Genomic DNA, 144,179 nt, shown 5'->3' with positions numbered 1-144,179 from the left:
TCATGCCATTTCCCTACTTGAAATTCCTTAATACCACTCATCTGCCTAAGGAAAACACACACACACACACACACACACAAAACCAGACTCTTCAGCTGTCTGCCTGACTTTCAAGTTTCTGTCACAGTTTAGCATCAGTTTAACTTTTCCAGGTCTATTTCCTTCTTTTCCTATAAAATCTGTCTCAGTATCCCCTAAAAAAAGATTTTCTTTCCTCTTTCTCTTCTCACTCTCCTTATTTATACCATTCACTCTGTAGAATAAAGCCTCCTGTTTCTTTTGCCTTGTCTCATCCCCTCTGTGACCCTGACCCCACTATCAAAATATTTCTTAACTATCAAGGCCCAGATCAAACCCTACTTCTTTTATGAGGCTTTCCCTGATCATCATGTTATATTATATCATATTGTACTGTATCATATCGCATCATATAATATCATGTTATATCATGCTATATGATGTTATTTGGAGGGAACTAGAAATGGCTAATCTGGAGAAAAGAAGACCCAGGGAAACAATGATAGATGTATTTTAAGTATTTGAAGGGCTATGATGTGAAAATGGGTAGATTTCATTATCTTGGCCCCAGACAGCTGAACTATCAGCAATGCATGAGAATTTCAGAGGCAGATTTATGCTTAACATAAAGGAAAATTTCCTAACAATTAGTGCAATCCAAAAGTGAAATGGACTTTCCTGGGATCTAGAAGTCAGAGGCATGATGAAGGCAGGCCAGAGGTGTGACAGATATGGGATGACGTAGCATCACACAATGGTAGCTGACAGTTGTGACAAAGACCATAGGCATGACATGTTTTGACATGGGGTGATATGTGCATGGCATGGCATACATGTATAACAATGTACCATATCACAACATATCATATCACATTTCCTATGTATACACAGTATAGCATAGGCTGTCCTGTGTCCTGCTCTGGCTCTACACCAAAGATTATAATGCTTTTTTAATAACATGGAACTCATTACCATTCTTGTCATGCCTATGGACCCCTTCTCTATTTTTAAATTCATAAAATAAAACACATAGGATTACCAGGCAGACCAATATAGTTATCAAAACATTTTTTTTAAAGTTCATAGACCCCAGGTTTTGAACTCCATCACTACATGTTCTCCCTTAGCAATTTTATTCCATCCTTTTCTTTGAATGAAGACCTCCTTCTGAATGCTACAGATGAGAAATGGCTTTGGAAGACATTGAGGACTCAATACAGTGACAGCAGTAGCATCAGTAGAAATAGGAGTGAACCAACCTCCTCCAAGGAGAAGTAAGCAAGTGACCAAATGCTAGGTCTTAACAAAATTCTCAAGACCATTGAGACTCAGTGGAGCTGCTATTTGGATTATGTTTTACAGGAATGCTGTAAATGCTGTAGAAGAATTAGACTGGAGGAGAGGGGCTAGATTATTTCTTTGGTCCTTATAGAGAAACATTAGCCACCAATCGAATGTTTCCAGTTAGAAGACCTGGGTGAGAACATTATAAGAGACAAAGACCCCCAAAGATTAAACTTGTGTTCTATATGTGTGCACAACCTAAACCATAGGTAGCAGTGAGGGAATTTTTTTTTTAAAGTTCATTTCTTTCATCCCACTATCACCAACACCCTTCCCCCACAGTCAAGTCATTTGATGTAATGATTCATAGAATATTAGAGTCTGATGTCATGTACCACCCACTACATAAATACCACCCATTACATAAATCTCCTGTATCTCTCTCTTGTTGGACACTGCGGAGAAGTAATTTCTCAAGCTCTGCTTGAAAATCTTCAGTGACTGGGAACTCAGCATATCCCACTCTGCTTGTTAGGAAGCCTTTCCTAATGTTGCCCTGAAATCTGCCTTTGACCCCTTGTTCTTCATTTTCCCTTCTGGAGTCCTGCAGAATAAATGTACCCCCTTTTCCACACTCCCCATCTAATCCTCAACTCCTCAGAACAGAATTGACTGGGCCACTGGTATCCTTGGTGATGTTTACCCAGGAAGGAAATCACCCAACAAGGAAGGATTTAAATATGATGGAGTTTCTTAAGCTCTTCATTCTCTCTGCTACTTACCCTGGACCAATGAGAAAATATGGATTTCAGCGACTAGGATTAAGGGATTGTCTTTAAACAAAAAGAGGTAAAATAGATAGTGTTAATTAATTTCCATTTGAGGCCTCCACCCTCTTCCTTCTCTCTATCCCTCTTTTGTCTAGACCCAGAGAAAACAGGTGGGAGAGGCTGGGCCTGTCAGCAGGTTTGGCTCGGCCACAGCCAGCGATTGACTGTGACTGCTGTGAACCACCCTGACCCAGCCACTCCTTTTTTCCCCTCCAGCATTTATGCAACATCCAGGCAGACAGCTGAAGAGTCCAGTTTTTTTGTGCTTTCCCCTCCAGGCTCCCAGGGCCCTTCAATGGATCTCATTGTTTGTTAATACCAACTTCGCCTTGCAGAGGTCCCCAGACTGGCTGTGTCAGTGAAGAAAGCTGGGAGGAGATGAGAGATGGATGGGGGAATCACTGGTAGCCTCAAGGATAACCTCAGATTTTTGGCACCCTTCCAGAACATGGAAACGAACAGCTGTGACCTTTTGCCATTAAAAATTCATTTTAAGACTCACCTCCTCCAAGAAGCCTTCTCAGACTAATTTTGCCCTGGTCAGCTTACTTTTCTGGCTCGGCATTTCTCAAAAATTTAATATTATTTGGTACTTGTGAATATGTAATATTTTCTTCTTTGGAATCTTCAGGGACTAAAAAGTCTGCATATGGAAAAGGTAAGAAAACATTTCCTGCACATTTATATCAATTAGCAATGTCAAATTAAAGTTTTTGAGCTGGATGGGCCCTTAGAATTCATATAGTCCCAATAATTTATAGAATATTTGTATAAATCAATGAACAAAAACTAATACTGCAAAAATTTCCAAGTATTTCCCTGTATTTTGATAAGTTGCTTAATGATAAAATCCTTTAATTGCTCTTAGGATTTATGAATCAATGTAATCATTCCAGAGCCTCAGACCTCACTAGCTTGATTGAAGCTCAAGAACATAAAGTTATAAAGTAATAGAACTACAGAGCTGGAAGACACCTTTGGGGAAAGCTAATGTAATCCTCATTTTACAGAGTATAAAACAGTTTTATTATCTGGGCCCAGAGAGGTGAGGGATCTCACTTAAGGTAAGATATGGAGTTGTGAAGGATCTAGGATGAAAATCTAGAACAATGACTAATGCCCTTTCTACAGTACCACAAATAAACAACAGTATTTCTTTTTTTAAACATTATTTGACAAGTATTTATCTTTTGCTCCTACTCCTCTACTCCATTGAATAATTAAAAATAAAACAAGAACTCTCATGACAAATAAATCTAGTCCCTCAAAATCAATTCCCACATTGGCCAAATGCAAAAATATATGTCTCATGCTACAGTTAAATCCATGACATCCCTGTCAAGAGGTGGTTCAGTCACCAATAGTATTTCTGAAACTGCTTTGAAAGGAAAACTTGGAGAAAGATTGTGGCACAGAAAGAGGGGGAGGGAGGATCTTTTTCTTTCAAAGTTGTGCTTATTTATTTAGGATTTTATTTTTCCCCAGTTACATGTAAAAACACTTTTAAACCTTCATTTAAAAAAATTTTAGTTCCAAATTCTCTCCCTTCCTCCCTCTTCATCCCCCTCATTGAGAAGGCAAACAATTTGGTATAGATTATACATGTGTAGTCATGCAAAACATTCCATATTACTCATGTTGTGAAAGAAAACATAGATAAAAAAGAAACTCAAGAAAAATAAAGTTAAAAAAATATTTTTCAATCTGTATTCAGATACCATCAGTTTGTCTGGGAATGGGTAGCATTTTTCATCATAAGTCCTTCAGAGCTGTCTTGGATCTTTGTATTGCAGAAAATAGTGAAGTCATTCACAGCTGATCATCTCACAATATTGTTGTAACTTTGTACACAGTACATTTCTTCTTGCATCAGCCCATGAAAGTCTTTCCAGGTTTTTCTAAGAGCAGTTTGCTCATTATTTCATATAGCACAATCGTATTCTGTCATAATCACATGCCACAATTTGTTCAGCCATGCTCCTATGGACGGATATCCCCTAAATTTCCAATTCTTTGCCACCAGAAAAGAGCACTATAAATATTTTTGTAATATAAGCCCTTTTCCTTTTTTTAAAATCTCTTTTGGAATATAGACCCAGTAGTGGTATTGCTAGGTCAAAAGGTTTTATAGCACATTGGGCATAGTTCTAAATTGCTCTACTGAATAGTTGAATCAGTTCACAACACCACCAACAGTGCACAAGTGTCTCATTTTTCTCATATCCCCTCCAACAATGGTCATTTTTCTTTTCTGTCCTATTAGCCAGACTAATAGGTATGAGGTAGTACCTCAGAATTGTTTTAATTTGCATTTCTCCAGTCAATAATGAATTAGAGATTTCTTTCGTATGGCTATAGATAGTTCATATCTTTTAATCATTTATTAATTGGGAAATGGTTACTTTTATAAATGTTTGAGAACTGAGGCTTTATCAGAGAAACTTGCTTCAAATTTTTTTTCACAATTATTATTGCTAACTATATTTTCCTCCATCCTATTCCCCCTTTTTATTCTATTGTCTCTATCCTTTCACCCTGTCTCTCTTCAAAAGTGTTTTGCTTCTGACTACCATCTCCCCCAATTTGCTCTCTCTTCTATCTGCTCCCATATCTTTTCTTATTCCCTTCCCCTCCTATTTCTCCTCTAGGGTAAGATCAATTTCTATTCCCAATTGAGTGTGTATGTTATTCCCTCTGAGTCAATTCTGATGAAAATAAGGTTCACTCACTTCCCCTCACTTCCCCCATAATCCCCTCCACTGTAAAAACTTTTTCTTGCTTATAGGTGAGATAATTCACCCCATTCTACCTCTCTCTTTCCCTTTCTCCCAATACATTCCTCTCTCAATCCTTAATTTTGTTTTTCAGATATCCCTTCATATTCAACTCATGTCTGTATCCTGTCTGTATGTACCCCTTCTAACTGCCCTAATAATGAGAAAGTTCTTATGAGTTACAACTATCATCTTCCCATGTAAGAATGTAAACAGTTGAGCATTGTTAAGTCCCTTATGATTTATTTCCCTTTCCTGTTTACCTTTTTATGCTTCTCTTGAGTGTTGTATTTGAAAGTGAAATTTCCTGTTCAGCTCTGGTCTTTTCATCAAGAATGCTTGGAACTCCTCTATTTCACTGACTATCCATTTTTTCCCTTCAAGGATTATTCTCAGTTTTGCTGAGTAGATGATTCTTGGTTGTAATCCTAGCTCAGGGATGGAGAATTTGTGGCCTCAAGGTCATAGGTTCCCCACCCTTGACCTACCTCTTTTGCCCTCCAGAATATCATATTCCTAATTCTCTGATCCTTTAATGTAGAAGCTGCTAAATCTTGTATTATACTGACTATGGCTCTATAATACTTGAATTGTTTCTTTCTTGTCACTTGCAGTGTCTTCTCCTCGACCTTGGAGTTCTGGAATTTGACAATAATATCCTGGCAGTTTTCATTTTGGGTTCTCTTTCAGGAGGCGATCAGTGGATTCTTTCAATTTCTGTTTTGCCCTCTCATTCTAGAATATCAGGTCAGTTTTCTTTGATAATTTCTTGAAAGATGATCTCTAAGCTTTTTTTTTGGATCATGGTTTTCAGATAGTTCAAAGATTTTAAAATTATTTCACCTATATCTTTTTTTTCCAAGTCAGTTGTTTTTTCAATAAGGTATTTCACATTGTCTTCTTTTTTTTCATCCTTTTGGTTTTGTTTTATTGTTTCTTGATTTCTCATAAAGTCATTAGCTTCTATTTACTCAATTCTAATTTTTAAAAACTATTTTCTCCAGTGAGCTTTCATACCTCCTTTTCCATTTAGCCAATTCTACTTTTTAAGGAATTGTTTCCTTCAGAGAATTTTTGTGCCTCTTTTTCCATTTGGTCAATTCTGCTTTTTAAGGCATTCTTCTCCTCATTGTTTTTGTTTTTGTTTTTTGGTACTTCTTTTGCTATTTGGCTTAGTCTGTTTAAAGGTTCTTGTATGTATCCTTTACCAAGCAGTTGACTCATTTTTCATGATTTTTTTCCATCCCTCTCATTTCTCTTCCTAAATTTTCCTCTAACTTTCTTACTTGATTCTTAAAATTTTTGAGCTCTTCCATGGCCTGAGACCAATTCATACTTTTCTTTGGAGAATTTGGATGTAAGAGCTTTGACTTTGTTTTATTCTTCTGAGTGTGTGTTTTGATCTTCCTTGTCACCATAGTAACTTTCTATGGTCAGAATTTTTTCTATTGTTTGCTTATGCTTCCCACCTAATTTTTTTTTTTTTACCTTTAACTCTTTGTTAAAACAGGGCTCTGCTTCCAGAGTGGAGTGTATGATTCCCTCTGCCCTCTTTTCAGCTTCCTTTCGCATTTTATCTTCCCTCAATAGAATGGAAGCTCCTTGAGGGTGACGGTCTGTCTGTTTGTTTGTATTTGTACTCCCATCACTTAGCATGGTGCCCAGCACAAAGTCAGCACAATAAATAATAAAAACAAGGCTTGTTTCATCTGGATTTAACTTGTATAGAGCTCCGGACTTTGAAGACCTGAGTTAAAACCCTGCCTCAGACACTTATTAGTTGTGTGGTTCTGGGCAAGTCACAAATTCTCTCACTCTCAGTTCCTCATCTGTAAAATGGTATAATGATAGCACCTACCTGTGAGGATAAAATGAAAAAAAGCATGTAAAGTGCTTTGCAAACCTTGAAGTAATATCTAAATGTTAGCTACTTTTGTAACTCAGTTTGGACCCATATATACTTAACTGCTTAATTGGAAATGTTCCAGTGGTAGGAAAGAGAAGCAAAATAAGCCCACAATTCACTCTTGGCTGGAGGAAGGAGGAGAATGGGGTCAGGATAAATACTGAGAAATTGCAACCAGAAAGAACTCCATCACTCAATATCACTCTGTACCTCCTGGAAATTCCCTCCCTCTGTCACCATGCAATATGCCTCAGTGCCCCTCACAGTAAACTTTGCATTCCACCCTTTCTATTTATAAAGAAGAATGTCTGGGCTAAAGAGACCTGGCTAACATCGGAGGACCTTTGTGCCAAGGTAGGATTAAGCTTCCCTGCATCTCCTCATCTCAAACACTCTGAGTTCAGCCAGCAGAGAGACCTTCTCTAAGTAGCAGGCTGTGGCTGAAATTACAGATTGACCTGACCCCCCATGGCAGATCCATCCTGGCTGCTTTTGGAACTGCCAACATCCTCTGCCACTGCCGGACCAGGTGCGTGGGAACTGTAGCCAAGTTTCAGCTGAGTGGGTATGTGGACTCCAGGGTTCATAGCGGAAGCAATAGCATCTAGGATTAAAGGATTGCCGCCTCTTTAAATCTGATCTTGTTCAGAGTCATTAGCAGACTGTTTCTTGGCCTATCTCTCCATTACTGTTCTGGAATATAATTTGATCCAGAGAAACCAGTCCCTGCATTTGGCAAATCTTCTCAAACCAATATAGATATGTGGAAAGGTTATCAATGTCAAGCAGAATGTGCTAGTACCTGCCTATACACTTGGCCCAATACTAGGCTCTACACAAAGAGAAACATCTAAACACAGTCCTTGACTTCTATGGGTTAATAATCTAAAACAGAGACATGAAATTAGTGACCAAATTTGGCCCCAGTGAAGAGCTGAAAAAATGTGCCTCCCTTCTTTGCAAAGATGGGGAGCTCTGGGTATAGAATATTGTACACACTGTGAGAGTCAGTTGATGTCTTGATTTTATTAAACTTCTATTTCCTCATCTTTAAAAAAATTTTTTTTTATAACTAAAAATCATTTGTTGGTTAGCAGGGAATGGGGACAAGGGGGAGGCGCGTGTACACACACACACACGTGTGTGTGTGTGCATATATATATGTAATAAATATATAGAGTGCATATAGATATAGTATAAATATGCACATATATATGCATGCAGTATATATATATACTTATATATATTATATTAACAGTGTATATATAAAGAATTCTATATAGCATATAGTATATGTATTCATACACACATACACAAACACATTGATAGTACACATACATACATGTGTGTATGTATGTATCAGCAAAAGTGATATGTATATACATACATGTGTGTACATATTCACATATACATACTGTAATATATTATGGGTGAATATACAACATATACACACACGTATGTATGTAGTATATGTATATGTACTGTGCATATTATATGTTGGTAGTATATATATATTGTACATATATTATATAGCATATATTCACACACACACCCATTTGCAGAATACATACTAGTAAGAAAAATGTTTTGCATGTTACCAATTTTATTTGTGTATTGCATTTTATAGATTATTTTATGGTTACTATGTTAGGGAAAGTGCATATTATCAGAATTAATATTTTGTTATAAAAATTGTATGTAGAAAAGTGTATTTTCAGCAATCTCTAGTGACAGATTACAGTTTTTAATGGTTATGAAAACCTAACCCCTATTTCCCATAGATTCAAAGTATCAACATTCATGTTTTTTTGCTGTCACTTCATTTTCTAGAAATGCTACCTCCAATAAAATGAAGATTTACTATACATACATACATATGCCAAAAATTATGTTTATGTACACACATGTATAAATGCACAACATATACATGTGTATATGTACATGTGCATATACAAGCATGCTATGGAATGCATTATGCCAGATATATCTGAAGATTCGAAGTAATGCATATAAACAAGATATAATCTTAATCTTCTAAGAGTTTACTCTTCAGTAGGAGTGAGAAACACACATATATTAAAAATACACTTAAAATGTACATTGTTGAATCATACAACAAGTGTACTTAAGGATGTGATTCAACCTAGATAATACATGCTTAATGAAGGTGGAAAATCTTACAGAATAAAACACGGGAGTCTGAAGTCTACACAAGATGGAGCTTTGGAAAGTCCCTTACTTCTCTTCTGATCAATCTGTAGGATTTCCAGTAGGAGATAGGATTTCAAGAACAATTAAAAAATATATCCATGGCCAACCACAGCCAGGTGGCTGCCAAAATAGATACCTAGGCATGTATGCAAACCATCTCATTATAAGGAGTGCCTTATAAACACCAACCATTTTTTCTTGGGCCTAAACAATGACCCCTGTTCCTCCTCCTGGCTCTGTGACCAGGACTAATAACTAGATATAGATACTCTGGAGCTCATGATGAGATCTTGTAAGTGAAAATGCCTCACAAATGGAAACAGGTTCTTGCTTTCATCTCAGGAATACTTACAGGAGGAAGGACGTTGCTGCTGGTTCAATGGACATGATCCAAGAAGAGCTTCCATGGGGTCAGTTTCAACCACAGACATGCACCTGCTCCTGAAGCCCCTTCTTTCTTGCAGTTAGAATTCAAGGAGGCAGGAGGTCATTAATAAATGGGAATTTGTTCAGAGTATCTACCCTTCTCCTTGCCAAAAAATGTATGGAAGAGTTAAGACCACTGGATATCTCTGTTTTAAAACCATGTTAAAATTCTGTTTGAGTAGATCATATCTACCTTTCCAAAAGAGGATGATGCCAACACCTACAAAGCAGAACTATACATCCTGACCCAAGAAGAAATTTGTTCTGCTACCTGAGAGAATGAATAAAGAAGTGCAACTTAGTGAGAGAAGTAGTTCTTTCACTTCATTTGGTGGGAGTGAGGAAGGGGGAATCAACAAATAGGTAGAATCAGTTAAAGGAAATGTGGAATTTGAACAATATCCAAGTAAAGCTAGGTATCCTCATGAGGATATATGTGGCGTCATTTGGAGAAGTGGAGCTTTCTTTAGTTGTAGAAATATATCGTGTTTTGACAATTCAGGCAGCAGCAGCTGACTTCTTCTTAGAAGATCTTTCAAATAATCAGAGATTTTGTGCTGGAAAGGTCCTTAGTTCAACCTCCTCATTTTATATAGGAAAAGATTGAGTCTGAAAGAATTGAAACAATTTGGTTAATATTATAAAGAGAGTAAATATCAGGAATAGGATTTAAATCAAGGCACTCTGGCTTCAAATGGTACATCTCCACTGTTTCTTTCATTTTTTCCTTTCTTCTCCTCTCTCCTGACGTCTTCTGTCTTTTGTTCAGTGGTGAGATTGCAAGTAGCAGGAACAAAACAGAGGAAGGAAGATTTGCACTGGATATAATGATTTAGATCAATGGTTTCCAATATTTTTGTTTCCAAATCCCTTTTAACAGAAGAAGAAGAAGAAGAAGAAGAAGAAGAAGAAGAAGAAGAAGAAGAAGAAGAAGAAGAAGAAGAAAAAGAAAAAGAAGAAGAAGAAGAGGAAGAAGAAGAAAATATGTTGTGAACTCTCAGGGTAATTCAATATACTACTCATATTATTTGAGATTTATTAATAAAGCATACGATAGCTACAATGACAACTTTTGCCACAAAAGCTCCAAATTAACATTTACATCTTGTAAATTTAAAATTTACATCTTGTAGCCATAACATGTAAAATTATTCTCCTTGTAATATATAAAACTATATGGACTTTAAAAATATAAACTCTATAAAATGATCATAAGTATTATATGTGGGATATTCTGTAAGAATTAAAAGAAATAATCTAGTAAGATCTCATATGCTTGCTATTATATACCTGACTTCATATTAAATTTATTCTATAAATTTTGTTTTAAAAGAATAACATTTTAAATGAAATAAGATATGATTTGGAAAATATTTGACGTAATATAATGATCACATATAAACTGAATTTCAATAATGAAATTTTTAACTGTAACAAAGATATGCAATATTTGGATAAGTACCAGAAAAACATAATCTGAAATCTGGTTGTGCCTTGAGCTAAGCATTAGCAGAAAATGCTAAGAGAATTTTACAAGCTCTTTGTTGAGAGATGGAAATTCACTTTTTATTTTTAGTCAAAAATTCATAAGGCTGTCATATTTGAAGGATGTTTGTAGTTCAAATTCCATTGATTCTCAATTAAATTTTCTTTTTTGACTCCTGCCAATCCACCAGTCACAGTCTAATGGATTTTGAATACAGTTTATTGAAGTTTTCCCCAAAATATTCACTGAAAGTCACTTCTAAAATTCCAGATGATCTCTGATATCTTTCTTAATAGCACAACCACAAAACAATTCATTTTCTAATAAGAAATTATATAATGTCATAAAATACTCAATGCTGTTTCCTATTGTGTGGTTCCAAAATTATAGTTTCTTAATCATAATTTTTACTTTGCCTTGAAAACTGAATATATTTTTATTTGTACCTTATCATGACATGTTGTGTTTGCTTGTTTCTGAAAAGATGCCTATTGTACTTGATAATCCTTTTATCCATGTCATATCACTTGTACATCCACTCAGAGGAACGGGAGAATCAGTGAAGAAGGCAAATAATTACTATTCTCAATTCAAATAAGTTGTTTGTCCTTCATTCTCAGAGAGGACTGTGACATCAGGAAGGTGGGTTTAAGTGAGGGAGGGCTGCGCAGAGTCAACAGTCTCTCTCTCTCCTCCAGAGCCATCTGGGTCCAGTGTTGAGATATAGATCAGGATGACTGGAGATGGCCCTGGATGTGTAGTGGGAGACCTTGGCCTTTGAATGTCTTTAACGTGTCTCAGTCTGACTGAGGTGCCCATTCGGTGATTAAGAGTAGGTAAGAAATGAGGTTGAAAATGGCCTCTTTACCCAGACATCAACAATAATAACAACAAAAACAAAACTCAAAAAAGCCCCTCAGGGTTTCTGACCAAAACAGAAACAATTGCTATTTACATCCACTCTGAGCCAATTAGGGCCCCAAAATGACCAAGTAGAACTGGGCCTGGGACCTATCGTTGGCTAATCAATGAAAGCCAGAGTGGTTTGGGTTTAAGGCATGGTTCTTAAGGAAAAACAAGGTTTTAGCAATCAAAGTTTCCATTCCTTAAGGAATGGAATGGAAGGGGAGGGGAGGAGAGTAGAGGGGGAGGAGGGAGGGAAGGGAGGCAACTCTCTAGTTCCAGTTGGGTGTCCAGTGGGGCAGCTCCTATTTTCTACTCACAGAGGTTGTTGTTTGGACAAGTAGGGCAGATTGAAGAGAGCTGAATATCAGGAAGAAGTATAGTCCAGTTTCCTCCATCAAATTTCTGTCACAAAGATCTAGAAAACACACCCAACTAAATTCTGATTGGGAAGTCCAAGAAAAAAAATTCCAGGTCACCTTAGGGTGACACAGACAGAGAGGAGGCCTTCACTGTGTACTGAGCAAAGAGCAAGTTCAAAACCAAACCCTAGCAGTGCCTCTGGTTTTAGGAACAGAGCAGTACCTGAGTTCTAGGCTCCAGCCCAGGATGAAGCCTATGGTAGAATAACCAGGATAGGAATACCAGACCAAAGAGCAGCCTGAAATTTAACTCTTCTGAACCTACAGCCCTTCCCAGTGCACTAATGATGGCTGAGACTAGCAGTAATCTACAGAAATTTATAGCCAGGAGAAAACCAATTGATGTCTTGTTTAGACCTAAACTTGGGTCAGAAACTTGAAGAGCTCAGACCAAGAGGGCGGTAAGCAGACTTCACCTGAATCAAATCACTTTGGGAACACTGAAAGAATGTGGACTCCATCCTGAGCTGTCTCTCCAATTCCTGGAATAATACAATACTCCAAGAAAGCAAGAGAAGGGACAAAAGGACGGAAATTCATTCCAGACATCCCCCCTGACACAGGGCCTAGAACTAACGTAAAGTCCAATATCAAAAAGTAGGCTGGAATAATGAGAGAGCAAAAAACGATCCCACCCAAAAGAAATGTTGGTGAAAGGGACACTCATGCCACAAACCCAGAAGAAGAAAATGGTTTTTAAAACATTCAAAATAATGTTTTCTAAGAAAAAATACAGATTGGATACAAATGCAACCAGAATTCCTAGAAGAAATAAAGGAAGAGTTTTTCAAAAAGAGCTAAAAAATTGTTTTGTTTTTTAAATGAGAATGGTAATGTAGAAAATGAAAAAAGAAATAAGAATTATGGACAAAAGACATGGAAAGAAAATTAACAGCTTGAAACAAGAAATATCAGACCATGAAAATAACTCCATGAAAATTAGATTTGACTAAATAGAAGCTAATGACTCCACAAGACATCAAGAAATGTTAAAATAAAGTCAAAAGATTAAAAAAAAAAATAGAAGAAAATATGATGTATCTCATAGGCAAAACAACTCACCTAGAAAGCAGATGGAGAGATAATTTAAGAATCATTGAACTATCTGAAAAGCATGATTAGAAACAAAAGAAGCTAGACATCATATTTAAAGAAATCATGAAAGAAAGCTATCTAGATTTATTAGAACCAGATGGCAAAGTAGAAATAGAAATAATCAACCAGTCACCTCCTGAAAGAAACTCCAAAATTTAAACTACTAGGTATATTCTAGCCAAAATCCAGAGTTCTCAGGTACAAAGAAAAAAATATACTAACAGCTAATATTTATATAGTAAATTCTATGTGGCAGGAGCTATGCTAAGCATGATACAATTATTATTTCATTTAATCTTCACAACATTTCTGGTAGGTATATATCATATTGTCTCCATTTTACAGATGATTAAATTGAAGGGAAAAAAAGGATTAAGTGATTTATCCATACTCACAGAATTATAAGTATGAGGCTGGATTTAAATTCAAGTTTTGCAGATTCTAGGATTGAGTCTCTATCTACTACACCAACATAGGGGTCAAGAGAAACCCTGCAAACTAAACATGAGCAAATGGTTATAAAGGACTAAAAAATATTTAAATGTTCATATTTTCAAATGAAGAGATGAGACATGTATCCCTTCAGAACTCTATCATTAGCAGGAGTTATAAAGGAAATCTAGTTAGGCAGAGAACCTAGGAGTAATTCTGCTATATTTTGATGATCTTAAAAATAGATAAAGAGGGTAAAAGGAATATACTGGCAGGGGTGGAGGGAGAGGGAGACATCCATATAACACAATATTTAACACAATATAAACATATAATAAGTCTATACAACAAAGCCAAGGAAGTGGGGCATGGATAGGGGGAACAGCAACATCTAAACCTGACTTTCATCTAAACTGAAACTAACTTAATCCTAGCAAATGGGTGGATAAGGGAATAGTTATAGAAACCATAAATAATTTCATTAAAGGTAATGATAGCAGGGAGACAATAGGCCACCATTTGAGGGAGGCAGCCAAAGCAGTACTTAATACATATCTATAAACGCTTTCATCAATAAGAAAGAGACCAGCCACAGATTAACAAACTAAGCCTGCAATTTAAAATGCTAGAAATGAAAAACTTTAAAAATTTTTTAAAAGGAATTAAACATTACAATAACAATCATAAAAACCAAAGACTAAATTAAAAAAATTAGAAGCAAAAAAAGAAAATGAATTAATAAATAAAACTAGGAAATGGCTTAAGAAAAAAACACAATAAACTTGATGTCATTAGCCAATGGAAAGAAAAAAGAAAAAGATGAAAGCCAAATTACCAGCATCAAAAGTGAAAAAGGCAAATTCATAATCAATGAAGAGAAAATAAAAGAAATTATCAGGAGCTACTTTGTCCAGCTCTATTCCAATAAACACACACTTACAAGCTATGTCACCTTGGGCAAATCACTTAACCTTGTTTGCCTTGTTTCCTCACCTGTAAAACAGGTTGGGGAAGGACCCACTTTAGTATCTTTGCCAGGAAAAGCCCAGATGGGGTCATGAAGAGTCACACCCAACAGAAAACAACTGAACAACAACAATGCCAATAAACTTGATAACCTTAGTGAAATAAATGAATATGTACAAAAATGTGAGTTACTCAGATTAAGCAGAACAGTAGAGAACTTAAATAACCTTATGTTAAAAAAATAAATTAAACAAGCCATAAATATAATCCCGAAGGAAAGACTTCAGTATCAGATGAATTTACACTTGAATTTGATGGAATATTTAAAAAGCAATAAATTTCAACAGTATATATACTGTTTGATAAATTAGAAAGAGAAAGAACACTGTGAAATTCCTTCTATGACAAACTTATTTATGGCCTTTGTGCCTAAACCAGGGAGAATCAAAACAAGGAAACTAGACAAACATCCTTAAAGCATGTTGATCCAAAATTTGTAAATAAATATTAGCAAGGAGACAATAGCAACATATCACAAAAATTATACACTGTGACTTGATTTGATCTATACCAAGAATGCAGAGCTGGTTCAATGTTAAAAAAAACTACATGACACCATTTAATAACCCTCTAAAACCCCAAAATCATATGATTATGCCAACAGATACAGAAAAGGCTTTTGACTAGATATAAGCCATTCCTGTTAAAAAAAACAAAACACTAGAAAACATAAGAATGAATAAAACTTTCCTTAATAAGATAAACAGCATCTGTCTAGAACATTATCTGTACTGGGAAGAAACTAGAGAGAGGTCTTTCCTCTAAAATCAGAAGTAAAGAGGATGTCTATGGTCATCATTACTACTCAGTATAAGGCTAGAAATGCTAGCTATAATAATGACAAGAAAAATAAATTGAGGGGGTAAGCATAGGCAAAAGGGAAACAAATCAATCACTTTCTGCGGATGATATAATGGTTTACTTAGAGAACTCTAGAGAAACAACTAAAAAGCTAATTCAAAGAAACAAACAAGAACTCTGCTACAGGAAAAATATCTACATCTGTATTTATTAAAAATGTAATATGTTGCCTATTCCTTTAGGATGTGAGCTCCTCAAAGGGTAAGGAAATGTTTTTGCCCTTTTTTTGTATCCCTGCGTACATTACAAAGCCTAACACATAGTAAATGCCATTTGACTGTCTGAATATATATCTCTATATATATGTATATGTATATATATTGTTCACTGCCCATCTCTCTGCATAAAATGACAAACAATCAAGAGTTAGTAGGTCTTGATTTTATAAAATTAATTCCTTTAGCAGAATTTCCTGGCACATTTTTGAATTGTGCCATTCTCAATGCCAAAACTTGTATATGTATGCTGCAGTGTGTCCATATCATATTCGAGCTAATTCTTTAATATGCAAAGTACTCCCAAAATTCTATAATTAATTTTTCTCCATCTGAATAATTTCCACAAGTGGACTAATTGATTTGTTTTCCTTCAAAGTATGAATTAATTAGATTAAAAGTGTCTCCCCAAGTTGCACATCCTGTTACTTGACAAAAAAATCATATTCACTTTCACTTCATGCAGATATCTTCCAAATACAATTATAATTGCTAGGTTACAAACATAAGTTGTGTCATTTAATTGAAAAAGATAAATTTCATTAAAAAAACTTTTTCTATAGTAACGAATTCAGCATTGTTGAAAATATATATGCAATAAGACTCTATATTGTTATAAATAGGGATTGGATCTAACTTTTTAATTTTATTTTTGTATTTAACATTCATTTCTTAATTTTGAGTTCCAAGTTTTCAATCTCCTTTCTGCCTCTTCCCAACCCATTGAGAAGGCAAGCAACATAATGCCCTTTGTACATGTAAAGGCATGCAAAACATATTTCTATATTAACCATGTTGCAAAAAAAGCAAGAAAAATAAAGATGCTTCAATATACACTCAGAGTTCATCAGTTCTCTCTCTGGAGTATATGGATAAATGGAGTAAATGGATAGCATTTTTCATCATGAGTCCTTTGGAACTGTCACAGGTCATTGTGTTGATCAGAAAAGCTAAGTCTTTCACAATTGATCATTGTTACATTGTTTTCCTGATTCTGCTTCATTTTCCTTTGCATTTATTCATATACATCTTTCTAGGTTTTTCTGAACCCTTCCCTTTTCATTGTTTCTTACAGCAGAGTAGTATCCCATCACAATTATATAACACTAATTGTTCAGCCACTCCCTGTTGATAGGCATCTCTCAATTTCCAATTCTATGCTACCACAAAAAGAGCTGATATAAATATTTTTGTACATATAGATTATTTTTCTTTTTATAAAAAAAATCTCATTGGGGTATAGACATGGTAATGGTATTGCTGGATTAAAGAGCAGGCACAGCTTTAAAACCCTTTGATTATAGTTCCAAATTTTTCACCGGAATGGTTGGACCAATTCACAACTCCACTAACATTGCATTACTATATCTAGTTTTCTATGACCCCCACCAGCATTTATTCTTCATTTCTGTCATGTTAGTCAATTTGATATGTTGAAGTACTCGCTCAGAGTTCTTTTAATTGGCATTTCTCTAATCAATAGTGTTTTAAATATTTTTTTAAATGACTTAGTTTTTTTTATGTTTGAGAAATAAGACCTTTATCAGACAAACCTGCTATGAGAAAATTTTCCCCACTTTTCTACTTTCCTTCTAATTTTGGCTGCATTGGTTTTTTTGTGAAAAAATCTTAACTTCATGTGATCAAAATTACCCATTTTACCTCCTATGACCCTTTCTATCTCTTTTTTAATCATAAAATCTTCCCTTGTCCATGATTTGACAAGTAATTCTTTTACATGCTTCCATAATTTGCTTATAATAATCTATCCTCATGTCTGTTATGTGCCCATTTGACCTTATTTTAGTATGTCATGAAATCATTTTTAACTTCATAACAGAATTCAAACATACATTTGACAATGTGCAATTTGAGAACTTACTAAACATGAAATTTTGGTTGCTTTTCTACTTTCTTGTTTATTCACAGAAATAAATGAATCAAAATTGTGTTTTCAAATTTTGTTCTTTCCACTTAAAAAACCAAAAGGTTTATAACATAACTTTTTTGTTTTGACAAAGAAAAAAGAAAAAAATTTTAAACTCTACAAATTACACAATCATCATGAATGTTTATTATCTCTAAGAAATGAAAAATCAAATTTAATGTATTTTTCATCATATTTCCCTTCTTCACATCTGTCATAATGTAAGTATCTTGAATATCCTTGTGCATTATTTCAGAATTGAGACCTATTGAGTGATATTAATTGAGTAATCAATTTGTTCATCACGGTGAGTCTGAATGAATACTTTGAGATTCTTGACGTTCTTTCTCATACATTTCCAATCTTTTCCAATAATCCATGTTGGAAAAATCCATTAATTTTTTTTTAATAAAATTTTAATAAAATTAAATTTTAAAAAAATTGAAAAATACATTTTTACAAATATACAGTCACATTCATATTGGCTCAATAATTCATTAAATGTAAAATACTACCAGTACAATTGTTCCAAATGGATATTCCTTCAAATGATTTTGTTTTATAAAAATAGGTAGGCATTAAGACACCCTCCTACAGCTAAAGGCTATCATTAAGTGTGTACGTAGACTCTGAAAAATATGGCTATCTGACCAGGCAAAAAAAATGAATAGTTATTTATCATATAAAACATGTACTTTCATACTAGCTAATGGCAAGTGCTGGGTTAAATGATAAATGAATTTTAAGTTTAATTGCATGTATTAATTTTCTTTAACAATGTTTATAACTAAACTAATCTTTGAATGGAAAGAAACTCTTTGGACATGACTTTCTTCTCTTCTACCACTGGCACACTGGCTACGATCTCACAGAAACTCTACCGAATGACTGGCAAGTGTTGCCAACCTACTCATTTGAAAATCACCAGAGGGAAAAATGGTGACATGGAGTGGTGGATAATTATAAATTAGAAAAGTGTCTTAATACTGCAATGAGACACAATGTAAGACTTGTTTCTGTTGAATGTTTGTGATAGTCCATGATGGTTTCAAGAAGGCTTATAATGTGTATGCCCGGCAGTCATGGGTTTCAAACACCTAATGTTCAGGTTATGAGAATACAAATGTTTATAACACCTTAATCACATGATTGCCCAGCTGATAAGGTATTACAAGGTAAGAGAAGAGAATAAATGACCTATTCTAGTGCAGTTTGCAGAAAGCAAATGAGGGTATGTGCATATGACTAACCATCTGTTGGGAAGCAGTTTGCCCTTGAATGTTGAACCTTGTGGTGGCTTGGAAACAATTTGATGACAAGTTAATAAACTGCAAGAACATGCTATGTTTAGTCAAAAGTGGTCAGAATTTGATATAACTATTGCATGAACACCAAAATCACTGTGTACATGATGATGATAGCTTTGAATTGCTGCAGAAATAAATCTATAATGCTTCAAACATGCATGTGCTTATTTTCACAGAGGAAAAATATATTTGTAACACAACTGAACAGTTACTTATTGCTGAAGGCACCATTAGAGAATGTTTAGACCCAAACCAGATCATTATTGCAAACTCCCACAGGGTCCAAAAACTACTGAATTCCATGAACTCCAAAGTACCTTTCAACTCAAAGTTCCTATGATTCTCTCTTAGCTAAACAAATCTTCTTCCCTCTTGCTGCCATTCTTAATTATTTTAGCAATTCCTCATAAATTTTAAGTGTTATTTTTTTACATTTTCTATAAAAAATTTTTTTCTGTAATCTCTTCTTTTTTTACTTTTATTATACTGTTATTTGTATGCAGAATCTGTAAAAACAAATTAGGTAGTAAAATTCAACTACCTTGCCTTGCACTGGCATAGATGATTAAGGCTCAAAAGATGACTAGCTGTTAAGTAAACTTTAAGTAATGTAATGATAAGTAATAGAAGTCACCACCTTTATTTTAAAAACCCTCCAGAATTCAGGTAAACACTTGCAAGTATAAACACTCTACTCTGTCTTACAACTTAAAAAAAAACTTTTCTGTATCTGATTCAATTATAAAAAGAAGCACACTTTGGGAGATTCCCCTCCTCCTTTAGTAAAATAAATATGTGTATATTATTAGGTAAAAACATATTCATAAAGCTTTCACACACTTGGCAAAATTCCTGACATATTCTTGAAAAAGTCATGTATTATACAGTTAAGAAATTTTGCCAAAGCCATGGCAGGTCTAGGCTATCTACCATGGGACCATCCAAAGATCCAGAAATAGAAAGTGAAATATATCTCCCAACCCTAACCCTAAAAGCTAAAACTTCAAGAAGCCTGAGGTAGAAGTTGAAAAGCAGGAAGTACTTCAAAATTCTTAGGTACTGATAAAAAAAATAGAAAAGTAGATCAATCAAACAGCCTAGACAAGGAAGAATCAGCAATAATTAAATTCAATAACCTAGTGTAACATCTATACAAAAACATAAATTACCTAGAAAAGAATTCTTTATAAGAATTTCTGAGAATACTATAAATCAATCTGATAGAAATTAAGTCTAGATATTCTTATACAATACGCCACAGTAAACTCAAAAAATGCATATGTGACCTGAATATCAAAGATCATATCATAAAAAAATTAAGGAACTTGAGGGGCGGAGCCAAGATGGTGGAGTGGAAAAACGCATATACACATAGCTCCGAACCCACAATCCATAGAACATTGGTAAAAAGGAACTCACGATGAATTCTGGAGTAGTAAAGGCCACAGCACAGTGGAGCAAAGGAGATTTCTGTTCCAGAGGGACCTGCAAATCTCTCGCAAGAGGTCCGTCGTGCTGTGGACGCAGAGCCCAGCCCAGCCCTGCCGCGGCCGCGGCACAGAGAGGAGCAGATCTGAGCAGGCTTCAGGAACGGGATCTCCAGCGGCCGTGCGGGTCCCTCCACCCACAGGTGACGGGGGTCAGTGAGAGGGTCTTCTTGGCAGGTTGAGAGGGGAGTGGGGTGCCCCCATACCTCAGGCCCCCTTGGGAGGCAGTAGCTGACACAGCGGCAGACCAGGGCTCCCCAAGCAGGCAGGAGCCTGGATCCATTGTTGAAGGTCTGTGCATAAACCCCCTGAGGGAACTGAGCCTGAGAGGCAGCCCTGCCCCAACCTGACCACCTGAACTTAATTTCACACTGAATAGCAGCCCTGCCCCTACCGAAGCCCTGAGGCCGGGGAGCAGCATTTGAATCTCAGACCCCAAATGCTGGCTGGGAGGACCAGGAGGCGAGGTGGGTGTGAGGAGAATATTCAGAGGTCAAGTCACTGGCTGGGAAAATGCCCAGAAAAGGGAAAAGAAATAAGACTATAGAAGGTTACTTTCTTGGTGAACAGGCATCTCTTCCCTTCCCTTCTGATGAGGAAGAACAATGCTTACCATCAGGCAAAGACATAGAAGTCAAGGCCTCTGTATCCCAAACATCCAGACTAAATATTCTGTGGGCTCAGGCCATGGAAGAGCTCAAAAAGGATTTTGAAAATCAACTTAGAGAGGTGGAGGAAAAGCTGGGAAGAGAAATGAGAGATATGCAGTCAAAGCATGAACAGCAGGTCAGCACCCTGCTAAAGGAGACCCAAAAAAATGCTGAAGAAAATAACACCTTGACAAACAGGCTAACTCAATTGGCAAAAGAGGTTCAAAAAGCCAATGAGGAGAAGAATGCTTTCAAAAGCAGAATTAGCCAAATGGAAAAGGAGATTCAAAAGCTCGCTGAAGAAAATAGTTCTTTCAAAATTAGAATGGAACAGATGGAGGCTAATGACTTTATGAAAAACCAAGAAATCACAAAACAAAACCAAAAGAATGAAAAAATGGAAGATAATGTGAAATATCTCATTGGAAAAACAACTGACCTGGAGAATAGATCCAGGAGAGACAATTTAAAAATTATGGGCCTACCTGAAAGCCATGATCAAAAAAAGAGCCTAGACATCATCTTTCATGAAATTATCAAGGTAAACTGCCCTGAGATTCTAGAACCAGAGGGCAAAATAAACATTCAAGGAATCCACAGAACACCGCATGAAAGAGATCCAAAAAGAGAAACTCCTAGGAACATTGTGGCCAAATTCCAGAGTTCCTAGGTCAAGGAGAAAATATTGCAAGCAGCTAGAAAGAAACAATTCAAGTATTATGGAAATACAATCAGGATAACACAAGATCTAGCAGCCTCTACATTAAGGGATCGAAGGGAATGGAATAGGATATTCCAGATGTCAAAGGAACTAGGACTAAAATCAAGAATCACCTATCCAGCAAAACCGAGTATAGTACTTCAGGGGAAAAAATGGTCTTTCAATGAAATTGAGGACTTTCAAGCATTCTTGATGAAAAGACCAGAGCTGAAAAGAAAATTTGACTTTCAAACACAAGAATGAAGAGAAGCATGAAAATGTGAACAGCAAAGAGAAGTCATAAAGGACTTACTAAAGTTGAACTGTTTACATTCCTACATGGAAAGACAATATTTGTAACTCTTGAAACTTTTCAGTATCTGGGTACTGGGTGGGATTACACACGCACACATGCACACACACACACACACACACACACACACATAGAGACAGAGTGCACAGAGTGAATTGAAGAGGATGGGATCATATCTTAAAAAAATGAAATCAAGCAGTGAGAGAGAAATATATTGGGAGGAGAAAGGGAGAAATGGGATGGGGCAAATTATCTCTCATAAAAGAGGCAAGCAAAAGACTTATTAGTAGAGGGATAAAGAGGGGAGGTGAGAGAAAAACATGAAGTCTACTCTCATCACATCCCACTAAAGGAAGGAATAAAATGCACACTCATTTTGGTATGAAAACCTATCTTACAATACAGGAAAGTGGGGGATAAGGGAATAAGCAGGGTGGGGGGGATGATGGAAGGGAGGGCATGGGGAGGAGGGAGCAATTTGAGGTCGACACTCATGGGGAGGGATAGGATCAAAAGAGAATAGAAGTAATGGGGGACAGGATAGGATGGAGGGAAATATAGTCAGTCTTATACAACACAACTATTATGGAAGTCATTTGCAAAACTACACAGATTTGGCCTATATTGAATTGCTTGCCTTCCAAAGGGAAGGGGTGGGGAGGGAGGGAGGTAAAGAAGTTGGAACTCAAAGTATTAGGAACAACTGTCGAGTAATGTTCTTGCCACTAGGAAATAAGAAATACAGGTAAAGGGGTATAGAAAGTTATCTGGCCCTACAGGACAAAAGAGAAGATGGAGTCAAGGGCAGAGAGGGATGATAGAAGAGAGAGCAGATTGGTGATAGGGGCAATTAGAATGCTCGGTGTTTGGGGGGAGGGGACAAAAGGGGAGAAAATTTGTAACCCAAAATTTTGTTAAAATGAATGTCAAATAAACAAATTTAAAAAAAAAAATTAAGGAACTTGATGAGGTCCACTTAACAATTTATGGCTAAGGGGTAAACAATCCAATTATCTTTGTATAATTACGGAAGATAAAATAGATAATTTCAATTATATGAAATTTAAAAGCTTTTGCATGAACAAAATTAATGCATCTAAGATTTTTAAAAAACAAAGCAATTGACAGGATAAAAAAACTTTTTATAAAATATCATTGAAAAGGGTCCAATATCCCAGATACATAGACAACTAAAGGAAGTGTATAAGAGCAAAAGTCATTCTTCAGTAGACAAGTGGTCAAAGAACTCGAGCAAATAGTTGTCAAAAGAATAATGCTCTAGAGTTATATGTGACACTAGGCTCAGTTCAAGAGATGTGCTCCCTGGGGAACCTGAACAAGGATATATCAGGAGACCAAAGACAACCTTACTAGGATCAACTGGCTATAGAAGATCTTACTGGATATTGATGGAAAAAGTAGTATTAAGATCATATTTGGTTAATCTTTTCCCCCAGTGGCAGTGTGGTGAGCAGTGTCTCACTGCTGAGCAGACCTTGAAGGTGGAAAGGATCTGTCATTTCATTCACCTTCTCTCAGTTTCATCTGGTGATTTCTCATTGCCCACATGCTAGATTTTTGCCATCCCAGCACACGCTAAGTGCTAAGGATACATATATAAACAAAAGGATAATCCTTGCCCTCAAGGAGCTTATATCCTAATGGGGGGAAAGAAAGGGGTACTAGAAAGAGGGGGTGTGGTGCTTAGTGCAAGTTGAAGTCCAGTTGAGGTTCAGAATATTAGAGATGTCCAAAAAAAGTCAAGACTTGGTAAATGATTAAGTACTGCAGGGGGCAGAGGTGGGATAGAGGGAAACAGTGAGAGGGAAAAAAGTCAAAGACAACACCAATGTTTCAAGCCTGGGAGATTGGGAGAATGGCAATGTCCATGACAGTAATAAGAAAGTTAAGTGAGGGGAGGTTTGGGGAAGGGAGAGATAATGAGATCAATTTTACAAATGTTGAATTGAAGATACTCATGAGACATCTAGTTCAAGATGTCCAATAGATGTGGGGCTGCAGGTCAGTAAGAAAGTTAGGGCTGGCATCTGCATAGTGATGATCACTGAAACCATGAGAGCTGATGAGATCACCAGCTGAATAGTATAGAAGGAAAAAGGACCCAGGACAGAGTTGTGGGGGATGCCCATGGTCAGCATTTGATGGATGAAGATCAAATTAAGAAAAAGAAGACATCTGAGCGATGAGGTGAAAGAAGCTCTCGGTTAATTGCTACCATTTTTTCAGTGATATATGAGGCAAGATTCTCAGTTGAGAGGATCACGATGCTGGTGACAAAAAAGGTGAGACAGAGAACATGGAGGATAAAGGACTTGCTAGTGTCTGATGACCAAAGACTCTAGCAATAATAATAATAATTGTGAGCATTTATAATTGAGTTTGGTTCAGTGCTCTATCCATTGTGACACTACTGGGCTGAGAACTCATTTTTCAACAAAAACCACTGGGAAAGATGGAAATCAGTCTAGCAATATATGGAAAGGAGTAGGGAAAAGTATGGAAAGTATGCAAAAGATATCTCTGAGGTAGTTAAATTGACAAGACATACTGACTAATAAAATATGAAGAAACATGGAAGAGGAGTGATCAAAGTTGATAATCTATCAGTCAACAAACATTTATTAACCTACAATGTGCCAGGTACTGTGCTAAGCACTAGGGATATAAAGAAAGACAAAAACAAAACATTTCCTCAGTGAACATGGCAATAGGCACATATAAGAAACATACACAGTAGAAGAAAATTGCATCTTTAACAAGTATTTACTAAATGTTTACTACATGCCGCCCATTGTGTTAAATGCAAAGAAAGGTCAAAAATAAATACCTGCCCTTGAGGAACTGACAGTCTAATGGGGGAGACAACTTGTCAACAACTTTGTAGATATACAATATATACAGAGTAAACCGGAGGTAAGATTAGAGGAAAGGCGCTAGCATTGAGGGGATTAGGAAAAGCTTTTTTAGACAAGGTGGGATTTTAGCTGAGATGTGAAGGAAGCCAGGGAAGCCAGGGAAGCCAGGGAAAGGGACCTAGTTGGGAGATGGGATGTCTTGTAGTAGGAAGGTAGCTTCAAAGGATGCTCTGTCCTCAAACAATAAAAGGCATACTGAACAGAAAGTATATTTCCTTAATTCTAAACCTCACTTTTAGAAAACAAATAGCAGTTATTAGATTTTTGCCCCACAATGAATACCCACATCTCATGCTACCCTATTGACCAACCAAGGATAGTATATGTACTTAAATCTATTACTACCATGTCTTCTCCTTTATTTTTAATACAATCAGTCTTATAACTTATGTTTATATTTCAGGGAAATGTACAGTGGAAAGAGCAGTAGTTTTAGAGTTAGAGAACCTGAATCTGAAGCCTGGTTCTCCTAAGTGGTACCAGGAAACTGAAACTCCATGTATTAGACTTCTCAAATGGCACAAAACTAATCAATGGCAGTGAGTGCCAAAATTAGAACCTATATATTCTGATTCCCAGACCCCCTATGTTTGTTGCTCTCTTAGGCAAAAGTTTCTAAGATGCACTGTATTATTTACAGAAATAAAACAGTTACTTTGTTGTTTTTATTTTTTTTAGAGAGAAGAAGAGATGTTTTTGTTTGGTTTTCTTAAGATCTTGAGTTTGAAATTTGGTGAGACATCTAGGCAGTGTGGCATGGTGGCTAGAGTTCTGGTCTTAAAATTAAGGAGGATCTGGGTTCCATTACCAGCTCCAATATATATATAGAGAGAGAGAGAGAGAGAGTATATGTAGTAGTATGACCATGGCTAGCTCATTTAATCTCTCAGTCTTCTTTTCTTCCTCTGTACAATGAAAATAATAAAATTTGTAATATATATACCTCACAAGGTTGTTGTGAAATTCAAATGGAATAACAAATTTTGCAAACTTTAAAACACTGTCCAAATGTCAGTCATGGAGACACCAAACAGTACTCAGGTGAGAAGTTAGTACTAGAAATACATATTATGGAGTAATTAGCACAAAAGAGATAGCTGTAGCTCTGGGAGATGAAAAGACTGCCATGGGAGAAAATGTAGAGAAAGTTGGGTGGATGATATGTGGAGCTCACCCATCAGTACTTGTACTTTGGAAGGATGCTGCACATGGACAATAGAGCTGAACCCAGAATTAATCAGGAAGAGCCAGCAGGTTGGAATGCCTTGAGGAAATACAAAGTTGTTTCAATGACTCTGTTTCTCTGCGTAAACAAAGAGCCTTGATATGGTGATGGATGGATGTAGTGTTGATAATGATGACAATATTGACAAACACCAAATAAAATGAATATTATATATCCAAGGTAAAATTAAAAAAGGAAGTTTGTTCATGAAACCACAGTTCTTAAATAAAATTTACTTTTCCTTTTAAATATGCAATAAATTAACAAGTAACTTTCTTTTGGAGGATCTGAGAGTAGATCATTCCCAAACTCACATTTCCAACTTTTATTCACTATTTTTAGTGCATTTTCTACACAGAAGGGGAAGGGGTAGGGGCTGTACAGTCAATAATAATATCCTAAGGAATTATTAAACTTCAGCATAGTTTGAATCTGATAAAAGGAGTCTTAAACTGTTAGGGGGCATAAAAGAGTCAAGAGGGGCTTTAATTCAAGAAATGGGTTTGGAAGGGAAGAAGGGTATGAGAAGGTTGATCATTGAAAACTTGGCAAGAAAACCTGATCTTAACTCTGGTCCAAGTAGCATAATCCTTGATTTGTGCCACAGTTTCTTCCAAATATCTTCTGGGAATAGGTTCCCTACTACACACATTTTGCTCATTTATGTGCCCTTCCAAAGTATTGAAAAATTGCAGTTCCCCACATCTAATGCCCACAGAGTCATTCAAAGGGCTATCAAGAGTTAGTTTCCCTAGAAATTAAAATTACCTATAGTCACATGAAAAAATGCTCTAAATCACTATTGATTAGAGAGATGCAAATCAAAACAACTCTGAGGTACCACATCACCCTTATCAGATTGGCTAACATGACAAAACAGGAAGATGATAAATGTTGGAGAAGTTGTGGGAGAGATGGAATTCGTTGTTGGTGGAGATGTGAGCTGATCCAACTATTCTGGAGAGCAATTTGAAATTATGCCCAAAGGGCTACAAAAATGTACATACCCTTTGACCCAGTAATATTGCTTCTAGAACTGTATGCCAAAGAGATCATAAAAATGGGAAAGGGTCCCACATGTACAAAAATATTTATAGCAGCTCTCTTTGTGATGTTCAAAAACTGGAAATCAAGGGGATGCCCATCAATTGGGGAATGGCTAAACAAGTTGTGGTACATGAATGTAATGGAATACTATTGTGCTATAAAAAATTATGCAGAGGAAGACTTCAGAGAGGCCTGGAAGGACTTATATGAACTGATGCTGAGTGAAAGGAGCAGAACCAGGAGAACTTTGTACACAACAACAACCACAGTGCTCGAGGAATTTTTCTGGTAGACTTAGTCCCTCACAGCAAGGCAAGGATCTAAAAAATTCCCAATGGACTTCTGAGGCAAAACACCTGCCATACGCAGAGAAAGAACTATGAAACTGGATCACAGAATGAAGCAGACCACTTTCTTTTATGTTATGTTTTGTTTTGTTTTGTTTTATGGTTTCTCCCATTCATTTGAATTCTTCTATTCAACATGACTAAGGTGAAACTGTATTTAATAGGAATGTATGTGTAGAACCTATATAAGATTGCACGCCATCTCAGAGAAGGAGTGGAGAGGGAGGGAGGGGACAAATCTAAGATATATGGAAATGATTGTAGAACACTGAAAACAAATAAAATAATTATAAAAAAATAATAAAATACAAAAAAAAGTTATTTTAAATAGAAAAAAAAGTTAGTTTCCCCATCCAATTCCCTTGCTTGGCCTGGGCCTTTGAACCTAAGAGGCCAGATTGTTCTTAATAAGTTGTCTCATGGTAGTGGTGACAGAGATGATCAGGCCATCTATGATCTGGAAGGGGATCTTATAGAATTAGGGTTACACATACCAAGGCCTGTGTCAAACATACTATCTGTTTCTGACTATATGAACATCTTGGGCTGGTACTCCTTCACTGTGATGATGGCTTTCTCATGCAGCTTTTCTCCCACCTTCTCTGACTGATTTGCCTTTCCTACTCTGTGGTTAAGGCCACCTAATGGACACAAGCAGATGTCCTTGGAGTTCTACCAAAAGAAACCATGATGCCCATCTAGACCAACCATGGGATTCACTTGCTGAAAAAATGGTCATCATGGCTTCTTCTTTTGGTAGAACTCCAAGAACTTCTGCCATAGCCCATCACACTCAAGCTGTAAAAGATATCCTTAAACTCAATCAGTTTTTGTAAGACTCGGTCCAGTTCCACTGAGGAGAGACATATTTCATTGAAGTCATTGAATTCATAGTTGATGTCTTGAATGTCAATAGTTCCAGTGGAGTAGGTGCTCTTCTTGTAATAGAACTTGCTAGTCTTGCAATATAGGATCAATGTGTGCAGCACAGCAAACAAGACCACCTATACCTTCTACCTCTCCAGCTCTTGCTAGCTATGTGATCCTGAACAAGTCACTTAATCCTGTTTGCCTTAGTTTTCTCATATATAAAATGAGCTGGAGAAGTAAATGGTAAACCACTCTAGTATCTTTGCCAAGAAAATCTCAAATGAGGTCACAAGGAGTCAGACACAACTGAAGTGACTGAACCACAACAACAAAAACAGAGAAGAAGATAGACTCAGGGTGCAGAATAAGGCACATATTTTTGGAAAGGGCAAAGGTGGAAATCTGTTTTATTTGATTATGCGTATTTTTATACCTAGTTTGTTTTTCTTTTTATGATGGGGGAAAATACAAAGGAGAGAATTTTTTTTATTAAAAAACCAAAATTGTTTTTAAAAAAGAATTCCCCTCTCACCTAAAAAATAATATAAAATAGAGTAAAGGATTCATGGGGAATGGAGACGGCATTCAAGGCAAGTCGAGAAAGTGCACAGCCTATATAAGGGAAGATAAGTAATAGTTCAGTTTGGCTGCTCAGAAAGGGAACGTAATAAAAAATTGGACTAGAAAGGTAGAGTAGCTCCAGATTGAGAGCAACAGTTTATCCAAATTATAATAATAGTATCTAGGAGGAATTAAAATAACCCTGATATGTGCTAGCTTTGCAAATCTACAAGGAAAAGTAGAGTTAATGGGAGAATTCATTTATAAGGGCTGAGAATTCATTGAGCTAATTGTAAAAGCATTATAGTAGTCAAGTCAACTGGTATTTATTAAATGTCAACTAGAATTTATTAAGTGCCTACTATGTGCTTGGCTCTGTAGATACAAACAAAAGCAAATATAGAGAAGACTGTTTTAATCCTGGGAAGGTGGCAGGTTTAAAAGCCCTTTCTAAAAGGCTATGGGGCTGGGGGTGAGGGGCTCACCCCAATCAGATTGAATTTCCAAGATTTGTAGAATCGCTCCAGGACAAAAGGAATTGTATGGGTCTGGTTGAGTCTCCCATTAGTTTACACATGGAGATGGCCATCATACAAACACATTAGCTGGTCTGGGAAGATTAGTTCAAGAGAGATGGACTTTGAATAGTTATCTGGAATCATTTAAAAATAAAGGCCTGGATTCTCATTTTTTATCAGCTCTGCTCTGCACCATTTTATTTTCATTTATATTGTGTTTTCAAACTAGATCTATGCCTATATAAGTTAAAGAGAAAGCTTTTTCACTGAAGAAGATGATAAAACCTCCCTTGGTAAGCTTGCAAAATCACTTGTAATGGGTTCCCTCTGCTATTCTTGGCTAATTGTACCCAGAGATTCATTTCTATTTAATTTATTGTCCTTACACCCCAATCTCCACTACAAACTCTGCCTCTCCACCCCCACATCAGGGCTGCTAGGGGGCACAGTGGATAGAGTTCCAGGCCAGGAGTCAAAAAAACACATCTCCCTGAGTTCAAATCTGACTTCAGACACTTCAGAGCTAGGTGACCTTGGGCAAGTCACTTATTTGCCTCAGTTTCCTCATACGTAAAATGATCTGGAAAAGGAAATAGCAAACTGCTCCAGTATCTTGGCCAAGAAAACTCCAAGTGGAGTCATGAAGTCTGATATGACTGAAACAACTGAACATCTAATCCGTTTGGTTTAGATGAAAACCCAAAGAGATCACATAAATTGCCTCAGGTTACCTTTCTAGTTAGTGGTGATTTCGGGACTAAAACTCAAATATCTTGATTTGTATCCAATGCCCCCTCCCTCAACCACACCACACTGCCTCTCCTTGCTTCTTTTGAACACCTTCTCTCTCTCATTTTGTCTACCTCCATTCCTTAACCAGGTCCTTTGTTCCCTTCTTAACTTTAATCCTCTTTCAATTTCACTTGCCTGTAATATCCTCCATTTTCTCCTCTTACATGCCCTTATTTTTCTGTCTTTTGAAGAATCTCTAATAACCCTGATTCCAGTCAGCCAAATACTAAGGATTTACCAAATCTGTGATGTGTGTCTGGCCCTAGAACCATTGCCCTATCCAAACCAAATCCATCAAATAACCACAGACACTGTAGTAGGAACAATGTCTTTAAACCCTATACCATGAAGGCTGGGCTAATTTTTCTTTAAAAGTCACTGAAATGATCTTTAAGACTTAATTGGTCCAGTAGATTAAGGCTTGCACAACTAATCTAACTTCTAAGTAGTTTCTAAAAAGTAAATATCCGCCCTCCCCCAAAGAGGTATATATTGGGCTGTGAACTAGGTCATCTGATACTTTCCTGGAGAGTCAGTCTGTATGGGGAAAAAGTGGGGAAGAAAGGGAAGAACTCCTAAGAGTCTGAGTGGCCTTCATAGGACAAGGGGAAAGAGGTGCAAGTACTGGGGGATGCTATGAGATGCCAGAGAAGTTTCTTTTCTATTGATTGGTCTACCATCAGTCCTTAAAGCCACTCCAAGACGATTCAGTGTTCAAAAAAGCAAATTCAACCTTGGTTTAGAAACATTGCCAAGATCACTGCTTTGTAGATAGTTATTTGCATGATGTCTCTTCCATTAGACTACAAGTTCCTTGAGGGCAGGGACTGTCTTTTGCCTCTTTTTGTATCCCCAGTGCTTAGCACAGTATCCGACACATAGTAGGTGCTTTAATAAGTATTGATTTCTTTATTATCTGGATAGATTGTTCAGTAGACTGAAACCTTAAATAATTTCAGTACATCAGAAGCAGCCAGGTGCTTGGGAACAAAGGAACCTGAAGGAGGAGAGAAATGGGGGGAAAGGAGGGGAAGGGGGGAGTCAGAGCAAGGAAGTTGATCCAGGAAGCCAAAGCGCTGAGAAAGTGCTCAGGTTGACTTGCCCAAAGGTTCTTGGCAGCCTTTAGCAGCAGGTGGCTAGCCGCCTAACTTAGGCTGTCCCTGAATGCTGTGCTCTCAGGCAGCTAAGACAAAGGAATGAACTCTAGACCCCAGAATCCTGTAGAAGAAATGACAAGCAGTTTGATGAACAGGAGCAAATTAAAGGGAACTCCAAGGGCCCTCGTTGCATTCCTCCACCACAGGAGAGGCCATGGCTTGGGTTTTGGTTGTTTTTGGCCTCGGTGCTGACCTGGGGCCCTATTTCCTCCTCCTCTCCCCCCCCCCCCCACTACTCCGCCTCTTTCCCCTGCTTTTAAAAAGCATTTAAAGGGTTTTGTCAGTGAATGATCCTATTCATAAAGCAGCTAGTGATGACAGTTCAACTTTCTAAATGGGTTCTTAACTGTGTTCCTAATAAATCCGAAACATAAATAAACAGTGGAGAAAGAGCAAATGAGGGAGAAGAAAGTTCAGAGGGCAAGGCCAGGGAGATGGCTCTGGTTCACAGGTATGAAATTTCCCTTTATAACCACTCTTCCTCTCCAATTGCCTTCCACCCCTGAAGCTCATTCCCCCTTTGGCCATCTGAACTGCTGCTGGTGTGATATGCTTAGAGAGAAGGGCAAAGAGGAGAATGGGAACATAGGGTCATGCATTTTAGTTTTCGAACTAAAAAAAGATGCTGCTGTTCATCATGCCTGACTCTTCATGACCCCATTTGCAGTTTTCTTGACAAAGATACTGGGAAAGTTTATCATTTCCTTCTTCAACTCACTTTACAGATGAGGAAACTGAGACAAACAAGGTTAAGTGACTTGCCAAGGGTCACACAACTAAGAAGTGTCTGAGACCAGATTTGAACTTAGAAAGATGAGACTTCCTGACTCCAGGTCCAGCACTCTCTCCACTATGTTGTGCCACCCAACTTCTCCCCACCCCCAGCCCCCAAAAGAAAGCTCTCAGACAGTAGTTAGTCCAGTTCCCTTGTTTTACAGATAAAGAAACTGAGGGCCAAAAGAGGGAAGTCATTTTCTTGAGGTCACTCAAGTATTTGGGATCCAAGCTTGAAGTAAAGCCTTCTTTCCCCTGAATGATTATGTCTAAGAGGAAATGGTCATTTTAGCTGATCACCAACAACAGCATTTAGTAAAACATGAGTGTGAAGTAGGGCCCCAGAAGTAATAAGTGACCAAAAAAGAGAAAGAAAGAAAACAAACAGCAGACAAGGGAATGAGGACTGTCATTCCATCTAATGACAAATTGAGATGAATAGGGTCTGTCTCTGGAAGTCAATGAGGCAGAAATGGACTAATTGCAGATTCACCTTTCCTTCCAGATCCGCACCCAGATTACAAACTGTATTACAAGCATATTAGTACCTGTCCCACACCACCCTCCACCCAGGATTTGGGTGACAATCTGGGATTAGCTGGTATATCCAGGTGAATGTAGCAAACACCTTTTGTTCCAGTGTTAATCACTATTCCAGGTGCACTAGGGTCTGAGATCGGACTTTAACCCTTTCCTTGGGGTCTAGACACGATAGTGTTCAGGTGAGCTCAGTTTCCTGACCAGTAAAAATTAAATGCCTTGAGGGTAGGGACTGTCCAGTGTCTAGAACAGTGCCTGACATATAGTGAGCATTTGATAAATACTTATTGAATGAATAAATGAATCTGACCCCATCTCATTGGAGATTGAGCGTAAGTAATAATCATCCTCCCTCCTTTCTATCCCAACTCCAACTAGATTTTCAACTATGACTACCACTACTTGAGGACAGGCATTATTCTACTTCTTCTGCCTCTCCCTTTCCCCCACCAAAAAAAAATACACACTCAGAACAGCTGGTACAGTTTTGGGCACTTGTTAGAAGCTCAATACAACTTGTTTATTTGAGTTCTGCCCAGTTCTGCAGACGATTGGGAAAATCCAGTGTAGCAGAGAGGCTAGAAGGCAGTCCCTGGTAGGATTCACAAGGGTTAGGTACTGAGCTCTGCATTCAGCATGCCAGATTGTATGTCAAGTTCATTGTTGATGTACCAAGTGTGGTTGTTCTGAGCTTGCTCAAGTTCTCATTGAGATAATTAGGTTCCCTGGTATTTCTAACATTACCTAGGATTCTCAAAGATTATTGAAAGAGTTGATAATTAAAGCAAAGGCCCATTTAGCTCTTATAATGAATCCCACAAATGACTGCACACAGAATATTTCCACTGGGCTGAAACCAATGACCATATTTTGTCATTGCTACTGTTCAGTCATGTCCAACTGTGAATGACCCCATTTGGGGTTTTCTTGGCAAAGACACTGAAAATGGTTTGTCATTTCCTTCTCCAGTTTATTTTACAGACAAGGAAACTGAGGCGAACAAGGTTAAGTGACTTGTCCTGGGTCATACAGCTGGTAAATAAGATTTGAACTCAGGAAGATGAATCTCCAGGTGGAGCACTCTATTCATTGGGCCACCTAGCTGCCCCAGTCATATTACATATCCATCATAATCTTGAAATTCAAATAATTTGCTGCTTTATGGGATTCATTATTCACACTACTTATCGAAATAATTATAACCTAGAAATCTAGTGTTTTGTTCAGTAAAAGGGGAAAGAAAAAATTCTCAATATACAAATAAGAATCAGGTATGGAACAGCTAGTTTATCCCTACGAAGAAAAGAATATCCCAAGCAATAAAGAATCATAGAATGGTTAGTATATCATCTAGTAAGATATCACTACTAGTAAAGTCAGTTGAAGGCCAATACTTAAGCCTCATTGGAACACAGTGCCAGGCTGCTAAGGAACCATTTTGCCTGTCACCTCTACAATGTCATTGCCTAGTTAAACATGAAACAGGACTGTCATTCCCCTACCTTCCCTATCTAACATCAACAGTTTCCTTGTTGAGAGTCTGATTCTGCTGTTGCTACTACAAACACAGGAGAGGTAAGGCAGCTGAGGCATCTAGTACTGCTAGTGATTCCCTACTCAACATGAATGGCTAGGCCCAGAGTACTCCAACCCAGTCTTTATATTTGGGCAGGAAAGGACCTTTTTTCTACCTTTGACTGATTTCACATCTTTTCATCTAGAAATTGTCTTCAAGAGACCTGTCAGCTAGAAATTATCTTTTTTTTTTTTTTGCAGGTGTGGCTCAGGATTTTGGGAGAAGACAGAGAATATCTGAACATGATCCAAAGATATGGGGAACTTACTTTTTTATATAATCATATATTATATGTAATACTATAATCAGAAAACTTTAAAATATATATTAATTTTTCTACATATGGGAATTATTCTCCCTCCCTTATCCCCCCATTCTAGTAGTAGGTGTCTATGTCATCAAGATCTTCTGGCTCCTGGTTTCCCTATTTTCAAACTGGAACAATTGTCCCTAGTCTTTGACTACCGTTTCCCCCCTTCCTCATCATGAGAGTTCTTGAGCCCTTAATACAATAACCAAGCTTCGATTATCATCTTCCTCCTTCCCCTTTCTCCCACAACCCCTCTGCTACTTCAGATTACTCAGTGTTTCAGGCTGTGTCAATTGACCAACCTTTGACCTAAGGCAACGTGGTACAGTAAAAACTTGGATTTGGAATCTAGAAAATATGGGTTGGATTCTTAGCCCTGCTATTTATTGCCCATGTGACCTTAGGTAAATCACATTATTTCGCTGAGCCTCAGTTTCCTAACCTGTAAAATGAGGGGGTTGGGCTGGATGACTTCTAGACTTCTTTTGGTCCTAATTAAATGGTCCCAATAACATTGATCCTAAGAAGGGCAAAATCAATCTGCTCCAGAAAGCCATTTTCTTTGGTATTATGGCAAGTATTTGGACAGAGAGAATTTTTTTTCTCTTTCCATCAGATGCTTAAGCAGCTCCCCACAAATCCAATGCCCTCTCACTGCTCCTCCTTAATACCCCTCTGCTACTCTCTCTGAAAGTCCATGCAATGCATTTGGCCAAGTAATCTACCAGGAGGACCCACTGGTGTGCCGGACCCACGGTCCTTTCTCCCTGTGTGCTCTAGGGAAAACAGGAGCTCATTGTTTCTAATGGATAATGGGCATGTTGTGACATTGAGAATTCAGATTGTTTTGATTTCCCTTGCTGGTCCAGAGAATGTGGCCAGCTCTGAGGCCTGCTGACAGGGAGGATGTCTTTAATTGTCATGGACTAAAAAGGCTACTTACAGTGGTTTTTAAACTGGGAGATCTTAAGGTTCTTTGCTAATGAGCTGTCATTATACTCATTCTATAGGTAAGACAACTGAGGCATAAACAAGTCAAAAGTTTTTCCTTGATTTCTCTTAAGAAAGTTACTTAGCAAAATAAGAGTAACTGCCAAAACTCACATTTCTAAAGGGTTTCAAGGTTTATGAAACTTTGCAAGCACTTCATTCGCCTCTTTTTTACTCATTTATTGGACTTCAGAAATGGGTACAGACTAGCAAGTAGCTAGATTCTCAGGCAAGAAAATAAATTAGATAAAGAACCTTTGTACCTACAGGGAATATATGGTTTAAAGGAGGAGACAAGGTAGCACATGTCATCACTGGAAGCATGTAAGGACCATTACGAGAATGTCCAAGGTCAGGGTGAGTCAGTGATTTTGTTACCAGCTTAGAGAGTAAACAGGATTGATTAGGTAAGTCTTCCTGGAGGAGGTGACTTTAATAGAGGGAAGGTGTATAAGGGCTGTTCCAGAGCACTCTAGATTTAGTTCTAGAAGAGCCTCAGAAGTGATGTGTTTCAACGCTCCCATTTTACAGAAGAGGGAGGAAACCAAAACACAGTGAAGTTAAGCAATTTACCCAGGGTAATACAAGCATTAATTAGCATAGCTGAAATTTGGATCTAGGACCTTGGACTCTAATTCCAGAAGTCTTTCTACTGTATTTCAATTTGGGATGTCACAAAACCACTGAGACTAGATCTTCTATAAACTGGGGCCTTCAGGATTGCTCAGAAATCCTTTTTTTCTTTGATGAATGATTATCCACAGCAGCTATTGAAAACTCTCCTTTCTCCTTAAGTCCCCTAATCTACTCCCAACTCCCTTTTCAATGTAGGTGGGCAGTATGAGTGGTCTTAGAGAATGGAGTAGAGGCAGGTGGGGATCTGGAAGAAAGGGCAGAAAGGCTAGCAGGACTGGAATAAATGATGGTGGTCTAGGATTCAGAAGACAATGAGAACAGAAAAGACAGGTTGACTCAACTGGCGTAGAGTTTGGATTTTGGAAATTAAATATTTGGTTCTGGAAAGATTAGAGAGACCCTTGAAGGTTATAAGCAGCACTAACAAATATAAGAATCTATGAAGTCCATAGAAACCTTGGATGATCAATTTGGTGCAATGTCTATTTCAATACAGCCCAAGCAACACAGAATTGTGCTAATCATGGAATGCTGATGCATTGTTGATGGAGTTGTGAACTGATCCAGCCATTCTGGAGAACAATTTGGAACTGTGCTCAAAGGGAATCAAACTGTACACACCCTTTGATCCAACAATGTCACTTCTAGGTCTGTATCTCAAAGAGTTCATAAAAAAAGGAAAGGAACCACATGTACAAAAATATTTACAGCAGTTCTCTTGGTGGTGGCCAAAAACTGGAAATCAAAGAGATGTCCATCAATTGGGGAATGGCTGAACATAAGTTGTGGTATGTGAATGTAATGGAATACTATTGTTGCATAAGAAATAATGAGCAAATGGACTTCAGAAGAACTTGGAAAGACTTACATGAACTGATGCTGAGTGAAGAGAGCTGAACCAGAGCATTGTACACAGTGACAGCGACATTGTTCGATGACCAGCTTTGATAGACTTAGCTCTTCTCAGAAATGCAGTGATCTAAGACAGCTCCAAAAGACTAAATTTGGAAAATGCTATCCACATCCAGAGCAAGAACCATGGAGTCCTAATGCAGATTGAAGAATACTATTTTCTCTTTCTCCTTTGTTTTTTTCTTTTTCATGTTTTTTTCCTTTTTTTCTGATTCTTCTTTCACAACATTACTAATGTAGAAATATGTTTAATATAAATATATATTATAGCCTATATCAGATTGCATGCCATCTTGGGGAGAAAGAGAGGGGGGATATTTAGAACTCGAAATCTTATAAAAATGAATATTGAAAACTAGATTAATTAAAAGAAGCATGCCAATCATTCAGTGAATTGGCTCATATAAGACTGCATATTTAGAATGAAAATCCTTCTCCCCACCCCAAACCACTTTCAGTCTTGGAATATCAGACCTGACTTGTCTATGTGGATAAAACTGACTGGACAGTTGGGTACTATCTCTCCATCTCACTTTCTGCTATGTAGACCTGAGCTAATAAATCACTAAGCTTTTTGAGGTTAACAGCTCACACTGTCTTGAAGGTCAGTCCAGTTTCAGTCCAACCCAGCCCAGGACTATGAGTCAAGTTAGGCTAATGCTAGAAATGAAAGATCACAAGGAGGTCAGGCAAATTTTAGGACTGCCTGTGAAAGGAAGAGAAGGTGAGATGCTAATGTAATTTCCAAAGTCTCACGACAAATTAGTATCAGTTCAGTCTACTTGGAGGCCTCACACACACACAGCTTGGTTTTTCATTTATACTTTGAATTAAGCTGGATCTCTGAGTTACTCCTCTCCTTGTAACTCCATGAATCTTTACACAGAACATCCATAAACAAGACCAAGGGCACCATGACCCAGAGGACTTGTCTTACCGTCAACTAACCCTGCTAGAACACTTTCAGAGTTTATGGTGTATCATAGAATTGCCTTGCTTACCAACATGTCAGAGTAGGGACTCAGGAGCCACACGCACAACCTGGCACACCATAATCCAAAGAAGGCAACAGAGCAATTTAAGGGGACCAGGAAGCCTGTCAGGACTGCTCCTGCCTGCTGACTCATCACCCACAGCACAGTGAAGACCTCTTCTAAATCCTAGGGTGAGGGTGGAAGCTGACATGGGAGCGGCAAAGAGCTAGCAAACTCTTTCTAAAAGCTTAGCAAGGATCTCAGCCAGCCCCTGGGTACTCAAGAGTGGGACTTTGCTGACAATTGGCATCTGGGTTTAATTCTTAGCACTACTCCTGATGTTAGGTGAGCCAATCCAAGGCATTTAGCTTCCCTCTCCCTAAATTTGCCTTTTTATAAAACTAAGAATAAAATTAGCCTTCTTTACATTGTAGGGAGGGGGCAAGGGAAAGAATGTCAGATGTCTGAATTAGAAAGTGCTTTGCGATCCTTAAAAAGAATGTGCCACAACATGAAGGGATATTATTTAGAGAATTCCTGACCAGGTGACCTCTGAGTTCTCTTCTAACTGAAATTCTGTGATTCTGCCAGGTTAGGGCAGCTTCCACTAAGCTAAGCAATACAAATCTTTATAGTCAGGCCTCTTGGTATAGTTTATTGAACAGAATATCTCATTACTGTTTCCCATTCCTCTTTGGAAAAAGTTACTAGGTCCAAAGGAAAACATTCAATGATTCTCTGAAGTGACCCATCCTAAGAGCCAGAGGAATTTTAGTAGTTAGTAACTCTAAAGAAAATGGATGAGGGGCAGCTAGGTGGTACGGTTGATTGAGCCCTGAAGTCAGGAGGACTTGAGTTCAAATCCAGTCTCAAACACTTACTAAATGTATGACTGAGCACATCACTTAACCCTGATTGCCTTACAAAAAAAAAAAAGGATGAGAGTAAAAGAAAGAAGAAAGGAGAAGGGGAACTGAGCTGAGTAGAGAGAAATTTTGTCTGTGAATCTTAGCTGGATGGTACAATCTGTTTAAAGCCTGTTGGACTTGGAGTCAAGAAACCCAAGTTTGAGACCTATCTCTATGTATCAGAACTGTGTGACCTTGGGCAAAATCATCCATATTTCTCTAATCCTCAGTTTTCTTCATCTATAAAACAGAAATAATGTTCATACTACCTACCTCACATGCAAAATTCTCCCTATCATTCTGTGGATCTTCCAGAGAGAATACAATCAATGTGAACAAAGCATTGTGCTATATAGTGGTACAAAGGATAGAGCACCAGCTTAGGAATCAGGAGTTAGTTCCATCAGATACTTATTAACTGTGTGACCCTGGGCAAGTCTTTTACCCCTATTTGCCTCAGTCTCCTCATCTGTAAAATGAACTGGAGAAGGCAATGGCAAACCATTTCAGTATCCTTATAAAGAAACCCCCACATGGAGTCATGCGGAATCATATACAACTGAATGACTAAACATAGTATTCTTTTCCTCAGGATGAATCTTGAGACATTTAGGAGTTACAGTTTAAAGAAGTGGAAGCAGGATGGTGTCATAGAAAGATCTAGAGTCAGAGAAGCTGGATTCAAATCCTGGTTCTGCCATTTATTAACTAGATGACTTTGGGCAAGTCTCTTATCTGAGCCACAGTTTCCTCATCTATAACATGAAATAATAGGATTAGTTGGTGACTAAGGTCCCACCCAGCTTTATGTCTATGAGAAACATCTTTTGCAGCAAAACAGTGCAAGGAGAGAGGAGATGAGCCATGCAATCTTTTAATACCAATTGGTCCTAGGCTGGATTCAACTCTGTATTAGCCTAGATCCTTTTGCTTCATAGGTTCTGACAGGTGAACTGTTGCCTGCCTTCTCTTGCCTGGAAACAATACCATGCTACTTTTTGCCACCTCCATGCCATGCAGCTGCCATTTACAGTTTGCCTTAATAATGTCTTCCCCCATCTGGGTGGCACCATAGTGCACAGAAGAGCCAGGCCCATACTCAGGAAGACTCATCTTCTTGAATTCAAATCTGGCTTCAGACATTTCACTAGCTCTGTGGCCCTGGGCAAGGCACTTAACCCTGTTGGCCTCAGTTTCCTCATCTGTAAAATGAGCTGGAGAAGCAAATGGCAAACCACTCCAGTATCTCTTCCAAGAAAACCCCAAATGGGGTCACAAAGAGTTGGACATTACTGAGAAATGACTGAACAGATGGTTGAAATCAGGAACTATCTTGCTTCATTATATTTGTTCTGCCAATATTTAGCTTAATGCCTTAATTTATCAAGTACATGGTAAGTGCTTCATAAATCATTTATGTATTATGTATCTATGTATCTATATACTTATCTATTACCAAGGTTAGGGAAACGTATCTATAATTCCAGGCCCCTTAACAGTCCTCCTAGGTAGTCTAGGCTCCTTCTCCAGCCTTTTCACTCTCTTAATTCTGGTGACTTCCTTCTGTTAATCATTTCCCATTTTTCCCCTACCTAGTTTGCTTTGTATATATTTATTTGCATGTTTTCTCCTCCCTTACATTGTGAACTCCTTTTAGGCAGGGATTGTCTTTTGCCTTTTTTTGTATCTCTAGCACCTAGCACCGTGCCTGGCACATAGTAGGCATTGAATAAATGTTTATCGATTAGTTGATTGATAAGTTGATGGGTAATCCTTTCATCAGTGCAAATTGAGATCTCCTCCAATTCTTTTCAAACTGTGAAATTCGCATCCATGTATTCTATAAGAGCTACTCAATAAAATAAAGCCTTACCTCTGACTCTTTTAATATCTTAATGATATACTTTTGCCTTTGTATCACATCTGGATTTGCACATAGTTTGTTGGTTTGAGAGCTGGGGTTTACTTCCTCCAGGGGTGTTATGCTTCTAATTATTATTATTAAGTGTGCTGACTTGGCCATTAGACAAAGATCACACACTGAGAGCAACAGCTGTATGAGCTCTAGTTAACATTCTCTGCTTTCTTTTCTACCACTTGACAAAGTGAGGTAGGGCTGGGACAAGATAATGACCAGCCATACCAGGGGACTCATTAGAAAGGAAGGGAGCCCCAGAGCTAGGGACTTCAAATGTGAATTTCTGAGTGCTTCATTGTTCCATTGAAATGATTTTAAGTTGCCTTAATTATAAGCATTGGGAGCCAAGAACCGGAAACAGGGTATCATGCTAAGAGACTGGAGGCATGCACATGAATATGGACTTTAGGAACATGCAGGTCCTTTCCCCTGGCATGACAGTCATCATTACAAGCTACTCCCAAAGAGGACAAATGTTGGATACTCCATGTCAGATTTCAAGGATGCAGAGAACAAACATAAGTTGATACTCCTTAAGTTGATAGAGACCTTTCCGGAGTGGACTGAGTAGGATGGGAGATTGTGCCTCAAGAGCTAAAATGACTTTTCACAACTGCGTGGCCCCATCACACATCTTCTGGATCATGGTGTTGCTTCCCACTGGACCATGAGCTGGTGAACTACTGCCAATGGACCCGGCCCACTACAGAGCTTGGAAATTCAGGCCTCCTGAAACCAGATGCCACATCTCCTGACTCCTACCCAGTCTAGGGCTCCCTACATTTGATTCAGTGAAACCTACCTGTATTAAATACCTACTATGAGGCAGCCATAGAACTAGGTGCCTGGGATAAAAAGATCAGTGGAACACAAACCCTGTTATAAACAAACTTATATCTAGGGACATGCATTTACCCTCAAACAATTGCCTTTCAGGTCTCTTTCCACTCTTGGGAAAGCTAAGTATGAAATTCCTTGTCAAATCCTTCTCCCCACCCCAAGACAATAAACACACAATCCTGTTCAATTATTTATTTTTTAATTAAAAAATAAAAGTTATCTTAACACATTTGAATTGGAGCCGTTGGGGATGGCATCCCCTGGAGCAAGGCTATAGGAAAAATGTTCTTGGGTCACCTTATTACCCTTTCATTGGTACAAAGGCACACGTCAAACAAACAAACAGGAACTTTCTTCAGAAGCAACTCTAATAATTCAGAACTCCCTTAACCCCTGACCCACCCTGCCCTTCCCCCTCCCCTCAAAAATTTTTAAATGTTTTCTTTTAAAACCTACAAGAAATAAGTGCTAGTTCACCAAGGATACTAGGCAGCTACCCCAGTTCCTCCATATCTCTCTGTTGTGATTGGTGGTTGCCCTGGGGCAGATAGAGAAAAGAGCTATGGTATCCTCCCTCTTTGTTCCAGGATGCAGCTTACATCATGGATAGGTTTCTTGTACCCAGCCAGAGTACCACAACCATCTCCATGACGACCATGGTGTCAGTGAGAGATCCACAGAGAGCTCTCTTCCTTAGCAAGTTGGATAGCCCTGTGGCTAGCACACCCTTTCAACAGGAGCAAGGCCTAAAACAAACAAGTCTTCATTCAAGTGCATGCATGCCGCTGATGATGTGAGAACATTCTGGGAGGAAGGGAAGGATTTGCCTGCCTTCTCTCCTCCCCAGGCACATCAGGTATGAGTTCTTTGGTGAGCTTTTTCTCCCTACTTCCCCCGCCTCATCTCCTCTTACCCTCAGTCAGTCACTCCCTCCCCTCCCAAGAAAGGGTCAGTTTTAACTTGATGAGGAGGTTTCAGAAGATGGCAGTGGCAGCTCCTGGGACTGGCTACTGGGGACCTCAGGAGCCTCTGTGGGGAGATCAGATGCCTTGGGTTCCTCTGGAGGTTCCAGTTTCTTATGTTCCTGAGTGGGCTCTAGCACATCCTGCTTCTGAGCTTGACTGTTCATTTTCTCTTCAGCCTCGATCTCTTCTGAGGTGGGGATGGAGTTCTTCTTGGGACGCCCTTTGGGCTTGGTAGGAGCTTCCTGTCCACCTTTAAGAACCTGGAGAGCAGGAAGAGGAGAAGCGATATGAGGGAAAGAGCTACTTAAAGGATATCCAACAGATTCAGTTCAAACAGTTATTAAATACTATATGTGAAGCCACAGGCAACATGGTGCAGTGGAATCCTGCCTCTGAAGCTGGCTGCATTCTGCTGGCTGCTATGATTGGTACACAATACAGGGGGAAGGAATCACAGAAAACAAAAGACAATAGCACTAACAAAGAGAACACGAGCAGGGGGAGAAATCCTGATGCCCAAGTTAAGCCTTGGAGGAAGATAAGGATTCCAAGAAGAAGAGATGATGAGGGAGTCTGTTCCATATATGGGCTGTTTTAGATACTTCAAGATAGGATTTAGACTATTAAGTTTGGAGAACAACTAGGAGTTCAGGTTGGCTGGAATGTAGACTTAATGAAGGGGAATATTATGAAAAAAGGCTGAAAAGTAAGGAGGAGCACATCATAAAGGACCCTTAATGCCACATGAAACAATCTCTCTCTTTCCCAACAATTAGCACCAAGGTGATGACAAGGGACCTGGATCTTGTATCTATCAAGAATGAAATTGGAGTCATGCTCCTGTACCGTATCTCCCAACTTCTCTGGCCCAAATCAAATTCTTCTGTCTCTGTACTCAGGAGATGGCTCCTCCTGTTTGTACCACATACACATGGGCATTTACCCATACATTATCTATCTTACCTGGCTCACCTGTGTACTTCCCTAACAAAACTGTAATGCCTTGTGTGAATGTGTCTTACATATCTTATTTAATCCCCACAATTCCAGAAATAGTTATAGGACACATAAAATATAAGACAATAGGAATGGGAGAGGCTTCTATTAAGGGCTAGTCCCTTCAAAATAGGGCAATATCCCTAAATACCCCAGTGAAGTTATCACACTGAGTAATATAGACTGTATCTCCTTGAGAACTGAGATTCCTTTTTGTCCTCTTATCTCCAGCCCTTAGCAGAGTGCCTTGCACATAGTAGGTACTTAATGTGTGTGTTCATCCTTTGTTTCCAAAGAAGATCATGCCATCAGAGAAATAATGACATGACTTGCACTTGACTTTGTTTTGAGTGAGGGAGGGCTGTGCAGGTCACCAGCCTCACTTCTCCTCCACAGCCATCTGAATCCAGTGACCAGATGACCCAGGATGAGGCAATTGGGGTTAAGTGACTTGCCCAAGGTCACACAGCTAGTGAGTGTCAAGTGTCTGAGGTGAGATTTGAACTCAGGTCCTCCTGACTCCTGCACTGGTGCTCTATCCACTGCACCACCAAGCTGCCCCAGGTACTTAATAAATATTTCTTGAATCTCTTAGGTAATCAATTTATAGTCATGTTCAATTAAATTGATTTGAACTGAGTGTTCACTAGGAACATGTAGGAACAATGTCTTGCCCTATGTCAATAACATTATCTTTGGCAGCTCTCCGTTAGCCCCACTCCTAATCTCTGTCCATACTACTTTCCTTCTGAGGCATCCTATTAGGGTGTTGTTAATGGATTATTTGAATTAATTATTATCATGCGCCAACAACTGCCCACAACTTAGGGTTATTAATGATAAATAGAACAGTCATTAAGATGTTGTAATTGGGTTAATGAGCTCTCACATGGACCAGTCACTTAAGTGCTAAAAGTTCAAGTTAATAAACATGTATGTTGAGTAACTGCTATGTATAAAGGGCCTTGTTAACTAACAAGGGCCCCAAGATAAAAGTGGAATAGTCTTTGCCCTCAAAGAGTTTACATTTTCCTAGTGGGGGTGAGGGGAACACAGTGAGTGAACAAATGAGTAAAAAAAGAAAAGACAATTGGAGGAGGGAGAAAACACTAACAATTACCTGAGCTGACCCTTGGAGAAAGGAAAAGATCTTAAGAGATGGAGGAGAGGGACAGAGCAGAGAGAAAGAGAGATGGGATGCCAAGTGTAGAAAACAGTAATTCGCTTGGACTACAATGTCCAAGGAGGAAGGAAGGAAGGAAGGAAGGAAGGAAGGAAGGAAGGAAGGAAGGAAGGAAGGAAGGAAGGAAGGAGACTAATATCAAGTGAAGCTGGAACTGGTAGGTCAGAGTCAGACAGCAAAAGGCCTGAAATGTCAAGTTGAGCCACAAGGAAGCATTGAAGACTTTTCAGTAGGAGAGATCAGACCTCTATCTTAGGAATCCAGTTCAATAAACATACTGATCAGTATGGCATAGGGGAAAGGGTGACGCATTTGGAGTTAAGGGGCCTACACCCTACAGAAGGTAGACTTGTCAAGACAGAAATATTTATTAAGGTCCCACTAGGTGTCAGGCACTACGCAAGCTGCTGGGGATACAAGCTGTGTACAATCTGCCCCTAAGTTTCCTTCTGGCTCTACATCTATGCTCCTAAGCACTTTCTATGTGCCAGGAGCTGTGGTGGGGAAGCATCTTGGATACAAAGAGCAACCAAACAGTCTCTCCCCCAAGGAGCTTACAGAGGGGGAAACAAACACATACATAGATAAACAAATTTTTTAAATGAATGAATGCATGAATGAACAAAAAAAACAAACATACAACATAAATACCGAGTAATTTAGAGGATAAGGAGAACAATAATAACTGGAGGAAGGAGAACAAGTCCAAAGCAGGAGACAGCATCTGGGCTGAGCCATGAAAGGACCTGGAAATTCAAGGAAAGGAGAACATTCCAGGAATAGGAAACAGCCTCTGCAAAGTCAAAGAGGTGGGAAATGGAATGCCATGCACAGGAATCAGAAAATAGGGCAGTTTGACTGGAAAGCAATTTTTGAGAGGAAGTGTCATGAATGCAGTCTAGAAAGATGGCTGTTCAGTTCAGACATTTTTCAGTCATGTCTGACTCTTTGTGACCTCATTTGGTGTTTTCTTAGCAAAAGATTCTGATTTGCCATTTCCTTCTTCCAGTTCATTTTACAGATAAGAAAACTGAGGCAAAGAGGGATGAAGTGACTTGCCCAGGGTTACATGCCTAGTAAGCATCTAGGGCCAGATTTGAACTCAAGAAAATGAATCTTCCTGACTCCAGGCCTGGTGCTCTGTCCACTATGCCACCGAGGTATTAAATGTAAGCTTAACATAAGGAGGTGAAAGTTCCTAACAATTGGGGCTATCAGAAAGAGGAAAAGGATGCCTCAGGAAGTCATGGACTCCATTCAAGTAAAGATTAGGTGATCACTTGATGGGGGTATTGTACCGGAGAATCTTTTGTTCAGGTAGGGGTTCGACCAGGGATGTCAGATCCCTTCCAACTTTGAGACTATGACTCCCAGCAAAGACTGAGATAAAAGGATGGATAATAAAAAGCCTTGTTATATGTGCCTGCCTACTCTCCCTGTGCCTGGCTCTGAAACCTTTTGATTTAGCCTAATTATACTAATTACAAGGGCAAATAGAAGAACAGAGATGTATCAGTGAATTAGCCTTCTATGAGACAAGTATGCCCTTGGTGGCTGGGATACAAAGAAAGATAATAAACAATTCCTTCCCTCAAGGAGTTTACAATCTTAAGGATAACTAAGAGGATTATATTTCCATTGTTTTCATATTCAGGTCCTCCCTGTGTCTTTTACTTACTGTATCTCATACTTAATTTTTAACTTCCTAATTGCTAAATGTATCACCATGGGTTCTCAGGGCTCAAATTCTTATTAACTAGATGGTGAGGTACCACCTTGGCCAAGTTAGTTTCAGTGAGTTTCACTGTCTCTGTTAATAAAATAAAAGAGTTGGACTAAATGATCTCTGAGGTCTCTTCCAGATCTAATAGTCTATGGATCCATAAAATGATTGCTTTGGGTCCAAACCTATAAACCAGAGCATACTTGAATATCTGTTCTATGATTTGGGGCTGATGAATTTTCTTGGAAATTGATGTGAAGGAAGCACTTAATAGTATAGATTGGTCCCCGCACCCCTCAAATGTGAGAGGACTTGGTTTCTTAAGGCTATTTAAACCACATCTTTTCAATAGCATTAAATTTCCTATGGAAATACAAAGTTTACATTGGCTAAAAGAAACTCATGTAGGTTTCATCAGCCTATTAGAGATTCCCATAGTATATTCCATAGGAATCTCAAATTCAGTATGTCAAAAATAGAATGAATTACTTTTCCTCCAAATGCACCCCACTTCTGAACTTTCCTATTTCTTTCAAGGGGACCCCCATTCTTCCAGTCACCCAGGTTTCACAGTTGTGGAATTATGCTTCATGCATTCCCTTTTCTCTCACTTCATATATCCTAGGACTTGTCAAGTCTTGTTATTTTTATCGCCACAACATTCGTCCCAGGTGTTCCCTTCTCTCTACTCATACAGCCAACACCTCAGGCCTTCATCATTTCTGGCCTGGCCTGTTGAGGTAGCTTTCTAATTTGTAACTCTCTTTTTCGTTCCTCCAATCTATCCTATACACAGTTGCTAAGGTGATTTTCCTAAAGTAAAGGTCTTCCTATGCAACTCTCCATTTAATGGACTCCAATAACTGTCTATTATTTCTACAGTAAAATTTAAACTCCATTATTTGGCATTTAAGACCCTTTACAACCTAATCTCAATATCCATTTCCTGATTTATCATTCATAACTATACACATAATTCACAGTCCAGACTGAACTTCTTACTGTTCTTCATACATACCACTCCATTTTCCATCTCTGTCCTTGCACACCCACGTATGAAACATTTTCTCATCACCACCCTAGAATAACTATTTTTCTTCAAATCTAAGCTCAAGATATACTTTTTATATTATGCTTTTCCTACTATCCTTCCCTATAGTTAGGGCCCTCCAGCTTTACTTTTTAGTGAGAGAGAGAGAGAGAGAGAGAGAGAGAGAGAGAGAGTGTGTGTGTGTGTGTGTGTGTGTGTGTGTGTGTGTGTGTGTGTGTAGAGGAGAAGGAGAGAGAAAATAAGAAGGAGGAAGGAGGAAGGAGGGAGGCAGCTAGGTGATAAAGTGGAGAAAGTGCTGAGCCAAAGTCAGGAAGTACCAAGGTAAAATTTAGCTCCAGTCACTTACTAGCTGTGTGACCCTGGGAAGCCACTTAATCTCTGCCTCACTTTCCTCATCTTTAAAATATGGATAATAATAGCCTCTACCTGCCAGGATTGTTGTAAGGATCAAATGAGATAATAATTGTAAAGTTCTTGGCACAGAGTTAATGTTATATAAATGCTAGATGGATGATGATGATGATGTACATGTATCTTCCCAATGGAATATAAGCTCCTTGTAGGCCAAAATGGTTTCATTTTTTGTTTTGTATCTCTTGCACCCAGCACAGTGTCTGGTACATAGGTGGGCTTTAAAATAGCCATTGATGCTCTGATTAGGTCAGATCTTTTGGGGGGCTGTCATGACAACATATGGCCATTGGCATTCAGGTTGAACTAGATGCCCTTGAGATTCTCTGTAACTATGAAATGAAAATGAAATTCTGTTACACAGTAACCGATATACACTACCTCCCTAAGCTTCTCAGTTACTTTACTTGTCAAATAAGGAGGTTGGACTAAATGATCTCCAACACAAAAAGAAGCATCAGAGCACTCATGAAACTAAAATAAATTCAAGTTGTTGCACTTCATCAGTGATGAGAGGAAATTCCCTCCCTTGATGAAATCACGTATCTGACCTGTGCTCTCTCCTCCCCCAAATGCCCTGCCAAAGGAAATTATGAATCTTCACCACAGAAGGAGCACTGAGTCCTCAGGTTGCTGAATTGTAATAACAAACAGATCTAATGTGTCAGACTGATGGATCTTGCCTGAATGAGTCCCTTTTCAAGCTTCCACCCCATTGGCAAAGCAAAGACAATCTTTAATAAGGCATTTGTACTGACAGGATCTCCCTTTAGGGGGAAGAGGTCTGTAGATGCATTTCCACCAAAGTCAATACCTGATCAGGATTTCAGGCTTTCTCTCGAAAGCACCCGCCTGGGAAGGATATGGTGCCAAGGTGGAGTTTGTGTTGAAAGCAGCTCCACTTACTTTGAAAGGGGTTATACAAAATTAAGTTGCCCGGTATAACAATCAAGTTATAAAAGGGCAGGTCTAAGGAAACAACCTAATTGGCAAAAGAAAGTCCAGCCCAGGCAATTAGTGAACACCACCCACACAGCCTGGATCCACCGAACCTGGCCTTTCTTCTACACTGGGGAGGGAGGAGTGGGAGATGGGATGCAACAACAATCGAACCATTTTCTAAATGGAATCAAACATTCATGAGCGGTAATAATTAGGAGATAACTATCCTCTTCAGCAGCTCCAGGCACTCGACCTCTGGCCCCTTGCCTCTCAGCACACCTGAAATTGCAATTATCTCACCCCCATCAACCCACACCCTGCGCTGCATATTCAGATGAACTTCTGTAGACATCCAGGCCACGTCTCTCCCCTCCCCCACTCCTGATGGCCAACAATCGTTACTTGTGCCGATTAAACCCCCCAGGGTCAGGAGTGGCCTCCACATTCAATGTGGGCTGGGTCACACACCTCTCCCAGGCTCTCAGGAAAAACACCTGGCAAGCACATCTACTTCTTCTATTAGACATTCCTGTTCTGATGCCAGATTGAAGTCAAACTACTCTTTTTGCATACAAAGAACTTGGCTTTTTGTGACCTTATCAAGGTGATTGCTATGAAATCTTCCAAAGAGACCAGGGACTGGACTAGATAATCCCTCAAATGACCTTCCTCCCCATTTTTAGGCATATGATTTATGGTATTGCTTTTGTTTGTGTTTAGACACATTTATTTTATCTGTTCCTGATACCTCCCCCCCACCCTCTGACCTCTGAATGGACAGATCTTGGTCAAGGGGACCCTTTAATCTCTCATTTCAGTAATGCCCCCAAAATGTTCTGCTTCACTGGGTGTAATTGTTGAGTGATTCTTCAAAGCCAAAGAACAAATTCAAATCCTCTAGAGTCAGCAACCCTCCTCCCTCAGCACTACCACATCTTGGCAATTCGGATATTTTTTGTTGAAGCTAAGATTTCCCTCTAGTCCAGATCAAAAGCATGGCCGAAAATGCAAATAAGTGGGACTGGTAGGTTGGTGGAAGTCATTCATTATGCTTGTAGAGTTCTTAGTCAAAAAGAAAGCAAGATCCCTGGAAATCCAAAGAACTTAGCTTTGGCTTGTCTCTGTGGATCTTCAAAAGCTCAGAAAACTTTCCTTCTGAGTGTCACCCTTGTTGAGGACACAGAAGTACCTTCCAGTTTAGATTCTCTGTCTTAATCCTCTTCCTGGTACTTAGATTCTATTTCCATGTTCTAGATCCAGAATTTCTGGATCCTGGAAGAGTAGGTCAGTTGTCAGGAATTGTTGTAGTTTCCCTAAATGCTCTTGCCATCCTATTCAGTGAACTGTGAGGGGCTGAGAATCCCATCTGGATCTTCTGAACAATGACACATTTGTAATCTATTGCAACACTCTGTGGATATTCCTGGAGCAACATCCAAGAGCAATACAATGAGTCTAGCATCTCACATACAAGGTGAAATTTACTCAACCGCTATGGTTTACCAATGATGACCAGTAAAAACTAGTTAGAGATGTTATCTCAGTTTTGGCAAACTGGCAGCTCAGCCCTTGGCAGTGGTATGAGTAACTGAGAACCAAGAACTAATCTTTTTCCAGTTCCAATTAGGGCACTAGCGTCTGATATATCTTTATTATCCAATTATCATTTCTTTACACTAATGAGATTAAAGTAGGGGAGGTAAAGTTTTTAAGAATTTGTACTCCAAGTGGTTCAAAATTCTCTAGGTGTGAATATGCCTCCGTGTGTTCATCTCAGCTCCTAAAATGTCCTTTTCGGTAACTTCAGGCATTCCAGGGAAGAAGAAGAGATTGAAAGGATAGTCTAGGGAGGGGCCTTAGAAAGAAGGGCAGGGGCCCCAGAATAGAGGAAAGGATTTATCAAGCACCTACTATGTGTTAGGCACTGAGTTTCTGTGAAGAGCCAGGGGGATAAACCTTCCTCATATCCACTCCCATTTTTCCCTAGTAATAATAATGAACATTTCTACAGCACTTTAAGGTTTACAAAGAGCTATAATAATACTAATAGCAAACATTTATAGAGCTCTCACTATGGGCCAGCATTCTGCTAAGCATTTTATGATTATGATCTCCTTTGATCCTCATAATGACCCAGGGAGATAGGTGCTATAATTATCCCCATTTTACAGATGAGGAAACAGAGGCAAATGTGACTTGCCCAGGGTCACACAGCTAAGTGTCTGAGGCTGAATTTGAACTCAAGTCTCCCTGATTCCAGGCCCAGGGAGCATTTACTGCCCCCTGTCCCTAATGAGGGTCCAGACCTGCTTGCCCAGCAGATGGCAAGTTAGGGAGGTTCCTCACCCCAGAGACAACCTTGTTCTGTTACCCTGATACAAATGGGGCCCCTGAATTCAGCCCTACCGGACCTCCTACACTCTGTTGATCTTAAAGAAGTTACCATGAGTCATTCTGGTCTCCTCCCAGTCCCTGTGCCCTATACAGTCTCACCCTTGGGAACATGCATGGCATGTTCACATTCCCACCCCTTTCCCCTTCATTTATCCAGATCCTACCCATCCTCCAAAGCCCAGGTCACATGACTCCTCCAGGAAGTATTCCCTGACTACCCCAGCCCACTTTGGTCTCTCCCTTCTCTGCAGTACACTTTGACACTTAATTATACATTTATGCATCTACATATACAATTATACATTGTCCTACTTTGTTTACTAATCATTTCCTGTGCCTTGTTTCTCCAATTAGACTGAAAGTCCTGAGACACAAACTGTCTAAAGTTATACAGCTAAAGATATATTTTGACCTGATTTCACTTGGACAGGGAACTGTGAGTGAGAGAACCTTCTTCTATGGGATAGAAACTACAATTGCTCTGGGATTTAGAGATGCCTGGGATGGCTAAAGGACTGACTTGCCCAGGGTGGCAGAGCCAGTATATGTCAAAGAGGGGACTTGAACCCAGATCCTCCTCATTCTCAGGTCGTCCTGAATCTTCCCTACAATTTACTGTGCTCTGCTGCCTCTTGAAGTATTATGTAAATGGGAATTACCATAATAGTCCTTTATTAAAAGGACCTGAGTTTGCACTTGTATCCACATCTCATCTTGCTTATGCTTCATCAGGCAGAATCTTTACACTGAGAATCTATCTTTTAAAAATCCTTCTCAGGTTCCAGTGCCCCAAAGAACATCCAGTTATTTGTATAAGGGCCTAAAGGGAAACAAACACTACACTTTTGGGGGAGGAGAAGAAGAGGCCAATGTTTTGGGGGTGGTTTTAATTCCATTTAAATCTCATTCCTTTACCTTCTCCCCACCTGTAGAGAAAGGCTGCCTTTGAAGACAATGTGAATGAAGAGGCTCTGTAAGGGTCTGTCACCCCCAACCTGAAATTCTCTCTACGCCATTCATCTAGATTATAGAATGATAGGGATGTTATGTGGAAATAACACTGTTAATAGGAGAAAAAAGTGGGGCTCTACCTTTCTTTTTACCCAAGGCCACCCTTATGTTCAATAACATTGGCAGCAGAGACAACTGATGGAAATGAAGGCTAGATCTGAAATTAGAAAAACTAGATTTGAATCTCATCTCTCCTATGTGACTTCAGACAAGTCACTTACTTTACAGACTAGAGAGTCTCAGTTTCTTCATATGTGCAAGGAGAAGGTTAGACTGAAAGATCTCTAAGGGTCCATTCAGCTATAAATCCTTATAGTCTCCAAAGGTAAGAATTCCAGAGGACCAAGCCAAAGAAATTTCAGAGAATTCTGAGAATTCAGAGAATTCCAATTTCAAAACTGGAAGGGACCTTAGGCATCATCCTGTACACCCCACCCTCCTTTCATAGCTAATGAAACTAAAGCAGAAGCAGAATGATTTCCCCAATATCACAAAGCTTGCTAGAATTTCCAACCACCAAAAACCCTTGAAATGACATGAATTTTTTTTTTTTTTTTACCATTTTCTTCCATTTCATCCTGCGATTTTGATACCAAGTCTTTACTTGGAGTTGAGTGAGTCCCAGAGACTGAGCAAGGTCCAACCTAGAAGGCAAAAGACATAGAGGTGTAATGTGTCCTTTTCTCCCACATAAGCCAACACTAGCTCTTCCTGAAAAAATTCCTATGGATGAGAATTCCTAGATTAAATGTTCTTAACCTTGTTTATGTCATGGACTCCTTTGGCAGTCTGGCACTGCCTATGGTCTCCTCACAATGTTTTTTAAATACATAAAATAAAATAGGCTAATGGAGCCCCATTACCTTGGGGGTCTTCAAGTAGAGGCTGGAGGACCATTTGTCACCAGTGTTATAATAGAGGTTCTTTTCATGTGTGGTTAGTTCACTACTGAGAGTAGTTAGTCACCAAGATCCCTTCTAGCTCTACAAGTCTATGATCGTCTTGCTGCCCTACACTTCTCTTTCAGACCTTTAGTCTTGTATTCTCCTCTAACACTAAGTCCATTCATCTTGTCATTGGCTCCTTTCTCTGCTATTTAATATTTGTGGAACCTTTGACAAGTCACTTCACAACCCCTGAGATTCAAATTTGTCATGATTAGAGCACTGAGTCTCTAAGAGGAAGTACCTTGTAGCCCAGACTCTGAGACTCCATAATTCAGTGATTCTATGATCCTGCATTTCTCCATTGCCTCTGAGGGGCAGCTAGGGGGTGCGGTGGATAGAGCACCAGTGCAGGAGTCAGGAGGACCTGAGTTCAAATCTCACCTCAGACACTTGACACTCACTAATTGTGTGACCTTGGGCAAGTCACTTAATCCCAATTGCCTCATCCTGGGTCATCTCCAGTCATCCTGATGAATATCTGGTCACTGGATTCAGATGACTCTAGAGGAGAAGTAAGGCTGGTGACCTGCACAGTCCTTCCTCACTCAAAACAAAGTCAAGTGCAAGTCATGTCATCATTTCTCTGATGGCATGGTCTTCTTCAGCAACGAAGGACGAACACACATAGCCTCTTAACTGGAGAAACTAAACATCTATCTATTCTGTCCCTTTGGCTGATCAACCTTGCTCTTCTGAATACTAGCCATAATTGAAACTTCTAAAATTAAAAGGGGCATTTTGAATTCAGAGCCAAACTTTCTTAAGTCTCCATTCCAATTCAGTTTCTATGGCAGGGTTGCTAAAAGGCAGAAAGTTTAACTGAAAGTGATCAAAAGATCGAAGCCTAACAAATTCCTTATGCCAAACAACTCAGCCCTTTCCTCCTACATAAGAGAATTTTGTTCTTAACATCAATTCACCAAAGATTCTGGAACCTAGTAGGCAATCCCTCTAGACCTCGAGCCTCTCTAGTCTCCCTGAAGTCAAGTCCCTTTCACAGCCTTCTTCAGTTCTCTTTGTGACTCAGTCCATTTGAGGTCATCGGGTACATTAGTCAATGGAATCTCCACTTCAGTTCACAAACCTGCTACTGGTTACCAAATTGCATTAGCTCACCTGGGAAATATGCATCTTTGATTCATTCCTGTCTAAAGAAACATGCTTCTCTATAATCTCTTCTTTCTCCCTACCTGCCACCGTTACAACTTCTCTCTTCCCTACACATTTACCTAAATGAGACTGCCTAGGAAACCAGGGAAACAAACAGAGGACGAGGGAGAGAGCTCAGGGAGGAGTGATTGCTCATAGCCTCAGTCACGTACAGAGGTGAGAAACATCCATACTGGCAGACTAAGGCAGCAACTTCAGGTGCCTGCCAGATGGTGTCCACCTCCCCAGGCAAAAGAGCCAATCCTGTGCAGGTCTCCGGAGCACCTGAGAGATGCCTGGGCAGGTATCTGAGGCCCCAGGAAGGGTTTTTAGGAGCTATGGAAAAGCTTCTCTGCCTTTTTTTTAATTGGCCTGAAATTAGTACTTGGTTTCACCGATTCATCTCAAAGTCTTTTAGAAACATTATACAATTAAATAATATTGCCCATTTCACTTAACTGCAATGCCATGTCAGGGATTGGGGTCATAGGGACAGATAATGAAGATCTACAATTAATCCCCAGCTTCCTTTTAGTCAATGATTTCAGTCTCTCCTCGTAAACCTTTGATTCAAGCAGCTACCAGAGAGCTTAATAGACACATTTGCATTTTACTGCCTTTCTCTGTGATAGAATGAAAAGTGCACTAGATTTGGATTCAGAAAACCTTGGGTCAAACACTAGTCCTGCTTCTTACCACTTTCAGGACTATGGCCAATTGTTTAACTTCTCCTGGTCTAAGTTTTCTCACCTATGAAATGAAGGAGTTCAGCTACATGATTAGAAGATTCCTCCCAATCCTAAAACTCCTATGATCCCTCTAGACCAGGGGTTCTTCATCCCTTGGTCACTGGATGAAGTCTGTGGATCCCTCCACCCCTAGAATAATGTTTTTAAGTGTATAAAATAAGTTACACACGATTACAAAGGAAAACAATTCTAGTGAAATAATTATCAAAAGAGTAAATGAAACAAGTTCAAAGACCTGCCAGGTTAAGTACCCCTGTTCTAGACCCTGTTAATTCAGGGTCTAGTGAAACGATGAAACTGACATGAAACCTAGTATGGAAAGAAAAGAAAGAAGGACTTTGAGATTTCCCCAAAAGATTTACATATTTTCTCAGAAACTCTCTTCATATCTTCCTCTTGTTCTCTAGGTGATTAAACTTCATTTAACGGTCAGGACACTTAAGTACAGACAGTGGATGTGGTTTATCCAAGCCAAGATTGCCTCCCACAGGATAGCACAAAAGACCCTGGTCACCAATCCCAGGGCTTGCTCAGACTCCATCTCATTCAGACAACCGCCGTCCTCTTACTATTCCTACCCTTCTACTTCACTCTGTTCCCTGAATGACCCCCAAAATAGTGGCAGAGAGGAAGATGCCATCAAAACCATTAGTCTAATGACTGCGTGGATAAGTGGTTGCTCTACTGAGGCAACCCCTCACAATGGGAAATAGCTGAGGGGACTGTGCCAAGGGTGTGGCAAGTACAGACCTTAGTAACAGTCCCCTTGGTTCTCTGTGGTCACCTTGACCGGTATCATGCCACCAAGCAATGAGTTATGGACTGTCATCCTACCATGGCCCAGAGACTCACATAACTTTAGAACTGGAAGGAATCTTGCAGATTATCTCCTCCAATTTCCATAATTTAAAAAAGAGCATTTAGCTAGCTCACTGAAATGTCAGAAACATTGAGGGTTTTTTTTTCTAGAAAAGGATTCTTTCCCTCAAATAGAATATTATAAATTGATTTATAACTAATAATATTATTAATTAATTAATAACTACCCACACAAAGAGTTCTGGGAAACTCTTCCTATGCTCATTCTTCCTGCCTTAATCTATAGAACTGTTGTCTCCCTTACCCATGAGTTTACCTGTCTGGTGTGGATAGATATTTCTGCTTCTGAAACTTTTTCTCTAATCCCATGAGCTGCAGCTCTGTGAAGATGGTCCGGCTCCGACGGGGTTTTTTCAACCTGGGAGTTGGTTGTTCAGTCTCAGACTCACTGCTGGCTGGGGCCTCGCTGGCTGGCACATCAGAGGCAGCCTCTGAACTTGGGCGACATGACAAAGCCTGGGCAATACGAGGGTTGGCAGGGACCAGATGGGAGATAACAGGAGGCTGTCGGGTGATCACAGAGAGAAGAGGGTATGCCCGAAGAGAAGGGGAGCCTAGGAGACAAAATGAAAAGGCAGAGTCAGGGTCATCAAAAGGATCATGAGGGACAAAAAGGGATAATTTTCCTGATAACTAGAAAATAGGTAGACTATGAGTAGGTGGAATTTATATTAGGAAAATAAGGTTAGTTCAAATTTAGAAAAACTAGATACAGAAAAAGATTTTAACAAAACACAACACTCATTTACATTAAAAGCATTAAACAATCTAAGACTAAATTGATCTTTCCTTTTATCTGCAATGGAGTAACACTAGAGGCTTTTCCAGTAAGAACCAGGGTTAAAAGGATGTTCATCATAGGATGTAGTTCCAGAAATCTTCAGTTAGATAAGATAAAGAAACTGAAGGAATAAACATAGTCAAAGAAAGAAAATGAGCCTTTTTTCTGTAGACGATAGAAGGTTTACTTAAGAGAATTGCAAAGATTCAATCAAGTAAAAGAAAGCCAATTGAAATCATGACTTCGGTAACAGCATATAAATCTGCAAAAGCCATCCACCTGTATGTTCCTAATGAGTTTTGTTGCCAACATACAGAAATATAAATGCCGTTCAGAATGACCACTGAATGTATAAAATCTTGGTGGTTCACATACCAAGACACATAGAAATTATATGAACGCAGCTACAAAACACACTTTAAACGAAGATTGAGATGGCTAGAAGGTGAGTAAGTGCTCATGGTCAGGACTTGTTAATATAACAAAAATAACAATATTACCTAAAATTTTCAACAGATTTCATGCCATACCAAAGTACTATTTTATAGAACTAGACAAAATAAGTTTAGAGGAGCAAACACCCATGGGTTTGGGAAGTAATGAAAATGCTAAGATTATTCTCAGAGGCTGATTTGGCAATCGGGAATAGGAAGGAAAAAGAAATGTACGTTGGGCTCTGTAACTTCTTGTCCTATTTTATTTTTTGTCCTATTTCATTGTATTTTTCTTAGGCTTTGGATTAGAACTGTACAGAAATATTTTTTCTGAGACTAATATTCAAACTTGGCTTAAGGCCTGAGAACATTAAAAAAACTGTTAGTGGGGCAACTAGGTGGCAGTGGATAGAGTACTGGCCCTGGAGCCAGGAGGACCTGAGTTAAAATGTGGTCTCAGACACTTGACATGCAGTTGCTGTGTGACCCTGAGTAAGGCACTTAACCTTGATTACCTTGCCAATATATACGTATATATGTATATATATACATACATATATATACATATATATATGTATGTATGCATGCATACGTGTATGTGTGTGTATACATTTGCAAACTCCTTCATTACAGTCCTGCTTATATTATGAAAGATATTCATTAGTTAATTTAAATAAGATTCTGGGACCAAGGATTGTCATTGTGAAAGTACTGACTGACCTAGACTTTGTACCATTCTCATGTAAATGTGAAATTTTAATACTATCTTTTACTGAAAAAACAGTAATCATGATGATACACTTTAGGTAGGTACCTCAGTTTAACTGAACATATGTTTTTAGCTGCCAAAAGAAGAATAAACATGGAAATGAATCGACTAGAACAAATGGATTTTTTAATAATTATTTTCACAGAATCACAGAATCTCAGAATAAGGACTCAGCAGTTATTCTAGTCTGACCCCTACTTCAACAGAAATTTTTTTCTACAACATCCCCAGCAAGTGGTATCCAAACTTTACCCCAGGGACGGGGAAATCTACTATTTCCCTAAGGCTCTAATTGTTGAGAAATGTCTCCCTAAACTCCGAACTTTAAATTTGCCCTATCCAGTTTCATCTCATTATTAGATTTGTTCAAATGTTCTAGCCAGTTGAGATCTTCTGGGATTCTGATTCTGTTATCCAGCATTTTAGTTATTTCTCCTACTTCTGTGCCATCTGAAAATTGAGTAAGAATGTTACACAAGTCTTCAAGTCACTGGACAAAATATTAAAAATTAGAGAGTCAAGCATATATCTGTCAGGCACTCTGTTAAAGTCCACTGTCTATGATCCCATCTGAGGTTTCCTCAGCAAAGATACTGGAGTGATTTGCCATTTCCTTTTCCATCTCATTTTACAGATGTGGAAACTGCCTTGCCTGGGATCACAGAGCTAGCATCTGAGGCCAGATCTGAACTCACAAAGAGAGTTTTCCTGATTCCAGGTCTGGCACTCTATCCAGCTAGCTGCCTCCTTTGAAAACCTGTTTTCAAGGCAGCGTTGGGCCATGAATGACTACTCTCTGGGTCTCTCTATTCAACTAGTTTTGAATACTACATCTAACTGCACTATCATCATATCTCATCATTTTATTTACTAGAATACATGAATAATTGTCAAAGGCTTTGTTAAAATCTGGATAAAATAAACTATATCTGCATCATTCCTTCAGTTTATCATCTAGTAACTTTCCTCAAAAAAGGAAATGAGGCTAGTCTGACATGACCTGTTCTTAATGAAGCCATCCTGGCTCTGTAATTACTGTCTCCTTTTCCAGATGCTCATTAACCATTCCTTTATTACCACTGTAGAACTTTGCCAAGAATTAAGGTCAAAATCACTGGCTTATATAGTTTGCTAGTATAATTTTTCCATTCTTCTCTTTTTTTAAGTCAAGACAAAATTTGCTCTTCTCTAATCTTGTTATACTTCTCCCATTTATCCACTGTCTTTCCAAAGTCACTAACAATGACTCAACAATCTCACTCTTCAATTTTTCTAGACTCTAGAATATGAAATAAATAGTTCATCTGGATCTGATTTTTTGAACTAATCAAGGGTAGCAATCTGACCTCCTAAGTTAATTAATGAGATAATTAATTCTTTGTTAGCTCTTTTCTTTACAGTTAAAAGATCATTGTCTTTGGCAAAGGAAATGAAGTAAAATACTGTATAATTAGCTCCATCTTCTCGCCATTATGCTTAATCCAGAACTTATCTACTTTGACCTGTGGTCACACTTCAGTATTGATCTTCTATCAATTGTCTTTGGTTCCATCTTTTGTATGTCTTTAAAATCTAAGTTGGTAAAAAAAAAAAAAAAAAGCGTATCTGCATCAATCCCTTCTGATAACCCCACCTTTTCCTTTTTACCAGAAAGATATATTACTTTTTACGTCTTCAGAATGTCATTCTTGAGAGCTTCTCTGCTCTCTTGTGCTATTAGCCCTATATCATCTTATTCCATAGGATCATCTTTCTCTAATCTGATTGAAATCTGATTTCCCAGAATCCAATGTACATCACACTATGGCCAGCTTTCCTCTTCTCTGTCACAAATTCTAAAACGGAATGGCCATTTCATTGAACATTAACATCTCCATTTTATAGATAAGAAGTCTGTGCCTCTGAGAGGTTATGCGTCTTGCCCACAGTCTTAAGTATTGTACAACAGAAGTATAGTAGAATATAAAAGCTCCCTGGACACAAGGGCTGCTTTCCATTCTTTCTTTGGAGACCCAGAAGCTAACAGTGTCTTGCACAAAATAGGTGTTTAATAAAAGCTTACTGGATTAGGTTGGATTGTTTTTTCCATCTTACTAAGTCATCAGATACAAATTTCATAGGACAATCAGAATATTTTCAGACTTTACTATTTCTAAATTTTTTTTTAACATTTATATTTAAAGATTTGAGTTCCAAATTCTTTCCCTCCATCCCTTTCCTCCCCCCCTCATTGAGATGGTAAGCAATCAGATATAGGCTATACATGTGCAATTATGTAAAACATTTCCATATTAGTTATTTTGTACAAGAAGACTTGAATAAAAGAAAAAAATGAAAGAAAGTGAAAAATAGCACGTTTCCATCTTTATTCAATTAATACATATATATTTATATTTTACATATGACAAATATAATATATTTATACTACATTATATGTATTACATAATATTTATTCAATCAATATATATTATATATCAATATCAATATTCCTTCTCTGGGGAAGGATAGTATGCTTCATCATTAGCACTTTGGGATTGTCTTAGATCATTGTATTGCCCAGAATAGCTAAGCCATTCACATTTTTTTCATCAAACCATATTGCTGTTACTGTGTACTCTGTTCTTCTGGTTTTGTCCACTTCACTACTCAGTTCATGTAAGTCTTTCCAGATTTTGCTCAAATCATCCTGCTTGTCATTTCTTACAGCACAATAATATTCCATTCCAACCATAAACTACAGCTTGGTTAGCTATTCTCCAAATGATGGGCATCCCTTTGATTTCCAATTCTTAGCCCCTACAAAAAAAAAAAAGCTGCTATAAATCTTTCTGTACAAATAGGTCCTTTCCCCATTTTTTGGATATCTTTGGGGGATAGACCTAGTAGTGTTATTGCTGCATGAAAGGGTATACAGTTTGATAACCCTTTGTGTACAGCTCCAAATTGCTCTCCAGAATGGTTTGATTAGTTCACAACTCCACCAATAGTGCAGTAGTGTCCCAGTTTTCCCACGTCCCCTCCAACATCCATCATTTTCCATTTTTTGTCATATTAGCCACTCTGATAGGTGTAAAGTGGTACTTCCAAACTGTTTGCATTTCTCTGATCAATAGTGATTTGGAGCAATTTTCGTATGACCAGACACCTTTGTTTTCTTCATCTGAAACTGCCTGTTCATATCCTTTGACCATCTATCAATTGGAAAATGACTTGTATTTTTATAAATTTGACTCAGTTCTCTATATATTTGAGAAATGAAGTCTTTATCAGGGATACTTGTGGCAAAAATTTCCCCCAGTTTTCTGCATTCTTTATAATTTTTGGTTGCATTGGTTTTGTTTGTGAAAAATGTTTTTAATCTTATATAATCAAAGTTATCTATTTCACATTTTGTAATGCTCTCTATAATTTCTTTGGTCCTAAATCCTTCCATTTATCCATAAATCTGACAAGTAAACTATTCCTTGCTTTCCTAATTTGCTTATGGTCCATATTGAGATAATCATATAATTTCTGTTGGTTTTGTTATTGATATGGTCAATTAGGCTGATAGTTTTCCTAATATTGAATGAGCCCTGCATAAATCCCACCTGGTCATAGCGTAGGATACTTGTAACATATTGTTGTAACCTCTTTGCTAGTATTTTATTTAAAATTTTTCATGAATATGCATTAGGAAAACTGGTCTATAATTTTTGTATGGGGTCTTCATGGCTTGGGTATCTGCACCATATTTGTGTCATAAAAGGAACCTTATTTGCTTATTTTTTCCAAATAGTTTATATAGTATTGAGAGCAATTGTTCTTTAAATGTTTGGTAGAATTCCCTTGTGATCCATCTGGTCCTGGGAATTTTTTCTTAGGAAGTTTGCTGATGATTTGTTCAATTTCTTTGTCTGGCAGGTTACTTAAATATTTTATTTTTTCTGTTAACCTGGGTAATTTATATTTTTGTAGCTATTCATCCATTTCATTTTAGATTGTCAAATTTATTGGCATGTAATTGGACAAAATAGCTCTTAATAATTGTCTTAATTTCCTCTTCTTTTGGAGGTGAAATCATCCCTTTCATTTTTGATACTAGTACTTTGATTTTCTTCTTTCCTTTTTAAAATCAAATTAATCAATGATTTATCCATTTTATTGTTTTTTTCATAAAACCAGTTTTTAGTTTTATCAGTTCAATGTTTTCCTTACTTTCTTTTTTTTTTTTATTTAACTTTTAACATTTATTTTCACAAAATTTTGGGTTACAAATTTTCTCCCCTTTTATCCCCTCCCCCCCCAAACCAAAGCATTCTAATTGCCCCTGTGACCAATCTGCTCTCTCTTCTATCCTCCCTCTCTGCCCTTGTCTCCGTCTTCTCTTTTGTCCTGTAGGGCCAGATAGCTTTCTTTACCCCTTAACCTGTATTTCTTATTTCCTAGTGGTAAGAACATTACAGTTGATCCAAACACTTTGAGTTCCAACTTCTTTAGCTCCCTCCCTCTCCACCCCTTCCCTTTGGAAGACAAGCAATTCAATATAGGCCAAATCTGTGTAGTTTTGCAAATGACTTCCATACTAGTTGTGTTGTATAGGACTAACTATATTTCCCTCAATCCTATCCTGTCCCCCATTACTTCTATTCTCTTATGATCCTTTCCCTCCCCATGAGTGTCGACCTCGGATTGCATTCTCCTCCCCATGCCCTCCCCTCTATCCTCCCCCCCACCCTGCTTGTGCCCTTGTCCCCCACTCTCCTGTATTGTGAGATAGGTTTTCCTATCAAAATGAGTGTGCATTTTATTCTTTCCTTTAGTGGAAGTGATGAGAGTAGACCTCATGTTTTTCTCTTGCCTCCCCTCTTTATCCCTCCACTAATAAGTCTTTTGCTTGCCTCTTTTATGAGAGATAATTTGCCCCATTCAACCTCTCCCTTTCTCCTCCCAATATTTCTCTCTCACTGCTTGATTTCATTTTTTTTTTTAAGATATGATCCCATCCTCTTCAATTCACTCTGTGCACTCTGTCTCTATGTATGTGTGCGTGTGTGCATGTGTGTGTGTGTACTCCCACCCAGTACCCAGATACTGAAATGTTTCAAGAGTTACAAATATTGTCTTTCCATGTAGGAATGTAAACAGTTCAACTTTAGTAAGTCCCTTATGACTTCTCTTTGCTGTTCACCTTTTCATGGTTCTCTTCATTCTTGTGTTTGAAAGTCAAATTTTCTTTTCAGCTCTGGTCTTTTCATCAAGAAAATTTGAAAATCCTCTATTTCATTGAAAGACCATTTTTTCTCCTGAAGTATTATACTCAGTTTTGCTGGGTAGGTGATTCTTGGTTTTAGTCCTAGTTCCTTTGACTTCTGGAATATCCTATTCCATTCCCTTCAATCCCTTAATGTAGAGGCTGCTAGATCTTGTGTTATCCTGATTGTATTTCCACAATACTTGAATTGTTTCTTTCTAGCTGCTTGCAATATTTTCTCTTTCACCTGGGAATTCTGGAATTTGGCCACAATGTTCCTAGGAGTTTCTCTTTTTGGATCTCTTTCATGCGGTGTTCTGTGGATTCCTTGAATATTTATTTTGCCCTCTGGTTCTAGAATCTCAGGGCAGTTTTCCTTGATAATTTCATGGAAGATGATGTCTAGGCTCTTCTTTTGATCATGGTTTTCAGGTAGTCCCAGAATTTTTACATTGTCTCTCCTGAATCTATTTTCCAGGTCAGTTGTTTTTCCAATAAGATATTTCACATTATCTTCCATTTTTCCAATCTTCTCGCTATGTTCTGTGATATGTCTTTCTCACAAAGTCCTTAGCGTCCATCTGTGCCATTCTAGTTTTGAAAGAACTATTTTCTTCAGTGAGCTTTTGAATCTCCTTTTCCATTTGGCTAATTCTGCTTTTGAAAGCATTCTTCTCCTCATTGGCTTCTTGAACCTCTTTTGCCAATTGAGTTAGGCTAGTTTTCAAGGTGTTAATTTTTTCAACATTTTTTTGGTTCTCCTTTAGCAGGGAGCTGATCTGCTTTTCATGCTTTTCTTTCATCCCTCTCATTTCTCTTCCCAGTTTTTCCTCCACCTCTCTAACTTGATTTTCAAAATTCTTTTTGAGCTCTTCCATGGCCTGAGCCCATTGGGTGGGCTGGGACACAGAATCCTTGATTTCTGTGTCTTTGCCTGATGGTAAGCATTGTTCTTCCTCATCAGAAAGGAAGGGAGGAAATGTCTGATCTCCAAGAAAGTAGCCTTCAATAGTTTTATTTCTTTTCCCTTTTCTGGGCATTCTCCCCAGGCAGTGACTTGACCTCTGAATATTCTCCTCACACCCACCTCGCCTCCTGGTCCTCCCAGCCAGCATTTGGGGTCTGAGATTCAAATGCTGCTTCCTGCCTTAGGGCTTTTGGTGGGGGCAGGGCTGCTATTCAGTGTGAAATTAAGTTCAGGTGGTCAGGTTGGGGCAGGGCCGCCTCTCAGGCTCAGTTCCCTCAGGGGGTTTATGTACAGACCTTCCTCAGTGGATCCAGGCTCCCGCCCGCTTGGGGAGCCCCTGTCTGCAGCCGCCTCTCAGCTTCTATCTCCCGGGGGGGCCCGAGCCACGGGGGCACCCCACTCCCCTCTCGACCCACCAAAGAGACTCTCTCACCGACCTCCGTCACCTGTGGGTGGAGGGGCTTGTGCCGCCACTGGAGATCCTGTCCCTGAAGCCTGCTCGGATCTGTACCTCTCGGAGCCGCCGCAGGTCTGGGCTGGGCTCCGTGTCTGCAGCGCGACGGACCTTTTGCGAGAGGTTTGCAGGTCCCTTTGTGGGTGGAGGGACCCGTGTGGCCGCTGGAGATCCCGTCCCTGTAGCCCGCTCGGATCCTTTCCTCACGGTGTCGTGGCCACTGCACGGCTGCACTCAGCTCCCAGTCCTGGCGCCCAGTCCGCAGCGCGAAGGACCCCCCGCGAGAGGTTTGCAGGTCTCTCCGGAACAGAAATCTCCCTCGCTCCAATATTCCGTGGCCTCTGGGTGCACAATTCACCATGAGTTGGTCCCCTCTAGCCGCTCTGTGGGTTGTGGGTTCGGAGCTATGTGTATGTGCATCTTTCTACTCCACCATCTTGGCTCCGCCCCCCTTTCCTTACTTTCGATTTAATTAATCTCTCCTTGATTTTCAGTATTTCCAATTTCGTGTTTAACTGGGGATTTTTAAACTGTTTTTTTCTAGTTTTTAGTTGCATGCCCAAGTTATCAATCTGCTTTTTCTCTATTTTATTGATGCAAGAAACTAGAGATGTAAATTTCCCCCTAAGTACCACTTTAACTGCATTCCATAAATTTTAGTATGTTGTCTCCTTGTGGTGATTTTCTTTAATGAAAATATTGTTTTTATGATTTATTTTTTGACTCACTTGTTTTTTAGGATTAGATTATTTAATTTCCAATTAATCTTTTATCTCTCCATTGTCCTTTATTGAATGTAATTTTTATTGCATTATGATCTGCAAAGGATGCATTTAATATTTTTGCTTTTCTGCATTTGACCATGAGGTTTTTATGTCCTAATACATGGTGTAGGTGCGATATACTGTTGGGGAAAAGGCATATTCCTTTATATTCCCATTTAATTTTCACCAGAGATATATCATATCTAATTTTTCCAGAATTTTATTCACCTCCTTCATTTCTTTCATGTTTATTTTTTGATGAGATTTAACTAGTTCTGCGAGGTAAAAATTGAGGCCCCCCACTAGTATAATTTCATCATCTACTTTCTCCTATAATTAATCCAACTTCTCCTTCAAAAAATTACATGCTATACTATTTGGTGCATATATGTTTAGTATTGATATGACTTCATTGTCCTATCTTTCAGCAAGATACAGTTTTCTTCTTTATCTCTTTTAATTAGGTCTATTTTTCCTTTTGCTTTGTCTAAAATCATGATTGCTACCCCTGCTTTCTTTGTTTCAGGTGAAGCATAGTAGATACTACTTCAGTCCCTTACCTTTACCCTGTATGTATCTTTCTGCTTCAAATGTGTTTCTTGTAAACAATACATTGTTGGAATCTGGTTTTTAATCCATTCTTCTATCTGTTTCCATTTTATAGGTGAGTTCATTCCATTCACATTTATAATTGTGATAAGGGTGTATTTTCCTCCTCTCTCTCTTACCCCCACCCTTTCCCTCCTCACAAGTGTTTTCCTTCTGATCACTACCTTTCCTAATATACCCTCCCTTTTATCAATTCCCCCTTCTTCTCCTATTATCCTCATCTCTTTTTACGTCCTTATAGGGCAAGATAGATTTCTATATCCAACTGACGGGGTATGTTATGTCCTCTTTGAGCCAATTTTGATGAGAGTAAGGCTTAAGTTTTGCCCACCAATTCCCACATCTTTCTCTCCATTATGATAATTTTTTCATGTCTCTAATATGTGGGATAATTTACCTCATTCGATCTCCCCCCCTTCTTCTTCCAGGGCAATTTTCCTTCTCATCCCTTTATTTTGTTTTTGGGAGTATCATCCCGTGAAAGTTATCTTATATCCAAACACTCTATCTAAATATACTCCCTCTAATTGCTCTTCTAGTAATAAATTTGTTAAGAGTTGCAAATATTATCTTGCCATGTAGAAATATAAATAGTCTAACCTAATTGAATTTCTTATGTTTTCTCTTTCTTGTTTCTTTTTTTTCTGTGCTATGTTTCCCTTGAGTCTTGTAGTTGGAGGTCAGATTTTTCATTCACCTCTGGTCTTTTAATTAGAAATGATGAAAGTCCTCTATTTCATTAAATATCTATTCCACCCCCCTTGAAACATTATATTCAATTTTTCTGGGTAGGTGATTCTTGATTGTAATCCTAACTCATTTGCCTTTCAGTATATCATATTCTAAGCCCTCTGGTTTTTTAATGTAGAGCTGCCAAATCTTGCGTTATCCTGACTATGGCTCCATGATATTTGAATAGTTTCTTTTTGATTGCTTGCAATATTTTCTCCTTGATCTGTGAACCCTGGAATTTGTCTATGACATCTAGGGGAATTTGTCATTTTGGGATCTTTCAGGTGGTGATCAGTGGATTCTTTCAAATTCTATTTTATCCTCTAGTTCTAATAAATCAGGGGAGTTTTATTTGATAATTTCTAGAAAGATATTGTCCAGGCTTTTATTTCTTTTTTAATCATGGCTCTCAGGAAGATGCAATAATTCTTACATTATCTCTCCTGGATCATTGTCTAGGTCAGTTGTTTTTCCAATGAGGAATTTCACATTTTCTTCTTTTTTTTTTACTTTTTTGATTTTGTTTTATTGTATCTTGATGTTTTAAACAGTTATTAGCTTCCACTTGTTCAGTTCTAATGTTTAAGGAATTATTTTCTTCAGTGAGATTTTGTACTTTCATTTGTGCTTCCTTTTCCATTTGGCCAATTCTATTTTTTTATTTTACATGGTAAATTTTTGTATATCTTTTTCCGTGCTGTTTACTCTTTCTTTTCATAATTCTCTTGCATTACCCTCATTTCTTTACATAATTTTTCTGCTATTTCTCTAATATGCTATCTTAAATTCTTTTTAAGCTCTTCCAGGAATTCTTTTTGGGCCTGAGACCAAATTGCATTTTCTTTAGAGGTTTCATGTGTAGCCATTTTGACATTATTGTCCCTTCTAAGTTTATGCCTTTATCCTCTCTATCACCATAGTAACTTTTTGTAGTCAAGCTCTTTTTTTTGTTTTTGCTCATCTTTTCTGCTGTGTGTGTGTGTGTGTGTGTGTGTGTGTGTGTATGTGAGAGAGAGAAAGTCAGAGAGAGAGAGAGAGAGAGAGAGAGAGAGAGAGAGAGAGAGAGAGAGAGAGAGACTTCATGTTTTTATGTGAGAATTGGGCTCTGATCTTACACTGTCTCAAGCTTTTTATGCTGGGATTCTGGGTCTTCCTGCTAGTTTTCACTGGACTTCAGGGCTTAGCTGCTTGCTTTCTCTGGAGAGTAGACTTCCCTTCTGATTTGTACTGTTGCATGAGGCCTCCCTGTTGGCTTCCCAGGGTATGGGGTCTAGTTGTTGGCTTTCTCCAAGGGTGGGGTCTTGCTGCTGGGTTGCTATGATAACAGATTCTTTCTGGTGGCTGACCCTGGAGGAGGGACCTTGTTGCTGGTCTGAGGCAGGGGTGGGGCCCTGCTGCTAGGTTGCTATGGAAAGAGTCTCTGTGCTGGTAGGACCCAGGGGTGGGGTTTCACTGATGACCAGCCCTGTTTGTGGGGGTAAGGGGTAGGCTTCACTACTGGTCAGCAATGGGGCCAAAGCTTCTCTGGTGGCTTGTGCTGGAGGTGGGGTCACTGGGGTGGGCCTTGCTGCACTACACAGACCACTCACTTGCCTGGGGTCTGCTGGTTTGCAGAAGGACAGGGCCTCACTGGTGGCTTGTCCCAGGCTTGGAGCCTTGCCTCAGGCCCCCAGCTATGAAGCTGGCTGCTGCTGTTGCTGGACTTTACTGCCCTCCCACTCCAGTGAGACAGATCTTTCCTATAGGGCTGGTAAGTTTCTTCCCTGCTCCTAGACCAATTCTGAGGTGATTTTCTAGTAGTTTGGAGGAGAATTTGGGAGGGATACAGAGGGTTCCTTCCTCACTCCACCATCTTAGCATTGGAAGTCTAGCTTTGCTATTTTTTGAAACTGCATAAAATGTATATGCCTCAACAAGAGTAGAGGCATACATATTGAGACCAAAGATTAAACTTTTTTGTTACCTGCTCAGTCATATAGTAAGTCCTTCCTTCCTAAAGGGCAAAGGCATGGGGTTTTTCCCCTTCAACAATGACTGTCACAGCACACTTGACAGGGAAAGAGCTGATATGCTCTGACAAGCCTCCTGAGAGCCTCTCTCCCAACCCTCCTCCAACAAACAACCCCTAAAACATACTCCCTTTTCCGGTTGAGAAAGGCAAATGCCAAAGGATTGAATGGATAATTATCTGTAGCTTTCTAGCTTGATGGATTTATGTGTTAAGAATTCCTGGCCTATATGTCTTGCAAAAAAACTTCCAAACAACACATGTAAGACACAAACACACACAAAGATACAGGTGCAGACAGATAAAGAGATACATATGGAAAAAAAACTGCACTGCAATGCACAGAGGCATGGATAAAGAGAAATAGTTGATCCATGTACATGTGAGAATGAGCAAGCACATTCACACACACATACACACACAACTGTTCCTATAGATACAGGCTCACAAGTTTACAACTCACAGCTTCCCCTTGGTTGCATGGTGCTAGAGGCATAGAACAAAACTACCTGGGAACATTTTCCCCCAAAGAAGACCATTAAGTAGTGAATTCTGTGTGTATCTCTCTCCCAATCACCTCTACTTTCTCATGTGAAGCAAAATTTCGACAGCCCCAAGATCTGCCAGTTTCCACATCAAATCAGAGTCTTCTCCAAAACAAGAAAAGATGGTGATTGTCCACAATAAAAGAGTGTCAGTGATGTCACAACCTTCTCCCTACCCCCTTTATAAAGCATGGTCATGAGTCTACAAATAATCACTTGATATTTGCAGAGCAGCATAAAAAAAAAATCCAAAACCACTTCTCTTAAGATCAAGGCCCTGACTAACATAAGTTTTGGGGAGGGATAAAAGAATTAGTTGAACACAATCCAGAGTCTGAGCCTATGTGCAGAAACTGTGTGGGAAAAATGGATATGATGGTTAAAACTAACTGGCTGTCTTATATTAGAAGTGAGTTCTGGAAGTAGGAAATAAGACAGACAAGGTTTTTCATGGAAGCTCAAGTAATTGTGTGAGAAAGAGAAAGGGGTTAGGGGTAATGGAGACAGAGAGGGAGGGACTAGCTCATACTTGGCCACATAACCTCATTGTAACCAGTGGTTGGAGTAAACTCAATCTTTATGAACTTTGGCTTCATGTGTCTAAGAAAAATAGAAAATGTTTTAAGAGGCCAACTCACAGACCAACAAGATGTCTTGGCTATAGACTGGCTCATAAAGTGAAGAGAACATTTTGATGAGTTAAGTGTAAATGAATCAGAAACATACGGAATAAATTTCCCCAGTATCCACATGGAATTGGAAATCCTGAAATTGCCATGATGTAGGCCCTGAAATAGCTATCCCATCAAATAAAAAAGTTTAAATGCACACGCAGGCCTTAGAAATGAAGGGCAAAGAAGCTCCATTAGGGTTTGGAAGAATTGAAAAAGTTTGAAAAAGGAGCTTGGGACATCCACCCAGTGAAGGCAGCGATCCTCTCTTACGAGAACAGTGGTCAGCATTTATAGAGAGCTTTAAGGTTTGCAAACCTCTATTACAGGAATTATTGCATTTGATTCTCACAACATTCCTGTGATATAAGTGTATTGATTTCTCCATTTTACAGATGGGGAAACTGAGGCTGGGGCAGGTTAAAAGACTTGCCCAGGATTACACAGCTAATTACATCGTATGTTCCTTGGGGGCAAGGACTGTCTTTTACCTCTTTTTATGTCCTCAGTGTTTAACTTAGTTGCTTGGCACATAGTAGGTATATAATAAATGCTGATAGACTGATTGCCTGAGGTCAGATTCGAATTCAGGTCTTCCTGACTCCAGGTCCATCACTCTATCTTAACTGTACTATCTGCCTATATCACTTACTCAAAGTATCATAACACTTATTCAAACAAGCTCTGTCCCATCACAGTCAAGCCCCACAATAATTAAAATATTTGAAAACCCACAAGTCAAGCCTAGATACATAGTGCAAGATGAGTTAAGCCAACTTTGCAAACAGATTTAAGGATGTTACTTTACCAGTGTCACCAATCCATTCACTGATGCAGAATATAACCCCTCTACATTTTGTAGATGGTCTTGACAAATTGCTATGGATGAAAAAAATACCTCACCTGGGGGCCAACCTAGTAGCCAGATGGGGTCTTTCCACTCTTAGCTAAGCTGATCTTTAGATGACAGACATAACCTGCACTGAGCCTATACTCCCTTAGATCAGTAGAAGTGAGGTCCTGCCTCAAGGGCACAAAAAAATTAAAAAGTGATCAGAGTGAGGAGGAGGGACCTTCTTATTATCCCTGAACCCTTGGGTCCAGACTTAGACCCCTGAGAGCATCCCCTGCTTGGGGAAGGAGGTGCTATTATTGTCCCCATTTTACAAGTGAAGAAACTTGCCTGTAAAAGAGTTAAGGATGAAATGAATTAAGTGACTTGCCCAGGGTCACAGAACCAATAAGTTTTCTGAGTCAGGATTAGAATTTAGGTCTCCCTAACTCCAAGTCCCTTGTTCTCTTCACTGTACCACATAGATTAGATCTCAGTGTAGACCTAGATCTCAATCACTAACTCTGGAAGTTCAGAAATAGTAAATTTCGATTTGGAAGCACATTTTTTCATTTTCTGTTGCTTAGGAGGAGGACATGTGGGACTAGAAGTATTTGGTGTAATCTGCAAGGAATCCTATTTTAGCTCAATGTAAGGAGCTACTGAGAAAGAGCCTGGTTTACAGCAGGCCACCCCCTCTATAAGCCAGCTGTGTGGCCATAAGCAAGTCACTTAAACTCTCAGTGCCCTAGGCAAATCTTCCCTAAAATATTTTGTCAGTGAATCCTTATAAGTTAAAAAAATTTTACAAATTGTAAATATGTTCTTCTGCACTAATATGTCATAAAACATAGACAAAAATACATATAAAAAGATAAAGGGGAACTAAGCAATTTAAAAATACTTCATTAATGGTACAAAACCCTTTTTGCCCTCACTAAAATACTAATTTTTTTTGGTGAGAACAGTGTGTAATGAAATTAAATATGCCTCATTTTTTTTTTTAAACTTGCATACATCTTGGCAAATGAGCTCCAAATCAGCCCCAAATCAGGCATGGGGTGGAACTTACATAAAGATAGAGAGAAAGGAAATGGCATGACATTGAAGTTTTAGAATATAAAACTTTAAATATTTATATTAATAGCATACTTTCAATATTCTGAGGAGTTAACTGCTTTTTTCATGTCCTATATTTGCTCTTAACAGTTTCTAATATGTCCCTTATTGGCTGCTTGAAAATTGTGGGTGATTATCTAAATTCTTAAAAATTCACAAAAGAAGCCACTGTTTCTTCAACTGTGTTTGTAAAATATCTCAATCATTAATTTTATGACTGTGTCTGTAATAAGCTTAAATTTAAAAACTCTCCTGTCTAAAGAAGGGGTAGATTGGTGGTTGCCATCAAAGTTGCTCATCATATTCTACAAGACTAGTGTTTCCTAATTCCCAAGAGATATTACTCTTGGGAATGTGGGAAAGAGAAATCACCAGGAATTGCCAGAATCATAATTTATTTTGTATTTTTCATAACATTATGTTTTTAAATAATAATGAGTGATCATAGTAATAAACTGTAAAACACTTTTCTGTGATAGTTATATTAAAAGTTTCAGGGGTTTTCTATGAAAAACAAGGGATAATAAATGCATGGTTTATTATTTTTATGAGCCAACATAGTATGACGATGATTTAAAAAATTTTTGGCAATGAGATGTTTGATTTCCTTTATTTTTCTTAAAATGTTTCCAATATTCTTTCTATCTTATCATTATTATGAATATCTAATGAAATTGTTTAATAAATAAGAAAGTTTAGTTGTATTCATAAAGAACTATAGTCTATGGCAAATATTCAAATGCTGAAAAAGAAACATTAGTAAACATTATTGGGTGGTACTCAAATAACATGATATTTCATATCTCCTAGCTCTACACAGCATCACTAGTTGAAACTGCCAATTTTTATACTTAATTTGATTCCAAAATTTGTTACTTCTTAGAACCCCCTCACATAGGACTTCTATAAAGTATACTATGAGCACATATCTTACTAATACTCATTTGATTTGCAAGAATGTCTCACTGTTAGCCTCAGATATGGCCATGAACACATTCTTAGCACATGGCAACAGTTACAAGTCAGACTGACTGATTAAATTGCGGCCACTTCTGTCATACATATTCCTGTCCTGGTTCCTGGAAATGTCAACCTTAACCTTCCACTGTGTGTCAATATTTCCTGTTCTTACTTTTGACTTGATGTCAGTGCATTTTTTCAAATGAGTACCATCTCTACATTATTTGTTAACCTTTCACTCTCCAAGGAGAATTATAATACTTTCCCTTGATTTTGCAAACTAATTTTTGTGCAGATTTGGAAAAACATACATTTCCTGAGAAGTACCAGGAAAGAATTCCTGCATAGAAATGCTAGGTAGGACACAATGTCTTCTGTTACATAATATTATATTAGAGGATACATAATTTGTGGATAGGATAGAATGTTTTAAATTTGTACTTTTGCATTTAGGCATGTGTTATAATTGGTATAAAAAATAAAGGAAAATACCAATGAATCATGCAATTTTTAACATGAAAATATGATTATAAATTTGTATCAACTAAAACATAAGTTCTACTTGATTTGATTTTCTTAAATTGTAATTTTGATGTATTATACATATTTAATACAAAATTATTATTATTTAAACTTCAGAAAGATAATTATTATATCTGAAGTTTCAGAAATAGGGGCCTATGAAATGTAAAGAGAGTGTCACCATTCCTTTATCTGGTTTATTTGTACAACCAATGCAACAAATATTTTTAAAATAATAAACTTTAAGATACAACAAAATTTTTCTGTAAAATTATCTATTTCATGAAAACGAATATAATTACCAGTCTTCTATTAAGGGCTCTTCATTTTTTTCACTCAAAACATACCAAAATAGATAAAGGTTTCTATTCACTGTGTTTTATTCTTTGACACATGGTGCTGGAAAAAGGGTAATATTTTCTGTTCTTTTGGGAATGCCTATTATTGGAAAGTAACAGTGGGCTGTCCAGTGTATTCTAATTTCTGGATATCTGCTATCAAATGACATTGAAAACACTTTTCGAAAATGACGATATGGGTATTTGTGGTGCGTTGAGGGATTGCAGGACTGCAGTGTAGGAGTGAGCTGAACTCATCTTCCTGGTTTCCTATCTTGAGAATAGTGTTGTGAATAGCTGGTAGGATAGGTGGAAAGAATAACTCTAGCCATCAATGGTTGCACATGTGGCACAGAAATGTAACAAAAGTGATTTTATGGACTGCAATAAGAACCCAACTTTAGACAGTTAGCTCTGCAGAGTGATTTAAATCACAATCTGTTGTTCAGTCATTCAATCTTGTCTGACTTTTTGTGACCTTGTGAACCACAGTATACCAGTACCGTCCATGGGGTTTTCTTGGCAAAGGTACTAGGGTGTCTTGCCCTTTTCTTTTTCAGTAGATTAAGGTAAACAGAGGTTAAGTGACTTGCCCAGGGTCACACAGCTAGTAAGTGTCTGAGATCAGATTTGAATTCATATCTTCCTGGCGACAGCCCCTGTGTTCTATCCACTGAGTCATCTAGCTGCCTCACAATACTTCTTAGGTATTAAATCACAATATTTTTAATGAAAAGCTGGATGCTATAAGGTAAATATTCTAATATTTCATTGATAAATTGGTATACCTCACACGAGTTTGTGAATTTAATAATATATTTTAAATAAAAATGTCTCTCTCTTTACACATACACACAATATACATACATACATACATACATACATACATACATACATACATACATATATATATATATATATATATATATATATATATATACTGGGACCCCACAAAAATTTTTGCTTAGGTCCCCAGGTCCCCTCACATCCAAAGGGGTGGCCCTGACCATACTCCAAGTCTTTACTGCTTGCTCAAACCTGCCAGAGCTTATACTTACCTGCACAGTCTTTGAGAACCCAGGGTCACCTCCGCTCCATAAAACAAAGCATCGATAGAGGAACTTTAGTGGCAGACATTTGGAATTTTACTAGTCCTGTCTAAAAGTTTATTAACATGAATATTTGGAAGGAATGTTGGGTTTAGAGTTAGAAAACCTGGATGGGAATTTCAGGTCTTTTTTCAACTTACTGTGGACAGCAGTTTTCTCATTTATAAAATGAGGGAGGTGGATTAAACTGATCGCTGAGGACCATTTCAACCATAAATTTATGACACCCTGACCAACATCATCGCCATCATCATCACCATCATCATCATCATCATCATCATCCTCTCTCTCTCTCTCTCTCTCTCTCTCTCTCACACACACACACTCTCACACACTTTAGTATATATCTCACTTCTAAGTTTTTCCCTTATCCGAATAACAAACAACCTACAGTCATCAAGGCATCATCAACCAAAGGAATCCCCTGTCCCATAAGTAAGGGATCCAGGTTCAAAGCACTGACATTTCACCATATACACTTCCCATAGGATGACTCTAGCACACAGCTAACTGAACTGAGCAGTATGGCTCTCTGATCCCACCTAGTCTACTCTAGATTTCATACTTGCCACATTTAATATGAAAGATCTGAAATTCATAGGTAATATTTTAATTAAAGCATTCATCTATGCAGTTTTTTCAAATTTGGGATAGGAGAAATTCTTTGGCTCATTCTCACTGTCGACATTTACTGAATACATAGGAGACATAAAAATATCTAGGGTTCCTGCTCTCAAGAAGTTTACAATCTAGGTTTTTCACCTAGATCTTGCATACTCACACAAGAAGGTACCATATGAATATCAAATAAGGGCTTCATATGGCAAATGCTATAGAAACTTAAAGGTGACAAGATGAAAAAGATCACTATGGGCTAATGAAATGAGGGAAAGCTTCCCAGTGGAGGGGATGCATCAAACATGGAGGGCAGGATGGAATCTGATGGTACCCTACTGAAGGAGAAAGACAATAAGAAAAGCACACAGAGGAAGCTCAGATGACATGATTTTACAGTTTAGGAGGCAAGGAGATGAATAATTTGATTTAAACAATGCTTCTTAAAGGGTACACTATAGCACATTAATGTGTCACAAGTTTTCCTAGATGTACCATAAAATTTTGGATATCATGTTTTTGTAAATAAAAGAAAATGTGCAAATAATTTTGTTTACCTAGTGTATGCAGCATGGTAAATATAATATCCCAAAAAATCAAATTTACCTATTACAGTCTATATCAGCCTCAAAACACAAAACAAGAACTCCACAAAAAACTGCTCTTCTTGAAGCAAAACTTCACATGCAAAAGTCTCCCAGACTTAAATGGAGGACAGTTAGAAGGAGGAGGAGAAAAAGGAGGAGGAGGAGGAGGTGGTGATACATACAAGTATAAGCATACAAATGGTAATTTAAGAAGTGTGATGTTTAATCACATTCCTAGATCTGGAAGGAGCTCTTGAGTGTTTTCTTATACTTATATGATTCCAAGGTTTTAAACCTGAATGCCTAGAAACATAGTAGGATCACAGTAGTCAAGTTCAGAGAGGGAGGTGAGAGAAGGATTTTTAGTCCAGTTTTGGATACATGGAGTTTGAGGAAACAAGACCACGTTCAAGTGATGCTACCCAGGAGTTCAGAGTGAATTGGGTTTGAGGCTTGATCTTTGAGCAGGAGATATAGCAAAACTCTGGAGCTCATAAACTGGACAACAAGTCCCTACCCACCTAGTACAGAGTGGATTTAAATACTGAATAGCAATTGTTTCTCTTTTACACAAGAACCCCCAGGTCTTCTCCTCCCAGTTTGATTTTTTTTTAATTAACGGAGCCATCCCTTGAGCAACTACTTAAAGAAAGCTATTCATTGAATGGGTGTATCTCACTCAAAGTAGGAATGCTATAGGACCTTAGCCTGAAAGGACCAGGATTTCACATTGCATCCTGAGCCATCTCCAGTCATCCTGCTGAATATCAGGCCACTGGACCCAGATGGCTCAGGAGAAGAAAGTGAGGTTGGTGACCTTGCACAACCCTCCCTCACTCAAATCAAAATCAACTGCAGGTCATGTCATCATCTTGATGTCATGGTCCTCCTCGAGAAAGAAGGACAAACACAACAGTAACAACAACAACAACCTAGTAGTCCATTAGGAAACTAGTCTAGAGTTTGAGAAAGAATTCAGGTCTCAATATGAAGATATGAGAGTTATTGACTTAGAAGTGTTAATTGAAGTCCTAAGAACAGTGTTGGTGTGTTCATCCTTTGCTGCTGAAGAAGACCGTGCCATCAGAGAAATAATGATCAGCCAAAGGGACAGAATAGATAGATGTTTAGTTTCTCCAGTTAAGAGGCTATGTGTGTTTGTCCTTCGTTGCTGAAGAACACCATGCCATCAGAGAAATGATGACATGACTTGCACTTGACTTTGTTTTGAGTGAGGGAGGGCTGTGCAGGTCATCAGCCTAACTTCTCCTCCAGAGCCATCTGAATCTAGTGACCAGATATTCATCAAGATGACTGGAGATGACCCAGGATGAGGCAATTGGGGTTAAGTGACTTGCATAAGGTCACACAGCTAGTGAGTGTCAAGCGTCTGAGGTGAGATTTGAGCTCAGGTCCTCTTGACTCCTGCACTGGTACTCTATCCACTGCACCACCTAGCTGCCCCAGTCCTAAGAATAGATGAGCTCTCCAAGGAAGAGAGAGAATGCAGCAAGAAAAATGAAGTATTAAATACAAGGAATTGGGGTACAATTAGATTTGCAGAAGATGAAAGAAGTAGAATCAGTGAAGGAAATGGGAAATAACTGAAGAGGTAGAAGAAGGATTAGAGGGTAGTTCACTGATGACAAAGAAAGCAGAATATTTCAAGAAAGTGGTGGTCAGCAGAGTTCCTCATTAATGAAGACTTTTTCTGAAAAATAAGATTTTTATTGATATTGTTGTTTTCATATCTCCTAGATTTGTCCCTTCGTATCTCCCCTCCCTTTCCAAAGAAATATACCTTATAATAAAAAATGTTTTTCTAAGAGAAAAGAAATAAAATTCAGCAAAACATAGCACATTTTAAAAAATCTGATGGTTATATGCAATGCTCCATGAACTAACTCCTTTGCAAAGGAATTAGGTGAGGTATCTTCTCATATCTGTTCTTTGGGACCAAATTTGTTCCTTAAAATTCCACAATATTCACTTTTGATTGTTTCGTGGTAGTTAATCTTTCCATTTACATGATTGTGGTTATTGTGTATTTTTTTTTGGCTCTTCTCATTTCATTTTGTAATAGTTCCTATATGTTTTCATCCTTCTCAGCATTTATCCTACACTTTATTTATTTGTTACAGTGTGGTGGGTATTCACCCACCACAATCCATTTAGCCATCCTCCAATTAATGGCATTTACTTGGTTTCCAATTCCTTGCTAAAACAAAAAGTGCTGCTATAAATATTTGCTTTCTTTTTGTCGATGAATTCCTTGGAGTATATTCTCACAGTGAAATCTCTGGATCAAGAATATGAATATTCTAGTCATTTCATTTACGTTTCTACTCTGTTTTCCAGAATGGTTGGACCAAATCACAATTCTACTAATAGCAAATTAATATGCTTGGCCTTCCACAACCCCCCTAACATTGATTATTCCTGTCTTTTGTCATCTTTGCCAATTAGCTGAGGATGAGGTGAAATCTTAGGGTTGCTTTGATTTTCATTTACCTTATTATTCATGATTACAGCATTCTTTCATGGATTTATTCAGTTTGCGATTCTTTTTTCACATCCTTTGACTACTTCTCTGTTTTATGACTCTGGATCCAAATTCCAGGTGTGCTACTGCAGGTCTTAGATCAGGAAACTGAGACCCAGAAAGAGTCAATGACTTGACTAAGGACACACAGTTACTCAGTTGAGAGCCCAAGGAAAAGTAGACTAGAACTCAGTTTTTCTGAATTCTAGAATTCTAGATGTAGTGCTTTCTGCTGTATCATACCAATACCCTAGACAAGAGTTTTCAAAATGGACTTTATTATAGTCTTCAAATACTTCTTTTCCTCCTGCATATTGGTTGCTCAGTAAGAAGCTAGAGAATATTCAGAAACAGTATACAGATTTCTGAAAGAGAAGACCAGATCAAGCCTTGAACATTTACTTAGCTGTGTGACCCCAAGCAGGTCGGGAAATAACAGAGCCTTCTCTGTTTTTGTGAGGGTTTTTGTGAGGATTAAATGCGACAACCTACGTACAGCGCTTTGTAAACCCTAAAGCACAATATAAATGCTAGCTATTAGTATTATCATTTTCATAATTATTCATCTGACTCACTAATAGCCAACCAAAAGGCTTTTGACATGTGGGGAAAAAAAATCTTAATGCAGAAACAAATGTTTGAAAACACAAGTTGAAATCAAGGCTAAAGAGACGCAGTTTCTACATTAAAACACTCATTCCCACAGTCTTGACCCTGGGTTTATTCCCTAACAAAACAACCCACAAAATCTTAAAGAGTATTAGTCAATTGGGAATGATAAGAGGCTAAATTATCCCCAAATCTTGAAAATTCTATTCTCGACCCTAAAGTCATGGAAAGGTACTTTCAGAAATCTTCCCTTCCAGATATTCTTTCTTATAGAGAATGCATGAATCTGAGAAAAAAAATTGTCATTTCCTGCATCATATTCAGGTTTGTATTAGTAGCTACAGCTGTTCACTACCAACTTTTATAGAAAGGGCAAGGACCATAAGTGGTAAGGAATAGCCTGCAAATGTGAAGATAAATTCAGTGTGAAAGGGCAGGGAGGGTGGAACAAGAAAGTGAAGAGTTCATCAGGGCTGGAAGAAGGACAAAGAAGTATAATGGCAGCTTCAATTTGGACTCATTATTCTTGCTAACTAGGGCAAACTCCTAAAGAGTCGTAAGAGTTGGGGCAGCTAGGTGGCACAGTGAGTAGAGCACCAGCTCTGGAGGACCAGAGTTCAAATCCAGCCTCAGACACTTGACACACTTACTAGCTGTGTGACCTTGGGCAAGTTAACTCTAATTGCCTTGCCCTCCCCCCTCCAAAAAAACAAATAAAATCCATTCTTTTGGGGTTGTGAGTCTACCTTTAGGTACATGATTTCCTGAATTTTTGTTGTCTTTCTTGCTGTCCTCTTGGTAAAGATGGAAATTCACTACAGCACATAACTCTTTCCTTTTTTAGTGGCTGCAGGATTGATATTTCTATGAGACAATGGTCTGCTTTTTAGAATTTGGTGGAGAAAAGGTTTCCTTTTTGTCCCTCTCATCCCCTCTTGCACTTATTGGGGAGACAGAAAAATCTAGCGTAGGAAAAATATAGCATGGAATGGATTCTCTAGGGATGGTGAGGGTAAATATTGCTAGTCTCATAATAATACTGTCTAGTCTTCCCTTGTAGGATAGGGGAAATGGTTAACTTGGGTGCAAGGGTGCAATAAGTACTTGGGACAAGAACATTTAGTTACAGGCTGGAGTGGTTTGCCATTATGGTTTGCCTCAGTCCTTCGGACCTTGTTATAAAGTTAATATTTCTCTACTGAGTGCTGTATTGTTAGAGTGCATGTTCTATTGTACACAGTACATGTTATTCTATTGTACACAGTAACAACCACAGTGCGAGAGGAAATTTTCTGGTAGACTTAGCCCTTCACAGCAATGCAAGGACCTAAAACATTCCCAAAGGATTTTTGAGGCAAAATGCCATCTACATCCAGAGAAAGAACTATGGAATCAGAATGTAGAATGAAGCAGAATATTTCCTCTTATGTTATGTTTTGTTTTGTTTTTTCTCATGGTTTCCTCCATTCATTTTAATTTCTCTATGCAACATGACTAATGTGAAAATGTGCTTGATAAGAATGTATGTATAAAAAACCATATAAGATTGCATGCCATCTTGGGGAGGAAGGGGGAAGGGAAGGGGAGAAAATCTAAGACTTAGGGAAGTGATTGTAGAAAACTGAAAACAAATAAATTAATAAAAAAGTCATGAATAAAAAAACACATAGTAGGAGCTTAAAACAACAACAAAAACAAAACAAAACAAGGATTGCATGTTCTTATCATGTTAGTTATTTCTCAATAAGTAGGAAGAATCTATTTGCCATACTCCGTATGAACTAACAGCTGGAGCACAATCTTCCTATCTGACAAAGACTTTTCATTCAACCCCTCGAATGTGGTCATTCTGGGTTTTTATTTTTTTTGTCATGGAATCATAGATCTAGAGTTGGAATGTCAGAAGCCATCCAGTCCAACCCCTCACCTTACAGATGAGGAAAATGAAGTCTAAGTGACCCTCAAGGGCAGAAGAAGAACTTGAAACTAGAGCCTCTGATTTCAGCATCAAGTACTCTTTCCACTGTGCATTGCCACCCTAGTTAGTTATACTCTGCTGCTTCTGACATATGGGATTTGAGATGGGGAACTTTTAAGGAAGTAATACTAGAAATGACCATGCCTTTGGTTGAGATAAAGACGATGTAGGGTCAATATACTGGCTTCTAGAAAAGCTACAGCTAAGGTAGGTTGGACTTTGTCCTAGCACACTACATCTAGAGGGCACTGATAGCTCTTATAACTTTTTTGTGGGAAGGGGGAAGGCAAAGTCATTGGGGTTAAGTGACTTGCCAAAATATATCCCACTTTATATGCATCTGACAGGTAAAACTTCAGGCTAAGGTGACTCTGGGCTAGCACCAGGGCTGGACAACCCATCCTGAAACAGTTCCCCTCCTACTTTTAGCGTAAGAAAGTAGAGTCTCACACTCTCAGTGGTGTTCATTTCCATCTCATTCCACCTTCATAGTCTGGGAATATCCTTTCCTCATCTCCAGGAGTCACTCATCTCTGAGACCAGTAACTGAGCTGTTTGATTTGGATTCTGCTCTTGGAAGTGTCTCCTGACAAAAGTGGCTTTCTGGAATCTGAGAAGAGGGAAAGGACAAGGAAGCATGTGGCTGCTGTTCTGCCCCCATGTCCTTCCAGCTGGGGTTTTGGTCTTTTCCAGTCCTTGAGTATTCATCTACTCATGTCCATAGTAGCACCTGCAGAGTCTAGCCCGACTTGGTTAAATCTGTCTGTCCTTTTTGTCAATGCAAATTCGAAAAGCTATCATGAGAGCTGCTGGCCAGTTAGCCCCATCTGTCCTAGGGAACACAGTTTGTGCACAATCTAGGATAATGTGCTGTTCCCTTATTCTGTCTGTGTTCATTTTGTGCTGCACAAAAGTCAGGGGGAGCTCAGGAGAAGCCAGGGGTGTTGTAACATCTTTATTAAGTAAAAAGAAAAGACACCAAATAGCAATCCATTTTGAAAGCATCCAAAAATAGCTCTGGCAGCAGCCAAATTTCACTGAGCCAAAATCTTAGTGGAAATCATATATCCACAAGGGTAGAAGTAGGCTTTAGTCAATGGTGGTCTCTAGCCAGGGCTCAGAGGTGAAAAAGAGACTTTCGCCAAGTAATTCCAAACAATGCTGGTGGATCAGTACCTCATTATTCTGATTGTCCCTGATAATCAATGGTAACTAATGATATTCGCTAATTAGCTAACTTCAATCATCTATTTCTCTTAAGAAGTTTCTGAGTTTCAGTAAGATGGTATCTCAACTTGCCAAACATCTCTGCACTCAATTGTAATTGTCCCACTGCTTCTGTTTTACCTCTCACGAGGAAAAAATAATAAAACTTTAATTTACATAGATGTTTGCAATTTATAAAATGTTTAAATAAAAAACATTTCATTTGATCCCCATAAAATCCTTTTAAGATAAGCAATACAACGAAGAAACTGAGGGTGTAAAAAAAAAAAAAAAGCTGAGTTGCCTAAGCTTACTGAGCTAAAAAGTTCAGATTACATAGCCCACCCATATCTTTTGACTCCTTGTCCAGTGGCTTTCTACAATGACCACTTTCTAATTTCTCTATGCAATCCCTTTCCTAATCTTTTTTTGGCCATAATCATTAAATCTCATTCAGCCTGCTAAGATTAGTTAAATGTTATAGAATCCAGGCACATGGTTCCCAAATAGTCTGTAAACTGAAGCTAGTGAGCATAAAACTCTCAGAGTGCAAAGATGCAAACAGGGCAAATGCCCTTTTGCCACCCTAGTGCCCAACCATAACCAAAGTGGCTGCAGGAATGTAAAAGCCAACCAAACACCCTAACTGCCTATTTCAAGTGCCCCAGATCCTAAGTGACCTATCTAGCCAAAGTTTTTGTGCCAGGGTCAAGAATTAAAAGGGATTTTTAAAAATTACTTCTCTGAAGCCATGCCAATCTTTGTGGGGGGTCAGGGAGCAGTCTGTATGAGACTGTGGGGAGCTACAATCCCAGGCCATGCCAGTCCCTCAGAAACTAACATGAGAGAGTTCCAAGGAGCCACATCATTTGGAAGATGGAGAGAAATTACTGGGACCCAAGCCACCAACCCACTTAAGAAGCATCCAGGGACATCTTTGGCTTTAGCAAACTTATTTTAAATTACAGGGTAGCTTTTTTTTTAAACAGAAGGGTAGGAAGAAGAGGGGGTGGTGAATTTTTTCAGCTAAGTCTTGATAAATGTCCTTCCTAAGCATATCCCATGTGATGAAGGATAGGATAAGTTCACTCCTTGGATACAATTTAGCCATCTGAAGGAGCCAAAAGATTATAGGATCCAATGCTCTCTAATCTGGGAACTGGTTTGCAAGCATCTGGTCCATCTCAGAGGGGGGAGGGCTGTTAGATGGAAAGTCAAATGCACTTCATATAAAAGTTATCATTAATGATCTCATCAGATTAGCCATGGTTGCTAAAATGAAACCTGTAGATAATTTTAGGGAGAAGAATCTTGATGCCTGGGGAAATTTTGTAAGATAACAAACTTATTAAATACCTACTATGTTCCAGGCACTTTGCTAAGAACTGAGAATTCAAAAGAAAAAGAAAAAAAGGCAATCCCTGTCCCCAAGGAGTGCACAACTTAATGGGGGATATAGCAGGCAAGGGTGATACCAAGTACAAGCAAGCTACATATAGGATAAATTGGAAATAATTAAAAGAAGAAAGTCACTAAAATGAAGAGGGATTGGGAAAGGTTTACTGTAGAAGGTGAGACTTTAATTATACTTGAAAGAAACTAGGGGATCCAGGGAGTGGAGATAAGGAGGGAGAGCATTCCAGGCATCTGGAAAGTCAGAGAAAATGCCCACACTCAAGACGTGGAGTGTTTTGTTCATGGAACAGCAAAACCAGGGTCACTGGATCAAAGATTATGTCTGTCAATAAGCATTTATTAAGCACCTCCTATGTGCCCTGCACTCTGCTAGGTGCTAAAGATTCAAAGAAAGGTTAAAAAAAATCGTCCCTTGCCCTTAAGATAGTCACAAACTAATGGGGGAAAAACCATGCCAAGAATACACATAAAAAAAGGCATATGCTGGATAAATCAGAAGTAGATCATCTCAGAGGAAAGGCTCTGAGATTAAGGAAGAGCAGGAAAAACTTCTTGTAGAAGGTGGAATTTTAGCCAAGGCCAGAAGGAACTCAGGGAAGTCAGAAGCAAGGAGGCACAGACATCCAGGCATGGAGAGAGCCAGTCAAAATGTTTGGACTAGAGAGACAGAAGGTCTTCTGTGAGCAACAGCCTCATGTGAAGAGGCTTCAGATGATGCCCAGTAAAGTGCAAATAAATCTCAGGGAAACATTATAGGTGAAGAGGAGCAGAGAATAACATAAAATGCTGCTTTTGCTGCTGGATCCACCAAGAGAATGCAAAGGCTGTAGAATGGACCACAGCATTTAAAATGCAGCATCCATACAATAAGTCAGGCAATTAGGTGGCGCAGTGGGTAGAGCATCAGGCCTAGAGTCAGGAAGACTGATCTTCCTGAGTTCAAATCTGGCTTCAGACACTTACTAGCTCTGTGACCCTGAGCAAATCACTTCACCCTGTTTGCCTTAGTTTCTTCATCTATAAAATAAGCTACAGAAGGAAACAGCAAATCACTCCAGTATCTCCACCAAGAAAACTCCAACTAGGGTCACAAAGAGTCAGACACGAGTGAAAAACAACTAAACAACAACAATACAGTAAGTCACTGAAGACCAAACACCACAATTTCTAAGGACTGCCATCATGCTTTGAGCTTACAATGACTATCTCATGATGCCCAATTATGCAAAGTACTATAATAAGAAAAGCAGAGGGAAAAGGCCACATGGGCAGGGCTGATGACATGACATGAAAACAGTATTGGACATGAAATCCTGAAACCGAACTCTGCTGCTCTCTAGATATGTGACCTTGAACAAGCTATTTTGTTTCTATGCATCTCACTTTTGTCTTCTGTTAAAGAAGCATGAAAAAATCACAGAATTGGAAGGGTCCTCTGAAGTCATCTCATCTGTTCTGCACCTGAGTCCTCTTGACCACTCAGCCATCTAGACATTGCCTTGTTGTTCGTCCCTTGTTCTTGAAGAGGACCAGTGACATCAGAATAGTGATGTCTTAACTTGTGCGACTTAACTGTGCAAAATCATCAGCCTCATTCTCTCCTCCAGAGTCATCAGAGTCCAGTGGTAAGACATAGATCAAAATAACTGGAAATAGCCCTGGATGCAATGGGAGACCTTGGCCTTTTTAAGCCAAAATCTTTGGTCTGAAGCAGGTCTGAAGCAACCTCCATTCAGTTGTTAAAGACTAGGTAAGCATTAAGATAAGAGATGACTGCTTTAAGATCCTCTGAGAGGAGAAGGTAGATGGCACAGTAGATAGAGCACTGGTCCTGGAGTCAGGAGGACCTGAGTTCAAATCAGACCTCAGACACTTACTTGCTATGTGACTCTGAGTAAGTCACTTAACCCTGATTGCCTCAAAAAAAAAAAAAAAAAAAGAAGGAAGGAAGGAAAAGAAAAAAGACCTCTTGGGAAGGATTTTTCAGTAATTCATGTCACAGCAGAAAAGAATCAAAGAATGTTGATCTTGAACCTGAGTTTGCATCCTGGAACTGCTTCTTACTGTCTCTGACTTAGGCAGATCACCGACCTCTCTTCTCTAAATCTCTTTCCTTCACTATCAAACAAGAGGCTAGGACTAAATGACCTTTGGGGGCTTCTTCAGGTCAAGATCTGTTTCTGGGATCTTATGACCTCCCAGGGCATTCCATTCTATTTCTGGATAGCTTTGATTGTCAGGAAGGTTATCCCTGAGCTGTTATCCCATCAATAGGGGTGTTCCTCCAATAAGGCAAAGTCTGAATTCATCTATGCCCTCTCATAAATTTGCCAAAGGGGATCCACTCAATCTGCTGGAGGCCATCTTCATATTCTCTTGACAAGGTGAGGATGCCAGAGGAGGATAAAAAGCTCTCTCAAAGGTTATGTTGCACTCTCACTATGAGCAGTGCATCTCCTTTTCAATCATACTTTTTAAAAATCAATTTTTATTGACATTTTGGGTTTTTTAACATGAGTAAAATTTCTGCCAGTATCCCTCCTAGAGCAACATTCCATAAAACAAATTATATTTTAAAGGAAAAAGAGAAGAGTAATGATATTATCAATACATCAAAAAAAAAAAACCCTGAAAATATGTGCCTTATACCACATCCATGGACTTTCCATTTTTGCAAAGGGGTGAGGTAGAGGAGTCTCCTCTTATTTCTTCTTTGGAGCCATTCTTGTCCTTTGTAATTTTGTAGTATAGACTTCTGATGGTTTGGTGTTTGCTCTTTTCATTTACATTGTTGCAGTTACTGTGTATATTATTTTATGACTGTTTACTTCACTCTGTATCAGATCCTATAAATTTTTCCATACTTTTCTGTATTCATCATATATATTTTTAATTACCACACAGTAATTTTGCATTACATTCATGTATAACAATTTGCTTAACCATTACCCAAACAATCACCATCTACCCTGCTTCCAGTTGTTTACTGCCACAAAAAGTACTATTAAAATTATTTTAGTATAGATGGGGGTTTTCTTCTTATCAAATGGTCTTCTTAGGGTATCAGCCTAGGAGTAGAATCTATGGGTCAAAGAGTATGGACATTTTAGTCACCCCATTTGTAGATTCCGTATTGTTTGAATTAATCCACCATCAATACACTAGAGTGTATGTATATACCTACATATATATATATATATACATATATATAGTGTATATGTGTTTTGTATGTGCATGTGTGTGTGTATACACACACCAACACTGTGACAGAAGAGTTTAAAAGATGATGAAGAGGAAGAGGAGGAAGAAGAAGAAGGAAAAGGAGGAGGAGGGGGGAAGGGAGAGGAGGAGAAGGAAAAAGAAGAAGGGGAGGGGAGAAGGAGGAGGAGGAGATTGATCACTAACATTTATAGAGCACTTTGGAGGTTTGCAAAATACTTCATATACATTATCTCATTCAAGTCTCATAATAACCTTTCTAGGTAGGTGCTATTATCATCCCTATTCTATAGATGAGGAAACTGATGGTCAGAAAGTTTAAAATTCAAATCCAAAACCTTCTAATTAATCCAATATATATACCATGCTGCCTCTGGACCCTGCCTTGGATCTCATCCATGACAATGTTGAACAACTTTGATGAATGTATATCTTCCAATTTTGTTCTTTGCTTGATATTAATAATCAGAACAAAGTTTCAAACAAAGAACAAGTTCAAACAAAGTTTTCTCTGTTGTTAATTTTGAAATACACATGAGAAACACCTTGTTGGAGAATCACCTTTAAATTGTCTCTACTGAATAATTTGCTCTCCTGAATCAAGTGCTGTTTTAACCAATAGATTGTAGCAGAGAAAGATCTTGTGTTCTCTCTAACCTTCAGTCAGTTATGGGAGGATAAAGATGTGCTCCCCTGTGGAGTGTCACTTGCTAAAGCCTGCCTGTTCCCTTCTAGTACCCTCATCGAGAGACCCCTGGCTTCATGTGTTCTTATTAAAATTGCACATGGCTGAGACGGTTGGCATGAAGTTATTTGTGTTTCTTTGATCACCTTTTTGAATAATGAAAAGGTTGAAGGGCTGCTGCTTTTTTTTCATGCTGAAATTTACGTCTTCACAGCTTCTGTGCCTTGCTGCTAATTCTGCCCTCTGGAAGGATAATACTTTTCCTGTCTTCTTCACAGAGCTATTATGAGGAAAACCCTTTCTTAAGGTTAAAGTGCTAAATGATTATCAGATGAGATTGAACAGATGATGAGAATAAAAGTATTAAGATCAAAATAGAGCCACAAGGACCAATATCTGCGTCTACACATTTGTTCCTTTCTTTCCATTTTCCGGTACCCTTTCCATTCCCAATGCCTGGACATTTAACATCTAGATTATTGCAACACACCCCCAACTGCTTTGTCAGCCTCCAGTTTCTCCCTCACTCCAATCTATTCTTCATATTTCCTCCAGATTGATTTAACTACAGCACCACTTTCATCATACTGCTCCGGGGTTCAAAAATATTCCAGGGCTCATCAAAAGGCAGGATAAAATCCAAACTCCTTACCCTAGCATTTAAAGCCACCATATGGCCCCAACCTACTTTTCCTCACTAATCCTCAACATGAGCCACCCACCCATATCGATCTACCTCACTGTGCAGTTTCAATCTACCCTATTGTGCAAGATGGTACCATGGAAAGAGAGCTAAATTTAGAGCTGCGCCATTTGGGTTTGAATCCTGCCTGGAATGGTTAGTTATATGACCCTGGGGAAGTCATTTAACCTCTCTGAACCTGTCCCCACATCTATAAAATGAGTGATGACTTTTTTTCACAGCATTGTCTGAAAAGTACTAGAAAAAGTAAGGTTTCCCCCCCTTATACTATTCACTGACATTTTCTACCTAACTCTTGGCCATTCTTCAAAGCCCAGCTCAAGTTCCGCCCCTTCCATGAATTATTCCAAGTCCCTTCCAAGTCATATTTTTGTGTTCCCTCTCCTCTAATGCGATAAAAGCAGTTGATTATCCCAACTACTCATTTGGCACTTAAAATGTACTTCCAAACCCACAGTTCTCTTCATTACATCATGCAGTCTATCCTATTAAAAAGAATTTTTTTAATGAAGATATGGAAAGCATGTTTATCAAATTTCACGGAAAAGACAGATTTAGAAAGGAGAGATACTATCTTATAATAGATTAAGCAATCAGAAAGATCTCAGTAGGTAGGAAATCTGGGACCAAACCAGTAAGTTTACATCCAACTGAGATAAATGTAAAGTTTTGCATCTAGGTTAAAAAAAAAATCAAAGGTTAGATAATTAGATTTAAAACAATTAAAGGCATGTGGCCAATTATAATTAATGAGGAAAAGGCCCAGTGGTTTTGGTTGGCCACAAGCTCAGTATTAGTCAACAATATGTTATAGCCAATTACAAGTTAACGTTATCTCAGCATGAATTAGCTTCAGGGAAATAATCACCTTAACGTATTTTGTACTAGTAATATCTCATCCGGAGGGAATGTGTCAAGTTTTGAACATCATATTTTGCGAGGGTCTGAATGAGAATCACCATGGTGAAGAGTTTGGTAAAAATGTCATATGAGGAACAGTTGAAAGAACCAAAAAACAGTAATTGTTACCAATAGTCATTCAAACCCATAAGATAGGCAAAAATGAAAAAAATGGAAAATGATAGCTGTTGGAGGGGCTTCAGGAAAACAGGTATACCAATTAGAGCTGTGAACTGGTCCAGTCATTTTGGAAAGCAATTTGGAACCATGCCCAAAAAGTCACTAAATGATACATCCTTTGACCCAACAACGTTATCCTTTGATACTCAGTGATACAATTCCTAAGCCTGTACCCCAAAGAAATCAAAGAAAAAGGAAAAGGACTCATATGTACAAAATATTTGTAGCAATTCTTTCTGTAGTGGCAAAAAATCTGGAAACCAAAGAAAAGCCAATCAATTGGGAAATGGCTAAACAAATTATGGTATACTAAATCAAATGGGATAATATTTGTAAAGTATTTAGCACAGTGCCTGGCACATGCCTGGTATTTAATAAACGCTTGTTCGCTCCTTCTTCCATACATAAAAGTAATAAAACACCATTGTGTCATAAAAAAATCACAAAAAGAATGAATTTAGAAAAACCTGAGAAAGCTTATATGAACCAATACAAAGCAAACAGCACCAGAACAATTCTATAAAAACAAGCAACTTTTAAATACTTAATCAAGATCTCTCTTCAATGTAATGAACAACCATGATGAACCAGGCAATCCACCTCTTAAAAGAAAAGTGATGAATTCAAGATATAGAATGAGATGCACATTTTCAGGCATAGACAAGTTGGAATTTTTTTTTGCTTGATTATCCATATTTGTTATGAGTGCTGTTTTATTTTATTTTTTCTTTCAAATTTGAGGGATGCTGAGGAGAGAAAATTAATCCTTTTTAAGTTAAAACAAAAAAATTAAAAAGTTGATGGAAAAAATGAAAATATAGTTGGAAGTTAGAAAATAAAAAGGTAAGGAAAGATGAAAGGGGAAGATTGCTATCAATGGATGAACACCTTGATGAGGTGATATTTGTACTGAACTTTAAAAGGATGGTTAAGAATTCAACAGCTAAAGAAAGGGAAGGAAGGCAGGGGTAGGGGCTAAGGAAGCAAAAGAGAATTCTAATTTAGAGATGAAATAAAGAACATGGTAGATCTTATGAGATAAGGTTAAGAAGTTGCTAGACTATAACTGGCCTGGAATGCCAAGCAAAGTTTTTACTTTTTTCAGAGGGCAGTAGAGAGTCACTGGAGATTTATGAGCAAATGAATAGTATAATCATAAAGATCAATCCACCATCAATTTTTTATTAAGCATTTATTAAGCACCTACTATGTGCCTTACAGATAGTATCTCATTAGGTCTTGACAACAACCCTGGGTTGTTGTTCAGTCATTTCAGTTGTGTCCAATTCTCCATGACCCCATTTTGGCCTTTTCATGGCAAAAATACTAGAGTGGTTTGCCATTTCCTTTTCCAGCTCATTTTACAGATGAGGAAACTGAGGCAAACAGGGTTAACTTGCCCAGGATCACACAGCTAATAAGTGTCTGAGGTCGGATTTAAATTCATGAAGATGAATCTTCCTGATTCCAAGCCCAATGTTCTATCCACTACTCCACCTAGTTTCCCACAACCCCAGGAGGTAGCTTCTCTTATTATCTCCATTTCACAGATGAGAAAACCAAGGCAGAGAGAGGTTAAGTGACTCTCCTAAGGTCATATAGCCAGCAAATGTCTGAGGCTAAATTTGAATTCTGGTCTTCCTGACTCAGCTGTCCATATTAAGAATGAATTGGAGGTAAGCGGTACTGATGGTATGAAGACCTATCAGGAGTCTATTACAATAATCCAGGTGAGTATAGAGAGGAGGAAACAGATACAAGCAATGTTGCAGAGGTGGAATGCACATGATTTGGCAACTGAATGGAGATGAGAGTTAAAGGAAAGAGAAAAGTCAAAGATATCCATTTTTAAAAGGGGAAACAAAGCAGATGTTGGTGCTACCAACAGAAATAGTTGTCAAGAAGAGAAGCTGGCTTAGGGAGGCTAAGTTTGAGGTGCTACAGGGATATCCAGGTTGAGTTGGAGATGTAGGTCTGGAGTTCAGAAGAGAAGTCAGAGCAGAGATTTGCAAGTCACATTCATGGAGGTTATCCCCAAAAGCATAGAAATGAATGAAATTTCCAAGGAAGAGATTGGAGTGAGAGAAGAAGGCAAAGGACAAGCCCTGGCGGAATATCCTCACCAAGGTATCAAGACATGAGGAGGCTATCAAAGAGTCAGAGAAGGAATATTTAGAAAAGTAGGGATAGAAACTATGAGAATAAGGCATCTCTGAAGCATCTCATAGTTTGTGGGCAGCAGTGTCAAAAGCTACAGAAAAAGGTCCAGGAGAACCAATGGATGTGGGCATTAGGAGGTCACCAGTCACTTTTGAGCAAACTGTTTCAGTGGAATGGTGAGACATAAATCAGACCAAATTTAAGCATTTTAAATACAGGGTCAAAGGATTGGAACTTTCTAAGCTTAGTGTCCCAAGGTTTCAAACTCCTTGGAGTTTTAGGGACAAAGTTTTACCTCCTCAGCTGGAAGGTCTTCCTTGGCTCAAATGATAATCACAAAGGATGCAAAAGTCTGGATGAAGAAGTGTAAGTGTGCGGATGCATATACAACCCACGCATTGTTTGCATCCCTCCAAATTGTATTGTTTGTGCAGCTGTTCCCAAACCCAGCCGCTCTGTTTATTTTTGTCCTTAGAGGAAACAGAGAAGAGTGTTCTGCCTATTAGGGCAGAGCGGAGATCAAAGAATCCCCTTCTCAGCCCTTGAGAGTTCTCCACTAAAGCTTTCCATCTGAGTCAAGATCAAAACAGGACTGATGATCTCGACAGGACCCAGAGAGCTTACAATAGCACCTGTTAGAGGCCTCCTTTCATTGCTTCCACCAAATGGAAAGGCTTTGTGTTTTTCCGAGGAGTGAAGCATGAAACAGTAGCTTGGCTCTTGGGTAAGAAAGTATTTCCTACCAAGTTCCTTGCCCATTATTAATAACATGGATGAGGTGGTATCATCCTCATTTTATGGGCCAAGAAAGTGAAGCTAATGAAGTCCCACCCATAGGTCACCCAGAAGCTGAAATGTGGATATGGAAAGGAGTCGGATGCTGAATACTTTTTCTTTACTTTCACTGAGAGCAGAGGGAAAAGGTACAGAAATTCACCTTTACCTCCTTCTCTCTACCCAATGTCATATCCTGTCCCTCTCTAGATGGTGCTGAATACTTGAAGCAGGACTGTGGAATGACATTTACTCCAAGCATCATTTGGCTTGGCACAGAAGACAAGAGTGCTGTTGTGACCTCTGAATGGTGCATTGTATGTCTGATGCCCTACCCCCAAAGCAACCCTGGCTTACTTGTGGATCTGGCAAGAGTAGTCAGGGAAGGAAGCAAAAAAGACTTCATGTTGGGCATAGGTGAAGCTGTGTCTCTCATGTCCCTCCTTCCCCTCCTCTGCCATGCAATATTTTCAGGTTAATTTAAATGTCAGTGAAAGCTGCCAGATGATTTCCAGGAAGGACACGATCCACTTAAGCAAGACTGTGGGTTCATTGGGTCTATGCTTTCCTTTCCCATTCCCAGGTCCCTTCTTCTGGTGGAGCTCAGTGAGCTAGAAGGTATAAAACTGAGTCAGTCTCTCTGGTTATTAAAATTCAAACCCTTAAACCCTTTCCAGGCCTCTCTACAGTTACCATTAGAACAAAATATCAAGAAACCACTAAGGTGGGTGCAACCAAGGATATTCTGAGGTAGCAGCATAAGTCACTGACAAGGTTTGGATTCATATCCAAGCAACCTCTTTAGGTTCACATTGAGGCATCTAAGCCAGGCACTGGGGACAGGAAGAAAGGAAGACAGGAGGGAAAAGAAAGAAAGAGTGAGAAAGAGGGGGGGAAGAGGGAGAGAGAAAGGAAGGAAGGAAGGAAGAAGAGACAAGCGCATGCATTAAAAAGGATCTCCTCCCCACCCCCTTCACCCATACATAGTGACCACTGAGTACAGACCAAGGGCTTATGCCCTCCCGTCTCCACCTCCTCTTCCCTTTTCTCCCTATCCTTTATCTTACAAGGATGAAATAAGGTATGGAGAGCAAAATTTTTAACTAGGGCATAACAACAGCTACCTTCTAAAAGACTACTGGTGGAAGACCTTGGATTACACAACTTGGGGCCTCTTGCTCCCATCCTGAGCTCTGTAAAAATAATGAGGCAGATATAGGGGTCTTTGTAGAATCCAGACTTAGGCTATTTTATCATCTTATTCTAAAGACACCATTAATGTAAAGTGCTCTTAGCAACCATCACTGAATTAGATGTACACTACTCCCATCAGATACTATCTTGTCCATTGGCAAACATGGGAGACTTAGGAGTTCTATGAGACTGTTCTGAGTTTCATGATATCCTCACTTGACAATTCAATTCAACAAGTATTTTAGACACTCACTACAGACCAAACACTGTGCTAAATTATACAAAAACACAAATAAAATGGTCTCTACACTCAAGAAAGTGAGTGTTCTATAGGAAGAGACGTACACATGTAATTAACAACAACAAATTATTTTGAATCAGATTTATTGGTATGGTGAGGAAACTCCATATATTAATGAAGCTCAGCATCTACTCTGTAAGTCATCCACAGTGAAGTGTGGCATTTTCTAAAGTGCTTTGCTGCTAGACATTCTGGGAAAACTTGTCTTCTCAGATACTCTGGGACAAATAACCCATCAACCAGTTGGGTCAGGGGCCCTGAGCATCCATGTTCTCTTTAGTTTTTCAAACTAAAATCAAAATCAAGCTTGAGTTTTGCATATGGGAACCGGGCTTTAAACAAAATACAAATATTGTTTCTTCTCCCCATATTGAATTTCCAAAGCTGAAATAGACTATACAAGCAATATGGATACCTGAGCATGGCTGGCACATAGAAATGCCATGTATGGGTACATAATTATCTATGCAAATAATATGGGCTGTCTTTCTGTCTTAATGACAGGCACTATACTAAATACACTGGGGATGCAAAGACATATGTGAACTACTCTAATCTCACTGATGTTTCAATATAGATTAAAATGTTTTGTCATGGACCACAAAGGATCATGGATTTAGAGATGCAAGTGACATTAACCTTTCCATCCCCATCTCCATCCCTCATTTCACGAAGGAAGACACTCAAATCTAGGGAGGTTATTTGCCCAAGGATATGAATACAGATTAAGAAGCTTTGAACCCAGGTCATCTGACTGCCAAATCCAGCATTCCTCCCTTATCTGCTTAATCATAGAAGGAGCAAATATCTATTTCCAGATCACATTTCAGACCTATGTCTCATAATAACTGAGACATTCAAGAAACTCAAAGCACTTTACCAGGGTGCATGAGCCTCTTCACACAGAGAAAATGAGCAGAAGAAAGGGTGAACAGCCCACCCAAGTCACTTAAGCACCTGCAACAAAATGAGAACCAAACACACAGGAATTGCAAGGAGATCCCTTCTCATTTGTACTCTGAACAAGACATCCAGAGGGTAGATCACACCCTGATCTTTCAAAGTCACAATAAAGAAACAATTGCCCTTTTAAACCTCTTAACTAGATCTCAAACATATGGAAAACTTCACTAAGTGGAATGCTTTGGCTTCTACTTCTATGACACAAGAAATCAAGTGGATACATGGATTTATTCAGAACAATGTCCCAAAGTAGGTTTTGCAGCAGTCTTGGCAGTCTAATCTCTGACTCTTGCTACACCTGCCTTTACAGGACTGTATAATGTTTCCTTGAATAATCAATATAAATAGCACTTTAAGGCTCTCAACTAAACAAAAAATATGCAATTCATATACTTGTACTTACTATGGCAAGGAATGGATTCAATTGTTACTACCTTTCCTCACAGGAGGAAAAGAAGCATTTATAAGCACCTATTATGAGCTAAGCGATTTGCAAATATTATCTCATTTGATCCTCACCAAAATCCTGGGAGGTAAGTATCATTATTATCCACATTTTACAGATGAGGAAATTTGGGCAAACAGAGGTTAAGTGACTTGCCCAGGCTCACACAGTTAGTAAATGTCAGAGGCCAGATTTAAACCCAGCTCTTTCTTACTCCATGCCCAGATCCCTATTCCCTGAACCTCCTAGGATCAAATGAAAATGAAATATAAATGTAAAGTGTCATAAAAATGGTAGCTACTATTGTTGTTATTATAGATCTACTCAATGAACATAGAAACAAGGGGATTTTTTGAATAATACTTTGAATTCACTGAGAAAACTATACATGTCTGTCTTCTTCCCTTGCTAGATTATAAGTTCTATGAGGTCAGAGACTATATCCTTTCCTCAAGCAGCCTATGAAAGGCACACTGGACTTGAAATCAGGATAGATCTGTTTCCAAATCCAGGCTCCAAAATTTACCAGTTATACGATCTTAGCTGAGGTACAACCTTTCAGAGTCTCCTTCCTCATCTGTAAAATGGGGATTCTTCTAATGCTTACTCCATGGATTTATTTTGAGGCAAGAGTTTTGTCAGCATTCAATGCCATACAGAAGTAAGTGACTATCAAAGCTCATAGATGTAGAGCTGGAAGAGAACTCAGAAGCCATCTAGGCCAGGATTTATTTTTGGTGTCACAGATCCCTTTGGTAGTCTGGGGAAGCCTATGAACTCCTCAGACTACCCTGGGGAAGTCAGGTGATTTGCACACTATTACACAAAAAACAAACATCAGAAGCAGGATTTGAACTCAGATATTTCCATTTCTAAGCCAGTAATTTTTCTACTGTTTTATAACCCCAGGGTCTTGCACATAGGAATAGGAATAATAGGTACTTAATAAATACTTATTAAATTAAATTAACAACCTGTTCCCCCAAGCATTCTAGTAAATTTTTATAATAGAAATGAAGCCCATTCTTCACAATAGGTCTAACTGCAATTTAATTTTTCATTTATAAGGTTATCTCATTTATAAAGATATTCACTAATCACTAAAAATTTAAAATCTAGTAATCTAGTAAAAATCTAAAATCTAGTAAAACCTAGCTGACAGCTAGAACTGTTAAATATATCTGCTTTTCTTAAAGTTCAAAGAATCACAACTATATTAATCAACAACCTCCCATCCACCAGGGAAAGAACCAAGAACTTTAAGAATTGCTTTTCCAAATGCTATCCACATCCAGAGAAAGAACTATGGAGTTGGAATGCAGATCAAAGCATACTATTTTCACTTTTTTTGGTGGGTTTTTTTCTTTCTTATGGTTTTTCATTTTTATTCTTAATATACTTTTACAACATGACTAATATGGAAATATGTTTAACATGATTGCATATATATAACCTGAAGAAAAGATTGTTCTTCCAGATCTGTCATTGGTGCACTTCGGTGCATTGATTTACTTCATTTCTTCCATGAGGAATGATGTGTGCTGTGCATGATCACTATGTGAGCTCACTGTGTTCAAGATGTCACAGTGATAATAAGAGAGGCCTTGAATAGCTAGCTCCATTCACTTTCTTATAAAACCTTGAATATTTTACAGTCATTATGCTTTATCACAGAAAACTTACCAAGCACAGAAGTAACAAGAACAATGTACCCATTTTACAGACTATTAATCCAAGGCAGAGTTGAACTGGAAAAGTTAGACCACTAGTGGAATGGAGCATGACAAGCATATAAACCACATGTAGGAAGACATGGGACCACCTTATCCCACGCTCTCCTGGAAGGATGCTGCTTATGTAGCAGAGAAGGTATGTACTCGATCATGCATCCACACTGATGATGGCTCCCTCTCGTAGCCTTCCCATCTTCTCACCTTGCTCTGGAGATGCTTTCATCTTCAAGTCAGTCTCCATCTCGCAGCCTGTTGATTGATGATGACTGAATGGTGTCGCTGGGCCACCATGAGGCTGAGTTTTTACAGTTTTTCTGGAGGTCATGGCAACAACCGGTTGGTACTTTCCAAGGTTTACCCATTTGCTAACAAGGTTGAACTAGCTCTTAAAGAAATCTCTATTAGGGCAAGACTAGTCATTAAGCAGACTTAAATCCCAGTCACAGGCCCTGACCTATCAAGGGGTGGGGGAAGGGGAAAATGCTTCAATGGAATACTCCCATTGGCCAAACTGAATATTTGAATGTTACAAGCATAGCCTCAGTAGAATGTATGTGATAAGCAGTTAGTTTACTTACTCAATACACATCTCATCCCCTAGCTCTATTTCACTACTGAAAACACCACAACAAACATCCAAAAGGATATTAGTGAGAGAGGAGTAAGGACAGGCTGGGGAAGTTCTGGTTTTTGATGTAGCTCTAAGTTTGTGTAGGTCCAGATAGGGCTTCATCAGACTCCACCTAAGGTAATGGTTCCTCTCTCTTCTCTACAAATTGAATCAACACTAGGGTATAAAGACTCAGGGTCCTGCAGTGGTGCTAATTTAACTGGTCTTTCTTCTGGAGATAAGGCAGTTGAAAACCCTGGGGTTTAGTAGACACAAATGAAGCCCCAAGTCCCCTTAGCAATTAGGATCCTCCTTGGATTAAAAATATTCTCTATTGAAATTCTTTATCCCCATCTGATCATGTTGCTAGATGTCAGAGATGTGGATTTACTAAAAAATTCACCATTTTCTCCTTATTCAATATGAACTTATAAAACTGATGAAACAATAGATTAATTTACTTTACAAAACCCCCTAGAACTTGAGGCTATTGAGGGTAGGTGTGTGTTAAACAACATAACTTACTAGTTACAGAGACAGCTCTGGATTGCATGATAAATGTCTGGTCTCAACAGTCAGGAAAGACTTGGTTTCAAGTACCACTTCTAATATGTAACTTCTAGTTGTGTCACCATGGGCAAGTCATATTTCCTTACAGTGTCCCATGCAGCTAAAATAATACATTGTAGAGGAGATGCCAGTCTTTGTTGGTACAGGGGCTTTCCTCAATGGAAGTTCTCTACATGGAAGAAATCACAAAAGCAGTCCATTTTGAAAAACATCATCTCCTAGAATAAGGTATTTCGGTGCAGCCGCACATTGTAGATACATAATAGGAAATGTTCCCATGACCTTGGAAGGTCAGTCAGAGATAGGGCAATAGCTACAACATAAGGGATAGGAAAAGTTAGTTGGAGTAGGCAGGAAAAGAAGACAGCTCCCAAGTGGTGCAGCAACGTTCAGCACACTATGAGACTGGCCATGAGTCAATCAATAAGCATATTTTGGTGGGCTGGGTTTTTTTAGGCCACCATGGTGTTAGGCATACAAAGAAAAAGAAAAAAAAAGACTTTGCCTTCAAGGAGCTTATAGTCTAAAGGGAGAGACAACATATATAAATTAAAACATGTATGATAAATATAATTACTAGAAGTTTTCTATTGGAGTTTATTAAGAGATTATTTTCTTTCTGATAAAAACATAAATTAACTATCACAGTGGACAAATCATTGGATCTGGAGTCAGAAAGACCTGAGTTCAAATCTCACCTCAGATATTTACTGGATCTGTGATTCTGAGCAAGTTACTTCATCTCTGTCTGCCTCAGTTTCCTCATGTGTAAAATGGGAATAATAACATCACCTTCCTCTCAAGGTTGTTGGGAGGATCAAATGAGATAATCTTTGTAAAGTACTTAGCATAGTGCCTGGCACATAGTAGGTACTCTATAAATATCAACTATTATTATTATTGTAAGACAATGGAAAAAGAAGAGTCACTCCATGGAAATTTCTTTCACAGCTAATTTTCCTTAAATATATCCATACAAGCATCACATATCTGATTTTTTGAAGTCAATGGAAGGGAAAGGAATCTCCAGTACCAGCCATTCCTGTAAAGTAGCCTAAGGTTCATTATCTAGTTTTCAAAGCGGTAGACCCCAATTTTCCCCCTTTTTTAAACAGATGCACAGAAATAACAAAATGGATGGTACCACCAACATGGAGAAGACCAAGCCAGTTGCTGGTTTTTTCAAAAGTCTTGGAAGTTGCTTTTAAGATGTCTCTATGTACTATGTTCATGTATAGGCATTGTATTCATCAACCAAACTAAACAACAGCAACCTCCCTAAAGCACTAGATCTTAATAGAGTGGGTACATTTCTGCCTGGAAATAGATATCTGTCCTTTGGAAGCTTATGAACAGCCTCTTTTAGAAGAAATTCTAAGCATACTTTTTGGAAATGCACAGGAGACAAGCAAAATTCATAAGGGTCTTGAAGAGCAGATTGATAAATTTCACACACGCACCCTTTCCATATTGAACCATTGCTATTTCAGGATGGGGAGATGGGATGGTGATGAACTAGATGACATTGGAGGGAAGTGATGGGGGAGGTTAGGGGGAGATTCTTAGAGCCAATAACTGTCCTCTCATTAAATAAAAGGAATCTGCTACCCACAGACATAACCAAATTCAAAGGGCCTCATTATGATTCCCTAATGTTTTCTTAAGATGGTAAAGCCCTCCAGGACAAGATGAGGACAAGAACTGGACAAGATTCTGAGGGAGAAGCCTGGGTCATTCTCTGTTGACTCTAGAGCAGGATCTTTCAAGTTTTGAACTTGTCTTCTAACACCACTGGCAGTAGCTAGGTTGTAATACAATGCAAATATTGTCAATGCCAGAAACCAGTCTGTGTGAACTAAATAAAGGCTCCCAAAGAGAGCACACTGCCAAGAGCTTGGGCTCAGCAGTTTGGATGTTTCCCAGATAACTTCAGGGGAATGACATTTTTAATAGCCCTTTCCCCCACTGGCTAGTTAGATGCTTGCTATACATGGCAGGAAATGTTGCTTTTTTTTAATTTGAAGTCACCTTTTTAAAAATTAAGGGTGCTTTTTGTTAAAAAATGTAGTTCAAACTTAAGAAACATTAAACTTCAGAGATATCACTATGGATAGTATTTTTTTTAAATGTAGTATAGTACTCTTCAGAGAAACAGTTTAATATTTAATATTTTTGTTTAATTGTTTAATATTTAATAGTATTATTCAATAAAATTTAATAATATAACAAATCACAGGGAAGGAAAAATATAATGAAATTCCCAGGAGCTCTCTCTAGATTACTTGTTTTTATGCATTATTTATTTATTTATTTTTAGTTTTCAACATTCACTTACATAAGATTTTGAGTTTTGAATTTTCTCCCCAACATGGCATATAATCTGATATAGACTCCACGCATACATTCATATTAAACATATTTTCATATTAGTCATGATGTAAAGAAGAATTATAACTAGATTACTTATTTTAAAAATTTTAAAGTATCACTCTAAATTGAAAAAGCAGGACAGCTTATATTTTTCTAGTATATACATAAACAAAGATGAAAACTGAGACTTAATGATATTAAGTTTTAAAGTTTCTCAGGTTCATCTGAATAACATGGTCTAATTTATATATTTTTAAGAAAACCACAGTTCACATTCTAAGGAGAATAATTAAACATTAAAATACATTTGCGTATTTTGGTAAAATGATTACACATCTCAACAGCACAACTAGAATGTTTCACTACCCAGTTTCAAGTAATCAGAACAGAGGATTCTATTCGTTTTGTACAATAGAATATAGTTCAGCTATCACTCAGTTTCTTATTCCAGTCACAAGGTTAATCAGAAAAAATATCAAAATAAATAACAGGTTAAGGCTGCTTAAAAATTAAACCCACCATCTCCCTTCAAGTTGTGGAGTAGGTATTAATGTTTGCCATGAACAAGAATGACATTTTTATAGAGGAAAAAGATTTTTAAAGTCTTCTTGAGTAGTTCAATAGTCATTGAAATCAATTCCATTTAAAATCAAAGCCTTCCTCTGAACTAATAAAGACTGCAAGGCCTAATGGACAAAGTGCAGAGCTAGATGACAGGGAACCTGGGTCCCTGCCAGAGACTCACTTTGTGTTCTTGGCACAATGACTTTCCTCTGGGGCTGAATTTGTGGAATAATCTCTGAATTTGCTTGGAGGAAAGGAGGGTTTTTCTAAAAGGTATTCCAACCTCATTCTCTCTCTATTTATAATCTACCTCTCTGATCTGCTGGACAGTGACAGCCTATGTCTAATGGCAGAAGGTATCTCGAATTAGGACAAATAAGAAAAGAAATATTCTTATCAACCAACAAGTGTTTACTAGCTCTCTACTATGAGGCTAGCACTGTACTGGGAAAAGGTAAATTCCTTCTGATTCTCCACTCCAAAGTGGGAGCATGAATGTCCAGGGAAGAAAAGAAAAAAAAGAGTTGCTCATCTAGCCCTCTTTCATATTCTTGGGGTGGGGAAAGGAGGGAAATATTTTAGGGGTATGTAAATGGGACAGGCAAACAAGGGAAGAATAAGGGTGAATTCATTCAAACTCTGTATTCTCTATACACCAGGATGCTTATATGAAATTAATGGGATATTACTCTGCCACCTGACGCAGTGAATATGAAGAACACAGAGAAATATGAGATGACATGTACTGATTCAAAATGAAGTAAACAGAACCAAGAAAACAAGATGCCCAGTAACTAAACCAAGGAAATGGCAATGACAACAACAAAACTAACCCAAACACTGTGCAATTACAGTGCTCAAGCTTGGCTTCAGAAAGACAGGAGAAAATGCCTGTGCCTACCTTCTCAGAGGTGGGAGAGTATGGTTGTGGACCTCTGCGTATACAACCAAACTTGTTTACTTTGGCTGACCTCTTCCTTCTCTTTCTCCCTCCCTTTCCTCATTACTACAGATTGTGCTCTCGGGAGGGAGGAAAGACATTTGGAAATGAAGGTGATATGAAAACTGAATACATCCACAAAATGTTTTAAAAGAAATGAATGAAACTGCCACTTGTATACACCCAAATCTCTACCTTGCCTCATTTTCTGTTTGTATTCATACTGACTGGGTTGGAAGACAAATGAAGGAAACCCGCCAGTCTATCACAATACTGAGACAAGAAATTTATGACAATATCTGCTGAGTGCAGAAGGGTCATGGAGGGAGGGTGGAGAGAGAAAAGTTCCATCAGTTCCTTGGGATTAGCTCAATATCTGAAGTGATAACTTCAAATGCATTTGCTTTGTATACAACCAAAGATATTCCCCTCTCTCCTGCAAAAAATGGTTTTACATGTTGTCTCTCAAATGACTTTAAGTTTCTCTACCTCTCCCATCCTCCACCGAGAAGACTGTAGATAGCCAGAGGACAGAATCTATATCAGAACCCTCTTTATATCCCCAGGGTCTATAATATGGATTCTTAACCATTTCTGTCATGGAATTCTTTTCAGTCTAATGCTTTTAAATATGTAAAATAAAATACATATGATTTGTACAAAGAAAACCAATTATATTCAAATATAGTTATCAAAATATTTATCACTGAAAGGATCAGGTATATTAATTGGTACAAAAATATTATAATTATACTTTAAAGATATCTCTATTTTCTTTGCCTTGTGGTTTAAAAAAAAATGTACTTTGTCAATTGATACAATTTGGTCCTTCAAGGTATTTCTTAAATTCCAATCCTTCTAGTGTTTAAAAAAATAAACTCATGAACCCCAGATTAAGAATCCAAGGTGCATAAAATCATAGGTTTAAAGCTGTAAAGAATTTGGAGGTCCTCTAGCTTAATGGGCTCCATTGAGAGCTACTAATACTTTCTTAGCAGGTTCAGAAGAATACACTGCCTTCCTGAGTACCCAGCTTCCTACTGAAGAAAGATTTGGGCACCTGAGAGAATCCTGATCAATCTTTCCTGAAAAACCACGTAATGAGGCTTGGAGAAACCATGAACACTTGCAAGTTTCAAAAGGCACACATGGACACGTCTATAGAATGTCCTCTTACAATTAACAAAGATTGCTTCCACCTCTATAAGCCTGCTTGGGCTTGGCCAGGGTGATTGTATAACTCTCTTATTTCTAGGGGTGGGCAAACCAGTTAAAGCAAAGAGCAACTTGAGCTATCATCCAAACTCCAAATTGAAAAATGGCATTCATTTAGAGCTTTTCCCCCTCTCTATAAGCTGTCATCCCCACCTGGTCTCTGGGGAAAGAGGGAGTCATAAGATCAAAAGAGAAAAATCCCCCATCACCCAAAAAGGGCATACTAATTTCAATAATTAGGTTCTCCACATTTTCACACGTTACTGATTCTAAAAGATTCATATTGTTTCTAGAAAGGGCTTCAATTGAATGATAGATCAGAAACACAAGCCTGGTCTTGCTTCGAGAGTCCCCGAAAAATCCTTCATTGACTCCCACAATTAGGAGTTTCAGGTGTGTCACAAGAAGACAACCAAACCCTGAACTGTAATGGAGCAAGCCTGTGTGTCCTAGAATGACATATCTTGTGGTTCAGAGTCATGCTATATTTCGTAACTGAGTAGCCCTGCTTCCATCAAACCAGCTGCCTACAAAAACATGGTAATAGGCAAGTATAATTCATTTTGGGCCACATAGCTGCCCTCCCATTCATACTTTGCATTTATTTCATGCTTTTGTATTTTTAGACCACTAAATTAACATTCGTTAATCCATCAACCTTTCCCAACACCCAGAGGAGGCAAAGCAATGCTGAAAGTCCCCTTGTGTAAACCCAGACAAAGGTAAAAATGATTTATCCATGGTCATAGAATGTTTCAATGGAGGGCCCACTGGGAAAGGAAGATTATGCCTTCTATTACCCTTTGCTTTTCTCCACCATCCCATACTGCTTCCACAGATCAGGTCCGTACAATATACAACATACAAAGATACTCTGAGTAGCCTACAAAATGCAAATCCTGCCTTATTACTATTATCATGTTATCACACTACAATAATACTGAACTTTTGTGAAGCTGGCTGATGAAATTCCTTAATGCATCAATAATATATAAAGTAATTAGGCTGCACGCATTCTAAGCAAACGCATTGCCTAACCAGCGATCATTGGCTGTCACTTAACAGGAACGCCTGTGATAATAAGCACGTACTCACAGCATAGATTTCCAGAAAGAAGTCTCCCATTCTCATGTTTTTCAGTTCTGTTCTTCTAATAGGAAATAAAAATACTGACACCCAAAGTTCTCTGCCTTTTGCTACACTATATGTTGCCCTTTCCCCCAACTCCTCACTTAACTTGCTCAGTTACCCTTTCCCTTCTTTTCATATATAAATCAGCATTCATTTATCTCTTAAGCACCCTAGACTGGAGGTTGAATTCCTCAGTAAGCTCAAAGGGGACTCATATTTCTATCCATTTTTCTTGTCCAACAACTCCTCTAATTGAAATTTTCTGGCTCCCAGGGTCACAGATAATGAGGTCAGTTGTTCAGTTCCGCCTCTGGTAGACTACTCTTTGCTCATAACTTTGAACTTCCACTCTTCCTTCCTTGACTACTTCCATTCTCTTCCAATCTCTCCCTGCAAAGACTGAAACTACTCAAGAATACTGAAGAGTAATGATAGTATATTATATAATAGCAGTAATACTACAGTCTAGCAGAAGTTTTTGTTCTGGACCAAAAGCATGTTTCAACCAGTCACAGAACAGCTTAACAAATTGGTATATGAATGTAACTGGAACAGGACTGGGATATAAAACATAATTAATCTGAAGGATTCAGAGACTCTTTTAGGAAAACATATGAAATGATGCAGAGCTAAGTAAACAAGACATTGATTTGCATGTTGACCAAAACAATTTAAAGGAAAACATGGAAAGGCTCAGAAGATGCCAATTTGTGAGTTCAGATGACTGATGGGGAAACACAGTTCCTTCCTCCTGTCAGAAAGGTAGTGGACTACAGGAATAGAATAAGGCACACATTTTCAGGCATTGTCAGTGTAGCAGTTTGTTTTGCTTAAACTTATGTGTTACAAGATTCTCAGGGGAAATGATTGGGGGAAGTCATTGGAAAATGACTGAACTATTAAAAAAAAACCTACATCAATAAAAAAATTTTAAAAGAAAAATGATCACCAATGGTGAGGAATAATGGTGAGTTGTCACAACATGTAAGTAAGTAATGAGAACAGATGAGACCCACAATTTTTCAGCTATCCTTTCTACTGGGTATCTAAGCTATTTCTTGAACACCTGAAAAGAGAGGGAATCTTCATCTTGTGGGGAGAAATTTACAAATACAAATAGTATATTTAACTACCTCCCTCAGATAGTAATGTTTAATTAGGTACAATTGTAAGACCACAAAAGACCTCGGTTCAAATAGTCATTTCCTTACATATCATCATCCACCATTATCCCTTTAAATAGAATCATCAGCCAGATCTGCCACCTGCTTATTACAGGTGTCCGCAGCCTTGCAATTTAAAAGCTTATAAAATAGGAGCTTCTTTCATAACTCCTTTCCTCCATAGAACAAGAACTTGGAAGAGGATTGGCCCTCATAGTACACTTCAACCTTCCCTTCTGTTGCCCGTTCCCTAATTAAGAAAAAGAAACGCTGATTGAATTTTATTCTTTCTTCTCTGTGATCCAAAAAGAGGCAAATTCTCATCCTAGATGCCTAGCCCATCTCCCTCTACTCTACCACAGATTGCATCAATCAAAGTTTCCATCACCAAACTCCATTGCATAAAAAAAATAGATTTTGAAGCACCCAACAATGTATCAGGAAATACTATAGGATAGGGGTGGGTAGAATAAGGCACAGCAGTCAGGCCAAAACTAACAGAAAAGAAAAAATGACATTTTGTAATGGAATAATGTTGACTCCTTTGTGTTACTCACTTAAGAGTTCGTAATACTTTGTATCCACATTAAAGAACCATGTCATTGCCTGAACTGATAATGCTCTAGGGTGGGGGTTAGGTTCAAACACAACATAGTATAGTAGGAAAAATCACTGACGCATAGATAGAAAATAAGGGTCTCAGTCCTAGCTCCACCACTGATTAGACTTGGAAAGTTTAACAAGTCACTTAAACTACTCTAGACATCAGTTTCCTCATCTGTAAAACAGTTTTATATATCTGCAACATCTGCTTCAAAGGACTATGAATAAAACTTTGTCAACTGAAAAGCTCCTATCAATGTGAGCTATTAGGATACAATATGAGGGTTCTAGAACCTATATTGTACTAAGCAATCTGCCTGACTGATTTCTTTCACGGAACACATCAATACTGATGATGGTAATAGCAATAATTCATAACTGCATAGAACCTTAAGATTTGCAAAGTAGTTTTTTTGAACTAACTCAGTATGGTAGGTAGGAAGGTAGTAGGCAGTATGATTATCCTCATTTTTTATGGATGGGGAACTGAAGCTCTGAAAAGTTACATTACTTGTCATAGGTGACACAGTAAGTGCCTGGGACAGAATTTGAACTCAGTCTTCCTCAATTCAAATCCAGAACTTTTTTTCCTATATGCCTGAATTCCAAGTCTGGAAGGGACTTTAGAGATCCTCTAGTCCAACATCCACATGAAACATCACTATCTTTTACAACATACCTGCACAACTGTCATCTAGACTGCTTGTGCATTTCCAGTGACAACAGGCTCACTATTTTGAAGAGCTCTAATTGTTAGGAAGTTCTTTCTTACATAGAGCTAAAATCTGCCTCCTTGTCATTTTCATCTATTGATCCTATTCTGACCCCTTAGACCAGACAAAACTAGTCTGATTACTCTTGCAAAAGACAGCCTTCCAAATATTGAAAGACGGAAATCATATTCAACTCAAGTCTTCACTTCAGGTCAGACGTCCTCAATTCCTTCAATTGAGTCTCATACAGAATGTTTTGTTGTTGGTGTTTTGTTTTTTTATTTTTTTACCATTCTTCTTACCTCACTCTGGATAATCTTCAATGTGTAGATGTCCAGTGTCCAAAACTGGGCAGAATACTCCAGGTGTGGTATGACCAGGGCAAAATACAGTAGAATCAACACCTCCCCCACTTTGAATGGCACATTTATATTAAGAAGTATAAAGCATTGTGGAGACATAGTCTAAGTCTCAGCTTTCAGTACAAAGAGAATGGAATACAACTGGTATTTAGGCATCAAACATTTGGGCTGACATATCTTTGGGAAGAGTCATTTTTTAAGACAAATGCATCCAAACAAAGACCTTTAGAATGCCACTCATCCTGTTGCCTAAACAACCCATTTTCTCCCTCTTTCAACACAAAGAAAGGAAAACCTTGATTCTAAAGAAGCTTCTGGAATCACTCTGAAGCTCAAACCAAGAGCAGGGGGAAGGGAACGAGAGGAGTGGGCTCAGTTCAGATGTGGTGCATTTCACATCTCCTAAATTCAGTTTCCGTATCTATAAAAAGGAGTTGAAAAGAAGGCCAAACTGAATAAATGGAAAACCAACAATGTTCCCAGGGAACAGATAATGAAACTTACCTCCCTCTCCTTAGCACACAGAAAGGAATGTTGTATACTCTCTTAAATACAGTCACTTTATTTGGTCTTTTGGCTTAAATTTTTTTTTGTAACAAGGGAAGGGTTCAGCCTAGGGCTGTGGTAAAGGATAAAACAACGATGTAAAAACAAAAATTATTTTAAATAAGAAGGTTGGACTGATTTCCTCAGTCCCTCCTATCTGTAAAGCCTGCAAAACCTACAAAACGGGTTCACCATAAGGGCAAACAAATAGTTTAAAAGGAACCCTATATACACCCAGAATATTCACAAGACCCTATTTTTTATGCAATAGATAACACTTGTGCCCCACTACCACAAAGATCTTACAACCGCAATAGCCAGCCCTCTCCACTCAGCACTCCAAAATGAAAATATACCCCTATTCAGAAAGCCTCTGTGCAGCTAAAAGCAAAGTCTTCAGACTCTAAGAGAGTATTCCTTCCTTACAACATGCTCCAATTCCCTAAGCAGGGAGTCCAAGGTGATTTCCAAAAGGTCCTTCCAAAACAAGCAAGAAGAGTCAAAGTCTACACTGAGTTACCATGATACTCAGGGGCAACAAAATTAATTCACTAGTTAAATATAATCATTTCTTTCGGCTTCTAGAAAGAATTTAGTAATAGGAAAAGTTCAGAAAAACAAAAAAATAAAGAATAATTATAGAAATTTAATGGCATCAGAATGGCATTCCAGGATATAGGATAAACATTCATCTATCAGGATAGCACAAGGTAGATTTTGTCCCTTTCTTTTAAAACAAAACCAAACCTAGGTTTGAAAGTTGCGGATTAAGAAAAAAATGGAAGGTGTGAAAAATTTCAGTGCATCTGAAGACTAAGAATCTGCCCTGGAGCATAATAATCCATCTTCTTCATTACCTGCCTCTCTTTCTCTCCCCTTCCCTCAGATACATAATGAATGACTTCCTCTGTATTATTTCATTACTCATTTTCTGGGGTTGCTTATTAAAATAATAGAACCTAGATCTAAAGCCTTTGTGGAATGCATCTCCATCCTTCCAACTGAAGAGGAAAATGTCAGAGAGAAATTTTAACCAAACCACTCAAAAAGATCCAAATCCCATCAACATCCTCAGGGCAGCTAGGTGGCACAGTGGATAGTGTGCTGAGCCTGGGGTTAGGAAAACTCACCTTCTTGAATTCAAATCTGGTCTCAAACACTTACTTACTAGTTGTATGACCCTAAGCAACTCACTTCACTCTGTTTGCCTCAGTCTCTTCATCTGTAAAATGAGATGGAAAAGGAAATGGCAAACCACTCCAGTATCTTTGCCAAGAAAACTCCAAATGAAATCCAGTTAGACATGACTGAAACAATACAACACCATCCTTCACCTTGAAAAAAATCAGCATCATCGGTTTGCAGAACCTTCTTTTCCTTCAAACCTCTCAATTATAGTTTTATAAATTGTATAAAATGAGATGCAATACAGTGACTATAAAGGGACAAAGGGATTTTATCTGGAAGTGCAACAGAATAGACTGAGCTGAAAGCTGGCGTAGATCATGGCGCCCCACAGACAATATCTAAAGCTCAGTTCTGCAAGTAGTCTGATACTCAGAAGTACCCATTGTTACACTAAATAAACCCATCAGTCCTTTTGGTCATGTCAGATTTGACTTCAGTTCTATAGAGTTCTATAATACATTAATTACAATCACCTGTGGCTCTCTGTTATTTTTGAGAGGGCAGTTTGGCCATCATCATCAAGCACTTATTAAGTGCTGACTGTGTGCCATGTACTGTGCTAAGCACTGGGGATAGAAAGAAAGGCAAAAGAAATCCAGGTTTTTGACCTCAACAAGTTCTTCTAAAAACAACTCTATGTGTGTATGTGATATTATATATATATATGTGTGTGTGTGTGTGTGTGTGTGTGTGTATACATATATATGTACATACATATATATAAATATATATATACATACATATATCTGCATATATATGTGTGTGTGTAGATAGAGAGATACACACACACACAAGTAAATGGAAAGTAATCTCAGATGGAATACACCAGCAGTGAGGGGAATCAAGAAAAGTTTATTGCAGAAGGGAAGATTTTAGCTGATTTTTGAAGAAAGCAGGAAAACCAAGAAGTAGAGTTGAAAAGATTTGCTCCAGGCTTGAGGGGTAGCCAGTGAAAAGGCACAGATTAATGGATCTCTGCTGTTTCTTACCTGTGTAACCTTGGTCAAGTCATTTAACATATCTGAGTCTCAGATTCTTTCCACACCTGTAAAATGAGGGGGTTGGACAAAATAATCTTTATGGTCACTTCCAGCTTTGATAATGTTAGCAAATACAAATAATTCACATTTGTATAGTTCTTTAAGGTTTGCAAAAATGCTTTTCTCACAACAATTCTGTGAGGTTAGGTTGTACAATTGTTATACACGTTTAACTGAGGCTCTCAGGTGATTTGCGTGCAGTTAAAATATTATAAAGTATCTGAGGTGGGAGTAAAACCAGGTTCTCCCTACTTCAAGCCTCAGGTTCTGTCCACTGCTGCAGACAGTGCTATAATCAACCAACAAAATTCAGTAAACAGCTACTATTTGCTAGGCTCTATACTAGGTGCTAGAGGTCGGAATGCAAAGAATGGGACAATCTTTAGTTACAATGAGTTCACATTCTAATGGAGGAGGCAACAAGTACATATGTAACAAATATATTTATTCCTTTTATAGCAATATAAAAAGAACAAATAAATTAGAGTGCTGCCTCAGGGTGATTGCTTTATCTTTCTTCTCAAAAGAAAATTATCTTGTGATCATTTCAACTTTTCTAGCTGCAGCAACATTTAATTCATCTTCTTTTGTACAAACTTTTCCATTGAAAAATATAGTCCTCTACAAAACCTATATTTAACTTTTGCCAAAATTATTTAATCTGTTATTTCCAATTTCACTTCTAAAGTGCCCTCCAGCTGTAACAGCCATGAATTTGTGAATTTTTTCCCCTGAAAGAAAAATAATCTTATATAGGAAGAACACATCATCAAGTAAAACGACTAGAGAATAATGGAACTCATCCACGGCTAGTTATCTCAGTTCTCCCAGCAGTGGGCTTGGAGCAACAAGGCTGTTCATTACAAGCAACAAACTCCTTGTTTGATGCATTGCCAGTAGTAGCAAGAACAAGAAGTAACATGTACAACCATGGGACTTTTATCACAAAATATTAAAAGACCCAAACCACATTGGATAGATCCTCCATGAAGATTATGAAGGGACAGGGACAAGAATCATCCAGAACAAGACAGTATGGATATACTCCAATTTATATTGGTGTCACCAGAACTCATATCCCATAGATTGAGACTTCACCAAAGGAATGGACTTGCCACTGACTCAAAAACTCAATGAGCCTTTTCTATGGCTAATTCTTGATACTCATCTTAACATTTAAAATTTCACTTATATTTGATTTTTAAGCTAATTATCAAATCAGCATTAGACAGCAGAAAAAAGTAGAACTCAGTAGTTTTATGTCAATGTTATCACTAATTATATTTTTAGCTCCTTCAACTTTTAACCACAATCATCTCACAACAACAACATTTTTTTAAAATTTAAAGTGTCCATTCCAACACACAAGGTAGGCCAAAGACAAGGCTAAGACATGACTATATTTGTCAAATACTTGTTAAAACATGAGGCAATCAAAAAATGCATTTGTCTTGCCCTCACTGACAGGCAATTCATTTAGAATTTTTACATTATCAGAAAGAGATGTGTCCTCGTGTGTCAGAATCACTGCAGATTTGGGGAGAAAGGCAGTGGCTGCAAAATAATCCTATTCCAGGTTTTCAGTTCAAAGATGGCATGAACTCATACACTAAAAGTCATGAATTAGGAAACCAGAAACCAACACACCAATTAGGACAGCAGAAATCAACCAAGATAAGCAAAGAGCATTTACCAAATTGGGAGAGTGAGGGAGGCAGGATTTTACTAAGGCCAATGAAAAAGTGTATTTGTATATAACGTACCTTTGAGTGCATATATTCCCCAACTTGTAAGCGAATAAAAGAGTGCATGCCGACAGATTTTTCTTGCAGGACCAACTAATGATTAAGGCAACCATTAACTAGTCCATAAGACAAAGATATTCATTGACACCTGAAGTGTCTCAGTATAGATTTTACCTCACTACACTAATGAGGTACCTTAAATTGAGATGAGTCTTAGTTTGTTTTGAGAATAGACTGAATTTCCTTTTTTTTTTGGCAGAACATGACATAATTTACCTTCCTGATGAATTTGAGATATAGGATGCTGATAACACTTGTTATATGTCAATACTCCCTGTCAAGGTCTATGCTACAGGAAATAGATTCCATCTTTGGGCAAGTGGTTCTCAAACTTGTGGAATTCAGGACCCTTCCCCTCTTAAAAAACTGTTGAGGACTCCCTAAAGAACTTTTGTTTTTTCGGTTTCTATCTATCATCATTTACCACATTAAAAATTTAAAGTTTTAGTATTAGTATAAAAATAATTTTGACCTCATGGACCTCCTGAAAGGGACCTCCAGACATCCTGGACAATACCTTGAGAACCACTAGTCTGGACTATTTCCCCAAGATGAAGGAGAGGCATAAAATTCGAATTTTCTGCCTTGCTACGGGAAGATAAAGCCAACTCCAAAAGATGCTGCTTAAATTAGGTTTCTAAATCAAACTATAAATAGCACACCTTTTTTTGCTTATTTCCTCTGTCCTAGGCATAACAGACAACAGTTATAAAGTCAAAAGGGCACAGTGATAGTAGGGGGTGGGGTAGAGACAGTGAATTGAGAACTTCCTGAGATGGAAACTCTCCCGTGACCTCATGGCATTAGAGAGGCACAAGATTGCTCCAGTGTTTCCCCACTGGTCATAATTGATCTGTGAATGATGAAAATAAAGAGAGAAGAGACAATCAGGGAATAGAAAGCTAAATCAAGCAGCAGGGGTACTTTTTCAATATGCCAGAATGACCAAAAGTCCAGGCAGCAGCCAGTTTAGAGATTCAATTTCTTAACCAGGTCATTGAGACATCTTTTCCCAAACCCTCCATACATCACCAAGGGTAACACCCTACCCCCCACACATGCTGAAATTAGATGGGCATGAGCTATTGATTTGTGAACATATGAAATAAACTCAGAGTAGGTAGAATCAAGAAACAGTGCTTACAGGGCAACAGGGCATCACAAAGCATTGCAGTTCTCTGCCTCACCAGCCACAGTCTGGGGAAGTGTTCATCGTAAAGTCCTCTGTGCCTAGGCTCCAACTATTCTAAAATTGGTGTTCAGAGTCTCGGGCTGGCTTTGGTTCAAGCCACATCTTGACCTTTCCTTATAAGAAGGCTGTGTTCATCTTTATGAACTCTGCCACTGAAGTCAGGAAGCATATACAGCTGTCCCTTTGCACCCGTCAAACAGCAATGCCACCAGATGCAATCGGTGATTGGCAAGGACCCATTTCAAATGTACTTGTACCTCATCTAATGCTCAGAATTACCACTCCCCAATCCCTATTCAATTTCAAACAGCACAAAAGAAGTTAGAGACTTTCCAAAGTGATTACAGAGTTGGGCTTTCTGTCATCTCTGCCTCTTTTACAACAACAATCATATTTAAGATTCAATCCCAGCCCAAATGTAATTAGTCCAGCTCCTGATATCTATCTAGGTGTGTTGCTTTCTTTCTTAAATGTGTGCCAAGTTTCCATTGTCATGAAATTAAATTACTATATAAAAGGGCCTTAATGATGGTTAATTAGACTCTATAATGAAAAAATTAATTGTGTTTTTATTTAGAGCATTTATATTTTACAGGACTTTCATCACAAGCACCCCTCCAAAAATGTTATTAGGCACTTGTAAAAATAAAACCCTCTGGGTTTGCTATGGTTGGTATTTTTTAAAAAAATAGCTAGTAAGTTTGGAACCAGAGAGTTAATTTTAATTCATTGAATTCCTGCTGAATGCTACTAAATATTGTAACCAGGTTCCCCTGCCATATAAATTCTGATTTCTTTCCTGGCATTCCATACTGAGAAGAAAGGACCCATTACAATCTCACAGGGAACCGGAACTGAGTCAGATCTCAAGCAAGGTGGAAAACTGGCGATGCCTTTTTTTCTTTAAGTCTTCAAATGGCTGCCCTCAGATCCTGTCTTGATCCACATGACTACTTTCAGGAGGAATTGGTCACTCTACGCGCATGCTTTAGGCAGATTCTGTGTGCTTTCTGGCTTTGTCAAATAGTCCTCTGTTGAATAGAGCTGCCTTCTCTGGCTCTGATGCCCAGGTCGTTTAGGGAACTCTGGAAAACTATGTCTCTGGGACCACAGGGAACTGAATCCATTCCGATGGCTATAGTCCACTCAACACCAAAACTCAGCACAACGTAGGTACAGTTGTGCATGAAGACCTGGAACGTGTTTAATTCCTTTCAGACATCATCCGCAAGCTCTGCTCTTCTCATCCCAAACCCCAGAGTTCCACCCACTTCTCAGTGAATGAGGCACAGCAGGAACGGCAGCCCCCCATGGTGAGCATTTGTTATGGCTGTTCAACCAAATGGGGACAACAGAAATTATAAGCGATCCCTTGTGCCTGTTAAAACTGGAGGAACTCGACAACGGGGGCCTCTGGGCTTTTCCGTTGTGTTCTTCCACTTCAACCCTCAATTTCAAGGGGAGCAACGCGCCCTTTGCTCTTCAAAGTTTCTAACAACTTTTATCCTATTCCAGAAGAGTGAAAAATGTTAGGCACAGGACAGAGCTCACTCACTCTTAAAGAGCCTGCAAGCTTTCTGTGCAAAACAAAAGATTTCCTTTCCTAGGTCTATGCCTTTCCTTTCTAAGGCTAAGACTCCAGCTGCTCCAGAACTACTATGAGACGGCAGTGGTTCTCAGGTTGAATTTCAGAAGCTTCCTGACTTTAAAAGAAAATTTGTCCTCTTTTTTGCTGAGGTCTTTCAAATTAATTTCTCTCAGGGCAGATGCTACTTTCGCTAATTCCTTCAATTAACCCAAGACTTTTTGTTGAGTCTATGCCCTGATGAGGGTGGAAGGGCCAAAAGAAGGGATGACTTGTCAGACCTAACAAATATTCTTAGCTTCATGTCTGAAATTCAATCACCAAGGAAGAGCTACAAATGTCAAGGACACTGGTGTATTTGCAGGAAAACTCACCCCATACAAGGCATTACACACAATTTCACACGAATGAGGTTAAGATGATTACTTCATGGGTGACATACCCCATAGGTGGGGTTTGGAGAGCAAATGCCACATAGTACATACTAGTTATTAAACTGTCAGAATGTCTTCCTTATCCTAGTTCTTTTCATACACCCGAGAGACCACCTCAGAAGGGTTTACAGTGATTCCAGTAGGATTTGGACTTGTAGCAATTCTTACTGCTTCCCTAGCTAATCTACCTGTAAGCTAAAGAGGCATAAAAGGATTTAGGATAAAGTAGGAAAATGTGAATGATCCAAATGACCACCTGATCAACATAAGTGCTGGCAAATAGGACATACACTAGAATAACTATTCATTGAACTGAATAATTTTGGGGATCATAGATATTTAGGAAGTCATTTCAAGCTTGTAAACCAAAATACTTCCTACTTAATCTGGGGCAGGGTGTAGGGGTGAAAATCAGAGCTGAAGAAAGACAGGCAAGTAATAAAACCCAGTTGAACTGAACCAAGAGACTATGGTACTAAAATCCCTTAGAGTCACTTAGCCAAAGGATTCTACAGATTAAGGAACAGAAAGGTTTCCTGCACTGTGGGCCCCCAAAGGGCTCTCCCCCAATATTGCTATCACTTTTTTGACTTGTTCCCTGGTCTTGGAAGACCTGGACCAGATACACATTCTCTCTATTCCTTGATTTATCCTTGGAATGGCAACTGGGGCAGCAGTTATGAGTAATTACAACAAAAGCCTATTTGTCCCTGGCCAAAATACAAATGTTGGTTGATAATGATCATTTTCCAAGCTCCCATTTAACATTTCTCCATTAACATTCCTGTGCCCATTTCTCAAGTTCCTAGGCAATGGGATGGAGTTTGGTGCCTGGCTATCCAAAAGGAGCTGTGGTTTTAGTAAAATCTAGAGCTAACATGTTGAAAGGGTAGCAGGTCCCTTCACTCCCAAAGAAGACACTCACTCCTGCATCTCATTTCATTTTGCATTCCAGGTAGGGCATGTTCTTTAAGACATAAATACACAAGGAATACCAAATTAAGGAATATACTCTTTCCTCATGCTTGGAGGATAAAATGTTCTCAATGCCATGACATGAAATAACCCTTCCCCAAATCCCCCACTAAATTGGCTGGCTGATTATACCCTGGATGTGACTGGCTTGGTTTATCATGCCATCACCTACCTACCATTACCCTCCAAGCCTTGGATATAATTAATTTGGGTCTACCTTTCTGGCTCCTTGATCCATAAATAACAAATATGATGGAAGCAGGGGCAGGAGGGATGTGTGTGTGTGTCTGTGTGTGTGTGTGTGTGTGTGTGTGTGTGTGTGAAGGGGATGGTGGATTAATATGGACTCAGAGTGAGATATTATTATTTGTTATAACTACCACCACCACAATAGCTCATATTTATATTATGGTTTGTGAGGCACTGTGCACAAACCATTTCACTTGATCTTTGAAATAATTATGAGAGAAACCACATGATGGACTTAGTGGCAAGAAAGTCAGACTTGCAGACAGAAAGACATGGATTCCAAACCTGCTTCTGCTATACAGAAGCTGTGTGACCATCCCTTAATCTCTTGGTGCCTCGGGCAACTTTCTAAAACCTTAAGTTAGAAATTAGCTGTGGATCAGCATCAGTGTGGGGTGTTTCCTCAACAAGAATTCTCCACATGGATAAATCACAGGGCTGGACCCATCCTCCCCCCAAAAATATTTACCTTGGCACCTTTCTATCCAAGGCAGGAGGTTGCAATGATCTTTAACCTGCCTTCTGTTCTAAAATTCATATTTAGTTAAGCTCTTCTAGCTGTTTTAGTGACTGATCTAGCTATTGAAAATCAGAGGAGGTAAGTGATCAACCTTGTCATTTTGAGTGGAATATTTAAAACATGGTCTTATGCAGGACTGAGATCATGTCTAAATACTCAAGCTTACAAGTGGGCAGAGAATCCAAGGTTCATTTATAAGTAGGCTGTTTGAAACAAGGGAGGAATTTTCCTGTATCAAGTGTTACATATGGGGTTAGATTCCCCAGGCCAGCCCACAAAAGCCCCTATAACCCACAAAGTGCCTTTAGTATAAGTGTCTACAACACTAAGGTAGTCCTAAGGATCAGCGGTAACAATGTTTCTAGGGAGATATGTATTCAAAATTCCTATTAGGAGGTATTCAGAGAGGGCGTTCCCCCACCCACCACTGCCACCTCCACTGCAATCTTTCACCGACTGAGCAGTGGGAACTGAATTTACCCAACTCCAAATCATTAATTGTGGCTTCTGAGCTGTGAGGCGCCAGAAATTCAGTCTACTAGGACAGCTCCCTGTCACCCCCTTTCCTTTTGAGTAACACAGTCAAAGTTAGGGTTCTTTTCCTTTCCACTGTCCAGACCTAGAACTTCAAATGAGGAAGCTCTTGTTCCCTGGCACATTACAGAACTCAAATGCACTCTCACAATTTCTATGACTTTTCTGAATGCAATCTATGAAGCAAGCATGCAGTACTTTTGAGGTTCTATGAGAGTTTTCACTGCAATAAACAAAGGGAAATGGTGTGAAAAGGCTATATTGTCACCCCCTCCCAAACGATAGATCTTTGGACACACTGGGAAGTCAATTATCTACCATTAAGATAATCTACCATTAAGAGGATCACCCAGACCCAACCCAGGTACAGGGGGGAGTCAGGGGTCAGGATGGAGAATGAGGACCAGAGATGTCAACAGTGCTGCCAACACTGTCCAGCCAAGATGTTAACCAGAGCTTGATAGGTCAGCAGCATTGAATGAGAAGGTGGTTGAGCCACGAAGATTCACCTTTTCCTCCTGTGTCCTATTCCCCTATGGTATACCAGACCTGCTGTAAAGACCTTATTCAGGGTAAGCACTGATCTAAGATGAGCATTGGTGACTGGGATTGGGGGAGAAAACACCAGAGACTGTGGTGGCACAGTAAAGGAAAGGAAGAGAGGCAAAAAAAATATAAACCAGGGAACAGCGCAGAAGGTAAATTCTAATGGTAAATTGGGCATATTCCTGTCTATCATCTAGGAGGAGGTCAGCTTATGATGTCACTGTGCATGTAATTTATACTACAAACTTGTTTACCAGTTGGTGTATAAAGTTTCTCTAGGCCTGGGAATAGATTAAAGCCATGCATCTCAAATGAGTTGTTCCTATGAAGCAAATACTAAAGAATCCCTGCATTTGCTCCCTAATTTCCTGAGAGGCAAGAGATAAGTATGATTTAACATCAGAGAATTAGACTTATCATCAAGAAGGACTAGGTTCCAATCTCATCTGCTCTGAACACTTACTGTGTCTGTAGGCAGGTCAATTAAAATTAATATCTCTATAGTTGTTGTTCAGTGATATCCAATTCTTCAAAACCCCATCTGGTGTTTCTTGACAAAGATACTGGAATGGTTTGCCATTTCCTTCTCCAGATGATTTTTACAGATGAGGAACCAAGGCACACAGGGTTAAATGACTTACGCAGGGTGGCACAGCTAGTAAGTATCTGAGGTGAGATTTGAACTCAAGATGATGAGTCTTTATGACCCCAGACCCATCATTCTATCCACTGTGCCACCTAACTGCAGCCAACATTTCTAGGGGTCAGTTTCTCATCTATAAAATGGAGATAGGGATACTGATGGAGCCTTCTTCATTGGGTTATTATGAGGCTAACTTGAGATAATAAAGTTAAAACACTACATAAATGCAACTTCGTTACTATTGATGATTCCAGCTGAAGAGATGTTTCAATAGAGTATAATATTCAATAGATTCCAATACAATAGAACACAATTAAATTGGATTTCATTCAATTAAAAAGTTCATTAATCACCCACTATGTATAAAGGCAGTGTGCTAGCTGGTGAAGATGTAAAGACATATAAAAAGCTTACAATTAAATGATGGGGGTCTGACAGGAGGGTTGGGATATGTATATGAACAACTGTGATATAAAATTAAATGTGATAACAAGGGAAAAGCCCAGGCACAGTATTCTGATGACGTCTCACGATCAAATAAGAAAACATGGAATACATGTGAAATGCTTTGCAAGTCTTTAAATGTTGGATAAGTATAAACTTCTATCGTACTTGTTTATATGAAATTTGAGGAAAATCAGTTGGAGTTGAGAGGATATTTCAGAAATCTTGAAAGGAGAGAAAATGTTTCATGGAGGAGGGGAAAATGCCTTAAGTAGGGAGGAGGACAGGAAGACAGCCCATTCCAAGCCTATGGAACTTGGTGAGAAAAAGCTAGGAGAGAGGATAGGATTAGAATGGAGAACAGTCCTAAATAGTAATATTTTTTCCTCCGACTGCTCTTCTATCAAAAAACAACCACTGGAAAAGTCAATATATTCCCTACATTTAACCATTATTTGACGTCACAAATTCCAATTTGCTTCATGGTTTCAATCACTTGTCAATCTTATAACTTTCAGGAGAGGCCAGTGAATACAGCATTCAAAACTGAAATCACTGAAATAACACCAACTTCAGTGTTCTACCACAATCCCAAACTCTACCAACCTCCAGAAGAGTGAATATGATAAAACAATATTCATGGAAAAAAAAAGTTTCTCCTTCATCTGTCCCTTCCCTGAAACCCAAGCTGAGAGAAGAAAAAATTCCCGTCAGAAAATGTCCGTGATCTGGTTTTCTTGAGTTTAACTTTATCAAGTTAAGACTTTCCTGTTTCAAACTCACTTTCAGGTTTGAGGGGAAGTTTTCTGGCAAACCTAAAACAATTAAAGTTTCTGAATTTCAAGATCTTTGAGCAAGGTAAAGGAGAACACATCTGCCACTGAAAGGAACCTTTTAAGGACAGTTTTAGAGAACATAAGAAATTTCTGTCCAGTGATTATTGACTGATGAAAATATTTTCATTTCTCAGTTTACTTGAATACCATCTCTTCTGCCTGAGGAGATGAGGCACCAGATTTTGACATTGGGGTTTATGGAGTCTAAACAATTAGACTGGTTTGATTGATTAAGGGGAGCTTCCTAATTGCTAAAGCTCTTTGGTTGCATTCCAACTGATACACTTATCATATGCATTGCTATGGGTTTTAAAAACTGCCACCAGAAAGAAATATGTTTACCTTATGTTTCATTATTTCAACTACCAACCTATACATGATGTGATGTTATAGTCATGCAATTTTTATTTGAACAAGCAGCTAAGGGTGTCCATCTGAGCTCCTTAGTCCGTTGCTTTCAACAAGAGTGTGAAATATCTTTATCTGCAAAATGCTCTAGCAAAACAAAATCATATTTTCAGCGTGTCTGTCAGTGCTTTATTGTGGCCTCTTTCAATCAAAGGGAGATTAGGCTCGTCCCATCTAAGATTTGTGATGCACATCCTAACTGCTAAAGCTACAAAAATGCTTTGAAAATGTGGTATTTGCAAAACTATTGAGCAGTCATTAGTTGGATTCCCATGATCTAATGCGGGAAAGGCTTTAACTGTAATTGTAAACCCACTGAGGGCTTAGGATCTGAAAGTGTGGACCACTGTAGTCAGTTGTTATAAATGTAATTCCCTTGGCAGACCCCAGTTTCCATCAGACAAATCTCTTTTAAGAGAAGTCACAACCCTCAACCAAGAACAACTTCATGTCCCAAAGGACTGAAACAATGGAATAAGGCAGTGACTGTGGACAATTGTAATCTACCCCACTAAGTTATTAAACTACTGAAAACACAGGATGGAGAGTTGGATACACTTAAAATGCACTGCAAACACTCCCAAAATGACACAGGAGTCATTTTATTTTCCCTGTGGGACATCCCAGATAAGTTTCAATAAGAGATGGAATTTCCTAGCCCTAAAAATTGATGATCAAAGTTTTCTGAGATTATTTGCCACTGTCATTTGGGGGGGTGGGGGGGAAGGGGTTAATAGTCCATGTGGGCTATTCTCTTCTATAATCTTGCCAGTTTGTTTGCTGATGAGCTACCTGAAACAATCCAATTCCATGGCCTTGGTAAACCAAAAACAGTTGTCTAACAAGTAAAAGAACAGGCAAAATTCCCGAAAATGTTTCTTGGTCCAATTGAGCCTGGGAGATCACGGATAGGTGTCGATTCTCTGAGCAACATTTGTCCTGGTACACATTGAGGTTCTTATTAAAACTTGCCCCCTCTATTTTTTTCCAAATGTGTTTGCATTGATACAACAAATACCTAATTGTATTCAAAACTGTTCCTAACATAAATCTTACCTGTTCAAAGAACTTAAGCAGGTTCCTCTTCTCAAGTTTTGCTCCAAATGATTATTCATCTACTTCTTTAATACAGAACTTCCCATTGTTTACAATTTAGGAAGAAATTAAGACATTTGAGTATATCTCCCATGCCTAATAAATGGAGCTCATCTACGGTGGTAGATATATGATTGATGCATTTTGGAGGACAACTGGAGAGCTATACAGAACGCTGCTTGTGGTCTTATTTTTATACACTGCAAGCTACTTATGATTCCAGTGATGGAGGACAGGCCCAGCACTCATTTTATGTATTAGTTGTGTGTAGTCATGTTATATCTGAAATCATGCAATAAATTGTTTTATGACAGGGCTCAATTCTATTTGTTAGATATTTCAGTGATTACCACACTGAGCTAGCAACTCTGATTTGACAGAAATACAAAGCCCCAAACAGGGGACACTAGGAGTTAAGTTTGGCCTGAAAAAGCAGTTGTCTTGTCAAACGCATTGAATAATTGTTTCATTCTTCACCTTGCCTGTGTAAATGATTTAATTTACAACGTATCACAATTTAACCTACACAAAGGAACAGGGATTTTTGCGGTCCTTTTCTAGAACGACGGACGTACAAACATCTCTTGCTGTATTAGCATGAGTTGCAATCATACCGAGGCATTTTGTGCCAAGACGATATTTTTTAGTAGAAAGTCAATTAAGGTTCTTGTTTCTTTAAAGATATTTGAAATTAAGCTACATAAATTTGCCTCTTTTCAATATAGACAGATATATGCGCGTGTATTTGTTCACCTTAAGTCTTTCTCTATTCTTGGGGAGAAAGGAAATCATATATGAATAAAAAAAAAAAAACCCAACATGTCCTAGGCGAAACAAATCGGATTCCGCACACGCAGAGTTTTCCACAATCAGCTAGCTAACTTAGTTAACTTCCCCACAGCAAAATCTTCCTGAAACTAGTTTGTTCGGCTGACTCCGGATTTAGTCGATCACGCAAGCACAAAGATTAATTTGACAGGTTCCTAGGGGTAAAAGCAAGAGGCTAGGCAAATTACATTAAAGTGAAAAGTAACAAGCTGAAATCAGTGTCTTGCGGCACAGAGACCAAGATTTTATGTCAGGAGCTGAATATACTTTGAGCAGCCCTCAGACCTTGAGTCTGAACCTCCACAGCGGGGATGAGGAAGTCATAATTCCCTTCTGCTTATTCTGGCGTCTCTAAAGAGACCTATTCCCAAGGAAGTAAAGCACTGGAATTATTTCCAACCAGCTTGATTAATGGGTTCATGTCCTGCTCTTTTCAAATCCCACTCTTAAAATTCACCAAGACAGGAGAGCTTGACCCCTTGCAGGGGAAGAGGAGAGACTCTCCTCGGATCCCTCTCTGTTCAACACTTCGAGAGAGAGCACATAATTGACAATAGAAAAGGTCCTAGGAGGTCTTACCAGTACAGGAATGCAGGGGTTTGGGTCGGACGATGAGTGAAGGACACACAGAATAGAGGGAAAGTTTCTCAAAGTAATCGCAGGTCTCCTTGGAGAGGATCTCGTCGATCATGAAAGTCTTGTAGCGCCGCCTGGCTGCTTTGAGCTGGCCGGGAGAGCTCAGCCTCAGCTCGGCGTGGCAATGCATGGTGAGCCCGGGTCGAGCGAGCGGCCAGTCGGCCGGAGCACCGCTCCCCAAAGCGCCGAGCCCGACAGCGAGTGTGGCAGGAGCGTCTTCCGGGCGCGAGGGGCGGGGGCTGTGGGGCCAGACCCCCACCTCCTCGCGGAGGCCCGAAGGGGACAGACAGTGCACCGCTGCGCTCGGGCTCCGCGCGCACTGCGGGGAACAGTGCAGCGCCCGCGCGCTATCCCTCTCGCCTATACACACCGGCCGATAAGCATCTTCTCGGGAGCCTTTTTGGGACAGCGCAGCTGTCAATCACGTCGTGCTTCCTGCACTGCCTAGCCCGGCTGCATTGTGTTGCTGCTCCGAGCAGCGGCGTGGGGAGGGCCAGCCAACTAACGCGAGCTAATTACCCCCCACCTATCTCTGGGACTCTCTGTGTCTCTCAGACACTGTCTCTCTCCGCCCTCCCTTTCTCTCCTCCCTTCTCTCTTCCCGTCTCAATCTCTCTCCCTCTCTCCGTGTCTCTCTATTTTAAGATACTCATACAGCTGGCATTTTTTTCCTCCTCCTCCTCCCCCGACCCTGGGAGAAACTCCAGGTGTGTGTGTGTGTGTGTGTGTGTGTGTGTGTGTGTGTGTGTGTGTGTGTGTGTGTGTGTATGTGTGTGTGTGTGTGTATGTGTGTGTGTATTTATGTCCGCGCGCTTCCCCCCCGTAGCCTTAAGTGTAATACCTTTAAGGAAAACTCCAGGAAACGAACCTTCGCCCTAATTCCCTTACTGCGCCTGTGACCATTTCTCCCTTTTCTGCGGAAGACCGTTTCTCCTATCTCCAGACAAGCAGCCCCAAAGGCGAGCGGCCAGGGTTGTCTTTCCTGTTACTAGTCTCTAGAAGGAATTCTCGTATCCCTCAGAGATTCCAGGAACTTTTGGGGGGAGAAGGTGAGAAAGGACAGTCAGTAGCCAAAAGTCGAACTTAGAGACCGAGAAGTTTGAAAGTTACGGTGTCACTGTTTAGAGCCCTCGAGGTGAATAGTTTGAAGAGTCAGCCCGCTCTTAACTGCCACTGGAGTTTTCAAAGAACTGCTCAACTTTTCTTCTTCTTCTCCCGTCTCCAACCCGAGCTGACCCCGCGAAATATCTGTGGAACATGTGGAAGCTTTTGTGGTTTTCTAGGGCAAGAACATTTTACAAAGATTTTCAAACTTTTCCCTTCCCTCTCCCAATTCCCCCTTACCCCAAAACGTTCTTCTTCTACTCTTTAACGTAAGTAGTGGAAAACAGAAAACACGAGGAATTTATTGTTTGATGTGTGTATGTTTTTAAAAGAAAAATATATGGAAATTACAGCATATTTTTCACTTCTTTCTCTCTTTCTCTTGGAAATTGATGGGAGATGAGCTATCCCAAGCTGGCTTCTGGGGATTTTCTCCAGGCTTCGGTGGCTGAAGATTGCACAGGGTATAATTCTTCCATTGCTTTATTTACCCCCACATTAAATTAGATTTGCTTTTGTTTTGTTACAGGTAAAGATTTCCAGAGCTTAAGAAAAAGTGTCTGCGTATTTTTCTTTTAAATTTTAAAAATTCATTACCAATTCAAACCCTTCTGTCTTATCTCTTTTGGGTTGTTTCGTGTGTGCGTGATAATTTTATTACACATACACACACACACACACACACACACACATCCTAAACCTCTAATGGCTCTTGCCTGGGGGCTACCGATTAGTTAAATTGTCTTCCAGGAATCGTTTGCGCAAAGCCGAGTTAGGAGCGCCTCTTCTCCCTCCTTTCTCACGGCGATCCCCCCTCAGGAGCCTGTAGGCAGGGTCGGAAACAGAAATTGCATTCTCGGTATCTGATTCATCCACCAGTTGAGAAAAGTTTACAATTACTTTTGGCTCCTCATCTTCGTGAAACAGCGATGCGCTACCGATCAGAGCAGACGCGACCGTAAAGATTAATAGCAAATTGACGACTAAATGAATAAACAAACACGAACGCAGGCTTACTAATATACTAATAGACAAGCACCAAAACGGGCTGACGAATAAACTAGAAGACTGCCATAATATAAGCTGATTAATGAATATACTAACATTGCATGGATAGAAAAAGAAGCAATTGGCATTTTTTTTTTAAATTATGGAATTAACAGACCAGGGAGGACAGGGAGAGGAAAACTGAGCGGACCGTTAAAATAAAAATTCTGATGTTTCTGTGGGATATTGGGGAGTGGCATGCTTCATTTTGTTCTTGTTTCCTATTTGCAATAATTATTTCCCATCTTCAGTTCCAATAGATGCTACCGAACGCAAACTACTAACAACAAAACTGGAGAGCCCCGCGGGTTCACCTGTACTCTTAAAAAATAAAACACTTCATATACTACTGCCTTCCCTAGGGAGGTTGTGACGCTTCTTGGACTGGGGCCCCAGACTCTTCCTTCCATTTTAAGCAAATCCAGTTCCTGGGTCAAGGGCACCTGCTATTTGGAACCTTGGACGTGACTCTTCCCTAGAGTTTCTCAACCGAGGGAACAGTGACTAACCCACCGCCAGGCTTGCCTGGAGCTTGCAGAAACGGTTCAAAACAACTGACCACGGCAGAGAACCGGCCTAGATAGTGCGCGGGTGTGCGCGTGTTTGGTTAGAGTTATAAGTGAATGACGGGATGCAGCAAAAAGTTAAAATTTCGCTCATCTCATTGTGTCTGTGTCCCACGAACAATTTATTCAGAGTTAAGTCCTTTTGCCTTCAGAATAAATCCAGATCGGAAGTTTCTCAGCTGTGCCTTTTCTTTGGTTTATTCCCCAGGACTGCTGCGGGCGGTGGACGTAACAGCAAATCTGAGTCCAAACTAGTACCTGAACTAAGTTTCCTGTTAAATTTAGAGCTCCAAACATATTGCCTCAGGCAGGACAAATCAAAACTTCAACTTTTTGTCCCGCTGAGGGTATCCACCCAGAAGTCCAGTATTATCACATCCATTTCCTACCTGGGCCCTAACCTCTAATATTTTTCCTTTACTCTAGTCTCTTCTTTCTTTCCCCTCCTCCTTCCTTTCTCTACTTTTTTCCTTCTCTTCCCTCTTCTCCTGATCCTTCCTCTTCGCTGCTTCTCTTCCTTTTTAAAATTTTTCTCTCATCCATTTTCTTTTTCCCTTCATTCTCATTCACTTCCTCTCATTAACGCTTGCATTCTTCATTCATTCTTCTTATTCCATTTCCCTTATTCCAGCTTCCCTTCCCTCCCTCTCCTGCCTCCTTTATTTTTCTATTTCCTTCTATTATTTCTCCTGCTTTTCTTGTCTTTTTCCTTATTTTCTTTCATTTCCTTTTCCTCCTCTTCTTTCATCTTCCTTCCTTCTTCCTCTTCCTTCCTCTCACTTGACTTCCTTCTTTTCCCCCCTTCCTCCTGTTTCTACCATATCCTCTACCTACCTCCTATCTCATCTCTTGACTCCCTCCTTCTCCCTTAACTTCTTTCCTTTTCTCTCTTTCTCCTCTTTCCTCTCCATTATCTTTCTTGTTTCTTTCTCCTGTCTCCTTTCTTCTTCTTTCTCTTCCTTCTCCTTTTGTCTTCTTCAGATCAGGAGCTGAAATTTTATTCTCCCCAGAGATTGCTGCCTGCGTTTGGACAGGGAGAAGGGTAGGAGAGAGTTGCAAGGAAAATGGTATACACATGGCAAAGAGGAAGTTACTCTCTAACCTTATTTAAAACTGTCTCCCATTTATTCTTTCCATTTTTTTCAAGAAAACAATGTTTACTAGTTTTTACCCAACCCTACACATTAGTTTATGTAAAATCTGGTAATTTTATTTTAAATTAGTCAAAGAAAGGAGGTTGGGCTTTGAGGCATTCTGATTTTTTTCCTGGACTTCTGATCAGGCACTAGGAAAATAGTTCATAAGGTGGGGCTCAAATTGCCATCTTTTCCCAAATAGAACTGAGTTGTTTTCATTATTAGATTTGCTTTAGTGTCTCTTTTTTCTAACAGTATCTTCTCAGCAGGAACAGCTTATTCTTACCTTTCTCCTCCCTTATATCTCCCTCCTGCCTTTTCAGCATCCCTTCTCCCCTTTTTCTTTTTAAGCAGTAACAAGGTTTCTGTCTCATGAAGCACACTCTAACTGTCAATCATGCAGGGAGAACTTTGGTCAAGTATAATCAGGAGTTTTGTTTCCAACATTAATGAAGTGACCGGGACAGCAAACATCTGCCAAGGGGACTCAAACCTTTTACAGCTGTTGGAACCACAGAGATACTTCCCAGCCTCCAGTGACTGTGCCCTGGTGGTGCCTTTGGAAAACATTCCCATAAACACACATAGTGAGAAAGTTTCTGTCTGGTCTAAGCAAGCTCTCACCAAAGAGATATCAGGGGACCTGATTCCCCACTTGACACCTGCTTTGGGTAGTGGTGTTGGTGCAGAACCCAAGCAAGGGGAAGTACAAGGGCACATTTACAAAATGCTAGGACCAGAAATTTTGGAGAGTGAAACTAAAGATTCCAAGTGCACCACCTTGCCAGCGCTCTCTTCTAAGGCTAATGACAGAATCCTGCATAGTTAGAGTAAATATTAAATCAAACAAATAGGATTATAGTAACAATAGTAGAAATAGAGTCAATCCAACCTTCCCAGAGAGTATTTGATGTGTAGACATTTTATTGAATCATCAGACTGGGTGTTCATCTGTAAACTCTCCTCCTTTCAGAAGTGTGTTTACAGAGGATGGTGACAGTATAAATGCGAAATAAATAAATAAAACAACCATCTCCTCCCCAGTGAAAGAAAACTGAAGTGCATGAAGTTCTAGAAAAACATTTTTTACTAGCTTTCATTCAAGTCATTGACTTTTGCTTCCACAACAGGCTAAAGAGGAAAGGCTAGTAAGGAATTATTCCTGAGAGAGGAGAGAGCATGCCAAATTTCTCTATCTTCTGAGCTTTTCTGTAGCAAGAACATATGACCAAAAGTTAGCCAAAGTGGCAAGGTGGTTGGTCTATTTTTAATGATGAACAACTCTTTATGATTTTGGGTGTTTTTGGAGAAGGGAGAAATACAATTTACATAACTAAGAGGCACTGAATATGTCATAGAGTTGAAGTACAAAGAATGCCTAATTTGGAAGCAAAGCACCAAGGCTTCAGCCCTGGCTTTGACTTTGATTTTAAGCAAGTCTCTCTACCTTTGTAAGGTTTTGTCTCATCTATAAAATGGGGACATTAAACTAGATGATTTCTAAATTCCTTCCCAGCTCTAATGGAGGACCCTATGTTCGGGTAGGTATTTATTCTATTCTCTCTCCATGCAGCTTCTAAGGGGATAAAGCATTAATTTGAAAAGATGGGAGAAAAAGATTATGTCTTCATAACACCTGTCCTTGGAATAAATAATGAAAATTCAGTCCATCACCCACATTTTCAAATAACTAGAAGTTCTGTGTCTGCCAGAGAAACAAACTTTTTAAACTTTTTATTTAACAAACTTATTTATTTAACTTTATTTATTTTATTTTATTTAACCCAGATGCTGTAGCATTCTTTTATAGTGATTTTACTAACAGCATGTCTGGCTCAAATCCCATGATTGCTCTGCACTTCATTTTCCCTACCTGCAAAATAGGGTCATAAAAACATGGCAGCTCACTACTTAGTCAGGCTGCTGTGGAAGTATGGGGTGGGGAGATGTGGGGGTAAGCCAGTTTCATTTTGTTGCAAAACAGAAGAGAGAACACTGTCCCTTCAGGATTGTGGATGCATTTAAAGTCCTTTGCTGTTTCTTCAACAATTTGAAAGATATGGAATTTCTTCAGTAAAAGTACCCCCACCACTGACACAGATGCCAACTTCCTCCATGCCTTCTTAAGTTCCACTGGCCAAAAAAAAAAGAAAAGAAAAAAAACCCGACAGATTGCCAGTCTTACAGTGCTGAGCCTCAGAAAACAATCATAAAACTCGAAATGCCTGATGCTTGAAAATTCTCCTGCTCTGTAGCATCTGCACGAGCTTCCTTCTGTGGGAACAGCTTTTTGTTTGTTTTTTGTTTTTGTTTTGTAAAAAAACCAGGGTCTCCTCCATGTCAGGAGGAAGCAGCTGTATGAAATTTTAGTGGGGGTCCTTTGCTTTAGGATTTGAATACATTTAGCTCTTGATTAGCAAGACCCTTTATAAAAGAAGACAGTAGCTCTAAAAAAAAAAAATCCTAAGAAGTCATGTGCCTCCTTTGGAGCAGAGTTTGTTGGTTGAAAGAGTGCTGGATTTGGAAGCAAAGGAACTGTGTTCAAATTTGCTTACATGGATGACCTTTGTTAAATTATCTCACCAATGTGGTTCAGTTCTTAACCTCTAAGATAAGGCAGCTTAACTAGATGACCTCTAATGTCCCTTCTTGCTATAAAAGTGTGATCCTATATATCCTGTATATCATCATTCCTTTCATCATTCAATATCTCAAATCAACCCCAAACTAAGGAGGTATAGAGCCCCAGTGGTCCTCAAAAAAAAGAGATTTTTAAAGGAATGTTAGGTACAGGTAAAAGCACTTCTAGACCTCTAACTCTTATAATTTGTCAGCTGGTGGTGTAGCGGATACAGCACTGGGTCTGGAGTCAGGAAGGCCCGGGTTTAAAATTATGCCCAAAACATTCAAGAAAGGCAATTAGTTAATTAACTATAAATCTCTCAAAAGGGTTACCTTTTAACCTGTTAATTAACTAGGTAAATCCCTTAACTTTCAAATCACTCACATGTAAAATAGATTTGAATGAAATAATCTCTAAGGTCCCACCTACTTTTAAAATGCTGTGATTTTATGATTCTATGAGATGACAGTGTCTGCAGATCATCCCTAATTGCCGGTTAACATCTGGCACCTAATGCTACAGACTCAGCACATCTGTACGTGTCTATCATCACATCTAAGTAAACTTGGAAGGATCTGCTTTGTTCATAATTCTTCCAATGTAAACAATGTATGCTGAAGAAAACACTGACATAGGATCATCTGCACTCTTTAGGTTATGTGTTGCCCAAAACTTCCCTTGCTTTTTAAAAAAGAAAGTAATTCCATCAGTGTTCTCCAATTCAGTATCAGAGTTTAGTTCAAAGCTTGGTTCAGGGTACTTTTCTTCAGAGTCCTCGTTAACATTAGGAGAGGTTAGTCGAAGTATAAGGCAGCTTTTTAAAGATAAGAAGAGATTATAAGCATTGCTACACTGTCAATGACAAGACCTTATTCTATCTTAGCTGGCAAATGGAAAGACTTGTGAAGCCACACTGCCTTTTGCGCACATGAAAAAAATGAGTTTTTTATATGCAAGGAGTTTTTTTTTGATTAAAGAAATTTCTTAGTTCTATTATTTCTATGCCGATAGAGCAGGATAATTATCAGGTGCACTAAGTCATGAAAGCACCCTTCATGATCTAATAATCTAACTGCACTGGCCTGTTTGTGGTCTTTCTAATAACTCTATACCTGTGAATCAGCTGTCCCTCATCTTGAAATGCTGTGTCCTCTCACCTCTGCGTCTGAATGTCCCTAGGTTCCTTCAAGACTCAGTTCTCACCATTTATAGCAATTCCTTCCCTTGCCTCCAGTTGCTGCTGCCTTCCTATCTCAGGTTACCTTCCAATTCTTTCTCTGTCTCTGTCTCTAACTCTGTTTCTATCTCTCATTGTCTCTTTGTACATACATACATATTCTGTACATACATACATACATACATATATGTATACATCCATACACACACATATAACATACTTTGTAATCTCCAGTATTTTACATACTGCCTGGCACATAGGACATACTTAATAAATGCTTATTGACTGACTGATGAATGATTGACTAAATCTATAATCCTTTGAAATTAATGGGTTCAACCTTAACCAGATAGGCATTCTGCAAAAGAGGGTATGACCCTTGTTGTTTGTTGTTGCTCCGTTGTTTTCAGTCATGTCTGACTCTTCGTGGCCCCATCTGAGATTTTCTTGGCAAAGATATTGGAATGGCTTGCCATTCCTTCTCCAGTTTATTTTACAGATGAAGAAACTGAAGCAAACAGGATTAAGTGACTTGCCCAGGATCACATAGCTAGTAAGTGTCTGAGGACAGATTCGAGCTCAGGAAAATGAGTCTTCCTGACTCCAGGCACTCTATCCAATGTGACACTTAGCTGCCCCAGACAAGGGGTAGGCATGGGCTAATACATACTTGGAAGATTTTTTTTTTCAATAATGATTAAAGAATCAAGAGAGAATGGGGGAAAGAAAGAGGGAAAAATGAAGATAAATTATGAGAACTTGTCCATAAAATGAACTCTAAAGAATGGATACTCCATCTCAAGAAATAGAAAAAGGAAGCTTAGCTGTCAGGCATCCTGCCTGAGCCTTCACAGGGCAATGTTAATTTTCATGAGTTTTCATCTCTCAGTCTTATGCATAGACAAATGTAATAATCCCTTCACATGGAAGTGGTCAACCTCACATCACCCTCAGTGCTTGACATTTTGATTTGCACATAGAAAGTGCTTCAGAAATGTTTCTTGAAAAGGAATAGGCTTGACTGAAGAACGTCTAAACAAATTGTGGTACATGGCTGTAATGGAATATAAGTGTGCTTAAGGAAACATGATGGATACAGAAAAACAGGGAAAGATTTATATGAACTGAAGCAAAGTTGAGCAAACAGAGCCAGGAGAACAACATTCAAATGACTGCAGCAATATAAATGGAGGGAACAACCACAAAACAATCAATCCTGAATGTTGTAACATTATGAAAACAAGTCTGACCCTAAAACGTATGCGAGGCACCTCTTCCCACTCCTTTGTAGTGCCTGGGGTCAGAAGGCTGTTGAACATTGTATAAAGCATCAAAGTTTTGTGATGCATTGATTGGCTTCGCTGATTTTTTTTTCTTCAAATTTGTTATAAGGCATAATTCTGTGAGAAGGAAAGAGGGAAGGATACAGGAGCAAATCTAGGTGGTATAAAAGCAAAAGATTTAAATAAAATCCATTTTTTTAAAAAGTAAAATTGGATCATACACACACACACACACACATATAGACAGAGAGCACAGGGTGAGTTGAATAAGAAGCGATGATACCTAAAAAAATGAAATTAAGGGGTGAGAGAGGAATATATTGGGAGGAGAAAGGAAGAAATGGAATGGGGCAAATTATCTCTCATAAAAGAGGCAAGAAAAAAGTTTTTCAATGGAGGAGAAAAGGGAGGAGGTGAGAGGGAAAAAGTGAAGCTTACTCTCATCACATTTGGTTGAAGGAGGAAATAACAGGCACACTCAATTTGTTATGAAAATCTATCTTACACTACAAAAAAGTAGGGGAGAAGGCGACAAGTGGGAAGAGGGGGATGATAGAAGGGAGGGCAAATGGGAGAAGGGAGTAATTAGAAGTAAACACTTTTGGGGAAGGACAAGGTCAAAAGAGAGAATAGAATAAATGGAGGACAGGATAGGATGGAGGGAAATATAGTTAGTCTTATACAACATGACTATTATGGAAGTCTTTTGCAAAACTACACAGATTCAACCTATATACAGCTTGCCTTCTCAGTGGGGATGGATGGGGAGGGAGAACCAGGGAGAAGTTGGAATTCAAAATTTACAAATGAATTTTGCATACAACTGGGAAATAAGAGATACAGGTAATGGGTTATAGAAATCTATCTTGCCCTACAAGAAAAGACAGAAGATGGGGATAAGGGAAAGGAGGGGTGTGATAGAAGGGAGGGCATATTGAGGGAAGGGGTAATCAGAATACAAGGCATTATGGGGTGGGGGGAGGGGAGAGATGGGGAGAAAATTTGGAACTCAAAATTTTGTGGAAACAAATGTTGAAAACTAAAAACAAATAAATCAACATTAAAAAAAGTAAAATTGGACATAGGCAATAGCACATCTAGACCTCAAATATGGAAATTGGTAGTGCAGTAGATAAAATGTTGGACCTGCAGTCAGGAAGATCTAAGTTCAACTCTGGCCTCAGATACTTATTATCTTTGTGACCCTGAGCACATCATTTAACCTCTGTCTGTCTCAATTTCTTCAACTGTAAAATGGAAATATTAATAACACCTATCTCACAGGGTTGTTATGAGAATCAAATGAGATAGGAAAAGCATTTAGTATGTTGCCTGGCACATAGCTGGTATGGCATAATTGCTTATTCTACTCCCTTCCTCCTATTATAAATTAATAGTCACCAAAACTGTGTAGTATTGGCCAAAAACAAATAGAAAAATAGATCAATAGAATAGATCAGGAAAAAAACAAAAAAAAACAAACTCAATAGTCCAGTATTCAATAAATCCTAAAATACAAATTTCTTAGGGATAAGCTCCTATATATCATCAAAAAAATGCAGGGAAAACTGAAAAGCAGCTGGCCGAAGCTAGGTTTAGACTAACACTTCACACCATATACCATAATAAATCCAAGATATGTATCCAATCTGGATAGAAAAGGTCAGGTTATTAAAAAAAGGAAAAAAATAATATTGGGTAATTCTGTAATTATAGGTAGGGTAAGAATCTTTACCTAAACAAGGAATAGAGGTCACAGAAGAGGAAATATATAATTTTGATTTTATACAAATGTGTATGTATATACACATGTGTGACTGTTACAGGGAAAATTAGTATAGTTAGTATAGGAAGGAAAACTATTGATTAGGAAAAATTTTTGCCTCAAATATCTGATAGGAGTCTGATATTCAAGGAATAAAACAATTAACATAGATAAGACCAACACATTCTCCAGTAGATAAGTGGTGAAAATACATGACAAATAGTTCTAAATGTAAAATGCCAAACTATTTACAACATAGGAACGATTGCTCCAAATTACTCATAACAAAAAAATGCAAATCAAAGTGACTCCAAGATTTTGCCTCTCAAATTGGCCAAGACAACAGAAGACGGAAATAGCAAATGCTGGAGAGGATGTGGAGATGAGCAAACCAGGCATTAGCAATCTAAGGTCCAGAGGTCAGATATAGTCTTCCACCTGTTTTTGTATGGCTAGCTTGGGCAATAGTTGGCCAACTCCTACATTATACTTTTAGTAATAGTATGAATCAGTGTAGCCCTTCTGAAAAGCAATTTGGAATTGCACTAATGTAGTAACGCTGGGGCTCCCTTTAACTCCCACTTGTACCAAGATGACATCTCAATATGAGATCTGATGACTACTCTTCTCAGAGTTTTAGGGGGTTATTATTTATAATATTATAGCTTTTGAACCCCCATCACTATGCTCTCTGTTTTCAATCAATTAAATTCATTATCTTTTAGAAAAGAGATTTACTGAGAAGTTACTAAAAAGAGTTGTTCTAAAACATGTCCCCCATATATAGAGCATACTTTCTTCTTATAAACACAAGGTTCCTAGGAACAGTGGGCTTACATTTGAAATACAATGATAGGAAAGCAAATAGAGAACATGTATAGCCAAGGGATACCTCTTAACTCATGGTTCTGGAAGTGTTTTTCTCCCTTTCTAGGTTCCTGGGTTAGATGAAGCTCTCTGCCATGTTGGTCAATCACTGCTGAACGAGGCTGCTCCTATGCTTCTGGGTCAGGCCTCTTCACTTGACCCAGCTTCTTCATTACCACTGGTACTTTCTCTCTCCCTTTTACTATGGTGCCAAGATAAGGGAAGACTCCCACTGTCACCAAGCTACTGTGCTGGCTCCTCTTTGGTCCAGACACTACTAGGAAAGACTGCTCAGCTACCACCCTGCAATCTCTCCAGACCTTGCAGTGCCTACCAGGTCACCTCCTGGAAACATTGATTTCAAGGCTGCTATTCAATCAACTCCCAATGCTTGTGGTTTCTGCCACTGCTTCCAGTTGGCTCTGCTACACATGCTAGTTGCTGATGGAACCCCTGAATGTCCTAAACTCACAAGGTTAATGCTCAGGGGAAAGCCAACTTGGGGCACCCATTGGTCTGAGATCAGGAAAGAATAATCACAAAGAAAGAGGGGCAGCACTTCTCACAGAAACAAAAAACTGGGAACAAAGCAGAGAAATAGAAAAAGTTGTGTCCCATGAAGGCGATCGAATATCACTACACCGTAAGACATGAAAAGCATAAAGAATTCAGACAAGCTTTGGAAGACATATGAATTGATGTAGAATGCTATAAGTAGAACCAGAAAACCAGTAAATACAATGAAAACAACAATGTAAATTAAAATAACGAAATCTGAATGTTGTGTGATTGTAATGACCAAGCAAGGTCCTAGAGAAGAGGTAGTATAATGCAACTTCCTCTCTTTTGTGCAGAGATGGGAGACCATGAGGGTAGAATGCTACAAATACTGTCAGATATAGTTGATTACATTGGTTAGTTTTGTTGAATTGCTTTTTCATCTTTATATTTTAATCTTTGTTACAATTGTAATGAAGCTGAAATGTGCTCTACATGTAAGCAAATGGAGAAGGTCAAGTGCCAAAGGTGGAGGAACTCAGGGGAAGCCGTGCATTGCAATCCCTCTCTTGCCTTTCTCTTTTTATTTTTGGGTTCATTTTTCATCTACGGTGAATGTAGATTGAATTATAACACTCTCTCTGGTCCTTATTTACCTCTACCATTTATCATCACGGACCAGTTTAGAATGTGGTAGATGCTGAAGCTGGATTGGAATAATTCATTGTTTTCCTGGCATCTTTAGCCCCAGATGCTGTGGCCCAAATTGTGCACTGAGTGAATCTATTATGTTTGTTTCAGATTGACTTTGCCTTCCACCACCACCACCTCTAACCTATATGATCACACAGTAAAGGTTAGCATAGTAAAAAAATAGTTGTATACATCAAAGAGGATGAAATACAACAACAAAAAAAAATGAAAGAGTTAACAGAAAACTCATTCGGAAGGTGTGTGTATGTGTGTGTATGTGTGTGTGTGTGTGTGTGTGTGTGTGTGTGTGTGTGTGTGTGTGTGTGTGTGTGTGTGTAAGAAAAGAGAGAGAGAGAGAGAGAGAGGTGGCACTGGAGTAGATCTTCACAGTGAAAGCACAACAGTCTGAGATTCAACTGACATCAGGGAAGCAGAAAAGGGTTTCCTGGCTGGAATGCTGGAGAGGGGCACTTAATCAGTACCTTCCTCTAAGTGAGCCCGTGGGTGGGAGGAGTGGGCAGAGAAGGAACAGCTTCTGGGAGAGTCTGTCTCACCCAATTGAATATAGTCCACTGATATTGAATTGACCCTGGCAGCTATATCTCTGTGGTCATCAGGTCTCAGTCCTTCTGGATGAAAGTGCTGGGGAGGAAACAAGTCATTCCACATGCTTTTCTTACTCAAGTTGGAGCATGTATCCATCCTTCTCAAATTCGGCACATCTTTCTTTTCTTTGTCCCAGAATTCTCTATTAGCAAATCCTAGAAGTGTGTACACACACACACACACACACACACACACACACACACACACACACACACACACCCTATAGAGTTTTAAAAGAAATATTGATTGTTGTGTAGCCTGATATTGCTGTACCTCAAAAGGCAAGTTACACAAGCAATAGCTTACTGGGTGGAGGATAAGGAAGGCTAGGTTTACAAATGAATGTGATTATAGCAAAAGGAGTCAAAAAAATAAGAATTTATTTAAAGAAAAAGGAATAGGCTATTTTTGCTTTTAAAGGAATAAACCATCAGCTGAAATAGGACATTTCCCTATGTAGTCTTAACCTTCCTGAGAATTGTGTCTCCTTTAAATCATTGGCAGAGGAAATAAATACTGGTATATGTGTTATTGCAGCACAAACGCAGATTATCACTGTTTCTATACATTCAAAGCCCCAGATAATCAAAGGAATTCTCTCAATAATTCAGGCCTTAAAAATGCTCCTTTAAAATAGATAAATAATTAAGTCAAAAGTGTCATTTGGCTTGAATTATTTTCAGACTTTAGACCTGGATTGTACTTTAGAGAGCCTCATTTTACAGAGGAGAAAATTGAAGCCTGAGACATTAAGGGGCTTATCGGAGCCTAGTGCAATGGAACGTACTAAATTTGGAATCAAAGAATGAGGGTTTGAGTTCCACCTCTGCCCCTCACTACTTGTGTGACCTTGGGGAAACCGTTTAATCTCTAGGTCTCATTGATCACACCTGTAAAATGAGGGGGCTAAGCCAGAAGACCCCTCCCAGCTCTAAGTTTAAGATGCTAAATAGCAGAACTGGGATTTGATTCCCAAGCTTCATGATTACGAATCTAGCATAGCTTCTGGTTCCCGATAAACTGTTCTGCTCTCCACATAATTTTTGCCTTTTCCCACTTCATTTAGAGTATCTACACAGAGCTTGAGGAATGCTTTTTACAGATCTCGAAGAATGCAGATTTTCCTTCCACATATTCATAAGATTACACAGATGCTAAGATCTACAAAGTGAAAGGCTGGTACCAAGTTCGTGGTATCTCACAACCCAGAGGGCTTACCTTTTCAGATGGCCTGTTAAAGCAGCACAAAGCAGAGGATCCTCAATTCTAGGGCCAATTCTATTCTGACACTGTATCTCAGGCCAATTATTTAGTCTCTTGGGTCAAATTTATATAAGCTGCCAAAACATCTGGTCATCTCAGTCAGCATAATAACAAATTCAGCCAACTTGAAGAAAAAAATAAAAGATTCATCAGACTCATTGTGTAGACAAAACAACTTGTTGATTCCATCTTTCACTTTTCAGCTGGCTGTGCTGGCACAATGAGAGTATGGACACCTCCTGGGGAGTTAGTTTACCCTCTTCTGAAACCAGAAACAGAACGGCGCTCCTAAGGAAGGTTGTATAATTTAACAATTTCACATTTGGAAAGTGCTCTGTTGCTTCTTAGATCTAAAATGTGAAGAGGGGCAGGGGGCAGTGATGATGGAATATTTGTGTCCCAAGAATAACCATGTGTTTGTTGGATGCAGATTTGGAAACACTAGGCAGTCAAGACCCTTGCCAGCCAACATCAAATCCAGCCCAGTGATAGTGCTCTATAAATGCTTAAAAACAATAGTAAATAGCAGTACCAGCAGTAACCAATTAACACTCTCCTGAGAGAATTCGTTGGCTTTTCTGTGCAACCAAGCCCCATTTATATGGGTCTTTTTAGGAACATAACCTTTGCACAAAGGGAGGCATACCAGTGGTCAAATCAGTACAGCTTTTCTTACTTCTAGAGGCTTGTGTTATTTTTTTTTAACTTAATACCTTCAATGGGCACAATATCATAACATAATTTTAGACTTAAAAGAGAGTTTAAAGGTTGCATGGCATACTCTTTCATTTACAGATTAAAAAAACAAAACAAAATGAGGTCCAAGTGACTTTTCCAAAGTGGCAGACCTGGGATTCAAACCCAAATCCTCTGTCTCCAAATCCAGCATTCTTTCCACAGCATTACAGTGAGAGTATCAGCTCATTACTTACTCAGATAACATGAGACTGAGAATGAGTATTGCCCAGGGAGAAATTAATGCCCAGGGAGGAGCTCTGAAACCCGAAAGATCCTAGCCCGATGGCCTTGTCCCATTACCCCGTTTTCATTACCTCATTACCATTCTCATGCATGAACTAAAAATTCCATTTAGAAAGTTTTTATTTTGAATCAGTTTTGTTTAGAGAGCTGGAAGCAGATACAGGCTTTTGCTTTTCTAAACCAAGAAACTGGAAGAAGAGAGAGTTTCCATTTCAATTCTGGGCAGTATTGACCACAATTGACCTCCTGGTGGTTACATTTTTTTTATGTCTTTGTCCTCTGAGCATAGGTTTAAAGCAAAACCAGCAGCCTGAAGTTTATAAATCATTATTGTTTCAGATGAATGATCCATGTTTTCTGTTACGCTTTGCAGTAATCACCCCCACCCCACTGCTATACATGCCTCAATGCCTGCTCTTTTATGGAATGATATTGAGATAATAATATTTATATAGCACTTTAAGGTTTTCAAAGAACTTTATGTATATTAGCTCCACTGATCCTCACAACAACACTGCCCAGGAGATGCTAGCATCTCCGTTTTACAGATAAGGTAACTGAGGCTTAGAGAAGTTAGATGATACCTCCAGGGTCACATAGCTAAGTGTCTGTAGTGGAATGTGAACTCACGTCTTCCTAACTACAGGCCCATTACTCTATCCACTAAATCACCTAGCTATTTTTTGTCTGCCTCTACTCATTACGTAAAGATAGCTTAATTGTCAAGGGCTAACTGTGAACTGATAAAAAAAAAAAAAAAGAGGTACATCTCTGTCTCCTCCAGGAAACAAAATTTTTCTAGGTCCCACCTAATAATTCATCAAAATCAAGTTTTCCAGGTAAGAAGAAGAACAGGAAAAGTGGGAAAGGGTTTGAGTTTTGTGGAAACTGAGCACCAGTTATAGACAGCCATAGGCTGTCCATGGATAGCTTGCCTAACACCTACATTAGAAGAGAGAATACTCATGCTGCCTAAGGAAAGGAGTTGAATCTTGATGGGGGTGAGGCTTTAGCCAGAAAAAAGCAATCAAGCTTCCCCAGGAGCCAGGCAAGGGGAGCCTAAACTGGAACTGAGATGGATTGGGGTTAAAGAAAATAATTGAATATTGGATAGAGGATGGGAAGAAAGAATTGTGGACATGACTTAATTGTTCCCATTCTGCCATTAATTTATATAAGGTGTCCTCTTCTTTATCATCACTACCAACCCCCCTCTAATAAAGTGACTTCTGTTGAAGTGTTTGGAAAGATCTACAAGAAAGTCTCAAGTCCTTGGCTGGCATCCTCTAAGTAAGAGAACAAAGTGTGTGGCCACAAGATTCTATCCTCCTTGATAAAGACCACTGGATGACTAATAATGCCTCAATTTTTAATTTTCTTAAAAACAAGAAATAGTTACAAAACCATGTCTGGCACTTTACTTACTATTTATTTGGTGTTGAGTAAATGCTTGTTGATAGTGTTGATGAGTTCAGCTTTAAGGATACAAGCACGGCCCTTCTAGAAACCTCGATTATCTATCTTAAATGGCATGTGTCATGGAGTTTTGGTTACTAGATCATCCTCTATATATAGACAATCTCTATACTCTGTTAAAAGTCAATAAGAGTATCATATGGAAGTCAATGGAGCTGATAATGTTGGAGAATATATGTTAAAGCTAACATAGTGAGGAAGAATTTTTCAGTTTTAAATATCTTCAGAAATATCAGGTTGCTCAGACTTTGCATCTCAGCCCATTTTGTGTTTGAGGCACCCAGGAAACAAGGACAGGATTCAAGATTCAGCTTCAGCTTGTCTGAGTTGTGGCAGATCAGTGTGGCTGTGACTGCCCTCCAGTGGACGGCATGGCTCTACTGTTCCAAAGCCATGGCATCATGTCACCCTCTACTGGCAAAATGACTACACAACCAGGAATATGCTGTGGGACAAGTTGATAATAGGAATGGTGCTATGTCAGGATCTCAGAATCAGAGAAACGTTAGAACTAGAAGAGACCGTAAAAATCATTGATTCTAATCTCTTCATTTTACAGGTGAGAAAACTGAGTCCCACCAAGGTTAAATTACTGGCCAAAGGTAACATAGGCAGTAAAAAGCAAAGGTGAAATTCAAACCCTGGTCTTCTGAATCCAAATCAAATACCATTTTCACTGACACACTCTCATGTGTGTTGTTAGTTCATGTCGTTAAGTGATAGTCTCTATATATTAGAATATTGCAGTTTTCAAACATATCAGATCTTACTTGAGCTGTTTTCAGCATGGATTTCCAGAGTAGTTTTGAAAATCAGTTAGTACTTTTTGAAATTGTTCAAATAAAAGCTAGAAGAAACATTAGAGATCATCTAGCCAAACATCCCCAGTTTCATAAAATGTTAGTTAGTGTCACAATAACTGTTGCTGAGTCCAGGAAAGCTAGGGACCCTTGTCCTCTCCCTACACTCCCTAACCCCCATTAAGAAGCTCATGTCAGTTCTGGAGGCAAGACTTCAGTCCCAGGGAAGCCTGGCTCCATAGAAGGGGTTCAGGCTCTTTTTTTTTAAATTCTTTGGTTCTGTACATTCCTACATTGGAGTCCAAGAGAGAATCACTTAAAACTTAGCTTTGTTTCATGCCTGGTATCCTCATATTACCAAGGGAGAAAATAGAAAAAAAAATACCCAATATATGATATAAATCAGACATAGGAAAACTATTGATCTCTTTCATGCAAAAATAAATGCTAAAAAACACAAAAGACTTAATTCATTTGCCAGAAATCCTTGATCAAAAAAACTTAAACAAGCAGCATACTTTGTGACTTTGTAACTACTGTTATAATCTTTGGAGAGGTTGATACTTAAAATATTGAAATTAAATAGTTTGTAAGATCACTGAATTGGCATTTCATCTTCATCTCAGCTCTACATTCTCCAAATAATTTCACACAAGTCCAATTCTTCTGATGAGCCAGTACAAGAGTTGAGCCTATCCTCCTACCAATGGTCATATTCTCTAAGAAATGCTGTAGTTCCTGTCAGGAACTTCCTCTGAAGTACAACCAGCAAAATGATGAGGACCCAGGAGCTTCCAGCATCCCAGACTCACAAGGTTGTCTCCAAGGTGGCAAATGTTCATCTTAGGATTGTGGTTCCATCACCTGTGCTCTAGAAGGAAACAAAAGTAGAAGAGGCATCTAGGACTTTGAGATCTGGTATTACGCTCACCTAGTCCAGAACATGAATTGACTGCAATATGTGGGCAATTTGCCATTTCTGTTGGGTTAGGGCGTTGTACTAGCCTTCCCTCATCCCTCCCGAGAGAGGCTTGAAGAATCCTTGTCTCATTGGGCAGACAAAAAGAGCTGGTAAGGGAAAAGCAGAGGTTATCAGGGGACCACTTGATAAATCATCCCAAAGCACCAAATCCTTTAATGTTGAACCTCATTTTCCCAGAAGTTAGCAATGGAGCTGAGTATTCTCCATGCTCCATGGGAAATATTCAGTGGTCTGCTGGAGCCAGTTCAAACTGCCTTGTGAAAGCTTAATTTTCATTGTGAGCATTTATAGATTGAAAACTGGCAAATGCTACAAAGAGGGCTTGGTTTATTGTTTTGTTGATTGTCTAGACTTTAAAATGTGATAGAGAACATTTTCATAAAGCAGATTAAACTTAAAAGTGTGTCATTTGTACTTTTTTTCCCCTGAAGAATCAATTGCTAAATATTGACCAGTGTACCCCTAGGTATAGTCCAGTAAACCCCGACAAAAATAAAAATTAGAACTGGAAGGAACCACAAACCATTTAGTTCAACACAAAATCCAATAATTCACATATAAATTACTAGAAAGAGGTCATCTATGCTGGTTTCAGTCCTTACTATCTGTGTGATTAGGGGAAAGTGGATTCACCTCTCAGAACTTTAGTCTCCTTACATATAAAATAGGGGTATTAATACTTGTGCTACTTACTTTATTGTTATGAGAAGTGTATTTTATAAACCTTAAAGCACTATATGTACTCATCATTATCATAATACAGTCTAATAACTATCTAGATTCAGGGTATGAGGGGGAGCCAAGATGTCAGAGTAAAGGCAGGGACTCACCGGAGCCCTCTCCCAAACCCCTCCAAATACTTTTTTAAAATTGCTCTAAACAAATGCTACAGCAGCAGAACCCATGAAAAGATAGTAAAACAAATTTCAAGCCCAAGACAACTTGGAAGGTCAACAGAAAAGATCTGTTGCAGCAGACTAAGAATGGAGCACAGTCTAGTGCAGACCAAGTCAGCACAGCCCCAGGCCCAGCAAACCAGGAGCATGCTTTGTGAGTGACTGAATCAGCTGAGGTAGCAGCAGGGCCAGCAGCAGCAGTGGCTGCTTCTGGAGCTCTCAGTCCACAACGAGGATATAACAACTAGTCAGGAGATTATAGCGGTCTCTTAGCTAGCACTGAGGCAGGACTCTCTTGTTTTGCTGATATTTGGATCTCGGTCACAGTCCTGGGTGGCAGTCCTGGGGCAAGGAAGAGCACTAGAATGACAGAGCTTATGGTAGCAGTGAAAAGGAGACCCTCCTCCCAGTTCCAGGGCAGAAAAGAGTGCTTGTGGTCACTCACAGACCACAGCACAGGCCAGGAGAGGAGGAAATAACCCTCCTCAAATCATACCACCTTGGAAAAACTGAAAACTTACAGGTGCCTTTCAGAGAAGTATCTCTGAAAACAGCTACACAAAAGCCCTCAAGTTTAGGGCAGTTCACCTTCCACACTAGAAGCAGAGCCCTACCTTAATGAAGAGTTAAAAGTAAAAAAAAAATACACTGGGAAAACGAGCAAACAATGGAAAGAAACTCTGACTACAGAAGCTTACTTTGGTGACAAGGAAGATCAAAACACACACTCAGAAGACAATAAAATCAAAGCTCCTATATCCAAGGTGTCCAAGAAAAATATGAATTGATCTTGGATCATGGAAGAACTCAAAAAGGATTTTGAAAATCAAATAAGAGAAGAAAAAGAAAATTTGGGAAGAGAAATGAGGGTGATGCTAGAAAATCATGAAAAATAAGTCAACAGCTTGATAAAGGAGATACACACACAAAAAAAAACTGAAGAAAATAAACACCTTACAAAACAGACTAGGTCAAATGGCAAAAGAGGTCCAAAAAAGTCAAAGAAGCAAAGAATGCCTTAAAAAGCAGAATTGAGCAAATGGAAAAGGAGGTCCAAAAGCTCACTGAAGAAAATAATTCCTTAAAAAATAAAATAGAGCAAATGGAAGC

General features: G+C 38.8%; 1 protein-coding gene across 1 annotated transcript; it reads right to left on the bottom strand.

Moving 5' to 3' along the window:
* Positions 1-42,286: 42,286 nt before the first annotated feature.
* Positions 42,287-124,002, bottom strand: BARX2 (BARX homeobox 2). Its single transcript, XM_072611581.1, has 4 exons — positions 123,250-124,002; positions 56,761-57,058; positions 53,340-53,424; positions 42,287-43,329 (listed from the first exon to the last, which is right to left on the bottom strand). Exons 1-4 carry the CDS (start codon positions 123,434-123,436, stop codon positions 43,060-43,062), a joined length of 840 nt encoding a protein of 279 aa, XP_072467682.1. The 5' UTR covers positions 123,437-124,002; the 3' UTR covers positions 42,287-43,059.
* Positions 124,003-144,179: the final 20,177 nt, after the last annotated feature.

Source organism: Notamacropus eugenii, chromosome 5, assembly GCF_028372415.1.
Source record: "Notamacropus eugenii isolate mMacEug1 chromosome 5, mMacEug1.pri_v2, whole genome shotgun sequence".
In the NCBI taxonomy this organism is placed as follows: domain Eukaryota; kingdom Metazoa; phylum Chordata; class Mammalia; order Diprotodontia; family Macropodidae; genus Notamacropus; species Notamacropus eugenii.
This window is presented reverse-complemented; position numbering and strand designations above follow the sequence as displayed.

Coding starts and splice junctions, on each gene's coding strand:
- BARX2 (XM_072611581.1), bottom strand. CDS start 123,436: ATGCATTGCCACGCCGAGCTGAGGCTGAGCTCTCCCGGCCAGCTCAAA. Junction 57,059..123,249: donor ACCCCTGCATTCCTGTACTG/GTAAGACCTCCT, acceptor TTTGTCTCCTAG/GCTCCCCTTCTCTTCGGGCA. Junction 53,425..56,760: donor TATCTATCCACACCAGACAG/GTAAACTCATGG, acceptor TTTGCCTTCTAG/GTTGGACCTTGCTCAGTCTC.